The sequence below is a fragment of the Thermobia domestica genome, chromosome 6 (genome assembly GCF_964235325.1).
Source record: "Thermobia domestica chromosome 6, izTheDome1.hap1.1, whole genome shotgun sequence".
In the NCBI taxonomy this organism is placed as follows: Eukaryota; Metazoa; Arthropoda; class Insecta; order Zygentoma; family Lepismatidae; genus Thermobia; species Thermobia domestica.
This window is the reverse complement of record NC_137459.1, coordinates 31,936,842-32,081,020: the sequence shown is the minus strand read 5'-3', so window position 1 is coordinate 32,081,020 and position 144,179 is coordinate 31,936,842. Positions and strand designations below refer to the sequence as shown.

The window sequence follows — 144,179 nt, the reverse complement described above, 5'->3', positions numbered from 1 at the left end:
TTCGTTGTATTTAAACACAGTAAAGTCACTTTTAACACTATCCACCTTACATATTTTTTTTTAAAAACCTAAATGACAATTGTTTATTCTGTCAACAGGATACAATTCCAATTTCTCCAAAACAACTGAACTCGGATCAGGAATGCAGAAAAGGTTTGAAGAGTGAAAAAAAATCCTCGCCGATGTTCAATAAATATGAATAAAGAAAAAGGACAAATTAATATGATAGTTCTCATAATTATATTTCATTTATTGCGTAATGAAAACATGTTTGCAGAAACTCCGATTAGCAAAACTTCTCAGCCATCAAACAGTTTGAGTCCAATGTTCATTAGTGTGCAATAAATTTCAAGTAGAAAGTGTAGAACTATATTTAGGTAGGTAAAAAAAAAAAAATAAAATAAATAGTTTTCCACAATCCAAAGGGAGGACAATTTTATTTGGTAAAGTTAACATTAAAAAAAAATAAATGTGAGCAACAAGGAACTAATAATAACGATATTTATAGGGTAGCCGGGGAGAGGAACGGGAAGCTGGCCCACCAAGCGATATCCTTTCAAATATATGCAGTTTTTTTATTTATTTTTAATGTGAATATATTGTTTCGCTCAGCAAATAGTTTGTTTGCCTTTAATTATATACAAAGAAAGCTTCTACTTACGGAAAATATGCCAAATGGGGTTCGCTTGTTATATGTATATTAAACGTGTTTAATATTTACAGCTAGGGACGTGAGCAGGAATTCATTCCGTAGGGGGGGAGGTGTCCAAATTCAATATAAGGAAAAAAAATGTATAACATTTGTAATATTGCCCCTAAAATTAGACAAAATATACAGAAAATTTGGGATTTTGTAGTGGGGGTTTGGACTCCAGGATCCCCCCACTGACTACAGCAAATGGAAAATGTTTGTAATATAAAAAAGAAATATTATTTTAAAATCAACAATGCCCATACGTTAAAATATTTTTTTAATGAAATTAATCATCCACTGTGATACTCTGATTTGCTAACTGGATGCACAGTTGCGAATTTATTGCTATACTACATATTTTTTGCTATACTGCATAATGGTGTCTAAATTTAATTATATATTTTCTTCGAGCTTTTATTTTCCTTTCATTTATATCCATGAAAACTCAAACTCAAGCAAATCGACTTTGGTAAATGATTTTTGCTTCCTTATTACTAGTTTGTAGGTACATTTTGTACAGCCTATCATTCTAGATTCGCGTAGTACGAAGACCAAAGACTCAGTAGCGTAGCATACGCAACAAGTTATAATAAATATAGGGTAGAAGCCCCTATGATGGTCGCTGTAACGTTGTTTGCTTGATAACATGCAGGATGTTGCAACGATGCTCACAAAAAGTTGTGTACGCGAAGTGACACACTTCAGCTATACACAGCCACAAGAAACAAAATAGGCAGTTAGTATATCCTAAGTTATTGCAAAAATAATAATAATAAAAAAACTGAAACGATTCAAATTGTCCATCATTGAAACACACGCTCCATTGATGGCCACAGGTATGCTCCTAATATGGCCACATTAAGATCTGACTATTTTCCCTCTACTTAGTTCGAAAGAACGAATAAATTGTGTGAACAAATAAGAAGAATGTTATTTTCATTGTATATTAGTATAATGACGTTATGTTATTCACAACGTACACATGGACATACACAACAATTGAACGTCCTGACGTACATAGTTGGATAAATGATATACAAGCTAGGCTACAAGTATTATATGTAGGGGCTAATTACTAAATAGGGTCTAACACAAACTACTACTTAACTAAGATATTGGACTACCTACTCATCAAAGCAGTCACCACAAAAATATTTAGTTTTTGACATTCGACCGTATGATTGAGCACAGGTTTCATGTACCCAGGCACTACAAAAAATACATTGAATCCAGTTTTTACTATCTCCAGAGTCATCATAATAATAGCCGTTACACTGTCCACAAAAATATTATTTCCTTGCCTTAGATGATTCCCTAGTCACCACGCGAATAGAAGGTCCAGCTTTAAACATGTCCGATGTATCGTTGGAAGTCTTAGTATTGGTGGGTCTCTATTCCTAACGATGAAGAGATCTAGAGCACTTAGGTTTTGTAGCCGCGGCACGTGATTTTCTTACTTTTAGGTGCTGGATTTTGGACGGAGACAATGGATTGTAAATAGCTTTACGATGTGGCCTCTTTCGGTTGGAAGGCTGCACTTGAGGGATTGACGAAATATCTTCAAATGTCACTTGTCTTTGTTTATCAGGTTGTGTATGAATAGTCGTACAATCAATATTATTAGGCAAGTTCGTAGATCTGGGTGCCAGTGGTGAGTCAGATACAGTTGATGTGCTGGACTGAGGAGAGCTGGTTTGATTGCATCGTTTACTGTTTTCCCGCATTCTTCTTGTTGTTGGTTTTCGAATGTATTCACGTGAGTCTCTGTGTCCACAGAAGCAGAAATCTTCACTGAAAGCATATGCTTCTGGAGGAATCTTATCAGGATTGATTGGAAAAATCCCACATGCATCGAAGCCTCTGACACCGTTAGATACAGTCGCTACTTGCGACCAGGCTTCGAAGAATACAGTTGGGAGAGCTCTCTTAATGAAAGCCTCTGAAGGATGGCGTCTTTTCCAAATGTTAGTTGCCTGGTTATAATAGTGTTTTAAAGATTTGAACACTGATCTATCGAGGGTCTGCAAATACTGGGTAGTGTGAGGTGGAAGACATCGTAACTGAATGTTATTTTTGATGCAAAATTCTAGAGTTTCCACATTTTGTACATACGATGTGTGACCATCCAAGATGAGTAATACGGGTTCTGGTTTACATCTTTCTCTAAAGAAGCGAAGCCAGTTTTAAAAAAAGATCATTATTAGTATATCCGGACTCTGAATACAAAACCAGTGTGCCAGGGGGAAATCCGTTTTCATATTCAGGACGACGTCTTTTACCTTTGTAGATGATCATGGGAGCAATGAATTGTCCAGCTATGCTGTAAGGGTTATGTTCTCTCAGCGTTCAACACTTGTCACCTGCGAGATAGTCCTCTGCCTCTTTCTGCTATTATCTTTACGGGTTTGTTGTTCAGCGCTAGTCCACTTTCATCAATGTTATATATGCGTTCAGGATCACAGTTAATAGTATCAGACGTAACATTAGTTTCAAGTTTTGCGAAAAAGTCTCGAACAACACTTTTCGTAAGACCTCTTGCACGAGCTAGAGACAAAGCCTCAGGTGTTCTCTTAGATAATGATGGGTTGCGCGAGAGATACCCATCTAACCAGTTTCTTCCAGCACAACGTTTGTCCTTGTTGAAATTGTGATTCAGGTTATTTCTTTCTGCGAATTGAAATGCAAGAACTTGCACATCTTTCGCCGTCAAACCAAAATCTTTATTTTCCAGTTGGAGTAAGTGTCAGGCGAGTTTGTTCTCATCCTCTAGGGATAAATCACTGCTTTTTCCCATCGTAGGTTTTAGCTGCATTTCAGTGGTCACTTTTACACTTACTGGTGTAGCTAACAGTTTCAACTTCCTTTGCAAAGTTGTGCGAGGAATCTTGAAGTTCTTTGCATGACATACTTCCATCCCTAACTGCATTAATAGCTAGCTTCATATCTTTCTCATCCCAATTTTGACGATCAGTTGTGCGGATAGGCTTGTGTTGCAGAGGACTCATTTTTATCTGAAAAGACACAAAATGAAAACGATTTTACAGCATCCATTTCCTTAGTTACACAACATATTGCATTACATCTAGCACTCAATTACAATATTTATCCTTGGGGACTATAACAGCAGTAGGCCTAGCTAGATGTTTACAATTACCAAAACTGCTATGTAACAAATTACTACAAAATCAAAAGTTGTTCTTGCTCCATGTTTGACAGTGGGACTTTAGTACTATCCTTCTATCATTTTAGGTTTTATTATATAGAAAGAGTGTAAAAAATGGATTGAGGCACAAAAGTACTTCACGTTTAGCTAAGATAATAGTAACACGCAATTCACATTGTTACATAGTACAAATTTGTACTAAACATCCTGTTTTGTGGAGTGATCTCTGCATTCTTTCTCTGGATCCGCCCTCGCTTAGAGATTAATGCTATCGATAATAAAAGCAGGTCTGATTTCACAACCTAGTCATAACGTTTCTATACTTGCCTCGTTAATAACGATGTAGATTAAAACTATTTCTCTAAATGCTGACGTTCCAAGTGGAATGTTGTTTTAAATCTGATTTTGCTAATTTGCATTCAAATTTTTATTCTATATGCATCTCTACTTAAAGGAAACTCCAAATCCCTTGATTTTTAGGGCGTGGTCTCATTCATTAGGCTAGTCAATGACAAAGATAGAATTGACTAACTTCACGCATAAACTTGAAAAGGCACTTCTAAAGAGATGGAAAGATGGAATAAAGATGGAAATCTCACTCTCACGAAACTGTTTACAGCTTCATTTATTATTATTATTATTATTATTATTATTATTATATTATTATTATTATTATTATTATTATTAACAAATCAAATCAAATTATTGTTACGTTACAAACATATATTCGTATTATCTTACCTATGTTACACTCCCGTGTCTATTTTCAAGACAGCAGTTTGCCCCCCCAGCTGAAAAATACTTCCGACGCCACTGCTTATTCTACCGTTTCAGATACATACGAGGGCCATAGACTTTGCACTGAAGATTGTGTTGATATTTGAAACCACCGCTATTTTGCATAGGCTTATCATAGAGAGTCGAGACTTGATTTATTTTCCTTTATTTAACACCAACTTTCATACGATATGCAAGTTGACTCCCTTTTCCATTTAAACATTTTGAGTTGGACCCCGTCTGGGACCCTGCGGGGGACCCTGGGACAATTTATTTTACTTTGATACGTTATATTTTTGAAATGATGAACGACTTTTTTTTTTCATATCCGTCTCTCAGTTTCAGATTTTTCAGGGTTGCAGCAGATTTAAAAACACGCTTAAATGTGTTAATAAAAATGAGTAACGTGCTGCCCTCAAGCGGAATGCTTAAGACCTTCTCAATTTTGGCAACAGGTTTTGGTCTTACCTTGCCCAAAGCTTTCAGGAAATATATAAATCACCCCCACTTTGTGGGTTCAGTTTCAAGTACATCCCGTGTAAGAGATGAAAGCAAATTAGGAAAAAAAAATGACAAATTTCGCTGGGTCACGACTAAAGAGAAAAATATCAAAGTAAATGTTTGTAACTTGTACCGATTGTGAAGTAATGCAAACATGTACTTTCTACATGACATATCTGTCAAGATTTCGTGCTAAACAATACTTCTATATACATGATGTCCATAAAGTTTGACCGACTATTTTCTCAGAAATAGTTCGGAGTTGAAAATTTATGGTAACAGGTAGTGCATGTACGACGGAAGACAATGGTTTGAAATGCTCGATGTCAGTGGCTGACAAGGCGTAACTAAACAATTTCAAACGGGATAGCATGCCAAAATAGATGACATTCGAAAGTTCCTAGGAAGCAATGGCTGGTAACATTCATATCAAATCGATAAGTCCAGCAAATGAGTCACAAATGGTGTCAGGTCAAAGTAGAAGTTCAATCTCTGTCATTATTTGAAATGCCACCATTCGTGACCCATTTGGTTTATCAATATGGTATGAATGTTAAACCATCCATTGTTTCATATGAGCTTTCGAATGGCGCTCAACTTGATACACCTTTCTATTCGAAATCGTTGAGCTTGTCCTTCTCGTCACCCACTTATTTAGAATACTTCAAACAGTGCTATTCCACCGTATATACGTTTTCAGTTCAAGACTGAGATATCCAACTTTGAACCGTTTCTGAGAAAGTAGCATGGCACCAGAATTTGTGGACATCCTATAAAATCTTAAACTCAATTTATTGCGTGAAATGCGTTATTAGTCACATTTGGTTTAAATTTAATATACCTTCCCATGCTATATATGCTATATATGCTATCTAAAAGCTCAATGCAGAATAAAAAAGAATGAAATATTTGTCTTGATCCGCCAAATGATTTCTACTCTTGTTTGTAGAAGCTCAGCCTAGAAACACTGGAGTTATTCGACGAACAAGGGATAGGATAACGAAAGCATTGTTTGCACGGAGCTAATCATGAACTTCGTCCTAATGGAGAGGAGTACGCAATAATAATGAGAGTGGTGGGAGTAGTGTACGTGTCAGCTGTTAATTAATGCTCATATCCCTTTATTAAGAGACAGAATGAACGCGACTGTGTGTTGCAAACCGCAGCGTGAATTCAATGAGCTGTGCAGAGCGCCACTGCATGACAAGAATCTAAGGTATGTTGATTGGCATCTGCTGTATAGAACGGTATTTAACAGAGGTTAGAGGATATTATCTCCCACAAGACAGGTCCATATGTCTTACAAGAACAAGCCTAGTTTCTGGTAGTATAGAAATGTTTAGGGTTTATATACAATCTTAGTTCAATAACGAGATTGGCTTCGCATCTAGCAAGTTACTTGATGGTACTTTTAATAATTCTCAATTTAGAAACGTGATACACTAATAATTTGTATGACATCTTATTGATAGCAAATAAGGGAGCTAGAGGCCAGGGTTCGAACTCTACGTAGAACTGCATCTGGTGTTAATCTCTGGGATTAACTTAATATATTTGTCACAAAAAAAAAATGAAATCTTTAACATTTACGTCCCATGGTTATGCTGACTAGGCTAAACGAGACGGGGGTAATGAAGGAAATGATGGAATGAATAAAGTAGTTGAACCCTGAAAATACGCAAATGGTGTTTCTCTACCACAAAGTTCACGTTACGCGAGCTGGGATCGAACCAAGGACCCCTGCACCAGAGGTGAACGCTCTATTACTGAGCCACCGCGGCCCCCCATTCCAGTTTTTGTTTGGTGTGAGCGAGGAAAACTCAGAAAAGCTCACTCAGGAAGGCTGATCTACAAAACTATTACATCTTTTCGACCAAGTGTCATCATCGGAAATCGAACCCGGGACCGCTCGCAAAATATTGAATATCTTTCCTAAGTAAAAATTATTAAATAAATCACGTACTATAAACAAGGTCACCACCTCTCCAAAATTTCGGGACACTTCGCGCTGCTTATAAGGAAAGAAATTAACAAACCTTATTTTTGTAAAAATAAAATTTAATAATGCAATATTAATTTTTCTACTAAAGAGCAAATCACACTTATGTGATGGACGAAAGTGAGGTCATTTAAATTATAATTATAGATAATTATAGATATAGATAATAATAATAACTATATAATAATAATAATAATAATAATAATAATAATAATAATAATATAACTATCTGTCTAATAATTATAGATAATTTAAGTAATATGCTAGGTATATTATGTGTAGGTCTATAATATGTTAAATACTTGTCTGCCGCTGTTGTGAGGTTTTCTCTTGTTTTCAAGACTCTTTAAAATAATGTAAAAACTAAATTAAAGTAATAATAGTTAGCAATCTATATTGCATAATTACAGGTCCTAATTCTAACTATATATAAAACTACACGAACTCACTGGCATAAAATAGGGGGTACTTCCAGTTAACGTGGAAAGTTCGATTTTGTCATGATTGTAGCTTTCCGGGACTACCCACAGGAAAATTTTCCAAAAGTGAATATATTTTTTTGAATTATTTTTAGGGGTCTAAAGGGAGATGAAGGAATGTCCCATGCAATTTAAAGGGGCGTTATTTTAGATATATGATATATTGTTTTAGGTACTGTACTTGGAATTTAAAAAAAAAAAAACATACAATATAATTCGGTAGGCTTATACACTTTTATTACCATTACCTAAGTGTATAACCAGAAAAGAAAAAAAATAGTGGGATTTTATGGACAATTGAAAAAATCGTTCCTATAGATTGATGAGATTTGGCATGATTGTAGTCTTCCAGGACTAACCCACGGAAAACTGAAAAATACTGATTTTTTTTTTTTTTTTTTTTTTTTTTTTTTTTTTTTTTTAGCTTTTAGGGCAGGAGTCCTCAAGCTTATACACTGACGTACCACAAAAGAGCAACCCCCAGAAGTCGTGCGTACCAATCACAGCAGGTCGCGTATCACCAGTGGTACGCGTGCCATAGGTTGAGAAACTCTGTTTTAGGGGATCTAAAGAGGAAATGAAAAAATCAACATTTTAAATGTTGTTTTCTTGCTATACATAATGCTATCTTTTAGGTAGTTGAAATAGGAAAAGAAATGTGAAATTCGATAAAATTGTGGATTTAAGAGGTGCAAGGCTATAGGTCGAGCTATATGAAGGTCTGGGGGTGAGGCCCTAAGATGGCCAAAGCTGGACGATTTCTGACTAAATTATCCTTTTAGTTTTTCCTCTTTTTTAAGTTATTGGATGCATATACATAAAAGAGCGCCACTTCATCACGAACAAACGTAGATTTTTTTTTTTCATTGAGATTGAGTGTGAAATATATTTTAACAATCCTACAGCATGCATTACTTTCTGTTTAATGTGGGATCGTAGCCACTACTTTAGTTTGTATCAGAGAAAAATATTTGTGTCAGGAATGAAACCCGAGGCCAGATGCATAAAAGCACGCACGCTAGCCATAAAGGATGTTGAAGCACACACGGGATCATGGAGTTTGATGTGAAATCTGAATCACATGATTTATCGCATAGAACCAAACCTTTGACTTCAGTACTAAAGTCGATGACACTATAAGAAATAAACCACGACGGAGTTAGTTTTTGAGGTATTATTAAGTGTGTTTATCCCGCCAAGGGCTGGGCGCAACCCTCCAAATTTACAATTCCCCTCAAATTTACATTTATTCCCCCAAAGAGTTTACCATGTTTAAAATTTTGAATTTTTGATGAAAAATTATGCCCCTCCCCCCTCCAAACTAAATAATATCATGTATTGCAACATGCGGCCTAAAACCCATTTGCTGGTACCTCAGCTTTGCATTATAAGCCTGAGGACGCGGTGGCTCAGTGATGGAGCGACCACCTCTGGTAAATCGGATTCCGAGTTCGATCCCGGCTCGCGCCAAATGATCTTTCTGGTGCACAAACACCGTGTGTGAGGGTATTCTTGGGGTTATTTCGTTTTCTCCTACTTTCATCATTCCACTATTTCATTCATTCTCATCATCCTCAGCATACATGGCACAATCTTGGAATCTAAAAATTAAAATATTGAAATCTTTCAGTTTAACGTCCCACGGTTCTGCTCTTTAGGCTAAGGAAAACGATGATTAAGGCAAGTGAATGATAATGTATGCAAGGATTGGTGAATAAGAAAGTATTAGTAAAAGGGACTATCCCGAAAAAACCCACGGACACAATGTTGTCCACCACAAATTTACTTGCGAGAGGATCGAACCAAGAACCCTACACGCTAGAAGTAATCGCTCTACCACTGAGGCACTGTTCTCTCACGTAAAACTAAAATATTTGATCTTGTAAATCTTAATAGTTGGAATAGTCATTGTAGAGTGATCGCGTTTTTGTAGGTTTACAAAATACAGTTATTTTAAACCCATTTTGTATAAAACCGCACATGAGATTTTGGCATTTTGTTCAGTTGAACGAAATATGTCGATGACTATTTTTCTTATTCTGAACTTTCTTAGTCATTAAGCACTAAAAAATGTATATTTTCTTGGATTTCCCTGGATTACACCTTTGTGTGAATTAACTAGCACATGAGGACACACTGATTCACTGATAGATCACTCTCATCTGGAAACAGGGATACCTGATTCGATCCGAGCTCATGATTTTTTTTTTTGTGGTAGACATAATCGAATCATTGTATTTTATCGAAGCTTTTCCACATTAGCTTATATTCCAATTTTAAGAATTTCTTAGTATTGATTCTCTTTCATTAACCACGTGTATGCTTTAGCCTATATTGTATAATTTTCTTACGTTAAATGGCATACAAGTATGTTTTCTTTTTATTTTACCTTCGTGTCTAGTCGTTAATAATAATTTTATTAATCAGTTAATTATTAATACACGGCGGTCCGGAAGTGGGCGTACCCTCTCTTTAGTTTCAACAGTATAGTGTTATTTATGGTAGAATGATTGTATACATTTACCTTGAAATCTTAAGAGTCATAAACATCAGTGTGATCACCATCCATATCGCAACAGAGCTGAATTCTGCGCCAAGTTCTCGCAGATGTTTCGCGGAGATACTCCGGAGTCACGAGGGTGAAGGCCTTGTTCCACAGCTGCTCGTAATTCCTGCGTTGTGTGATACCGAGTGTTACTTACTTGTTGTTTCATGAAACCCCATAGAGCATTGTCTGTTGTCGTCAGATCGGGGGAGACCATTCAAAGGGAGCTGGTGAAGATGTTCAACCTTTTCCAATCCAGCGGCCAGGAAACATCTTATTCAGGTAATTGCGCACGTGAGTCGCGAAGTGCGCTGGTGCTCCATCCTGAACATGGATAGCAATGTTACCGTATAATGCCAAGCAATGTTACCAAATAAATGTGAGTAAAACCTAAAACAATCAGAAAACACCAATGCCCACGTATAGGGAAGTCTTTAATTAAAAAGAAATGTACCTCAATTAGGATATTTGTAGATATTGGTGGAAACCAATGGTAACCTTTGCTCTCCAGGAAAATACATTTTGTTTTCAAAATTTGGCTTGATTTTGAGTTCAGTGTTGCTTTGAGCAGCGAGGCGATATAAGACGTGGACCTACTGCATAACGTGGAATCCAAACCACATGAATTCCCGCAGCGAATAGAGCAAATATCTGAGAACATGTATTAGTTAATGAATTGACTTTTATGTTGAATGATGGCGAATCCGTACCGTTATTTTTCTACTAGATTAATTCTGAATCATAGTTTACCGCTTTATCTAGTGTAAAGAAAATAGAATTGAAGCCCAGTTTACCTAGTGTGTACCTGAGCGTCAAGGGGGGAGCATTAGCCGCTAAAGCGCTCTCCTTGGATCCGTGCCTACACACACACACACACACACACACACATATATATATATATATATATATATATATATATATATATATATATATATATATATATATATATATATATATATAAACCAAAAGTAGTCATATCCTTGCACTTACTTTTTACATTTTATTGCTAAAGGCTATGCTATAGAAATGAATTAAGGATTGTAACTAAAACTTCCTGAATATGATTCTATTGAATAGACCTTTTTTTTATCTATTTTGTATCGTAAAATCACAAACACCCTTTATCACATTCTTTACAGCGGTCTTCCAAAAACAAGTATAAATAAATAGATAAATAAATTCCGGTTTGCAATAAGTTTATTATTATTATTATTATTTCTGTCTATATTTATAATATATATATGTGTACTTTTCTTGTATTTCAATATGCAATTTAAAAACATGTTTTCAATTGTTTTTAAGCGATTCTTCAATAATTTAAAGTATTGTTTAACATGTTTTTAATATGTTTGTTTAATATCTTTGTTTTATCTGCATTTGACAATAAAAAATATGCATTTTTTTTTAAAAATAAAGAAACATCTAAACATGTGTTTTCGAGTACAAAATACTAATTGCACTTATCACCCTTCATGACCTTTATAGATATCGCGTCCCCAGGTTGAGAAACTATATCCTAGATATTAACGTTTTTGTTTACACTGAAATTCCTTCGTTAAACTTAACACTAAAATACAATATATGGTTCTCGAACCACATGCTACTACTGGGAATTGAACCTTAACCTACTTTAACTGACACTAAAACAGAAAAAAAAAGATTCTATGGTAGGTATAGTTATTTTTTTACAGTAGTTTCGAAGACGATATTGCTTGTTACAGTTTGAGTACAATCTAACTACGTTAACAACTAGCATTTTGCAATATTAGTTAGAAGAAGTCTCCTTGAAAACGTGTAACTTTTAAATATGTTGTGCATGCTGCAATTTTCTGTTATTTTCTTTGATTTAAAATACTAGCTTTTAGAACACAATTTTTACTGAAACACGCCCAGTAATAATGATAATGTAAATCACCTTAAATTCTAACAAAAAATGTCTATATTTTATAAATGTAGTCGTTCCTTCCTTTGTCTGGTAACTAACGCCACCAAGCGAAGCTTTTAGGTATTTTCGTTTTGTAGAAAGATTTTCGTATCTCTTATAGCCACCAGATGGCAGATAAATTCATTGCAGTTCTCTTTCCAAGAAACGATATTTCTACTAAACTCCTAGGCAGAACAATCAGGGTTACAGAGCGGCTGGGCTTCAAACAAATAATTGTTAGTATTTTTACGTTTATATTTTGCGGTGTCTAAATAAACTTCAATACAATAATTCAAATTAGAGAATACATTTAACGAACAAGTGTTACTACATGAACATGAATTGTAAGTTTTAATGTTAAAAAAAGCCACTTTTTTAACCTATTGTGCATTACAACACTGTACTACCGTTGTTTCCAAAAGCACACACCACGACATGCATGCCTATTGCACGTACTTTCAGAACGAACAAATACCGTATGTCTTGAGGGAGGCATTGTGGGGTAGTAGTAAAGGACTTACCCGTGGTACGAGATGTATCTGGTTCGATCCCCGGCCATGCGAGTTTGCGGTGAACAACATTGAGTCTGAATTTTCTCGGAGTTTCCCCATTTTATCCCGTATCCTCATTTCACGAATTCCCTATTATTTATTCACTTTCATTATTCTGACTTAGCCTAACGTACACTCATGTCCAAAATGATCGTCGCATATCTATAACTGTCTTCTTGTAAGAATATAATTTGATAATGATTTTGCAGAGTACTTTTGATACTGATATTATATGTACACTCATGAAATGTATATTTGTGGTAAATTTCATAGAGAAAGAATTATAAATACGAAAATTAGAATGAGTAAACGAAAATGTTGCTAAATAGACAAGAAAGTTTTGTTTTCGTTTTATTGTTCTTATGTATTGCTCTTTTGACATGAAATTTGTCACATACATGTCTTTACCGATTATACACATACTAACTTTGCAAGACATACCGGTCGAATTCGTTTTCAAATTCCTAAAACAACACATTTATAGATATGCGACAATAATTTTGGACATGAGTGTACATAACATTAATATGAAAAAAGTGCATTTTCTGACGTCAAAGTTGGATTTTAATTGTACTTACAGTATGCATTCATACACACCACTTGTGTGTGAATAATGCAATCTTTGAGTAAGAAATTATTTGGTTTGCAATCATTTTTTTAAAAATTTCCATGTTCATCAAATCTAGTACGACACCTTTGAGAGCTACCTCGGAGCCAAGCGGCTAGCGTGCACACCTTCGGCGTGAAAGATCCGGGTTAGATTCCCGGTGGATCGCATGTGGTTCATATTCCACGTTAATCAGTAGGTCCACGTCACATGTAGCCTCGTTGCTGAAAGGGACACTAAACTCAAATCAAATCAAATGGCACTTTTGCTAAAAGTTGTGCTACGTCTGTGTAGAGTTATAAGAAAGGTTAATACCGTATACTTAACTTAATTCAAATATGATCCAAGCTTCAAGGCATCAATTTGATTTGTGTATGTGTGTGTGAAGACTTCAACACCACAATTTATCAATATTCAGATAATCATACATATGCAAAATTTTCAATAAAACTTCGCGAACTTTCATCGATAAAACACTACTCTTCCTGTTCTCAAAAGTATACCAACGATATTTCACGTAGATATGCATATTTGGATGCGCAAAAAAAAAAAAAAAAGTGTGCAATTTTGTCTAACAAGGAGAAAGCACACTTTGGTAAGTGAACTTAAGGGCCATTTTGCGAGGTGGTAGTGCACATTTAAAGAGTTAATATTACAAAGTGGGAGAGCGCAATGGGCAAAAATGACGGGAAAAAAACGTCTTAATTTTTTCTACTCGCTGCATATATCGTACGACGCGCAAAGTTATCAAATGACGGCGTGGCAGAGTGAGAAGAATCAGTGATTCATATGCAAAGGGTCTCGGGTTCGAGTCAAACCTTTTTTTCCTTGTTTTTTGCTTCAACCAGTAAAGTATGCATTTGCAACTATAAGTAAAATATTAATTCACCATATGTTTATAATGAATAAAACAATATAAATTTTCAATCACTTGTAAATTCTTTTGATGTTCCATGTTAACTGGGTACAAAATTTAATCTCTTCCGTAAATATTATTGTTACTGCAGTCGTTGTGTGAAAACTGTTCTTGAAGCTTCGGGTCTACATCTGTTGACAATGTGAAAATTACAAGGGAATGAGGGGGAAATCTGCTTTGGTTATAGCAACATCCAGTATTAGCAAAGGGAATTTTCCCCCCTCAACTCCTTTGTAAATCACACACTGTCAACAGATGTAGACACGAAGCGTCAAGAACATTTATTACGCAACGAATGTCGTCAAGGGCGCCGATCATGTGGGCCCCGTGTACTTTTATGAATATGTATTTTCATATATATATGTTATTGTTACATGTATTGTTGTATGTATTTTTTATGAATGGTCCAACCCAAATTTACATAGAAATGGGCACCGTTGACTGTCGTAACCATAATACAGTACAACTCATGATATCAGTATGTTTACGGAATAGATTAAATTTTCTTGCTAGTTTACATGGAACATTGAAATATTTTAAAAATTCTATTGTTTTATTCATTATAAGCATATGGTGTATTAATATTTTATTTATATTTACAAATGGTTACTTTATTAGCTGAAACACAAAAAAAACAAAACAAGTATTGACTAGAATGGGAAACAACCACGGGACCCTTTGCATATGAGTTGCACACTTTACTCACTCTGCCATGCCGACTTTATAAATTTGCGCGTCGAACAGTATATGTGGCGAGCAGAAAACTTCTGAAGACGGGTTTTCTCCCTTATTTTTGCCCATTGCGCTCTCTCAGTTTGTAATATTAACTCTAAATGTGCACTACCTCCTCGCAAAAAAAAGGGCTCCGAAGTTTACTTACCAAAGTCTGCCTTTTCCTTGTAAGAGAGACACACACACAAACAGAGAGAGAGAGAGAGAAAAAAAAACTGTATGTAAATGGACTGCAATCCTTAACGCTTGCAACCAATTACCATGGACCCATGGTTTAGGAGACCCTCTTTTCCTGAAATAATTGATTCACGAGCAAGTTTTGCGAAGAATTTTCCCCTGACCTCCTGAGTGCAAACTCACACCCTTGTGTACTCACAATCCCACACACTCAGTAGTGCTTTCGACCATTTTCTGTTGTCATTATTTGTCAGAGTATTATTGTATTCAAAACGTTATTTTTTGTTCGTTTTTACACGTGTCGTTATGGCTCCTAACAAAATAAAACCAAAGTGTTAGTAATAGCGGCAGAAATAAATATTTTTGTGGCAAACGAATGTATATTCATTATATATACTTCATAGAAAAATATAATTGAAATGCAAACAGTTCGTGTAGTTCCAAGTGTCTGTGATCAAACATATTATTTGTGATTACACTAGTCTCAATGAGAAATATATAATCGGTTCGAGAGTATTTATTCTCGCAAACAGAGCTACAGACACCCGTTGGTCCATTGTACTGGACATTCAAACAACGTTATTCGAAATTACGCAAACAACACAACAACTTTGCTCTCCCGTTTCTCTGTCTTTTGATAGTTATGAGATCAAGAACGGTAAAAAAACAGCGATAAATAAAGGCAAATGGAATGAATTTCTAATTTGCGTATGCTCTTTAGCCTAATGGAACGTATAATTTATGAAAAAAAATAATAATTTCTCAATTGTAACTTGTGAAATTAGAAAGTGGAAGGAAACAAAGGGCCTGAGAAACTCAGAGGCAGATATTTCTGCTAGTGCATACGGAACGCCTATAGGCTACATGTGTATAAATAATTTCTAGATTTTCTGTTAATGCCATTAACATTTGACATTCCTGGGTTTTCTCAAAACGTATGTTTGGTTTAATATGTACCCAGAAATGACTATTTCGTCTCTTTGCAAATGTACAAACGTGAAATACTGCTTGATTCTTCCGCAAACATGTTACTAAACAGTTCGAGCCAGTCATCATACCAACATAAGAACATTCCTGCAAAGTCCATGCGTCTGTCAGTCATATCAAGAAACAATGGTATGCAATGTGATTTCCATGGCTGAGGAGAGATATCATTCTTCAGAACGAAACGTGTGAGAGGTAGATAGATGTCTTTCGCGAGTTGCTATAGCTAGGGAAATAATATTTGTATAACATCGTGCTATATTGACTACTTTCGCACATAATGATTTCTCATTCTCCCACTTCTCTTACCCAAATGGCTCTTGGTTTCAAGATTAGCACTAGATACAGAGCTTCATTCTAGCAGGGAGCTCATCTCGTTCGGATACCACATTAACTTGTAAGTCGACCTTTCATAAAGCCTCAACGCTGAACGTAACGTTAAACTTCACATCAACTAACCTATTTAGCCCTATGCTAAGTTTAGTAAACAATGACATGTCGTTTCACAGTGTGAAGCTATGGTAAACATCAGTATATGGGCGGCACTTGACTGACACTGCCCTAAAAATCGCGATTTTTTTCCAGGGCCTTCTGATAGCAAGGACTCAATTTTCCAGTGTCGCACGATACGCCATGACCCACGTACCATCCAAACATGGAAAATCGGACACCCCGACAACTCGTTCTCTTTTATGAGGATGTATTCGTTCCCTTTCATGAGCTCTTTTTTTGGGGTGTATTCGTTCCGTTTTATGACCACTTTTTCAACCCCTATTTTAACATAACAGAAAATACTTAATACAATGAACACATAATTCAATAAAATATTACACAGAGACTGCGAACATAGCAGAGCTAACAAAAGACTATAAACACATTTTCCAACCCCTATGTAACGAAGCAAAAATTGCATAAGACTACGAACACGTAGCAAACCTAATAAAAGAGTTTGACTTATTTTTCCACCCCTATCTTAACATAGCAAAAATTACATAAGACTATGAGCACAAAGACTAGGAACGCATATTTTAGCAGCACTCCTATGTAACGTAGCAAAGACTACTAACATAAGGAGAATAAAGGGGATGTGCTCGTTCCCTTCTATGAGCACATTTTTCAACCCCTATGTAACACAGCAGAGATTGCACACAAAGGCTACAAGCATTTTGAACATAGCAGAGCTGATAAAAGAACATGGCATATTTTTAACCACTATTTAACATAGCGCAGATTACATAAGACTATGAACATATGTTAAAACCCTGGTTATTTAATACACCAGAGAATATGTGTATTCGTTCCCTTTTATCAACCCGTACGTAATATAGCAGACAAGCATTCATCAACTACTAAATGTCCCGAACGTACTGACCATCGAGGTCAAAGGTCAAATTTTAAAACCGAATAACTCTTAAACAGAGCCACATATTGAGGTTCTGTTTCCACAGTTAGTAACAGGTCATCTAGTACTATATGTCCCAAAAGTACTGACCACCGATGTTTAAAACCGAACAACTTTTAAATGGCGCCACATATTGAGGTGGTGTTTGCACACTTAACAATAGGTCATCAACTACTACATGTTGCAAAAGTACTGATCATCGAAGTCAAAGGTCAAATATTTAAACCCGAATACCTTGTAAACGGTGCAACGCATTGATGTGCTGTTTCCACATTTAGTAATACGACATCGAGAACAATATGTCCCGAAAGTACTGACCATCAAGCTCAAGGATCAAATATTTAAACCCGAATAACTTGTAAACGGAACCACATATTGAGGTGGCGTTTCCACACTTAGTAATACGACATCTAGTACAACATGTCCTAAAGTACTGACCATCAAGGTCAAAGGTGAAGTATTTTTACCCGAATAACTCGTAAACGGAGCCACATATTAAGGTGGTGTTTAAATATTTAGTAACAGGTCATCAACAATTACATGTCCCAAAAGTACACACCATCGACGTCAAAAGTTTAAACCCGAATCACTCGTAGACTGGGCAACGTATTAAGGTGGAGTTTCCACATTTAGTAATAGATCATCAACTATTACATGTCCCAATGTGCTGCCATCGAGGTCAAAGATCAAATATTTCAACCCGAATAACTCGTAGAGCCATATATTGATATATTGAAGAGGTGCTTCCACATTTAGTAATAGATAACCAACTACTACACATCCCAAAAGTACTGACCATGGAGGTCAAAGGTCAAATATTTAAACGTAAATAACTCGTAAACAGAGCAACATATTGTGGTGGTGTTTCCACATTTAGTAATAGGTCATTTACTGATACATGTCCGAAAAGTGCTGACCATCCAGGTCAAAGGTCAAATATTTAATCCCGAATAACTCATAAACGGAGTCACATATTGAGGTGGTGATTCCACATTTAGTAATAGGTCATTAGCTACTGCATGCCCAAAGAGTACTGACCACCGAGGTCAAAGGTCAAATATTTAAACGTAAATAACTCGTAAACGGAGCAACATATTGAGGTGTTGTTTCCACGTTTAGTAATAGATAATCAAACACTACATGTCCCAAAAGAACTGACTATCGAGATCAAAGGTCAAATATTTAAACCGGAATAGCTCGTAAACGGGCCATATATTGATGTACTGTTTCCACATTTGTTGATAGGTCACCTACTACTAATTGTCCCAAGAGTACTGACCATCGAGGTAAAAGGTCAAACATTTAATCGCAAATAACTCGAAAACGGAATCAGATATTGAGGAGGTTTTTCCACATTTAGTAATCGATCAGCAACTATTTTATGTCCCAAAAGTACTGACCATCGAGGCCGAAGGTCAAATATTTAAAGGTAAATAACTCGTAAACGGAGCGACGGATAAATTTGTGTGACGTACTCAATTTTGTACCAAGCAGAAAGAAAAGTCAAAAAAAGAATAAATTTGAGTGGCTTATTTCTTTTGTATTAGCAAGAAAAAATCAAGAAACGCAACTTTAAGGAGTTTAGTGTTTTACACCTTTTTGGACTATTCAAATAAAGTTATACTAAGCAGATAAAGCAAAAATGTGCAATTTTACCTAGCAGAGAATTTTATAACACTCTGTACTATTTAAACAAACGAAGGGATAAATTTGAGTGACCTTTTCAATTTTGTACCAACGAAAAATGCCATTTTAACTAGCTCAGAATTTCTATACCATTTGATGCTATTTAGAAAAACGAAAGTATAAATTTATACTAACCAGAAAAGCGAAGAAGGACCATTTAATTTAACTCACATTTTTATATAATTTTGTACTACTCAAAAAACGAAAGGATAAATTTGAGTGGAGTATTTAGTTTTGTACCAACCAGAAAAAACTAAGAAGGGTTATTTTAACTACATGGGTATTTTATACCATTTTGTAATATTTAAACAAAGAAAGGAATAAATTAGTACTAGCCAGAAAAAGCGAATAAGATGCATTTTAACTAGTTCAGATGAATATTCTGTACTACTCCAATAAAGCAGAAAAAGAGAGGAAATTCCATTTTAACTAGCTCAGAGTTTCTGTACATTTCGCTATTCAGATAAACGAAGGAATAAATTTGAGTGGACTCTTTAATTTTATAACAAGCAGTAAAAAAGGATCATTTTTACTAGCTGAGTATTCTAAATCATTTTGCACCATTTAAATAAGCAAAGGAATAAATTTGTACTAACCAGAAAAAGCGAGAAAGGTCCATTTTAAATGGTGCAACGAGTACATCCCCATTATTCTTTGTTATGTTAGTAGTCTTTGCTATGTTACATAGGAGTGCTGCTAAAATATGAGTTCGTAGTCTCTGTGCTCATAGTCTTATGTAATTTTTGCTATGTCAAGATAGGGGTGGAAAATAAGTCAAACTCTTATTACGTTAGCTACGTGTTTGTATTCTTATGTAGTTTCTGCTATATTACACAGTGGTTGGAAAATGTGCTTATAGTCTTTTACTGGCTCTGCTATATTCGCAGTTTCTGTGTAATATCTGATTGGATTATGTGTTCATTGTATTAAATAATTTCTGTTATATTAAAATAGGAGTTGAAAAAAGTTGTCATAAAAGAGAACGAATGCATCCCCATTATTTTATGTTATGTTAGTAGTATTTGCTGTGTTACATAGAGGTTGGAAAATGTGTTTATAGTTTTTTGTTAGCTCTGCTATGCTCGTAGTCTCTGTGTAATATCTGATTGGATTATGTGTTCATTGTATTAAGTAATTTCTGTTATGCTAAAAAGGGGTCATAAAAGAGAACGGATACACCCCTCATTATTCTCTCTTATGTTACTAGCCTTTGCTATCTTCTACAGGGGTTGGAAAACGTGTTCATAGTAGAGAAATAATAAACACTTCGGGCCAGAGTATATGCACTTGTTTATTATAAACTAAATTACAGTGTATCGGTTTCGACAACTTAACGTTGTATTCATCAGACACTAACTGCTGTTCTTCAGTCAGCAGTTCAGCAGTTAGTGTCTGATGAAGACAACGTTAAGTTGTCGAAACCGTTACACTGCAATTTAGTTCTTAATAAGCAAGTGTATATACTCTAGTCAGAAGTGTTTATTATTTCTTCAGTGAGTTCCAGAATCGTGATGGATAGAGTTGAGTGTTCATAGTCTTTTATTAGCTCTGCTATGTTCGTAGTCTCTGTGTAATATCAGATTGGATTATGTGTTCATTGTATTAAGCAATTTCTGTTATGTTAAAATAGGGGTTGAAAAAAGTGGCGATAAAAGAGAAAGAATACACCGCCATTATTGCCTGTTATGTTAGTAGCCTTTGCTATGTTACACAGAGGTTGGAAAGTGTGTTCATTGCCTTTTATCAGATTTACTATGTAGTATCTGTGTAATTCCTGCTATTTTAAAATACGGGTTGAAAAAAGTGGTCATAAAAGGGAACGAATACATCCCCAAAAAAGAGCTCATAAAAGGGAATGAAGACATGCTTATAAAAGAGAGCGAGTTTTAGGGGTGTTCGATTTTCCATGGTTGGATGGTACTTGGGTCATGGCGTATCCTGCGACACTGGAAAATTTAGTCCCTGCTATCAGAAGGCCTTGGAAAAAAACGCGATTTTTAGGGTAGTGTGAGTCAAGTACTGCCCATCTACTACATCCGACTATATGAATTCAATACTCAAACTTGAAAAAGTGCATTTATAACTACTGTAATAAGATCAATAACAATAGCATAACATAACAATAGAGTAATAACGTCAAAGATATCATCCTTTACTAGCATGCTGAATCCGTAGCAAAAGACCATTGGGCCTAATTGATACAGCTTCTTTGTTTGTTTGTTCTAATGTGATGCGTTTTGAAACAGTAAATCACTAATTTAAACCACTTCTTATTTCAAAAGAGGTTAAGAGAGGAGATTGGGTCTATTGTCGGACAGCTGAATTGGTTGAAAAGAAGTACAGCTTATCTTGCCATTTTGATCTATGGTGTTCAAGATCCCCAATCCGTAGAAACAGGACCAGCGTACCGTCATCCAGTTTCTGAGTGCCGAAGGTTGTCAAACAACTGAAGTGTTGGAGCGTATGAAAAACGTGTATGGTGTTGTATTCGTCTCCAAAACAATGTATCGGAAGGGGTGTGAAGAAACCACTGATTATCCCCGTCCAGTTCAAGCCCATGTTGTTGCCACAGACGACACGCTTGAAAAAGTGAATGCAGCTATAGCTGCGGATAAACGCATTAGTATTCAATCCATAGCGAACGGGTTAAACATGAGTTATGGTACTGCTCGGAAAACTGTGAAAGATCTGGGCTATCATAAAGTGTGCACACAGTGAATCCCCATGGTGTTGACATGGACGGCATTTGTAAGGTAGTGACGCAGTGCGACAATTGTCTCAACTCTCAAGATGACTTCTACTGAACAATATTTTTTACTGGACGCTAACTATAGACACCTCTAGATAGTGTACAAGATTACGCTCGAAATAAAATTTATTTCATGAATTATGACCACTGAGCGGTTTTCAGTTGATCGCCCCTTATATTACAATTTTTTTGTTGTATCGGTATACATTTTTAAATCAGAGATGTTTAATATAAACCATTTCCGGTTTGTATACATCGTTAGCGTAGGATATTGATCCTATTTCTGGTACACTGAATCGATCGCTAAAAGACGCATATCGTTTTCTCTTATCGTTCTTTCTCTATGGAAATAAGTATCTTAACCGTAAGTAGTAATACACTTCAGCCACTTTTTATTTTGATAGTGTTGTGGGTTATGACAATATGTTCTCTTGAGACCTGAACCGGTTACATAAAACCATTTATCGGTGTCTATTACCATTTTTGGTAGCGACATATCTTAAAACTGGAAATTTTAAATTTCAATCACTTGTGTTTCGCGTAGAAGTTTACCGATAGCGTATGAGACAGAACTTACTCTTGGGACGCTGAGTGGATTGCGGAAAGTTGCATCTGGATATCCCTTATCGTTTCTGCTCTATGGAAATCAGTATTAAAATAGGAGGTATTAGTACTTGTCATCCTTTTCCGTTTTCGGCAGAGTGTTGCGGGTTGTAAAGATATGCTTTTTTGAGGATTTTATTGGATGATATAAAACCGCATATGTCATTATATTACCACTTGTGTTCAACAACGATAAGCATGAAATGAAATGAAATCTTTAAGTTTTACGACCCACGGTTATGCCGGTTAGGCAAAAGGAGACGGTGATGATGAGAGATGAGTGAAATGGTGGAATGAAGAAAGTAAAAGGAAACGGGAGAACCCCGAGAAAACCCACGAGCACCGTGTTTGTCCACCACAAGGTCCACACTGCACGAGCTGGGATCGAACCAAGGACCCCAAGCACCGGAGATGAACGTTCTACCACTGAGCCACCACGCCCCCTCAACAACGATAAGCGTTGGATGTTAATTATTATTTTAAACCACATTCGGTTTCAATAGAAGGTTAACAGAGACGTTGGAATTTATTGTTAGAACTCTGACTCGATTGCAAAAAAGCCGCATCTCAATATATCTTATCAGTTTTCTCTATTGAAATCTGTAATTAAACGGGAAGTAATAGTTCATTCAAACTACTCCTGGTTTTGGTAGAGTGTCTGGATAGCAGTGATGTGTTGCCTTGAGACAATGAATCATTACCCCCTCCCCCCCAAAAAAACTTCATGCTGTTACCGTTTCCGTTCTACAGCGATAAGTGCTGAAACTGTAAATGACTAATTTGAACTACTTCCGGTTTGAAGAGAAGGTTACCGGAGGAGATAGAACGTATCACTAGGACGGTGAATCGATTGAAGAACCAGTTTTCCGATAGATTTTACAATTTTCTCTGATATACATAGGCATTTTATAAGAATTTCGAGACTTAAATAAATAAAATGAAATAGGTGGAAGGAAACGGGAGAATTCTGAGAATATTAACGCACACAGTGTTTATCTACCACAAAACTCAGAGACCGCGAGCTGGGATCGAACCAAGGACCCGATGCACCAGAGGCGAACGCTCTACCCCTGAGACACCGCGGCCCTCAATAACAAGTGAGTCTCGTTACAAAATGTGAAACTACGGTAGATTTCGAAATTATACGAATTTAACATTTATGAACACTTGGAATAGAGTAATACTATCAAATATACAACCTGTTCCTCGGATATTGAATCCACATCAAAAACTATTACTCCTATTATTTTACCGTGTTTGTTCTATGTTGATAAAATTTGAAATTTGAAATCATTTATTTGAACCATTTTCGGTTTGTATTGAGGGTTAAAGGGGAGATGAAATCTTTTCTGTGGCTCTCAATCGACTTTTTTAAAAAAAAGACGATTCTCGATATCCTTACCGCTTTTACTCTTTGAATATTAGTATTGAAACCGAAGTAGTAGTCTAAATTCCGAATATTTCCAGTTTATTATAGAGTATCGAGTTGTAGTAATATGTTTTCTTGGGGTCCTGAATCGAATGCAGGAAACCACTTGTTGTTATCGATTGCCAAATGTGTTCTATGACCATAAATATTAAAGCCTGAAATAGTCCATTAGACCCACTTCCGGTTTGAATAGATAGCTGATGAGAGAGACGGGAGATTTTACTATGTGACGTTAAATAGATAGCGAAATAGATTGAATCTTGATGTATCTTACCGTAAAAATGAATTTGAACCGCCTTTGTTTCTAGTATCACGGATAGTCATCGTACGTTTCTTTGAGACGCTGAATCGTGTCGTTATTTGTTACTGTTTCTGTTATATGGCAATACACGTTGAAACAGGAGATGGTTAATTTAAAGTGCGCCCGATTTCAATAGAGGATTAACGGATGAGATGGAACCTCTTCTTAGGACACTAAATCGATTTAATACTAAATTACATCTAGATAAATTTTAACGTTTGTGCTCTATGGAATTCAGTATTGGAACCGGAATTTGTAGTAAAGTTGAACCATTTCATGTTGTGATATATTATTGTGGATTGAAGTGACAATGTTCCCTTGAGACTCTGAATTGGTTACATAAAACCACTTGTTACTGTCTATGACCAGCTTTGGTTCTATTGCTATAAATATTGAAACCAGAAGTTCTTATTTTGAACTATTTTCAGTTTGAATATATATTATTTCCTGAATCAAGTATACGATTATACTTGCTAATTCAAGTATACGAATGCGTACACGCCTTTGACTTGGGAGTCCCGGGTTCGATTCTCGGTGGGAGCTCATGTGGTTTGGATTCCACGTTAATCAGTAGGTCCACGTCCCATGTAGCCTCGTTGCTGAAAGCGACGTTAAACTCAATTCAACTCCACTCAACTCAACTCAAGTATACGAATGCATAGCTCATTCGTCGGTTTAATTGAAAGGATGAAATTATGTGCATGAGATTCATGAAATTGTAAAATACGCATTTATGTACATACTCTTATTTTTTTGTGAGGTTATTTCGAATACGATGTTAAGTCAATACAGGGGTGCCCACAAAGGGGGGCTATGACGCAAACTGCGTCATTGAAATTTTGGGGGGGGGGGGGTAAAAATCTATATAAATATGTTTGAGGTGGCGTAAAAATTAATCGAAAAGATTTTTTTTTTCATGGAAGAACACCTATGGATAGACAATTAAGGGGGGTGCGTCATGGACATAAGGGGGGTGGGCACCACTGGTCAATAAATATATAAAATCATTTTTTATTATTATTTATTATTACAAGAGTAACCTGTTTTTACTCATATCATTTTTCAACATAGTCATTCTGCTTTTCAATTCACCTGGTTCACCGTTGCACAAGGTTTTCGATAAGCTAAAAAAAAAAAAAAAAAAAAAAAATGAGAGAGAAGTTTCTGGTTGAGCAGCTAGCCATGAATGCACCGCATCCTTCACCTGTTGATCGGAGCTAAATCAACAACCTTTGAGAGCATCTTTAGGTAAACCAAACAGATAATAAACCGACGAGGCCAGAAGGGGAATGTATGCAGGAAGCTTCACCACCTCAAAAAGCAGTGTCTGAAGATTTTGAATGGTGTGGGCGGCGGTATGTGGACGTGCATTAACATGCAACACAAGGATACCTTCCAAAAATCGTCCGCTGCGTTTGCTATAAATTACAGGTTTGAACTTGCTTACCAGGGTATCACTCTACTTTTTATTGGTTTCCGTTGAACACTTTTCCGGGATTGGTTCCGTGAGTCGCAAGACACTGTGATAGTTACTTTCCTTGCAGAAGGCTGACACTTGAATTTCTCCTTGATGGGAGATCCAGGGTGCTTCCATTCCATGTTCTGGAGTTTGCTCTCTGGTGCAAAGAAACGAATCCAAGTATCATCTTCAGTGATCATTCATCTGAGAAACACTTCACCTTCGTTAGCTTGACGGTCCAGTAAGTGCTGACAGTTCTTCACAAGGTTTCGTTTGTGCACTTCATCGAGTTTTTTTTTTTTTAACCCATTTCGCACAGACTTTGTAAAAATTGAGCCTGTTATGCGTGATGTCATATACAGAACTATGAATAATCTGCATATGAGTTGCCCTTCATCAACAGTCACTCGTTTGTTATTCAGAATCAAGGAATATGGAATCGTTCGATAATGCCATCAGTTGTTGCTGCAGCTGGAAGCCTGCTCTTTCCTCATCCTTCACGCTCTTTCGATAAACTGGTAAACACTTCACTGTGGCAGCATATTGTCCCTCTATTGCGCTGAAAGTCTTGTATGAGTTTCCGCTCCGAGTTCCCCTTCAGAGCACAACAAGGATGACAGAAAGCAGTTCTTCTTTGGTGCACTGTTGCCCATCTTTATTTCCCAACAGCACAAAGCAGACCATTATGATAACGCTGCCACCTACCACGGGCGAAGCCATTAGTGACATCTAGCGTCTGATGAGCACACAGTGACACAAAGCCAATCTGAAAAGTAGCAGAGAAATGTTGCAGCTACTTATTGACTTAACCTTCTAGTTACCATGCTGGACTTTTGCGAATTGGCTCTACAGAGACAGGAACAAAATCCAACGAATGTCTGACTGTACAGCGTTGGACACTTCTAAATGGTACAGCCATATGGAGATTTACGGCTAAGGTGTACCATTTAGAAGTGTCCCCCGCTGTACAAGCATATGCGAGTTATTGCTATCGGTGATTGATATAGTGATAGAAGAAAGTTCCCTGAGAAGAGACTCGTTAATGTTCATCATAGGAAAGGGCTGGTGGAGCTAAGATATCCTGGAGAAAGATGAGAAGTTCGTCCGACTTCCTGCATTAGTCATTGAATAAAGTAGCGCTCATGTACACTCATGTTCAAAAGCATTTTCGAATGTCTATAAACATGTTGTTGTAGGAATATAATTTGATAACGAATTCGCCCGGTATTCCTTACAATGTTAGTGTGTGTATAATCGGCAAATACATGTATGTTGCAAATTTTATGTCAAAAGAGCGGTGAATAAGAACAATAAAACGAAAATAAATCTTTGTTGTCCAATTAGCAATATTTTCTTTTACGCATTCTAATTTTTGCATTTATAATTATTTTCCTATGAAATTTACCACAAATATACATTTCTCGATTATACAGTATTAAAAGTACTCTGCAAAATTATTATCAAATTATATTCTTACAAGAAGACAGTTATAGATATGCGATAATCATTTTGGACATGAGTATACATCGTATTTTGGGTGAACATATAACAGCTACCCTGCTTTCATGATGCTTTTGAGCTTTCAGAAGTCTGCCAAAATCACCGCGGTTCCCAGATGTGACAAATTTCTGCTTGGTTGTTGTCATAACGACGGATTGAGTGTCTAGTGGAATAGAGACGCCTTCTGCTGTCATTGGACTGATGTGAGCTTGCTTTAACGTTCCGTTGCAGACAGCAAAGCTGTTGATAGACAGATACTCGCCCAGAGAGATCCTTCTACCAATATGTATAACTGAGAGATTAGATTAGTATTAAATCAAAAATGAACATGCATTTTTGATTTGGGTGTTAGTGACCGCTTGAAGGAGAATCCTTTCAGAAATAGTGGTGAGATAATTGTGAATATATCATACCAGACTACAGGTCCGCAACTAGAGGAGGGCTAGGGGAGCTGCCGCCCTTATTTTTTGATCCATCAACCACAATGCACCATTATGTGATCCTTTAATAAAAAAAAAATAAATTTAAATATTTCTATGAGATCTTTTATAATAAATTCACTAATTTCCCATCCGTCATAATGATTGCACTCACATCAATTCACTAATAATTCCCATCCACTTTTCGAGCCGTTTGCGTTGACACAACGCGAAATTTGCGTATTTATTTCCGGTAATCAGCGTAACAATTGTATTTCTTTTCTTTTTTTTTTGTTTTGCGTTACGTTGCTGTACAAAGAATTTTCAGAGACTGATAAATACATGGATTGGAATGTACCTCGGAGAAGATAGGGAGATAGAGTGAAGGGGTACGATGAGGATTACGGAAATAAAATATGAGTAACTATTAATATAGAAAAGTTTAGAATTATTAGGTCTTTGGCTCCTCTAACATATTTATGCCCCCAAATTTCTTTGGCTTGTGTTAGGCCTGCTAAGATAACGGGGATATTACTTCTCCACATATGAAAGTTATATTTATGACCAATTCCAGCAATAGATTTGTCTTAGGAGCTGGTACAACACGTGCTGCACGATAATATTGCAACACTATGGACCACGTGCTGCTCATTACATTTAAAAACACAGCACAAGCACGACTTCACATTCTTTTTGTCATGGGAGCCGCACAGATTGGAATTGGGAAAGAAAGCACCACGTCCGATCGTTGCCAAAATCAAGACTGTGTCTGTGACTGAGACACGACTTTATGTCTCGCAACAACATTATAGCTCAATTAGAAATAGTGTGTACTCTATGTGTACAAGATTGTATAATCACTTACCCCAGCATTTTAAAAACATTAAGAACATAAAAAAAGTTTAACAATGAGATATTCAAATTTCTTGTAGATAAAGCTTATTATAACGTTTCTGAATATCTAGAGTGTAATTCTTAAACTAAGTATATATTTAGGTGTATTCTTTGCTACTATTATTTTGTTATCGATTGTAATCTAATTTTCTTTTAGTGTTTTATTTTACTTTTTACTATAATCTTTGTCTGTAATTTGATGTAATATTTTCTGACGTGTCCTATGTGCTTGGTCTTCTGCAACCTCTATGTACAGAAAGGATGAAACTAAACTAAATAAGTGAAGCTTATAGAAAATTTAGTGACAATTTGAAGTGTTATCTCAAAATATATTTTCTGACAAGTAACCCGTGAAAACGAAGAAGGAACTGAAGATAATGAAGAAATTTATTTTGAAAGCTAGATAACTGAATTAGTTTAATTTTTGCTTGAATAATTGATGTAGTTATTCTTTAATACGTTCTTTAATTTAAATAATGACTTTTATCTCCTTCTGTATCCTTAGATTTCATCTTCTACTTCAATCTGATTAATTTCAGGTAAAAGATACAAACGTCTTTCTCATTATCTGACAATGTGCTCGTTGAACGACCCAAACCATGTCCCCAGTGCTTTTAAGGCATGTGACAAACATCTTGGCATTTCAGCTAAATGAATAAAACGCAAGCTATGGCGTGACGTTGCCAAGTCGTAAAGGAGTGTGGTTATGGATAAGCAGACAAACTACAGCGCGATTAGGTGACAGGGGATAGACGTGGATGTGTGCAAAATAAAAACGGCAATACTGCTGGTCTCTCATTTGCTAGCAGCATTTCAAGGGAACTTGGAGCGCCGCCTTAAAATGCCAAGATGTTTGTCACGCCGTTTAGTTTCTACGTGTGAACTCAAGTAACATGTTTAATAGCATTGTTCTTTAATGGACGACAGTGGAGTAATAACACAATAAAGTGCCCAATGTAGTAAGGAATGGTGTCAACCAAGGAGAGGCGAAATGGTTTTCTGTTATTTCAAATCAAGCAGGTGTGTAAACTATATGATTTTGAGTGTACTTTTTCTTACTGTTTGAGAAAGACAGACTGCAGATATATACAGAAGAAGCTTTACATCCATATGAGGGAGAGATGCACAAACTCGCACACCTATATTCGCTTAGACTCTAAACTATCAAAAAATAACAAAAAAAAAAAAAAAAAAAAAAATGAATGAGGTTTGTTTGTGTCATCCCCAACATATATACAGGGTGTATCAAAAAAACTTTACAAAATTGAAAACTCATATTCATTTATTTATTTACCTTACAGACATGGATTTCATGTCATATTGTAGCACAAGTTTTTCTTAGCTTATACGTAAAGAAATTCAATGTGATTTCCATTGGCAATGCAGCATACATTTCATCTGAAGTCTCACTTGCTCTACAAAGTCTTCAGACGTACTGTGACCACCTGATGATTTGTTGTGTCTTACTGAACATCCAATTTCAATAAAACACGCATGCTACTGATAAATATTAGGCATAATGGAAAGAACTTTATCATACTTTATATGAAAATTAGTTGCACAGTTGACGCAGACTTGGGTTCTTCAAACAGAAACATAGAGCTAGTACGCTTGGGACCAGTAAAAGCAGACATCTTTGCTACAACTGCCACTAGCGCTTGCGGTGGCTTACTTCTGAACTAGTGTACTACGTGAGTCAAAACGTAATGTTTTTGTTACAAAATGACACCAAAATCATGTCTATAAGGTAAACGAATCAATCAATATGGGTTTTCAAAGTTGTAAAGTTATTTTCGATAGTCCCTGTGTTTCTCAGTTTTTTAAGAAAAAAAAACAGTGCTAGAATGCAAACAATTTTGAACTTACAGCTTGTGACAACTGGTTATTTTAACAAAATAATTATTACTTCCCTGAAAGATGATACAGTTTTTCGGAATTACGCATTTCTTTCTTTGTTTTAAAAGATGATTTAACTTCTATCTATAACAAAAAAAAAGAAAAAACACACTTGAAACTCTCGCCAAAAATTGCATTAATTTCATTTTATTTTCTAACGTTGTGTCTAAAATAACATATAGGTATATAATTTATGTATGACTGTAAACTTAAATGAAATATTTCCGGACGTATAGGTATACGCACAACTTCCCCAAGAGTAGTGGTAAATCGTTTGTAAATCTCCTACGTACATTCAGAAACAAAATGAGCCTAAGACAGCAATCCCAATAATATAGTTTTATATACGTATATGTTACCGAATATATTCAGAAAAAAATAACGAAAAAAGTACTTTTTTAGATATTAAAAGTATCTGATTCACTTTGAAACCAGTATTAAAACCTTCCAATGGTCGTTGATAGAGCTTATTTCTTTTTAAATACTCTCGCATAAAAATCATTAGTGGAGTAATGCTTTTATAGGATTAGAAGAACAATAAAAGCCTCGAGCGTCATAGGTAGTAGAAGGTAATACGTAGATAGCCCATGTATGTTATCCTACAGCCATTACATTATATAAAAAAGAACGTAATGAAATATATTATATTTATTTGTGGTACTCCCTATCAGAATGCTTCTCTATAATATATTTTCTGGATGTTTTAAAATACATACCCACAATATTTAAGTTCTAGACAACAGGTTTTATGTGCATTATGAAATACATTAGTCATTAGTATCATTAGTCTTACTGAATGGCTAAGTTCGAACGTCCCTCTCTCAACAGATATCAAAGCAGATATCAAATCATATGAAGCTCAAAACTGTGTCACATATTGCGCAATTTCTCTTGTTTATACGAGAGTAAGAAAAAATATAATTGGATTGCACAAAAAAAATAATAATAAGTAAAACAGAAGCAAAGGAATAGAACAAAACAAATATATCTCATTGGGCAGAATGGCTTACATTCGTGGATAATACAACGCATACTGATGGGTAATGCAACACAATTGGCAAGAATTGTAAACACATCAATAACTAGGTTTTAAATTGGCCTTGCATTGGAACACACACACACGTATATATATATATATATATATATATATATATATATATATATATATATATATATATATATATATATATATATATATATATATACAGAGACTTTCTATTTCAATTGTGCCCTCGGAAAATGTGTGAAACGCTTCGGCCCCACCCCTTCCACCCTCTTACGGAGAAACCTCCCGTTTATCATTCAATCATGTGGTCTTGGCGAGTGTAAAGATCGTGGGCTACTTAAAATGGCTAACGAGACAGTGAACAGCGAAGACGGTAAAATAATGAATTGAATGTGGCAATCCTGTCCGTATCCACCCATTGAAGATGTTGGCCACAACAAATTGTGCCTCATCTTTCGAGGAATATACTGGGAAAGCACATTGAAAGTAACACTTGAAATAGAAATACTCTAGCTTCTTTATTACGGAAATAATTGTGAACAAATCGCAAAATGCTGCAGAATCTTTGAAACATAGTGTTATGGGATTTTCAAACGCAGGCAATTTTTCTTCCAAATTACCGCTTTTGTACCACGCATAGCTAATAAGATTTACACAGCTGGGAGAAGAAAACTGATTATGAATCAGTGTTTGGATCATTTACGGAGATGCAAACTTATGTTATAGTTGTAGAGAATGGCAAAGTCAGAAAAAATGTCTCAGTAAGTTTTTCTACGGCCTAAAGAAGAACACATCAAGAGGATGAACCCTACCGGTTGTTCTTGTAGGAAGGAATTCAATTTTGAGGTACTCTTTTGTTCTCAGAATAGGTTCAGAAGCTGATGAATTGTGATCGCTCGACGAATCGAATAACAAAATGGACTTTGCATTAGACGCTGTGAGAGAAACCTCTTGAAACCATGATCTCACAAGACTTGGTGTTAATTTTCCCTAATTTAATGCTTTCACAAGGGCATTTTCAGATTTAGATAGATTTTGGACCATAGTGAGAGGCATGGAGACCCATTTTCAATAAACAACACGGATAGTGAGATTCAAGAGGATTCACTTTAAATTAGCACCCCTATTAGTGAGATACGCAGATACACACTTTAATCAAGCATCCCGTTAAAATATTTACAGAAAGGGGTTTCAAATCGGTCAGTAACCTTCTCGCAGAAACCCCTGACAGCTATGATTGTTCTTGTCTAACTGAAGAGCATTTTTAACCAGAACACTTATTGTATTTGTAATCATCATATTTGACCTGACATTTTGAAATTTGTAATTTTGATGTCAGATTCTGCATCAGTTGTTCTACCCCTCCCCTGGCAGTATGTTTTCTTCTACATTAAATGATTGTTTCCTGTCTATGCATGGAGACCACCACTACCGTTCAAAGGGTGGTTTCTACCCTTAAACCCGTACCACTGCCAAAATAAAAAAAATAGGTGTCGATTATTTTTCGATGTTCTATAAGTATGCAAAGTTTCATTCATATCGGTGAGTGACACTCCCGTAAGTCTCCTTGTGAGAACTAATTACACGCTGCTCTAGATCGATATTTGAACCAATCTTTATCAGTTGTTAAGTTACCAGATATTTAAAAGTTTTATTTTGCTACGTTTTACCGTTCTATCCCATGTTCTGGGTGGTTTGTTGTGCCTTCTCAAGAGAAACTTGATGTCAGGCTGACCAAGCCAAGGGCGTTAGGTTTCACTGTAAAGCTAACACGAGTTATGAATCGTAAGACTGCTATCGAAACTGGTAGCCTTACCTTTGTTTGTAATTACGTTTTTCGTAGACTTATATTCAACACTAATCCCATCTCGGCTTTGGGCCCAAAACTCAGGAATATGTCCGTAGATCCTACTCGGGACCTGGAGCATCATTAACAGGGCTGCTATTCGAAACGATCGCAACACGTTTTCATTGATCATGTGTACGCTTGGAATACGCTGACCATGTATTTAAATGTGGATGGCTAATCAAAAACGCGAAAACAACAAAAACGCTGAGAAAACGTTAGCTCGAGCGTATTTGGTGCATTTCGAAAAAAAAATAGACCGCCTGCTGTTTAAAAGATGTCAAAAAGATGGGGAAAAAGGAAAGACATGTTGCCAGGCAAGGGGATTTTAGCAAGAAACAGCTGCTTTGAAAATACTTTGTGCAGAGAACTGGAACTCTGCTATTATAGACCTGGGCTTGACAAGAAAGACCTGGAAACCCTGACTGGCTCACAGTATGATTTATAACTCTCACAAAAGTTAAATTACCAAATAGCCACCTTGGTCGCATTGGCTCTAGGGGGTAACGCTTCGAAAACGCATTCTCAAATAGCCACATACTAAAGCTAACTTATAACCGGGCCGTTTTCTTTCTTTCTCTTTCTCTCTCTCCCTCTCTCTTTTTTTTTTTTTTTTTTGCTACAGGAAAGAAACGAAATTATAAAAATAAATCAACCCTAGTTCCATACGAGAAATCAGTTCCATTATGTCTCTTAATGACCAATCATACACGGAAAGCCAGAAGTCACCCTTTTAAAGAAAATTCTGACACTCTCAGTGAATCAGGTCATGCCATGTAAAACACCAAATTTCCAGACTTAGAAAAGACAACTCACCCACCGATTTTATTCATTTTATATTATACTTTCAAACTTTGATTCCAAATACTCACAGGCACTCCATATGTACAAAATGCTAGTTACAAATTAACTAAAGTCTGTTTCAGGCAAACTGATTGGAAACTCCCCTTCCTCCCACCGCTTTCCACTAAAAAAAGGGAAAGTTAGCCGTTGACCTTCACAGGGAGGGCAGCTTTCCAATAAACAGAATCGTGTAAACTCTATAAATTCGTACGTCAATTCGCTCGCACCTGATGATGAGAAAGAACGGTTGCTCCCGTTAGCTATCAACGCGGAGTTACAAGCAATTACTCTTAAAAAAAAAAAAAAAAATATTTAAGGAAAGTATTGCTTATTATTTATGTACTAAAATTTACCGTACTGTAAAACATTTAATTATCTTAACGAATGTCAAAGACATTAACATCAATAAGAGCTCAATCCGCCCATTATTTTGTATGAATATGCAAGTTGATCCCTAACACGAATAGAAGAATGGGAACTGTGGGGTTTCGAAAATAAAATGTTGATAAACATATTTGGAGCGAAAGAGACAAACATTCAGGAGAATTAAAAGGGTATAAAAGTTTATATTTCACAACAACTACAGTTCACCGAGTATTATAGAAATAGTAAAATTAGTACTTATAAGATAAGCATGACAAGTTGCTTGTATGGGAAATATGTACTGCCACCAAGTCCTATTCAGATAGCTTAGGAGAAAGAGACTATTAGGTGAGCGAAACAGAAGATTTCTGGACAACCTAAAGCAGGATCTTTGAAGAATGGTTGATATGGTGCACTGACTTTCCATAGGTTAAAATCTAATGAAAAAGTTTGTTTCTGCTGCGATGAGCCTTTGAGCTCTTTAATCCAAACCATTCATTATTTTTGTATAATTGAACAAACTCGTAATTATCGTCAGCTTTCCTTCTTATGCAATAATCAATTCTTGTTACAACATTAGAGTAGTCACTAAAGATCTCTCCTTCGGTGCGAGCTGTCCCGGATTCGATTCCCGGTGGGAGCACTCAGTCGATAAAGTGTAAAAAGCTTTTTTTTTTGAGCCCAGTTAACCTGAATGAGATTTTACTGGGTTCCCCTCATTCACACCAGGCAAATGCCGGGATTTTACCTCACTTATAAGTCCCAGGCCGCTTCCTTCGTTCATCAATTCTTTCTTCCTTCCCTTTCCGACGATAATGTCCCGTGAGGGACTTCATCCTTCATACGGACGGTCTAAATGGCCACACATGCCGAAAGCCCAGAAATCTAAATCCTAAATCCTAAAATCTTACAACATTATGCAACCCTGCAGGCCACAACCGTCTCTCTCTTGGAAGTTAATTACTGCACATGATTATTCCTATTAATGGAGACCGATAAATCTTTCTAAGACAATAAAAAGTCATTTTTTCCCTCTCACTTCTGCAAGAGAAGCTCAGCAAACAAATGTTATATATATATATATATATATATATATATATATAATGATATCAGTTATAAATATTTTTCTTCTTGTTCCTTTTAAGGTTAGAACATCTGATTATAAGAGAGGAAACAAGAAGTGTTTTTTTTTATCATTTCAGACTCTAGTGCTATCATCTTAACCCTTTGATACTTTACCAATACATATTGTACTTGGGTTTCGATTTTGTATTGTTATGAAATTATTGTATCAATACAGGAACTACCCATTCAATTACCAATCCTGCCATCATTTGTCATTCCAACATTATGTCACAACTCCGACTGCCAAAAGAAGAAAGAAATAAACAATACAACTGTTCAATAAAATTTTCATTATAATAACACATGTGTTACATACCTCACTGATACAAGTAGATGTAATTAAGTCCTTTAAAATACGTAGTGTTATTATGAAAGTTGTAATTTATTATTGAGACATATTTAGGTACACTCTATACCTCCGTGTGCGGGAACTGATGGTGGAAGGCAGAACACCAACATTCACCTGTACTTGAGCGTGGGGGGGGGACTTCTTATTTTTCATATCAGGTTATGTGGAACAGATTATAGCATAATTATATTAGCTAACATAATTCAGGTCATACCCACACGAAATGACACTATCATACGAACTCCAGATGCAATCTTTTGAACTACCATGCGCAACTGACACGGATTCGAAATCTGCAGGGGAAAACACTATACTCACTCGTTTCGCGCAAAAGCTGATCACGCAACGGCCTTCACCACGAAAATATAATTTATTGTCTGTTGTTATCCGACAAGTAAACACTGATATCACTTTTCAAAAAGTCACTGACGAGCTCACGCTTAAAAGCTATAAGATCTTCAAATCCATTAGCATTCTGGATAATAACGGCGAAACATGTATGACTAGAATACTAGCACAATCTGAAGAGACTATCGACCATTTTCTATTGAATGGGGCATATACTTATAGTAATCGTCATAGAGTCGTACCTTCCAGATCACACCCATATCTTCCGGTATGGTGTGAAACATGCCAGCAATATAATACTCATCCTGTTGTCAAATGTCCGAATCAGCTGACCTGTGAATTTTGCTCAGGACCACACAATACAGGTCAATGTCAAAATCTTCAACAACTTCAACCTGCTCAACATGTCATGAGCAACACCCGTTCTTTAGTTACAAGCGCAGGCCACAACCACTTCCAGATCGGAGCAAACGTAACAAGACTATTCCCGTGCAACACGAAAATAAGCCTACACCATCTTCTCAGAAACCTACTAACGAAAAAAAAAAAAAAAAGTTTTCAACATTGAGCAATATCTTGCCTTCATCACACTCAAAATTCAAAATATGCATCATTTTTACTGAATTCACATACTATAAACAATCCACTACTCAACACATTCAATGCGCAATGTGAATTTCTGTACCATTTACATTGGACACATTACTCTTTCGTGTTAGTAACCCTAAAACCGAAGTCTAAACCCATCCTAATCTCGTTAAGTATCATCATGGCATTATGATTTATATTTGATCAGCAGAATGATATTTATACTTAGTTGAACAGTTGTTGTTTCCAATAATCTTGCAAGCACATCTGATCAAAGCAAGAAGTTCAGGTGGTGCAGCTTCTAGGTTAGTTGGAATGGGACATAATTGTCCTCGTTTTAACGTCTATCTCCAGTCAAGTGCATCAAGAGGATTCCCTAGTCACTGCTGTATTTGGTAGTGGAACTTCAGTGAGTGTTGACAAGCAGCAGCCTCTGTTGGAGGTAGAGTTGCTAGCTAGAAATTTGGTGAAATTGATTGCCGAGACAGTAGTTCTGAAGAGATAACACGATGAAGTTTGCTTATGTCATCACAAGAGTTTCCTATATATAAGCTTACAATAAACTTTATCCTAACTTTGATTGTGGTTTCAGACGTGCGTTGGGTTCATTCAACGCTTTTACTGATTCCAGAAGTTCAGAGTTCTTCTGAAGTAGTTTATATGGACTTTTGGTTAATTTATTGTACAGAGCTGACGTTGCATCACAATCTGTCATGGCGTGGAGGAAAACAATGCAACCCGTCAGTGTCCCAATTTCATTCTGAATCGCTGAAATATCAAAACATTTATTTGGTGTGGAGCTGGAACTTGCCATAGAGAAGAAAACTGGAGTTTCAGGTACTGTCCTATCCAGCAGGATAGCAACTAAATCTGTGACTACAATAGTGCACCTTTCTAGTACTTACGGGAAATCTCATATGCAGCTGCCACTATTAAAAAACCGACATCATATGCTCCTTATATTACTTTAATTCCTGTGTTAACATAATCTGTCAATATAGCAATACATCTCTATTTTTTTTTTTTTAGTTTCTTAGAAATTTATCCGTTTCACGGTTCTTTCAATTCTGATAGACAAGCAATGGAAGCCGATGTCTTTTTAATGCCCAACGTTCTCTTTCTTGTGTTTTCGTGATTGTGGAATCATGTCCTTCAAAAACAATAATTGTTGCTGATGAAGAGAATCGCTATTGTACATATTCGATGTATCTCTCGGAAAGGTTTCCATACATAGTAGCAGTTCCTGATGTGATTGAAGGCCAAACCACACGATGCAGTAAAACTCCACCATCAATGATAAGCTTCGAGCTGGTGATATACAGGGCAGTCTATACAGGGCACGATATATTCAATTACATTGAACAACTTTGACTTTTGTGTTTTTATCATTGATAATTCATCGAAGATTGGTGGCGGAAAAGGTGCTAATACATACGACAAATACTTTGAAAGATCACCTTGAGATTTCAAAACGCAGACTATGCGACTGAACAACTGAAGAGAGTTGATCTCCAGCACATCTTCAGTAACCATAATGTAATTTCTCGATGTCGAAGTTGGAGTGAAACTTTCTTTTCGCCGCAACTTTAAATCACCAAAATTCTTACGACATATCTTATTCATTATGCTAATTCCTACTTTCTTTGCTCGGTCACAATATGTTGCTTCATTTGTTTCAAGACCAGTAGCTGCACATATGAGGTTTTGAGGGTCATCTTGTGCTGCAAATGGTGAATGAGCGTCAACCCATTGTTGAAAGGTGTTAATATCCTGTCTATTAGGAATTTGTCGAGACTCGCGAAGTTCAAAACCTTGTTCTGTCGGCGTATATAACACAGACAAACTATCGTCGTCAATATTCACCATGCTAGGGTACTCTCTGTAATACATCTGCTCTCTGTTAGTACTCCTGATATCATCATTGGACTAATAAGACTGCTGAATTACCGCATGAGTTCACATTCCACTCCAAAAAAAAAAAAAAAAGTCACTTCTGCGGATTTTAAAGAAACCACACATCAATGTGACGTATTCAATTGGATCCATTCTTGTTTTTAAGTCCTCCATTTGCTGGCATATAAATGTGCACAATTGATAATTTATGGACCCACTGCATGCAAGTAAGGCACCATGAGCTTTGTGGCAAGTAAAGGCAATTGCGTTTTCGCTTGCTCAATATACTGCAACCACCATCTAATGTACGTCCAACTTCTTCAGCTATCATATATGCAAGTTCTATTACTCCTTGAAACGATGTCATTTCACTGCTGCTAAGCAAACTTTCCTCATTGCGGGATCATTCATAGAGTGAAAGTTTAGTTCTTAGGTTGCCGACAATGCTTTCATCTATTTGGCTCTAAACTGTTCGCATATGTTTCTTCAGACCAATGAACGTTTGAATGTGAGCTCTCATTGCTCTTAAAAATAATTTAAAAATACTTAAAAATCAGCTTTATATGAGCTTACAAAATTATCTACAACTTTTATCTTCATCTTTTATTTCTTCACTTCTGACTTGTATTCTAATATAAATGTATCTAAACATAAAAAAGCGTGATATTTGCTTTAATTCTTTTGTACGTATAAGAAATTTTGAAATGTATTATCTGTCAGGAAAGTAAATGTACACCTATTTTTCGAGTCTGGCATTCCTGCGCTCCATCCGTGGAGAGTATGAAAATTAAATCAATCAAATGTTTACAGAGGGGCAAAGAGAAAAGTTTAATCCGAATAAGACATTGCAGAGAGGCACAAGCTGTGAATATGAATAGTGCATAGTGTAAATAAAGTACGACACCGAAAGAGAAAGACAGAATCAGCTGTTAAACGCAGAGAAAAGAGAAAGAATTGTCGAAGTGGGAACATAAAACACAAATACAGTAAATACGCCGACAACTAAAGTTTCACCACGCCCTGATCTTGGTGTAGTGGTTAAGGTGCTGGCTCACAAATGCAAAGGACGTCAGTTCAAATCTCCGGCAAGGTAGTTTCTAATTATTTTTTCTTAATAATACATACAGCTCATGCAAGATAGTAAAAGAGGTTGTATTTAGTCTTTCATGGCAATTATTATTGGTAATGTTTAGTACTGATAATACTTTTTGTCTTTGCGTATTGCTTTTATTCTTTTCTTTATTTCCAAAGAGAAGAATATCCGAACAAATGCCACCAAAATTCCTCTTATTTTGAATGTAAACGCCATTTGCAATTAGTGAAGAGTAAAAATTGAACGTTTCAACGTAGCTGTAAAAAGTAAAAAGAAAAACATGGAACTGGAGGGGTTCGAATCCATACTCATGGTTATTAAAATACAATTTCTACATGTCTTACACTTCTCGACCACGTTTCTACGTTAGCAAGTAAAAGGCTTGTGTTTAGGTTCGGCTGGTCAATACATTTTGAAAGAGGCCCGGTTTAGTTCTGACACAGCGCAGGTGCGAGAAGACAGCAAAACACCTTTTTCTCTCTCCCTCTGTGTCTATTTATCTATGTATCTGTATACGTATATAACGCTATTTGTGAATGTCATAACCATCCTAATTTTCAGCGGATTGAGACGAAACTTGGCACAAACATTAATTGTTGAAATATCTTGATGAGTTTGTTAACCAGAATAATCAGATGAAAATGTTCAAAATGGCGGCCCTTCAAACTCTAAAAAAGTTCCAAGGGAACCAAATTTCGCCCATAAATAGGTATTCAGAAAGTTTGAGTAACTTTTCCTCTTTTACTGAAATATTTGTGTGCAGGGACTTATCCTCTTTTATTGAAATATTGGACCCGATTAACCGCCTAAAGAAGATTCACGCCCTTTCGGTACGGTCAAGTTTTTTTTTTTTTTTTTTTTTTTTTTTAAGGAGGATTATTTTCGTATCGGAAGAAGATGATTGTTAGTGATGATATGAAATTACACGTTGAAAGTGAAGTAACTAGTGAAACGTGTTATTTGAAAGAATAATATAATAAATGTGCTTTCCCCTAACACAGAGAACTGTAAATCATGTATTTCGCGTTCGGGAGCGTGAATGGCGAGGAGTGTTATTTGATTTGCTTTTTAGTAACACATTGCATTGCAAATAAAGGTAAGCAACATTAATGGTAAGTAAAACAACAACAACAATAATAATAATAATATAATAATAATAATAATAATAATAATAATAATAATAATAATAATAATAATAATAATAATAGGTGTTGTGTGTGGCAAGGCAATATCTTCCTCAATTCTTCTTCAAACGTAATGATTGTAACGCCATATCCCCCTTACAAACCAAATATTAGCAATTTATATCGAGTGAACGGGAAATTGTGGAGTGATGGGAGCAACGTTGGACAGTATGAACTCATATTACTCAGAAAAATAATCGATTTCAATGCAAAATGAACGAAGAGTCATTGTCATGGGGAGTCATGGGGCCACGGCAGAGCCCTCCTTAGGAAAAATGTCGATAACTTATATCGAGAGAACAGGAGGTGATCGTAGGATGGGACCAACGTTGGACACCGTGCACCCATAAGGCGCATCGAAAAAATTATGGGGGGCGCCAGCCAGTCTTACTTATTTTTACATAATAATATAAAATTATATTGTCCAAATACACACGCGAGTTAGCTAGTAATATTTCATATTATTATTATTATTATTATTATTATTATTATTATTATTATTATTATTATTATTATTATTATTATTATTATCAACAGCGTCTTTTCATTACGTGTGCATGTTTGACATGAAACCAAAGAGAAGATCCATCATTCGTAAAAAGAATAAGAATAGCCAGTTACTTTAACTGTCAAGGACGGCGAAAAATACGAAAAGAGTGTAGCGAAAAGACCTGTAGCGAAAAGAAACAATACTTTCTTTCAAATGGATAAAAAATCAAGGCGAGATAGATTCGAACTCGCATGGACGGCGCGAAAAGCCAGTGCTTTGTCCACTATTTTTTTTAACTGACTCACCGAACGTGTTTCAGTAACTTACTTATTGCTAATTTTACTTGCTTGTGCTTTAACTTGCTTTTTCTAATAACTTATAACGAAGGGGACACGAACACAGAAACATCGAGGACAGTTAAAAATCATAAATACTCTCCCGCCGAGAATCGAACCCGGGACACCATACACCAAATTCGCACGTGCTAGCCACTGGACCAGCGGGGAGGGCAACGCTCACCATCTCTGTCGTTAGGGATTACGACCACTGTATTGCCAGCTATCACTTCTGTGGGTTGTATACTATGATCACATGTTCCTTCTTTGCTGGAAGAGTTAAACCTACATTCTATGTAATACATGAGGTATTTAGACCTACATGCTCTTCATATAATGTAATAAAAGGGCCATGCTGGGAATAAGAAAAAGAACATTCCTTGGACAAAACGGAAACTATTGGCATCAGAAATATTTATCTACGAGGCATGCGCAGTAGTATATTTCAGAATAGCTACTGTTTAGCTCAGTAAACGAAGAAAGGGGTATAAAAAAGCAAATATGTCGCGTCAACGAGATGGACAAGAGTTGACAGAGGCGGAAGCAGATGTGTAGTAAAACAACAACTTGGTTAAATTGATAATTGGTTCTGTATCCTGCAGTAGATTGTATCACAACTTTACGGGAGAGCAGAGAAAGACTCACTAACTAACGCTATCATACAGTAAGCTTTAGTAACACGATCATATAGACACAAATGGATGTAGTTGTTTGTACTACAATTTGGATTTAACGAAAGCCGTTTAGATATTCAGTGGTTTGCAGGGTTGTATAAGACACAAAAAGATAAGACACAATACAATTCTTCATACCTTAGCTTCCAGTAGCTAGATACATGCAATTTCTGGTTAGATACTGAAACTCCTGATGGATTTTAATACATGACGTATTGCAGGATACAAAATGCTTTGCATTACTTGTTTCTTTGTAGTAGTGCTCTCAACGGGTCGGGTCGGGTCGGTCTTCAAAATTGACTGACCCGACCCGATGACCCGACCCGACACGACTGACCCGAACCGTGATCCGACCTCATTGACCTGACCCGACAACCCGACTCAAGCTGACCCGATTGACCCGACCCGACAACCCGACCCGAGCTGACCCGATTGACCCGACCCGAGTAGCCTGACACGACAACCCGACCCGAGCTGACCCGACTGACCCGACCCGACAACCCGACCCGAGTTGACCTGACCCGACCCGACCCGTAACCCGACCCGAGCTGACCCGTTTTGGAGCACCAGTTTGTAGACAGCTACTAGCTTAGTGTTCTGAAAGGTTGTGTATAAACTAGGGATAGCCAATTCCGGAATTTTTACTTTCCGTACTCTCGAAAGTAAAACCGGACAAATTCCGGAATTCGGAAAATTCCGATTTTGGAATAATTCTGGAATTCGGAAAATCTGGAATTTAGAAAATTCTGATTTCGATAATATTCCGGAATTCGGAAAAATCCGGAGTTTTTCTCAATTCCGGAATTTTCTAAATTCCGGATTGTTTCCGACTTCCGGAATTCTTCTGAATTCCAGAATTTAACTGAATTCCGTGGCGGAAATAAGACTTTGACCAGGTAATGGCGACTGCTTTGAAAGAAATGGAGAGTATGAGAATTCAATCTGTCATATCTGCAGTTTCGTGTGGAGAAAAAACAAACTTGTGAACCAACGGTTTAAGAACAACTCAAGCTATTAATGTAAACTTTGCCGACATCATAAAAGAAATACGAAAGACATTTTGAATCGAAGAAATATGACATACAAGTTTGCAAGCGGAAACAAAGAAACCTAACGTAACCAGACTAAAGACGATTGGTTTGCCGCGTAGCGATCGCGGTTCAGTGGTCTACGGGGTCCCGGGTTCGATTCCTGGTGGGAGAGCCTTTGTGATTTTAATTGTCCTCGATATTTCTGTGTTCGTTTCCCTTCGTTCCTAGGTAAAGCCAGTTAACCGAGTAAAGCACGTAAAGCAAATCAAGTGTAGTTAGGTCAAGTAAGTTGCTGAGGCACGTTCGGTGGCTGTTAACTTTTTTTTAAAAAAAAGTGGTGAAGGTGCTTGTGCGAATGCACGTCGCATTTTTTTGTTTGTTTTTGTTTTTGTTTTGTTACTTTAGGATTTTTGATGGCGATTGATCGGTGATGACATACGTTTCATTATATTCAGATATTTGAATACTCGGATGTTTCAATACTTGAACTATCAAATCTTCAGGAATAATAATAGTAATAATAATAAACTAATAATTATTATTATCTCGTAGAAGATTAAAAGCTAGGAGCCAATTATCGCTCAGGTCATACCATTACAAGCAGAAACGTGACATTTGGAAAGAATATTTCGGTTTGGTTTAATGTTGTCCACGAGAAGAGGAATTTCTCATCTGGTTTCTAAAACAAACTAAATAACCTGAGAATTAACATTTTACATTAGAGACGGGATAAGGCTAACTCAAAATTTTCGTCTCGCTTTGGAGATGAGAATCGAGACGAGATGAAAAGTATCGTAAACATTTTCCGTCTTGTCTCGATTCTCGAAATAGTGTATGTCCATTCTTTAAGTAGCAATTGCTCTGTAGGCTGAATCTCATAGGCTATTTCGTTACATTGTATTTCAGAGATCATTGAATTATGGTCTGTGTAGGTAGTTTTGTAGCAAAGCTTTTATATTTACCTCTGCATATCCTAAAAATTAGTTTATTATATGCCTTACTGTTGCGTGATATTCAGTTATATTTATTACAGTTATTTTCCTTAAAACATACAGTAGAATACTGTTACATGAAACTTGAATGGAACGCTCGACTTTAAAATTCGGGTAGTTGCAGAGGTGTGTCTTGAAGGTGCGGAACCCTTTCCCTGAAATCTCTAATTTTAAGTAAGTTTTGCCAAATTTTAGGGCAAGTTTAAAACTTTTAATGCCATTATTATTACTATTATTATTATTATTATTATTATTATTATTATTATTATTATTATTATTATTATTATTATTATTATCAACAACGTATACAGATATGCGGTTTATATCTGAATAGTAAAAGATAATTGACTGTCGATCTCGGTCGTCGAGAAGTCTTCAGGAGGCAAGGACATCGGTCACGTTCTGGGTTTGAGTTCCGAAAGGGCAAGTATGCGGGTTCGAGCCAAAAATTGTTAAAAGTTATAGGCTTCAGCCAAACATGTTCAAAACAGCTGGGACCGGGTTTAGGCTTCTCAACAGCTCGAGCGGCTCGGCTTACAGCTCATTCACTATCGACCCGAACCGAAAAGTGAGCCGAGCCAACAGCTCACCCAACCGAGCCAATTTTGAGCCATCGAATTAGTTGAGCTGAGTCGAACCGTAATTAATGATATCTCAACCTATGTTAAAAACTCTCACTTTCTGTTGTTTGCCGATGATCTCAAATTATATTCTGAAATAAGCACAATAGATGACTGCACACAACTCGAGCAGGATTTACAGGGTGTTGGGCAATGGTGTGCCAAAAACAAACTTTCATTGAATATCTCTAAATGCAAGTCTTTATCGTTCTCAAGGAAAGAAAATCCCATCAATCATCTGTATATAATTAATGGCATATCTCTGTGTAAACCAAATTCAGTTAAAGATTTAGGAGTAATTTTTGATTCAAAATTGACCTTCTCTCATCACATTGATGCAATCTCTAACGCTGCATTCAGAAACCTCGGTTTTATCTATAGAATGGGTAAAGAGTTTAGAAACGAGTCAACATTCATTAAACTTTATAATTTGTACGTAAGGTCCCGATTAGAATATGCGTGCGTTATTTAGACACCGAATGTAAATAAATACTTACAAGCGATAGAAAACATACAATTTAAATTTCTAAAAATGCTTACGTACAAGAAAACAGCTTTCTATCCCAAACAGATTCCCTACGTGGACTTAGTAAGGAGTTTGAATTTCCTAACGTTGACGAATCGACGAAAGATGTTTGATTTACTATTTTTATATAAAGTATTAAATAATAAAATTGACTGTCCAGAGCTACTCACGAAAATATATCTGAGCGTTCCAACAGGCAGAACAAGACCAGGGAATACTGGTATATTTTTCTGTGAAAGGGCACGAACAAATATTCTCAATAAATCTCCGCTGTGGAGAATGTGTGACTCCTACAATGAATTAAGTCATAAAACTGATGTATTAGATATATTCAGTATGTCAGAATATGTATTTAGAAACAGGATTATTACCAAGTACCTGACACTCGAAGTGCATTGATTAAATGTACGGGTAAAAGTATATATGTATATGTATGTATTATACGACACTATAATTAGGCATTAAGCCTGTTGTGTTGTTTTCTAAATAAATAAATAAAAATAAATAAATAAACAATCTACTACAGGATACAGAACCAATTATCAATTTAACCAAGTTGTTGTATTACTACACATCTGCTTCCGCCTCTGTCAACTCTGGTCCATCTCGTTGACGCGACATATTTGCTTTTTTATACCCCTTTCTTCGTTTACTGAGCTAAACAGTAGCTATTCTGAAATATACTACTGCGCATGCCTCGTAGATAAATATTTCTGATGCCAATAGTTTCCGTTTTGTCCAAGGAATGTTCTTTTTCTTATTCCCAGCATGGCCCTTTTATTACATTATATGAAGAGCATGTAGGTCTAAATACCTCATGTATTACATAGAATGTAGGTTTAACTCTTCCAGCAAAGAAGGAACATGTGATCATAGTATACAACCCACAGAAGTGATAGCTGGCAATACAGTGGTCGTAATCCCTAACGACAGAGATGGTGAGCGTTGCCCTCCCCGCTGGTCCAGTGGCTAGCACGTGCGAATTTGGTGTATGGTGTCCCGGGTTCGATTCTCGGCGGGAGAGTATTTATGATTTTTAACTGTCCTCGATGTTTCTGTGTTCGTGTCCCCTTCGTTATAAGTTATTAGAAAAAGCAAGTTAAAGCACAAGCAAGTAAAATTAGCAATAAGTAAGTTACTGAAACACGTTCGGTGAGTCAGTTAAAAAAAATAGTGGACAAAGCACTGGCTTTTCGCGCCGTCCATGCGAGTTCGAATCTATCTCGCCTTGATTTTTTATCCATTTGAAAGAAAGTATTGTTTCTTTTCGCTACAGGTCTTTTCGCTACACTCTTTTCGTATTTTTCGCCGTCCTTGACAGTTAAAGTAACTGGCTATTCTTATTCTTTTTACGAATGATGGATCTTCTCTTTGGTTTCATGTCAAACATGCACACGTAATGAAAAGACGCTGTTGATAATAATAATAATAATAATAATAATAATAATAATAATAATAATAATAATAATAATAATATGAAATATTACTAGCTAACTCGCGTGTGTATTTGGACAATATAATTTTATATTATTATGTAAAAATAAGTAAGGCTAGCTGGCGCCCCCCATAATTTTTTCGATGCGCCTTATGGGTGCACGGTGTCCAACGTTGGTCCCATCCTACGATCACCTCCTGTTCTCTCGATTAAGTTATCGACATTTTTCCTAAAGAGGGCTCTGCCGTGGCCCCATGACTCCCCATGACAATGACTCTTCGTTCATTTTGCATTGAAATCGATTATTTTTCTGAGTAATATGAGTTCATACTGTCCAACGTTGCTCCCATCACTCCACAATTTCCCGTTCACTCGATATAAATTGCTAATATTTGGTTTGTAAGGGGGATATGGCGTTACAATCATTACGTTTGAAGAAGAATTGAGGAAGATATTGCCTTGCCACAAACAACACCTATTATTATTATTATTATTATTATTATTATTATTATTATTATTATTATTATTATTATTATTATTATTATTATTATTATTATTATTGTTGTTGTTTTACTTACCATTAATGTTGCTTACCTTTATTTGCAATGCAATGTGTTACTAAAAAGCAAATCAAATAACACTCCTCGCCATTCACGCTCCCGAACGCGAAATACATGATTTACAGTTCTCTGTGTTAGGGGAAAGCACATTTATTATATTATTCTTTCAAATAACACGTTTCACTAGTTACTTCACTTTCAATGTGTAATTTCATATCATCACTAACAATCATCTTCTTCCGATACGAAAATAATCCTCCTCCTGCAAAAAAAAAAAAAAAAAAAGAAAAAAAAGAAAAGAAAAGAAAAGAAAAAGCCTGACCGTAGCGAAAAGGCGTGAACCTTTCTTAGGCGATTAATCGGGTCCAATATTTCAATGAAAGAGGATAAGTCCCTGCACACAAATATTTCAGTAAAAGAGGAAAAGTTACTCAAACTTTCTGAATACCTATTTATGGGCGAAATTTGGTTCCCTTGGAACTTTTTAAGATTTTGAAGGGCCGCCATTTTGAACATTTTCATCTGATTATTCTGGTTAACAAACTCATCAAGATATTTCAACAATCATGTTTGTGCCAAGTTTCGTCTCAATCCGCTGAAAATTAGGATGGTTATGACATTCACAAATAGCGTTATATATACAGATAGATAGATAAATAGACACAGAGGGAGAGAGAGAAGGTGTTTTGCTGTCTTCTCGCACCTGCGCTGTGTCAGAACTAAACCGGGCCTCTTTCAAAATGTATTGACCAGCCGAACCTAAACACAAGCCTTTTACTTGCTAACGTAGAAACGTGGTCGAGAAGTGTAAGACATGTAGAAATTGTATTTTAATAACCATGAGTATGGATTCGAACCCCTCCAGTTCCATGTTTTTCTTTTTACTTTTTACAGCTACGTTGAAACGTTCAATTTTTATTCTTCACTAATTGCCAATGGCGTTTACATTCAAAATAAGAGGAATTTTGGTGGCATTTGTTCGGATATTCTTCTCTTTGGAAATAAAGAAAAGAATAAAAGCAATACGCAAAGACAAAAAGTATTATCAGTACTAAACATTACCAATAATAATTGCCATGAAAGACTAAATACAACCTCTTTTACTATCTTGCATGAGCTGTATGTATTATTAAGAAAAAATAATTAGAAACTATCTTGCCGGAGATTTGAACTGGCGTCCTTTGCATTTGTGAGCCAGCACCTTAACCACTACACCAAGATCAGGGCGTGGTGAAATTTTAGTTGTCGGCGTATTTATTGTATTTGTGTTTTATGTTCCCACTTCGACAATTCTTTCTCTTTTCTCTGCGTTTAACAGATGATTCTGTCTTTCTTTTTCGGTGCCGTACTTTATTTACACTATGCACTATTCGTATTCACAGATTGTGCCTTTCTGCAATGTCTTATTCAGATTAAACTTTTCTCTTTGCCCCTCTGTAAACATTTGATTGATTTAATTTTCATACTCTCCACGGATGGAGCGCAGGAATGCCAGACTCGAAAAATAGGTGTACATTTACTTTCCTGACAGATAATACAAGTGAAATTTTACAAGATACCCCTCCTCCTCCTCCTCCTCCTCCTACTACTACTACTACTACTACTACTACTCATAATAATAATAATAATAATAATAATAATAATAATAATATTATTATTATTATTATTATTATTATTATTATTATTATTATTATTATTATTATTATTATTATTATTACAGACTTTCCTGTTTGCATGTACAACCTCTGACAATAAAGTTTGGTAAATGATCCCGTAAATAGAAAGTAGGTACCATATAAATGAAACTTATCTTACTCTTACTAGAAGTAGTCTCCTCCCGCAGCTATGCACGCTAAGCACGGCTGTACGTGTCCTGGAAACTTTTTCAGATGTCTTCTTTCGAGATGGTGCTCAGGAGCCTCGCCATGTTTCGTTGGATGTCTGAAATATCGTCAAATCTCTTTCCTTTCAACGAGAGTTTGAGGCGTGGGAACAGGAAGAAGTCGGGAGGATTTAGATCTGGAAAAGACCTGTAATTAACTTTTAAACTGTTTAACAATGATAGAATGTCAACTTCCTTATCCTCACTGTTGAGAACTTCAATAACCTTACTTTTAAACTCACGGTAAGCAACCAACAATCAAGAACATTTTCACCACAAAAGGCAGTCAACGATTTGAACAACAGTTCTGTTTTATTGATGTCTACTTCTTTATCAAGTGGAGTAGATTCTGGACGAAATAACTCGCAGAGCTTTTGATACTCTCTACACAGAATTGTCGTCTTCACTTGCTTCTGTGTAATTTTCAAGTTTCATCAATGCTTTTGTCACGCAGTTTTCAACTTTGCTTTAACTTCAGCCTGGTGAGAAGCACTACGCTTTTTAATTAACTCTGCAGTAGCAGACCCAAATTTCCCCGCTGGAGCTAACTCTTATTTTGGAAGTTTTTGTTTTCCCGAAAATAAGGTGAGCATAAGAGTCCCGGCAGACCTTACTCGGGATGATTCCATTCCGGGACCAAGTACCTGGGGAAAACTATATATCGTCTGAAAGCTCTTGCCATTAAGAAGTACGAAACCGTTTTCAAATCACGGGCAAACCCGCAACCTGACCCTATAAGGGCCAGTTTATTGGTGTTTGTGACCATATGTATGGTATATTCGACACAAATAAAAATGAATATTACGATGCATTACACGTAAGCGCCAGATCCCATCATGATCATTTTTGGCTCATTGCTAGAATGTGAAATGGGCAAGGGTTTGATAATATCACTTTGCACCCAGACGTAACCATTTGGTCAGTGTTGCCAACGAATTGTAAATACAATGTGGCATATGGTTTCTGTATCACCGGATGTATATCCATGAAACGTGATATAAACATAATTCGTCACTAGAGAAAATATATTGTGGACGTGTTCCTCTACCAAGAACTCCAGTTTATCAGTGTTGCCAACCAAATGTAAAAATGAGAAGTTATAAAACAGATTCCGTACGATGAAACGTTTCCAAACTTGGCAGAAACATCGCATGGCACCATAGCAAAAAGACGTTTAGTGTGGCCATCTCCCAATCATTCTAGATTGCCAGGTTGCGGGTTTGCCCGTGATTTAAAAACGGATTCGTACTTCTCATGGCAAGAGCTTTCAGACGATATATAGGTTTTCCCCAGGTACTTGGTCCCGGAATGGAATCATCCCTAGTTAGTGACGCACAAAGATGCGTTGAAAATTCCAGAAAGTGGCATCATGTCATGCAGGCTTACGGATTTTGTGGAGAATTTAGTTTATCATCGTGCACGTTTTTTGTAAAAATGCAACGATCTTTAAGTTAAATAATATCGGAAATAAGCTTTTTAGTTATTATTAGCAGTAATTAGCAAGATTGCCACTTTTTCGATTTTATTTGCATTTATCGCAAGTAATGCCGAATTTCGAAAAAAAATCGCAATAATATAAACGTGATTTGGGGGTCTGAAACGAAACGTTTGAGGTTCCTGAAACATACACGCGTTCTTTTAATGTTTCGCACGTATCGCATTTGCGAAAAAAAAAATCGTCTCTAGCTATACATTTCACATTCATATTCATATTTCGGACAGATTCAATTCCTATTATATGGAAAATGTTTAAAACTGCATAGTTTCCAAAACTTTACAAACTTGCCAAGCCCCAAGCCCGTGCTGAGAAAGGGGAGGACTCCCTCAGCAACAGATATGACGTACATTGTTGTGGTCTGTTAACCGTGAGGGGAAGATCGGAAATCGAGAAGTAGGTGGGAACACGTTACTTTCGTTATAACCAGTAATCGATTGAGCCATAGATGCCGCTATGTGCTTATCACTTAACACGGCTTAACTGCTGACAGTACATAGTTGCATTGATACTTTGACCAGTTGGTAGCAGTTTCCGGTGCACGATGTTTGTTTCGGCTGTTTGAAACCTGTTTATGGGAGGATAACCAACGATGACGGTGCCATGGGATTTCGTACAGGAATCACTTCTCATCACATGTCAACACTCTGTCCAGAAATTGCTCCTTCCTCAGATGAGACAGCAGAAAAAAGCATAGGTATCAGCTCGCGTTGCCTTCTGGCCTGGAGTGAAATCATGTGAGACCCACCGACTCAACTTGTAGTGTTTCCCAAGTTGATAGAGGTTCTGCCGAATTGTTTCTCTAATCGCACTGAATTATAGACCAAGTTTCTTTCATGTCTGCCCATTGTTCGCATCAATTGCTGTCAGAAGATCTCTATATTGTACGTGTGTTAGTCTTCCAGCACGTGGCGCGTCTTCTAGTGTTTCGTCACCGTCTTTAAATTTGTTAAACCACCGCTGCACTGTCCGTCTAGTCACGACACCCTCACAGAAGGCCTGGTATATCCTCTGCCCCGCTGCAGCTGCATTTGACTCCTGTTTGAACTCGTACAGCATACGCGCCCTTATGATGCTCTGTAGAGGTCCCATGTTCACAGTGTCCTTACGCAAGTTCACTGTGTAACTGAACTGCCGTAACCAGGTAGTATGTTGGATATACCCACACTCACAACTGACCTCCTCCTTATCTCCATCCGCATTCAATTCAGTGTGTGAGGGTCAATTGAACACAGAGCTCTACAAAAAGCGACAGAACCTTCTTGGTTACCTTTAGAGTAAAATGTAAATTGTGGAATTTGGGGTGACTTAGGGTAAATTAACAATAGTTGCTAACTGCAAGCAATTAGATGGTTAGTATGATTCAATTTAAGTTCAAAATAAACAAATTAATTGAATAACAATCACAAGTATTCTCAATAATCCAGGAGGAAACTTTTGTGGAAGAAACAGTCAGATTAGTGATGTCGAATTGTACTGTAGTAGGTTGTACTGTCTAGAAACGTACACACATAAATGTTAATAATAATGTTTGATGTCTGCAAATTAAAAAAAAAAAAAATGGAGTGCGAATGATGACCTCGTTTAAGCAAATATAAAATAAAATTTGCTATACATGGTCACTGTTTGCAATAACGTGTAGGCGTTATGTTAATGCTAAGCTGATACGCACATTTAATGAATTTGGTCTGTTAGCATTTAAATGAAATATACACTTCTCATATTGTATTTTACAATGTTATGTCGATTTTCGAACATTAAACACAGTTCCAATGTCCATCGAATATTGAAGCCCTAGTCGGAAGAGATCCACTTGTTCTGTACTCCCAGAGGCGCAATGGAAATAAACACAACATAGCAGGAAGTACATTGTTCTCTGGAGGAGTACAAGCACATTGAATACATTAAATTGAATGTTATTTCGTTTCAGAACAGGGAATAGTATCGCTTTGGAATCAAGTGCAAAATTTATGATAACCATTGCATATTAAACATATATTATATCAATGAAGAAAGTTCATATCTGTATAATATAGGGTTGCCATATTTTCAATTTCAAAACAACGGGGGAATTTTGAATAAACTACATTTATAACGTAATTTTTCTCATATTTCTCGTCAATTCTAACGTTCTACAGGAAATATATCCTCAATACGATGCTATGATATTAGCAATATTTGCGAGTGATATGTTTCAGTAATTTATAAACGTATTTGTATCAATTTCATAGTGGGAGCCGCGGTGGCTCAGTGGTAGAGCGTTCACTTCTGGTGCTTGGGGTCCCGGGTTTAAAACCTGCTCCCGCCAAGTGAACTTTGTGGTGGACAAACACCGTGTGCGTGGGTTTTCTCGGGGTTCTCCCGTTTCCTCCCACTTTCTTCATTCCACCATTTCATTCATCTCTTATCATCACCGTCTCCTTTAGCCTAACCGTGGGACGTAAAACTAAAAAATTTCACAGTATTACCTTTGAGGTTACTTTCCTGGTATGTCGACTGAACATTGTATGTTGACTGCTCTTTCAATGTGTGTGAAACATTCTGGTTAGGGGAGACTGCGCCCTATCATTCCCAATTATAATACTGAATAGATCAAAACTATAAGATTTAATTTAATTTATATCATACTATGTGTAAAACGTGTGCATAATTGTGTTTTTTTATCTATTTTTCATTTTTAAGATGTGAACATTTTTGGGACGGGTGACTATGCTCATTATTCCAACCAAAATTACACTAATAGATATCAGATAATTCTCCACCTCGTGGACCTGCAAATAATCGTATTTATTATACAGCATACTGAAAACTGTAGAAGTGGTCATGAAGCTATGGTATGTCAGCAATGTAGAGAAGATAGAGTATCGGCCAAACAGCGGATCCTTGAGGGACACCTGAGAGTAAAAAAAAAAAAACAACAACAACAACAACAAAATGGATGAGAGAGACTGGAGTGGATAGATATGTATGTTATTCGGCCTGCAAGGAAGTAGACGACCAGTCTGATGAATTCGGTCGGGAGCCTAAGTTTGTGTAACTTGTAAATAAGACCATGGCGCCATACCTTATTAAAGGCTTTTCCCAGATCAAATAGTACTCGACATGATGGTTTGATGGAATTGTAATGTTGCGTAATGATACTGATGAGACGTAATAATTGATCATTGATGGAAAATGATGGTCGAAATCCTGCTTGGGTGTCTGGAAGAAGGTGCCCATCTGTGAGATAAAGATGAAGCCTTTTGACGAGGATGCGTTCGAATATCTTACTGAAGGTAGAGGTAAGTTGTATTGGCCTGTAGGAGCTGACATCTTGAGGAGGTTTATTTGGTTTAAGAAACATTAATATTTTGGACATTTTCCAGGGCAGTGGAAAGAACCTAGTTCGCAAGACGAATGTATATATAGATGCTAAGAGGAGACCAATGTGGGCGGGCACTCTTTGACGTGGCGGTATGTGATGTCATCTGGAAGTGGGGAAGTGTTGCGTTTCTTTTCGTAGAACTGAATGAATGTCATGAACTGTGATGGGGCTGTTATGGGCATATCGTTAGGTAAGGGATGTTGAATGTTTGGTTGTAATAGAGGAGCAGAGAGGTTTAGGCGATCTGCTGTGTGTGGAGCAGCTCCGAGTGCATTTGAAGTGAAGATCTGCTGGAGGTGATTGGCGAAAGCATTAACTTTATCTCTGTCAGTGTGAGCCGGCTGGTTGTTAATGAGAATAGGATAGGAGTTTTTTTTTTTTTTTTTTGTAAATTTGCCGCATAAGGCATTGAAGCGTTTTCAGTATTTTGTTGGATGAGATATGTCAGCTAGTGTGTTACAGGTTTTGACCCAGCAGCGAAGCTTGAATTCTTTGAAATAATTGTGAACTATACGATGGAGTTGTTGATGATGGCGAAGTGACTCGGGATTGCGGGTGCGATGATATTCGCGAAGGAATTGACGAGAGCGGTGAATCATGGTGAGATATTGTGGTGGAAGGTGGGGTTGGTAAGGAGTGGAATGACTGCCTGGAATGGTAAGTGCGCTAGCTGCTTGGATTGCAGCGGTGATTGTATCAACTGTGTTCAACTCGTCCTCTGTGGTTGGAACAGTGACGTGTTGTGTACGTAGTGGGAGACAAGAACAATATTGTGGCCAGTTGACTTTGTCGAACCTCAGGCTAGGGCATGGTTGTGGGCGTTCTCGGTTTAATGGGTAGTGTGTACGGTAGGAAAGTTTAATGGGTGCGTGATCGCTGTCCAGAGGGTCGAGAACATCAATGAGACAATGAAATGCAAGAGTGGCTGATGTGATAACAGCATCAGGAGTGGTATTGGAGATAGACCTCGTAGGTTTTGGGAGAGCGTGAAGAATACCAGTGGTATTATTGATAATATAGGTGTGAAAATTGTCACCATCCTTTGCACTTCTAATGTGGAAATTTAAATCTGCTTTGATGATGTAATTTGAGTAATTATTGGGTAGATATTGGAAGAAGTGGAATGGAATAGCATGAACTAGACGGACATAGATGGTAGCAGGGGTGATGATGATATGGTTGAGATATAAGGTGGTGATAACATGTGCAGGTATTGGATAAGTGGTATATTGATGTTGACGATAATTCAAATGAGAGCGGAATCCTATTGCCGCTCCAACTTTGGCAAGTTGGGCCCGAAAAGAATTGTCATGACGGATGATAGTGTAGCCTGGAAGACGACAGGATGATTTTGGCCTGAAGGACATTTCGTTTAACATATATATCATTATATATTCTTCTAAGAGCAGCTGTTCGAAGAGCAGATTGTTTCGCTCGTAGGAGCGAATATTCAGAAAGGGGAATGTTAAGTCCATGATCAGATGCTATAGTCTTGGCGATCTGGTTTCGAGGTATGGAAATCAACTGTGGTGCCAGAGAATGATTTGATGGAGAACATGTGGGCGTTGGAATTGGCGTTGTTTTGGAGTTTTAGCGTCAGAAAGTTGAGAAGCTGGTTGATGGTGATAGGAGCATTACGATCGTGAGGAGAGTCAGTAGCAGTAGTCGAAGTGCGAAATGGTGCGACAAGTTCGGGATGGTCCACTGGAGGTGCAGGCTTGGCTTTACATTTATAGCTGTACGTTGGATGTTTGTCTTGGCATGTGGCGCAGGTAGGTGGTTCGTGTAGATTCGTGCAGGTACGTCTGGTGTGCGGTCCAGCGCAGTATCCACATTTGGTGTTGTTCTTGCAGCCTGCGGTGAGATGGGTGTTGTACTCCTGGCATCGCTCACATCGAATTGGAAGAGGACCATTAGAACGGAATGGATCAACTCGATGTTTACGGTTGTAGATGCATGCTCCGTTCATCAGTGGATCATCGATTGTAGCTTGGTGGGTAGTAAGCACTCTCATCATATAAGTTAGTCCCTTGCTATTGCGAATCCGTAGTACTTTTGTAATTGTGTGTCCTTCGAGCCTTAGTTCTTCTTGGATTTCTTCTTCGGTGTAACTGGGTTCCGCTCTGCGGATGACCACTGATAGCAGCGTGATCCAATGAGGAGGTGGTGGTTGTTTCCTTCTGCTGTTGTTGAGTGATTGTAGTTGTGCATTTGGCCAAAAGATGTCGATCGGGACTTTGTTCTTTATGGTGTTTAGCAGATTGGCGTCGTTGTTCTTCAGAATGATTCCATTGCCGGTATGCACTATCTGAGTTCTTGCTGCTCGAGCAATATATTTTCGGAGTTGGAGCAAAACAAACTTGGCTTTGGAGAATTTGGCATCGTAGTTTGTCAGGAGCACCGAGTAAATAGTAGAAGTAGGAAAATCTATGTTCTTGGTGCTGGTATCCTGGCTGACATCGATGGCGTCCATATCTTCTGTGGATGTAGTAGAGTGAAGATGATGCTTCTTTTTTGGGTGGTGAATCTATTGGACGTTCAGCTTAGCTTAACCCAGCAGCTGGTGATCGTGATCAGATGAAATTCGTGGACAAGACTGATGCAGTTGAGTTTCCAGAAACTGTGCGTTGCTTCTGATGGCTAGTTGTAGATGATTGGCTCGATGCCGGCAGCGGTCTTGCCTTCGTGGGTCGACAGCCGGTCCAGGAACAGTTGGCGGTAATCCTTCATGTTGTCCCTTATCTTTAGTCCTATTAGCGGTGCGTGGGTCAGGTATAGCAAGATCTGTCCTGGGGGAGAAGCAGAGCCCAAAATGTGAATGATGATGTGTTTGATGAGTGTAGATGCAAGGGTGAATAGATAAGAGTACCCTTTTGGATAGCACTCAAGGTTCGGTAGTCCCTCTATTAGACCTGTAGTTCTGTTCGCCCTTGGCTGAGATAAGACTGACGGATAGTACTCTACAGTCCGACGCGAGAAAAAACCCAGGGTGAGGAGCAGGTAGTTATTCAAAGGGCAGCTGTACTGACGTATGGTACGTCGCAGCTGGTAAAATCGATTAAAAGATCGATCGGAAGTATGAATAAAAGCGTTTTTTTACAAGGTTAGACCGTTCATGGGGTACACTCTTTCTTCGGGAAGAGCGTGAATGGAAAAATGGTATAGGATATAAATAGGTGAGGGCTAAGTGATTTATTTTTTTTTATTTCTATTTTTATACCACTCCTTTGAGGTTTGCATTTATTCATATAGTTGGGTTTTCATATTCTGTATTCAGGACATCCATTTCATATTATTGTACTATGCAAATAGGAAAGACATCATTTAGGTATCCATAACCTGCCAGAAATTGAAACTAGGAGTTCATCCACGGGATAATGAGATGATATATGAATGCAGTGCAATTGGACAGGACAAACACAAGGAAGATGTTCATATAGACAACTGCAGGGTTAGCTCCTGTTCTTTGGGAACTCAGAATTAATGAGCACAGATGAGCCTCTGGGAACACAATGATGAGTAGCAGTGCAAAGATTGATAAATGTCTCGTGATAACTGTTCAGGGTGGTAGATGGCAAAATCATGTTTAGTATAATCGTAGTCATCAAGGGTGTTAGAGTACATTGTGAGAAGATGTTGAAGAGGGGTATGTGTTGAGCGCCCAGAGCTGTTGAGCGCTTTCGATGGATGACCGCTTACATATCTGCCGGAAGAATTTCAGAAGTAAGGTCATTTGATGTTCCAAAATGTGTGTACAGTCGGGTTGTAGAAATCGGTTATTTGGGTCACAAAATCGTGCGATGCGACGATAGATTGGTCTATTGACCAGTTGAGGGTGTGGAGTGCATATTTGCTGGAAATACGTTGCGAAAGCATTAGCCTTCTCGAGATCGGTGTGAAGAGGGCGGTTATTGAGCATGATGTGATAAGTAGTTCGTTGGAATTTTCTAGAGAGTAATTCGATTTTTTTGCCAATATTTAGTAGGATTGGATTGAATTGAAAGAGAAGTACAGGCTCGCCTCCACTGTCGGCGCTTATAGGCAGAGAGATAATTCGAGACCATTCTGTTCCATTTGCGATAGAGGCGAAGTGCGTCAGGACTTCGAGTTCGTTGATAGTCCCTAAAGGCTTGTCGTGATGCGGTGATGATTTGACGATAATGAGATGGGAGAAGTGCTTTATGGGGGAAACGTGTTTTTACAGGTATGTGATCTTGAGCTGCTTTTAAGATTGTCTCCTGAATTTTGTCTGTAAGATGGTAAAGTTCTTGCTCAGAAGTAGGAGCAGGTATGGAATTCAGTACTCTTGTAATATTTGACGATAAGCGTTCCAGTCAGTATGCTGATAGCAATAGTATTTGATCGTCTTAGGCTGTCGTGTGGGTTGTATAGGTGAGGTTATATCTATCAAAATTTGAGCGTGATTACCGAAAGGTGGGAGAAGACGAATGTTTGCGATATTGTGGCTAGTGGATTTTATGATATCAGGGGTTGTGTCGCTGATTGGTCTCGAGGCAGAAGGAAGATCTTTAATTTCAGCGGTCATGTGATTTTGGGCGTAAGTTATGAAGTGGGTATGTTCTCGATTTGACCGGTTATCGAAGTTAATATCGGACATGATGATATAATGGCGAAAGTTATTGCTGATGTAATGAAAAAAGTCATAGGGGATTGGATGTCTTGGATATAGTATCTACTAGCTACTGTTATGGTTAGGGATTTAAAGTAGATTTTATTAAGATTATGTTCTGGTAGAGGCCGGAGGATAATGTGGGGTAAAGTATCAGTGCGAACAGGAAGATGTCTGTAGCAGCCTATTGCTGTTCCGCCTTGCGCTCGAAGGACATTTCAGGGACAGCCAGAACGAAATAATTGATACCCAGGAATTTGGAATAGTGAAGTGGGGGTAAGAAATATTTCATTGAGTGCAAAGGCACATACTACTTCTTCGCGTAAGAGTTGTTCGAAAACGAGTTTGTGTTTTGAGATGGATCGAATATTTAAGAACAAGAAGGTGAAAACCATAAATCTAAGAGTCCAAGTCATGTTGAGGTTCAATAGGGTGGAATATGAAGTGAACGTGATGTCCTGAGTAGGTGGCTTGAAGCTGGACTTTAAAGAGAGACTTGGAAATTGTTGTGATTTGGAATAGGATATGGTCTCTAAGAAATGGATGAACATTTTGAAGAACTATGGTAGTAATCGTAATATGTCTTCTATGGTGATTGGGTCTCTGATGGAGTTATTGGTAGGAGTTGATTCATCGTTTGTACGGACAGATACAGTTAGATTTGGTTTATATGGCAGAGGTTGAGGTTTAGCCTTACATTTGTAGGAATAGGTAGCATGAGTTTTGGAGCAGATGTTGCATTTCGGAGCGGCTTGTAGATTGGGGCACGATTTGGTATTGTGATTGTCAGTGCAGTATCCACATATAGGGGTTTCGGTGCATTGAGCAGTGGTATGTTGATTGTATTCTTGGCAACGTATACAGCGTACTGATAAAGGAACTGGAGTTTTAGAAGGTTCTACTCGATGTCTTTTATAATAAATGGAAGCACCAGAAAGAAGGAGTTCATCGATGGTATCCTTAGAGTTGGTGAGCACTCGTGTCATATAGGTAGGTACATTTTGTCCGATGATTCGAATACATTTTGTGATTTCATGTCTAGCATAGAGTAGTTTGCCTTCGATTTCTAAATCAGTGTGGTCTGGATGTGCACCCCGAATGACGACTGATAGTTGTGGAGGTCTCCGAGGAATAGGTGGTTGTTTTTTGGGGGAAGGTGAAAGGCGTTGAATAGTAACCTGTGGACCAAAAATTTCAAAAGAAGCCTAATTTCCAAGTTTTGTAGCGAAATTGACGTCCGGAGATTTGAGAATAATCCCATTTATGGTGAATATTATGTCGACAATATCTGCTCTAGGCATATATTTTTTTTAAGTTGAAGATAAATAAGTTTGGGAGTTCTAAATTTATTATCGTATTTCGTGAGCAAGAAATAATAGATGATAGGTTTGTGAGAAACAGATCCTGATGGTTCATTAGGAACACGTTCCAAGTCCAAATCTGTTAGTTGTTCTGCAGTAGAAGATTGGTTTGTACCTGATAAGAGTAAACTGGAGAACTTGAGCGTGCCCGTTTTTCGGAACTTGTTGATTGATCGGAAGATCCTGATAAGGTTCGCATTTTACGTGAGCGGTCGGTGAAATGAGGTTTTTCTTTGGATTGAGGTATTGTTGAAGAAGGTGATAGACACACTCCTGGAGCTTATGCATGGTTGAAGCAAGAGAAAGAAATTTCAGTTGCAAAAACGGGGCACTCCAAGAGTGTTGCCCGTGTAATAGGTTGAGGAAGTGGAGCTTTTCGAGGCAATCGTATGAAATATGTGTTGAGATGAAGCCCACTATGGCTCTCACTTGAGGCAGCAATACGTCCTCGCGGAGATGTCAGTGCAAGCACTGGCCGACCACAAAAGCAGGTGAGAAGATGACTATGTGATGATGGCCACGGACTCCCACTTAAGTCAGCAATACGGACTGCAAGGGGATGTAGATTGTCTGCAACAGAACAATCCTCCCTGAATGAACAAAAATACTGGTAATAGATGCTCGCAGGGCGTTAGCAATCGTTCCCGGACCTGTGAATCGATGATCGATTCTGGTTTATGTTCCAATAAAAGCGTTTATCTTAGGGAGACAGGATTTTTATGATTTTTAGCTCTAGCGAGAGGCTACCTTCCTTTTAGAGGGCTACACCCTCTCTTAGGTCACACAAGTGAAGGGATGGTTATATATAGGAGTAAGGCGTAGATGGACTAAGGTTTGTTAATTTATTTACTTATTTATATTATTTCAGAACAAGGACATTATGATCTTTTCGATCATAATCATATGTGAATGGTAGGGATATTTTTAAAATGTAAGAACATAACAACAGTAACACAGTAATATAAGTGCATACAAAATAAAATAAGGAAATGATAAAACAAATGATGAGAAAATATAAGCACAAGATTTAATAGGAGATTGGTGATATAAATAGATAAAGAATGAACAGTTACAATAAATATGCAAGGTTATTGATTAAGTGATCTTGGGATGTTAGACTACCAAGTAGATTCAATTTAGAGTGAGAGTGATAGATGGGGTGATGTGCGATACACGAGACAACACAGGGTATATTAGTAAAACAAATGTGTGTTATCTTCTGCCTAGGAACTGCTCTAGGCTGATGATGACATGGGGAGCCTTGTAAGAAACAAAAGGTGTTACTGTGCAGTGAAGGCTGGAAAGATGTGAGGTAGATGAGCATGAAGTTGTTAGTCTTCGAGCAGAAACAAATCCGGATAGTCAGGTAGAAGTGTATAGGAGTATAAGGTGAAAAGCAGATAAAGAGGGGAATGGGAGTAGCGGGGAGTGACAGGGTGGAATTCGTGATAGCGTATAGTATCCATGAGTAAAGGATGTGGTGTACTATATCGCACTCTGATGAATTTTTGACTAAGAGATTCGATATGGCATGTAATGCTTGGAAACTTGATAAGGTCATAGAGTGCTAGGGTCGGACTGGGGAGTTGTATGCAGTGTGCGATTCTGAATGCATGACGTTCTACTACACGAAGTTGTTCGTAAAAGGTGGGCGGAGCGGAAAGCCAGGCAGGAAAATCGTACGTAAGGATGGAATGCATAAATGCCTTGTACGTATTGAGAAGTATAGCTGGTTTGAGGACCCAGGAAGTGCTGGTAAGACGCGTGACAAGGTTTAAGCATTGGTATGGTTTGGCAGCGACTTTCTGGAGATAAGGTTTCCATGTGAGATGCTGATCATAGATGATGCCAAGATAGGTAACGATGCGAGTGGGAACTATGGGAGTATCGTGGACGTGGAGAGAGAGCAACGATGGGTTTCGGTGGATTTTGGAGCGTTTGCGTGGCGAAATGAAAGTGATGGCTTGTGTTTTGGTTGATTTATAGAGAGACTCTACTTAGTGCACCAGCGAGCAAAACGGTTATTAGCTCGTTGCAGATCCTGATTAGCCTGGCGAATAGTATCTCCTAAGGCCAGCAAGGAAGTATCATCAGCATATTGAAAAATATATGTCAAGAGGAAGCGGAGGAAAATCTGCTACAAAAAGAATGTACAAAAGCGGTGGAAGAGCTGAACCCTGAGTTACTCCCGAAAAAAGAAAAATGGGATGAGACAACTGACCGTTAATGGAGACGTAAGAGAGGCGACCAACCAGAAAGTGAAAGATGAAACGGATATAAGCAACGGGAAATTTGAGTTTAATGAGCTTGTGAAGAAGTACCAGGTGCCAAACTTTGTCAAAGGCTTTTTCGAGGTCAAATAACAGAAGCCAAGAAGGTTTGACGGAATTATAATTTGAGATGATGAGACTGGTGAGGCGAAGAAGCTGATCATTGATGGAATATGAAGGTCGGAATCCTGCTTGGTGAATGGGAAGAATGTGTTTAGTTTCGAGATATGGATGTAATCTTTTAACGATAATGCTCTCCAGTGCTTTACTAGAAGTGGATGTCAACTGAATAGGACGGTAAGATGATGGATCAGTAGGAGGCTTGTTAGGTTTCAGAAACATGAGTGTTTTGAAAGTGTTCAAAAGTGTCGGAAAAAAACCCGGTTCGAAGGATGAATGTATAGACGAGTGCAAGCAGGTTGAGAAGTAATAGTGGACCCTCTCTAATGTGGCGATATGTAATATTATCAAAGCCTGGAGCAGAATTTCTTTTGCGATTGACAACAACCATGATTTCATCGGTAGTAATAGATGTGGTAAGAGAATGATGCGGAAGTGAATGATTGACGTCAGGCTGTAATTGAGGAGATGCGAAATTCAGGCGATCTATTGGATACGGAGTGATGTAAGTGGAAGGTGTGGGAGGTGTAATGATATATTGTAAGTAATCTGTAAAGGAGTTGGCATTCTCCAGATCAGTTTGAAGTAGTACATTATTATGAAGGAGAGCATAAGAAGGCTTGGTGTATTTGCCACATAGAGCATGAAATCTTTTCCAGAATGTGGTTGGGTGGCTGGTTTCGTTGAGAGTGTTGAAGGTCTTGACCCAGTTTCACAGTTTGCACGCTTTGATGCAATTGCTAACGGTGCGCTGTAGTCTTATGATGGAGAGTTTCAGGGTTCCTAGTACTGACAAGTAAACCTTACGTTTGGGTGAATCGAGTTGCTGACTGAGACACATATGAGAAAGTAGTACTAATTGTGGTCAGTATTTCAGTGAAGTTATAGGTGCGAAGCTCCAGGGGTTTAGGAGATATAGCTACCAGAACATCACATGGAAGTACAGAATAGTCTTCATACAGTTGGAGGTAAAAGCTCTATAAGACCTCTTGGAACGACAAAAGGTGAATAAAAGATATATGGGTACATATTAGGACTAAGGGGAAGTCATATAGTAAGGGTATACCTGACAGCAGCCATCTTGAAAGCCGCCATTTTGAATTAAGGTTAAGTTTTTAAAATAGGAATAGGGTCATGTGATACATGATTTAAGGCGCAAATTTAATCAGAAGAACAATGGTGACGTTAATTTTGATTTACGCGCAATTGGTAAAAAGTTACAGGGAAATTAAGTATTGTTGCAGCATATGTATTAGTCCTTTACCCCACCTTGTAAATTTTGTGTTATTGATAATAAATAAAAAGCAGGTGGATAAATATTAGGTCTATGGTAAGAGTTGCTTTGCTGGCGGCCATCTTCAAATCCGATATTTTGAATCAGACAAAAGTTTTAAACAAAACGCATAACATTGACATCTTATTAATAGCAAATTTTACCATAAATCCAACGGTATAAGAATTTTTGCTTTATCATTAACCAGCATTTGTTATCGCGTAAACAAGTTGCTAATTTAAGGAAAAATGACCAAAGTGTAATTGAGTCATAATTGAACTTGGGTCTTTCTTCCAGAAAAATCCTCAATTAGTACAATCAATATGTAGTTCAGAAAAGAGTGCATGACTTGCACAAATGCTCTGCTCACAGTGAGCACACCTGACAAAGGCAATCGAGTTATACTTGACACATTTGTCGTTAACATTTCCGTCAAAGCAGTAGTCGTAAGGAGAGATCCATTTAATTTTGTGCTGGTTAATGATAAAGCAAAAATGGTTATACCGTTGGAGTTATGGTAATAATTGCTATTAATAAGGTGTCAATGTTATGCGTTTTGTTTAAAACTTTTGTCTGATTCAAAATGGCGGATTTGAAGATGGCCGCCATCAAGGCAACTCTTACCATAGACCTAATATTTATCCACCTGCTTTTTATTTAATTATTATCATTAACACAAAATTTACAGGGTGGGGTAAAGGACTAATACATATGCTGCAACAATATTTAATTTCCCTGTAACTTTTTACCAATTGCGCGTAAATCAAAATTAATGTCACCATTGTTCTTCTGATTAAATTTGCGCCTTAAATCATGTATCACATGACCCTATTCCTATTTTAAAAACTTTACCTTAATTCAAAATGGCGGCTTTCAAGATGGCCGCCGTCAGGTATACCCTTACTATATGACTTCCACCTAGTCCTAATATGTACCCATATATTTTTTTATTCACCTTTTGTCGTTACAAGAGGTCTTACAGAGCTTTTACCTCCAACTGTATGAAGACTATTCTGTACTTCCATGTGATGTTCTGGTAGCTATATCTCCTAAACCCCTGGAGCTTCGCACCTATAACTTCACTGAAATACTGACCAAATTTAGTACTACTTTCTCATATGTGTCTCAGTTAGCAACTCGATTCACCCAAACGTAAGGTTTACTTGTGAGATAATCACGATATAACTGACGTGAGCGACGAATCATTGATAAATATTGAGGTGGAAGATGTGGTTTAAAGGGAGTAGAGTAAGTAGTTGGAATAGACAGTTCGGAGGCACGACTGAGAGTCGAGTTTATGGTAGTGATGCTGTCGTACAATTTCTCTTCTGTAGCAGGTGGTGTGTGATGTTGTAAAGACTGAGAGATGTAGTTGCGATATTTGTGCCAATCAGCTTTATCGTATCGAAGTGTTGGCCGTGGAAACGGTAGATTATTTGATTGAGTGGCCTGGGTATGACGATACGTCAGCTTAATAGGTGCGTGATCGCTTCCAAGCAATGCTAGAACTTCAAGGATGCAGTGGGAAGAAAGAGTGTTGGAAGTGATGAATATATCGGGAGTTATCTGAGAAACATGGCGAGATGGGGATGGTAAAGTGAGAATGATGCCTGTTGTATTTGGAGCGACAAATTGTATGAACCTTTTGCGTCCGTTATATGTACGACTATGAAGATTGGTTTCTGCCATGATGATGAACTGCTTGTGCGTGTTGGAGATATCCTGAAGAAAACAGAGTGGAATCTGATGCCCTGATCTGATATAAATTGTAATGAGAGTGATGACTATATTCGGAAAATACAATGTCATGGCACGCTCAGGGAGATTGAGAATCGGGATAGAATGGCGTCTGAAAGGTGGAGTGAATCGGGATATTAAGAATTGGAAACACTAAAGCTATGACGACGTGCTGTAATAGTTGGCTTTTAAGAATAAGATGGAAGTTTTGACGTATTAAAATGTGCATCTGTATTAGAATAGGTTGCATTGAAACAGACGTGAAAGATGATACGAACAGCGTGGATGATTTGTTGGAGGATGTGTGGACGGACGAAAGGGTGAATATTTTGGAAGGCAAGTGTGGTAAAAGCGTGAAGTTTATCTATAGTAATGGTAGTTCAATCAATGGGGAAATCAGTCTTGGTAGACGAATCATGAGTTCGGAGGGGAGCTACTAATTCAGGACGAGTAGTTTCAGGTAGAGGTTTTCCTTTGCACTTGCAACTATAGGTAACATGTTGTTCGCTGAACTTAGCACAACGGAGTGGGAGTTCTAAATTCGGACACGTACGTGTAGGGTGAGTGCCTGTGCAGTAGCCGCATATAGCAGTGTTGCGACAGTTGGCAGTGGTATGCTTATTATATGCTTGGTACCTTTCGTAGCGAAGTGGAAGTGGCGGGGATGACCGAGAAGGTTCCACACGATGACGCCTTTTATAGATCAGAGCACCGTGCGCAAGCATGGTGTCAATTGTCTCTTTCGAAGGTGCTAGGATGCACAGAGTATAAGTGGATCCCTGATCGTTTCGGATGCGAAGTACTTTCGTGATGGTGAAGCCCTCCAATTTCAACTCTTCGGAAACTTCTTCCTCCGTGTATGTGGGATCAACTCGCCTGATTACAACGGAGAGAAAAGGAGGCTTTTTCGGAGGTGGTGGTTGTTAACGGCGAGAAGAACTGAGTGTGTCGATCTTAGCGTTCTTTCCAAAGATTTCAAAAGATGCCTTGTTGCGGATGGTAGTAGCGAAGCGTGGATCTGTGGATTTAAGGATTATCTCCCTGCGGGATTTCACGACCTGAGTAAGATTGATACTTGGAAGGTGTTTACGAAGTTGAAGAACTATGTACTTGGCTTTGTCGTATTTTGGATCAAAGTTTTGGAGAAGAAAACAATGAAGCTCTGGTCCTGGTGGGATGACTTGGTGATGGTTCGGATGTTGAAATGACGATGAAGAATAAGCAACTTCGGCGTCTATGTCAACTGAAGTTGTTTGACTTGGATGCTGTTTCTTTGCTGGCGGTGAGATTACTAAACGCTCGGAATAGATTTCAGAAGAAATTGGTGATCCCGATCGACTGGAGGCGTTCGAGATGGTGAAGGCAGTGGAGTGTTCAGAAGCTATTCGGTGTCGTATGCCATCCTTTCGCTTTTCCACCTTTGTGGCATGAGCCGGTGGGGAGAGGAAGACTTGAGGTAGTCCGCCATGCCGACCATCCATCGAAGCACCAGTGATCTGAGGTGGATCCGCCATGGAGAGCAGGAAGCGGGCCGAAGCCCCTAGATTGCAGAACGGACGAGATGTAGTGTGTGATGATTATGAAAGTAGATGTAGGTAAGGTGTCCCGTTTGGATAGCAACCTGGGTAAGAGCAAGTTTCTGGACAATCGTGTAGCACTACACACCCTTGGCTTGATAAGTCTGGAGACTAGTGCTCAGAGGAATGACACAGAAAAGAGTCCGGGATTTGGAACAGGAAGGTTTCAAAAATCACAAATGCCAAGCAATTGCGGTTACCGCTAGCGATAGTCACTAACGACCGAAAGTGTTTGGTCTGATTTTTTTTTTAATTAAGGAAGTAACGGTATAAAATATATATCTTTATTCATCGTTTTTAGAGCATCCATTTTGAGGAAGAGATGTTTCACTCCCAGCCATTAGAGGGTTACGCCCTCTCTTTGGCACAGATTTTAAGACAAGTTAATTGAATTTAAAGGATTGTAGTTGGTCTAAGTGCGACTATTAGTAGATTAATATTTCACACAAAATACAAAATACATTAATTTTGATGAGAAAAATATATATAAACATAATAATAATAATAATAATAATAATAATAATAATAATAATAATAATAATAATAATAATAATAATAATGAGAAAATATAAGTGCAGGAAATACATTCAAGGTACTAAGGTGCTGAATATGAAAAATAATACATATTTAAAATTGCAAATAAACATAACGTGTATATGAATATATAAAATGAAGTGCCTTCACGCCACAATCACAATGGGTAAGTTAGTCTGAACATATGAGGGTTAGATCTTCTGTCTCGGGGCGACTCGAGGCTGATGTAGACAGGATGGAAGCCCAATGTTAATTATGAATGAAAAGCAAGTGCTAAGATGGTAGAATGTGTGGTAAATGATCGTGAATTATGTAAATGGAAAAGGTATCTCTTTCTGCTGCGTCCAGATTCGATATTTGAATATATATCGTTGTCAGGGTGTTTAGTGGCGAGTGTAGTTATCTGTACGGTGCGTCGGTAAGGGCATCAAATCGTAATGTTTGGAGATATAAGGGATGATAAGTGGTGATGCGAGAGCGTATGTTTCGTGCCCTAAGAGTAGAGAGATGGTCAATGATGTTGAGTGGAATATATATACCACTCCCTTTTTTGTGTCGACAAAGCGAAATTATAAGACATCCTAGGCTCGAACCTCATCTATGTTGAACATTTGATTGAGATCGGTAGGACGGCTCAAGAGGAATAATGTAACAAACATAGTCATTTAATTTATATATATATATATATATATATATATATATATATATATATATATATATATATATATATATATATATATATATATTTCCAAAGCATACATTAGAATTCTTCTTGTCATTATTTTAATGTAATTATGTGTTATTACTAAATATATACATATAGTAATATATAGAACATTCTACATTGAAGAAGTCGTCGTGAAGAGGTTTTATCCTGACGACATTTCTTCACACGCGACACTACGTCTCGCTTAATTTAGACCAGGCGAGATTCTGTGTCGCGAGATCATTACAACGAATGTTTTGGTCAGGCGAGATTTTGGGAATGCCAAAATTTCGGCGCGAGGTTTTGGAAGACGAGGTTTTGGCAAGGCGAAGTTTTGGCCCGCGAGTTTTTGGGTGGCGAGATTTTGGCCCCGCGAGATTTTGGCCCGCGACGTTTTGTGCGGCGAGGTTTTGGCCAGGCGAGATTTTGTCCCGAGAGGTTTTGGGCGGCGAGGTTTTGACCAGGCGAGGTTTCGGCCCGGCGAGATTTTGGGAGGCGAGTTTTTGGCCAGGTGAGGTTTTGGTCCGCGAGGTTCTGGCCGCGAGATTTTGTACCCAAACCGTTTCGAGTAGTGCGATTTGAAAATGAGAATATTGTCTGGAGTAAGTAGCATGGAGATTGATATTGAAGAGTGATTTAGCTGTGTCACTAATAGTGCGAAGGATATGATCACGTTGAAAAGGCAGTATATTTTGAAACACTATAGTCAAACAGCGAAGAAGATCCTCAACACAGACAGAGTATAAGATTGATTGCGCTGGTGGAGTTGGCTTGTCAGAACAGAGGAGTGCTGTAAACTCTGGACGAGTAGGTTCTGCCTCAGTCTTTGCCTTGCAGCGATAGATGTAAGTGGGGTGTGCGTCTCCGCACGTAGCTCATTTTGGGGCTTGCTGTTGGTTTTTACACAACCTAGTGTTATGTTGTTCACCGCAATAGCCACATTTAGATTGAGTAGAGCAGGAGTTTATAAAATGAGAATTATAAACTTGACACTTCTCACATCTGATAGGCACTGGTCCAGGAGTTTTTGGCAGTTGTACCTTATTGATCTTGTTTGTAAATTGGTGCATCGTAGGCTAATAAAAGATCAATAGCTTGCTGGTTTTGGGATAATACTCGAACCATATAAGTAGTGCCTGAATTATTCTTGATACGAATGCATTTGTCAACATTGATGTCCTCTTGAATAAGTTCTTCATTAGCTTCTTCATCTGTAAATTCAGGTAGGACGCCACGAACGGCCACAGACAGCATTGGTATCTTCTTCTGAGGTTGAGGTTGTTTAATTCTAGAATCCGTTTTCTTAGTAAGTTTGGCATTTTTCCCAAATATTTCATAGGATTCCTTGTTTCTCAAGTAGGTGCCAAAATTCGGATCTTTTGTCTTTCTGATATAGCCTGCTATAGTGTGAACTATTTGCTCAACATTAGCACGTGGGACGTTTCTAATGATCTGCGGAAAGATCATGTTTGGATACGTGTATTTAGAGTCAAAATCAGTAAGGAGACAGTTGTAAACCGGGTCTGGAAATCTGCCGAGCAAAGCTGCTGATGATTCTGAACGTGGTGGTCCCGTGTTCATGGCGTTGTAGACATGAATTTGTTGAATATTAGTACAATTGGATCCACCGCGGAATCTTTTCTAAAACTGGGTACAATCAGTGGGTAGATGTCTATCCCTAGACGTACTCGCTACCGGTTGACTTCCCCATGAAAAATTTCTTTTGCAACTGGAAGGTCCAACGGGTGCAGCTTGAGCAAACTAATATCTTGCGTTATGTAGGAACTGAGGGTGGTAATGCTATATGTCTACCGAGAATCGATTGCCTGTTAGTGATGCCAGAGTCCGCCATCGTAAGAAGGTAACCTAGGGCCGATGCCCAAGTGAAGATGAATGTGAAAGAAAATATGATGAAATGAAGTTCGAAAAGCAAGTTTCCCCTCCGAAAGTGAAAACTTCCGTCAATCATCTAAATGTTGTATATGTGCTTTGCTCACAAATGCCTATTTCAACCCTTGGTCTTAGCTAGCACATTAACTAACACAAGAGAGGTTAGGCTCCTTGATTCAGTATGACGTGTTAGGTCTGAAGCTAAGCTCTAACCTCTAACATTTGACTTCAAACCTTTGATTTACGGTTATTTGTGATTTCACGTTTATCACAAAGACAAATATTTTAAAGTGTGTGTACTTTAAATAAATTGTTTAGAGATCTTTTTCATAAAGTTTATCCTTTTAAATTATTGTTCAAAGCCTTTGCATTTTAAAAAACCTTCTCCAAAATACATGCAAATGAATTATGCTGCAATCTTTGGAATTTACTTAAACTATATGTTTGTGGCCAATCCTTTCGACAGTGAGATCTCGGCTAAACTACAGTTTCTAAAAAGATGACGTTTTCACTGATCGATTGCAAATTTTGCGTAGATTGTCCAGTTTTAACTGAATGTAAAAAAAAAAAAGAAACTGCCATTATTTCTTTGTTACATTTTTTACGGGTACACAAGAAGTGTTGAAATTAAAAACAAAACAAAACAAAAAAAAAAACTAAAGCATTACACATTACACCAGCGTTTCCCAACCTTTTTCAACTTGCGGCACACTACAGGTGTAACTTGAATTCTCGCGGCACACCCATCTATATGTATATATATATATATATATATATATATATATAATTACCGTGGTATTTTAATGTGATTACTAATTTCCTTCTTACAGAGAAGAAAGCTCGATCACTGATTTTCCCCTGTGCTAAATCATTATACTTATTTTTCATTCTAATTTTAAAATAGAAAACAATAGCAATGAAATATAGGACTCGGGTTTTTAAAAATCCACTTTCTCTTTCGAAAACTGTATCTAACCTCTAACTAAAAGGGAAGATCACTAAATAACGAACAAATAAACAAATCTCCTATACTTTTAAAACACAAATGTAGGTAATTTGTGTGCATGCTTGCTTTGTTGAATTTATTGAATGATATGTTAAAATTTCAAGTTACGAAATAGTCTGCAACAATAAAGAAGTAATAATGGTCATGACAATGATAAATACGTTTTTCAACATTAAAAATGTACAGAAAAGTAACACAGTATGAAATTTAAAATTGTAGATTTATAGTAGAGGTTCATAGTAATGTGAAATATAAATATACTTTTTCCCTGTCTTGCAATTTGGTTCGTATAGAATTAATAATTTGTTTCGATTTTCTCGCGGCACACCAGCGGCCCATTCGCGGCACACCAGTGTGCCGCGGCACACCGGTTGGGAAACGCTGCATTACACATTCCAACAAAACATAATTGTATATGGGGGTTGCATATCTCTCAGGCGTTTGTTTTATGGCCAAATTATAATGAAAAACGACGGGTAACCATTTCTCCAGTCTATGTTGAATCTGTATTGTTTCGAGTGTTTTGCCCAATGAACACCATATATTACTGACATTATAATTGTTTTATGTGTAATGTATTCGCTTATTTTAAAATATATAAAACGATGATCATACCTGTTGTTCTGTATGGTTGAGAAACATGGTCCCTTACTTGGAAGGGTGAACATAGATTGAAAGTATTTGAAAACAAGATGCTGAAACGAAGATTCGGACCCAAGAGAAACGGGAATAGGGAATGGCGGAAACTTCATAACGAGGAACTACATAATTTATACCGTTTATCCAACATTGTTAGGGTCGTCAAATCTAGCAGGCTTAGGTGGGCGGGTCATGTAGCCAGGATGGAAGAAAGTAGAAACGCTTTCAAAATCTTAACTGAAAGACCAGCCGGAAAACGAACATTAGGAAGAGCTAGGGAGGACAATATTAAGATGGATCTCGAAGAAATAGGAATACACAGTAGAAACTGGATCAAATTAGCTAAGAATAGAAGTAAGTGCATACCTTTTGTGAACGCGGCATTGAACCTTCGTGTTCCATAGGAAAGAGTTAGTTTATGTTATTTGCTTATTACATGCAAGAAGAAATAAAACATTGATCATACATGAATTAAAAACTCCAACGGGAAGTAGGTTCAAATCTTAGATGCTGAAAATGTAATCGAAAAAAAATCTTTCCTTTTTCTCGGTATCTCTTGCCGATTATTATCAATACGTCTTTCACTTGTGTCTGCAAAGGAGCATGTATAGAAGTGAGGAATAACAAGGAGATGCATGCTCAAATATAAATGATGAGCTGTGTAGAAAGCGCATATTCAGCTAGTCTATCTATTAAAATGCTACAATAGCAATTAAAAGCGATTTTTTTAACAGTAAAGGGTTAGGGACAAGGGAATGCTTTATTCATCATTTAATTTTAAAGACAATTTCTAACCCTCACCATTAGAGGGTTACGCCCTCTCTTTGGCACAGATTTTAGTACAGTATTGTTTAAAGAATTTGATGATGGTCTATGTGGAGTTTTCAAAAACAAAGATTTAAAAAAAAATCTAAACACAAGATTAGTGCAATATTTAAATATGAGTGCAGAAAAGAACACATAAAAAAGTGGTGCAACTAGGAAACAAACGTCTTTTTGTTTTACTGTTTAAAAAAAGAGTATATAGACATTGAGGTGCTTTATGAAATAAAGATGATGACGGTGAAAGATAAGATGCAGTGCGTGCACGCCACAATCTCAAAAACATTGTTAAGAAGAAAAATGCATATTAGTTCTTCTGTTTCGGGGCGGCTCTAGAGTGATGGCGACATGGGGAAAGCCCAGTGTTAGTGCTGAAATTATACATGGTGCAGAGATGGAAACAAATGAGGGAGATGATCAGCTTTATGATAAATATGTAAGATATCGCATTCGTCGGTGGTAGGGTGTTCAGTATTAAGATACATCATAATAAGTATATTCAATGGCGTGTGCAAGTACTTATATCTTGCGTCAGTTTCAGCATCTGCTTGTAGGGTATCGATAAGTAATGGGTGTGAGACTGTTAATCGAGAGAGTATATATTTGAAGCGGATATCCACAAGGTGTTGAGTCAGTTTGATTAAAGTCAATGTGTTCGTATGTCAGAAAGTCGGAATATGGCAGCCTGATACGATGTGCAAGTCGAATGGCATGATGTTCACGTAATGACAAACGGTCATAGAACTTCGGGGGAGCGTTGCACCAAGCGATGTGTTCAAAATCTAAGATAGGCCGAAGGAACATTTGATATGTATTTAGGAGCAAGGCGGCGTTTAGTCCCTAATTAGTGCCAATTAGACGGCGAAGATGATTTAGCCGGATATTAGCCTTTTGACAGATTTTCTCAAGATGAGCCTTCCAGTTAAGTTTGGAGTCGAATACAATCCAGAGATATGTGGCCGTGGTAGTTGGTTGAAGAGAAAGATCGTTAAGTGTGACTTTAAGGTTTCGCGGATTGCGATGAACCTTGGAGTGGCGTTTCGGGGGTAAAAAGACTATCGCTTGCGTTTTGTCACTATTGACAGTAAGTTTCCAAGTTTTGCCCCATTGCATAAATCCATTGAGAGTGGATTGTAATGCCGTGCTCATCTGATGCATGGCTTGCCAAGAACTAGAAAGGCCGTGTCATCGGTATATTGAAATAAGAATACGTTTTCCGTAGGTTTTGGTATATCAGAGGCATATATATATATATATATATATATATATATATATATATATATATATATATATATATATATATATATATATATATATATATATAAGAGCGGTCTGAGGGCAGAACCCTGCGGAACGCCACAATACGGAAATATAGTGTATGAGATAGCAGTACCTATATAGAAATATCCGATTCGATTTACTAAAAAATAATATATGATACGTAATCAGCAGATCGGAAGGTTTAGCTTCTGTAACTTTTGAATAAGACCATAGTGTGATACTTTATCGAAAGTCTTTTCAAGATCCATTAAAACGAGGTTAGATGGAAAAGCCTTGTTATATTGATTTGTTATTATTGTAGAGAGCCGAAGTAACTGATCGTTAATATAAAATTCTAGTCTAAAACTTGCTTGATGTATGGGCAATAAGTTATGCTCCTGGATATGTAAATGAAGCCGCTGGACAATAATTTTCTCAAACAGTTTACTGAAAACTGTTGTCAGTTGTATTGGGCGGTAAGAAGTAACATAATGTGCTGCTTTATTAGGCTTAAGAAACATACAGATTTTGGATACATTCCCATCCGCAGAGTAAAAAGCAGTGCTGAGAATAAAGTTGTAGACTGTAACGAGTAGTGTAAGTAAAGAGAATGGAGCTTCTTTTATTAGCCGGTAGCAGATATGATCGATGCCTGGTGTAGTATTACGTTTCTTATGAAGTGCGCGTTGAAGTTAATGTGTAGTGATTGGTGCTGAAAGAGGATGGTCGATATCTATTACGTGTGAAAATGATGGTTGTAAAGCTGGAATAGTGGACAAGTCTCTGCATTTATGTGAATTATATGATATTGCAGGCGTGAAAACTGTTTGTAATTGTGTTGCAAAAGCTTTTGCCTTATCATGATCTGTATATAGAGGGACACCATTGTCGAACAGAGGGTACGATATTTTAGTGCTTTGGCCTGTGAGTCTATGGAAGGTTTTCCAATATCGGCTTGGTGAGACTTCGTCGTTTGGTATATTACACGCTCTGTTCCAAGTGCGACGTTTGTATGCTGTGAGATAATTTGTAACAGTTCGGTGTCATTGTCTTTGTTGACGGAGACATTCTTCATTGCCGGTTCGTTTATATTCTCGAAATTGCTGTCGTGATTTCTGTATTAAAGAAAGACAGGTTAGAGGCAATTTTGTCTTAGACGGATAAATTTTCTCCACAGGTATAAATTGTCGAGCACCAGTATGTGAAGCGTCCGTGATGTGGTTGACGACATTGCATATGTCAGTTTCTGAATTTGGTGGTTGAAAATTGGAGACACGGATATTTACGGTCTGTCGAAATTGAGTCCAATCAGCCTTTTCGTAACGGTGGATAATATGTGACTCTAACTTTTGTAGAGATGGTCGAATCTTTTTCATGGCTAGTTTGATAGGACAGTGATCGCTTCCAATCGTGTCAAGAACTTTCACCTCAGAGTCATTTATAAGCGAGAGAGACTTGATTACTACATCTGGGGTTGTTTGACTAGCCGGCCGAGTGGGACCAGGAAGATTATGAATGTGGAGTTGTAGTGTAGTTGAAATAAAGTCCGTAAAACGTTGTTTATCACTTACACTTCTGCTATGGATGTTTATGTCAATCATAATGATTATCTTTTTAAAGTTTTGAGCGATATATTTGAAAAAGGTAAAAGGTATTGGATGACTAGGGCGTATATATATGGTTGCTATAATAACTGTAAGAGAAGGGTGGTATATAGAGAATAAGAGATGTTCAAGAAGGTTTGCAAATGCAGTAGGATTGTATTGTCGATAAGGATGTTTAGGAGGAAAACCAATCAACACCCCTCCTTGAGCGCGCATGTGTATGTCGTAGTAATCGCAGCGTTGAAGTTGATAACCAGAAAGTCGTGCAGAAGAGGCTGGTTTTAAGGCTTTTCCGTTGAGAGCTACGATATCGATTTTTTTTCTTCTAACTAAAGATGCTCTAGAAGTACTTTATGCTACTGAAATGATCTGATGTTAACGAAAAGTAAAGTAAGGGCCATGATGTGTACTGCCACTGCCATATTGGTCTTAGACTTCTGTCTCTAGAGGTGCGATGTGGAAGTGAACGAAAGGTCCTGAATATGTAGCAGTAAAGTTATGATTGAAGAGAGATTTGGCTGTTGATATGGCGACACGAAGAATGTGCTCGCGTTGGAAAGGAAAAACATTTTGTAGTACAATGGTGATGTAACGAAGAAGATCTTCGACAGTGAGAGGTTGAGCAAAGATGTGAGGGTGGTGTGGTTTTGTCAAAACTTTGTACTGGCACTGTAAGTTCTGGACGTTCCTGTTGTGCTTGAGGTTTTCCCTTACAGCGGTAGCTGTATGTTGGATTGTTTTCGTTGCAGGTAGAGCAGTGCGGCTGTTGTTGCTGATTTTTGCATATTTTTGTGTCGTGAGATTCACCACAATAACCACATTTAGACGGATTTGGGCACTGACGAGTAAAGTGTGCGTTATAACTATGGCATTTCTCACACCGAATTGGCAAAGGTCCTGGTGTCTTGGAGAACTCGACTTGATGGAATTTTTTTTATAGATAGGAGCTCCATGGGCTAGCAAATAGCCAAGTGCTGTCTGATCTTGTGACAAAACGCGTACCATGTAAGTAAGGCCATTGTTATTTTTAATTCGAATGCATTTGTTGACCTGAATGCCTTCTTGTTTTAGTTCTTCAAGAACTTCTTCATCGCTGATTTCAGGTATTACTCCACGGATAACAACATAAAACATGGGTGTTTTTTTTGTGTGGAGAAGGAGGTTGTTTTGCCTTTTGGTCAGCGTGTTTGGTTAATTTAGCCATTTTTCGAAAGATCTCGTATGATGCTTTGCTGCGAAGTGTCATACCGAAGTTCGGGTCTTTTGAATGGATGATAAAACCATTCCTAATTTTAACATTGTTTTCCATACTACCTCGAGGCAGATACTTGATTATTTGTAAGAAAACCATTTTAGGATGAGTATACATTGTATCGAAATCGGTGAACAGAAAAGAATAGAATGGTTCTTTGGTTGTATAGAAATTTGAGCCTGATCCAGAAGCTGTGTCCATTGCCGATTCCATGTTAGTAGTTACAGGAAACCGAGATCTGTCTCGAGGTCGTTTGCTTGAATGAGCGGAGTCACCAGAATCAGTACGATCTCTGGGTCTAGTTGCTCGCGAACTGGTTCGACTGTCCCATGAAAGGTGCATGGTACGACCGAAACGAGATAAAATTTCACGGTCTAGTGTAGAGGACCCATGAGCCGGTGGACCCACGTACGGGGGTAGGTTCTTGTGCATCGATCCAAACACCAGCACAAACTATCCGTGTGACGAAGCGATGATAAAGTGATGACGAAGATGGTAAAAATGACGATAATATTCCAAAAAAATATAAGCAACACTCCGAAAGTGTCAACTTTCGTCAGTCCTCTAAATTGCGTATGTTTGTGATGCTCACAAGTGCGTATGCTACACAGGATCCTCGCTAACAGATTAACAGCTATAAGAGAGGCTGGGTTCTGCTCAAAGGTAAAGATGAATATGTATATGAGTAAAAGCGATTTTTACATCTACCCGTCTAAAGGGTTGCGCCCTTTCTTCGGGGGAAGTGTTACATTTGTATTGTGGAGACTATAACAATTTCGTTGGTCTAAGGGATTTTTCTTTATTATTTTTTTAAAGACAGTAACATATATACATTAAAAATAATCTTGAACTGGTGACATATATAAATAACCAAATAATAACAGAAAGATGTGCATGGAGGCGATTAGTAATATGAAAAAATATATTAACAAAAAAAAAAAAAACAGTGCAGTGCATAAAGGCTCAGTGGATGAATATAACAACAAATATGAAAACATTAAAATGGAATAACAATTCATAGCAAAAACGTAATAACAGGAATAATAGATCTCATAGGAATAATTATTTTGAAATGATGATGAAATGAGGATGAATTGTTTGAGCGCCACAACACGATGCTCTGTTAGTGAACAGATGCGGTTATCTTCTGTTCCTGAGGCAATTCAGGAACTAATGTAGACATGAGAGGCCCATGTTAGTAGGTGATTACTGTGATTACTGTGGATAAAGCGGCAAACTATCGTTTAGACTTTAGCCCCTCCCTTGATCATATCTTGGATCCACGCCTGTATATGTATATCTATCTATCTAACTGTATATATATATATATATATATATATATATATATATATATAGAGAGAGAGAGAGAGAGAGAGAGAGAGAGAGAGAGAGGAGGAAGCTATACATCTTCAGTGGATTTTGGTTCAGAAGATTCTTGAGGAACGGGTAGGAAACATTTTTGTTGTACGTGCAATGCGGAAAATAGATCACCAATTTATTTCGGGAGGGACTTGGGCCCGATTATCACCCCTAAATATCCCACTGTACATCAGCCAATTATTCCCATATTATTGAACACAGCAACGAAACAAATTTTGAGTAAAGGCAATTTTAATAGCTATCAATATCAATATCTGAGACGAGACCGAGACTTTCGAGACTGACCTAAGTCTCTTTTCGACCTCGTCTCGATTTATATAGGTCTTTCTCGGTCTCGTCTCGATTTATAGAGGAATTTCTCTGTCTCGGTCTCGTCTCGATTTATAGAGTTCTTTCTCGGTCTCGGTCTCGTCTCGATTTATAGAGGTCTTTCTCGGTCTCGGTCTCCTCTCGGTTATATGAAATTCATGTCGATCTCGTCTCGGTATATAAAAGTCCGTCTCGGTCTCGGTACCATCCCTATTTATAATCTATTTCCCCTCCTTTAAAATACATCGTCAAAATGATATGACAAAAATCATCTCATGTTCGAATTTCATCTAGGTTTAAAATTTGGTCGAGATCGGTCCGGTGGCTCAAGAGTTATTAAGTTTTATTTATTTTTATACATCTCCCCTTCCTACCTCCTCCCCTAAATTCTATCGTCAAAGTGAATACATAAATACCATCCCAGGCCCGAACCTCATCTATGTTGAAAATTTGATCGAGATCGGTTAGGTGGTTCAAGAGTTATTAAGTTTTTTTATTCGTTTTCATATATTTCCCTTCCTCCCCTCCCTCCCCCTAAGATCCAATGTCAAAATGAAATTATAAAAAAACTTCCCAGGTTTGAACCTCATATATGTTGAAAATTTGATTGAGATCGATCAGGTGTTTAAAAAGTAATTAACTCACGAGCATAGTCACTTTTATTTTTATATTTATTGACTTTTGTATATCTCTCTCTTCCATCCCTCCCTACGTTGCTCCGTCAAAGTGAAATGATAAAAAATCATTCTAGCGCTTGTGCTTTTCGAAATATCGTTGTTGAAAGAATCGGAAACAAATATATAAACCTAGAATTTTAATATATAGACTAGCTGAACCTGCGCTATCTATTCAAGTGCATTGTTCTGTTATGAGTATGAATCTCCAACCCACTGTGCATGTCTCCTTACTCACACAAGTAAAGGATAGGAGACTCACAAAATAAGTGGATTGCTATGTATAGATGTTGGAGTGAGTTTGTAGCAAATTCGTAGAAGTAACACGATATCACTTGGAAATTCGTTTTTTTTTTCTAATAAATCTATCAGCACGAGTACGCCTCATTGCGGCTCTTGAGGTCTTTGAAGCTGTCAGCATGTAGTGGGTTTTGCCATTCAGATTTAAGCAAAGCTCCTGCAATATCCGTCAACCCGCCATACGTAACTCTTCTACTGGTTGCCCAACACTGTAGTTTCGGACTGCAACAATGTTCAGGTTATGACCTCAAAACGGCCCCTAAAATGTTGAATAGAACAATAACGTCACAGTTTTTTTTTTTTTTTTTTTTTTTTTTTTTTAATGAATGAGAACTGCACAATCTACACAGAATTTGGAATCGATCACTGAAGACGGCACGTTTTTAGCACTTGTGGTTTTCGAGATCTCATGGTCGAAAAGATTGGAGACAAACATATAAACTTTTTTTGCAGACAAACATAAACCTAGTATACGTTAATATATTAAGTATATTTCTTTGAAAATCTTTCTTGATAATATGATGGAATATCAGGTAAAGGCGATCTGTAATATTAATTATCCATAAACTTTGTTAACGGTTGGTGATGTATACATTGATTTTACCTTCGTTAAATATATTCTGGGAAATTATATTTATTACAGTAGTTAACAGTGGTTTTCATCCTTCATAACACGTTTCAGTAGAACATGTTCTTATTATGAGTCTGCTATCTTTCCACAGACTTTCGGCAAATCTTTTCATTGATATTGAACTAGGGATAAAAATAATATTAGGAAAAGAGAACTAATGATTCATCAAAATACTTTTAGTTACAAGTGTAAGGCGAATAAAAATTTAGAATGTCAAATTCAACAATCAAGCTTTAAGATTCTGGGGTTTATGGTGAAAAGTTTGGAAACTAGTATATTCTGCAGTAAAAATACAAGTCTTAACCTAGAAGAAGATGCACAGTCATTCGAAAAAAAAAAAAAAACTTTTGTCAAAAGAGAGAGAAAGAGAGAGAGATTTTGACAGAATTTTTACGACCGAGTGCAATAGTGCAGGAGATAGGAAAAGAGAGATAAAGAAAGAATGAAAGGAAAAGAGGGAAGGGGAGAGCGAGAGATGTCCCAATTTAAGAAATCGAATGGAAATTTTTGCTGAAACTCCTTAGTAAGCAAGGTCTGGCGGCTCCACTTTCGCCTAACATCCTCTCAAAATGTTTTAGTTCAATCTCAAGAAACGCAGGTGATGGGGCACTCTAAGTCTTTCAATATCATCGCTGGAAGGAGTCGTATCTCTGTTATTCTTGAAACGAACTTAAAAGTTCTTCATTCTGAACTGTGCTGACTTTGTTAATAGGTTCATAAACTCTATTGCGATTCAAATTTCCCGTCCTTTCTTTGCCTTTCATTCCACAGTTCTAAAATAACGCATTCTGATGTGGAGACCTGTAAGTTTAAGTATGTCTTGTTAAGGCTATAAACACACGCACGCACACACGAAAAGAACTGGAATTATATTTTTGATAAGTCGAGTCGCAAGGTCAGTTTATGTTTAATTTGCTATTGTTGAGATCAATCGCGCACCCTTACATATATATATATATATATATATATATATATATATATATATATATATATATATATATATATATATATAGCAGGGGTCCAAGCTTTCCGAGGGATTCAATACTACAAGCCAATATGCCTATGTAGTATTGAATGGGCATTATTTTGCCCCACTAAAAGACGATCAGTAATTGTCAAGGATGTTATAAAATAGAGGATCTGCCCATACAACAAAATCGTGAAGCCATACGTCACAGTTTCGCCACGCCTACTCTGCCCGCTCCGAACCACTAAGACCGCAATGTTTCGAGCCAGCAATCGTGGCGGAAACGAGAGTAGCCAATTAGACGTGCCGGCTCAGACGATGCTAGATTGTTTCTCGGTTTCATTGAATTCATATGTTTAAGATACGTATGGGCAGATCCTCTACTTTATAACATCCTTGGTAATTGTAAAGTACCTCCACCTATATTTTCAGAAAAAAAAAGATATAATTATATTGATTTTATAAGGGAAAGAGTACAGATTAAGTGTAAGATCAAATTTTCTTGCTACATCAATCATTTCCCTCTTAAACAAGTATAGTCTTATTATAGTATTATAGTATAGGTTATACTTCCATCTATAATTTTAAGAAATAATGATAGAACTAGATTGTTTTTATAAGAAAAAGAGTACAGATTAAGTGTAAGATAAAATTTTCATGCTACATCAGTCATTTCCCTATTAAACAAGTATAGTTGTATCGATAAACTGTACAAATATTTGTTGAGTTAGAAAGTTAGAGGGTTTAGGGAGCCGGTGGATCACCGCGAATGATCTTGTGCTTGAGATGTGTATTATTGAGTAGTAAATGCATCTATCTCTATCTATCTATCAATGCATCTATCTAACAATGCATCTTTAATCTATTATGTGCATATTGTGCTATAACCTATCCGAATACAGTTTCCAACCTTGATATCAAATGTTTATTATATTTTATTGGTACTCATCATATAAGAATTACTCGGTTAATATTACGTCTCTAGCGATGTACTCACTGCGATCCCGAGCCCAATTGAGAGAAATGACCCCGAACGAGCCCAATGCAAAATTGCCATCTATGCCACAGAATTTCGCACGACAGTCATACGTTACATCAATAATCAGATAAGATTAGATACATATTAGTTATCTAAAACCAACATAAGTATGGTTATTTGTTGTTCAAGAGTCGGTAGCATCCTCCGAAAAATCGTGAAATTTGTGAGTGTTTTCTGAAATACAAGGAACGATTTTTTTTTTCATGTTAAGCAGATATTTATTAGCATATTTGAGAAAGTGATACCACATGTTCTTGAAAGTACATTTTACATATATGTTTGTTTTATACTATGCAGTTGTACGATCAAAATAAGAATATACAACTATAGTTTGGGAACTTTTGTCAGTGTCAAATATAACAAATAGAGAAAGTTCAAAATAAATTATTGAAATATACTACCTATAAAATGTTCGGTATACAAACACAATATAGCTTTTACGAAGTACTTCTAAAACAAACTGCTGTCATTTGAAAATATTAGGTTTATACAAATAGTGTTATATCTTTAAGTAATTATTGATAATAGAAAAGATAATATGTTTTTATTGGCAAGATAACCTTTCTATTGTCCTCGATAAAATCTAAGAGGAAGATATACTTTTTACATGCCTCGTAATAGAATACACATTAATAAAAATTATCACTGTATAAATTATGTGATACGAGTAATAAAATCTGGACTATGAGTTTAGATACATTTCAGTATATATTTAACACCTTCAAGCGAAAGTGTTTTCAGGTGTTAATTGATAAAGTGCATTTTCTTGTTTGTTATAACCTGAAGAAGAAGAAGAAAAAATATACTTATTGTAATTGCATGTTTAAATGCTAACTATATGCATGTTTGGTATTGCAAATCCTTTGATGATTGTACATAAAAGTTCGTACTTTGTAATTGCCTTTGGGTGTTTAGTACAATAAAGTTGCTATATTAATATTATTATTTCCGTATAGCTACTCATTAATGTGCTAAAATATTTGAAAATGTGATAAGAAATTTTATAGCTTATGTTTATTAAATACTAGCAGAAAACCCATTCTCTGCACGGGAAGAGTACGTTTCATTATGGACAAAAATGACACCAACTTACGGAGCCCCTAAACTATGGATTCGACACTAACATCGGTCATGTTTTTAAAATTATTTTTTCATGTCACCATCCATCTTTAAGAGTACTAATGGGGCTCGAATTTGGACTTCAATGGCATTAGAAGTGTCATTGTTCCTCTCAACGACCTCTAAAACTACGGATTCATAACTAATATTGGTCACGTTTTCGATTGGCCATATATATCCCATCCCCTAAGTTTTGGGGTTGAATATGGCTTTAAAATACACCATAAGTGTCACTGTTTATTTCAGCCACCCCGAAAACTATGGGCGCGCCACTAATATCAGTCATTTTCGATCATCTTTTAAATATATCCTCCCCTCAGTTGCACCGTCAAAGTGAAATGATAAAAAAGCATCCAGACTCGAACCTCATCTGTGTTAAAAATTTGACCGAGATCGGTAGGGTGGTTCAAGAGTCATTAGGTCCCAAACTCAGTGACTTTCATTTTTATGTGTATACATTCAGTTTCGCAAGAAAGAAAGAAAGAAAAAGACAATCAGACAGACAGACACACACAGAGAGAGAGAGAGAGAGAGAGAGAGAGAGAGAGAGAGAGAGAATGCAAGCCCACGATCTGAGGAGAATATCTAGAAGACGCAAACATATATTTTTTGGAACATGCTAAAGCAATTGACATATTAATTTTGACGTTACTCTGAAGTCTCACCACTGTTATAAATATATCACTGTGTGTGTGGTTGGCTACAATTAAACCATTTGTAACATTCTGGATTCAATGATATTTTCATTGTGCCAGTTGCAAATTAATATACAACCTGCATCTCAAATCCAGTTCATGACTTTTATTTACATATTCATTTATCTTACAATATTCCAATATGTATTTAAAAGTGAGAATATATCCGGCATTTCTATTTGAATTGGAAACTGATTGTGAAAGAAGAGCTAAAACGTAAATCCGGGATGAACAATGCAGGACTAACGCACACTAGCTGCATGACAATACATTTATTTATTTTGAAATAATATAACCATAAAAAAAAAAGACATGTTAATTTTTCGATTCACAGCACAATAATCGATCGGACAAAACTAATTTCAACTATCGTGTTGTGTCAGATTCCTGGTAAGTTAACCGTGAACGAGTAACATGAATTATTTTCATCCCAACGTTCCCAGCAATAATATCTCATTCATGAAGTGTAAAATTGGATTTCAATTGACGAATGAATAAGGGATGGGGGATATTATTTTTCTCTACTTACGCACTCTTGTTCCTTTCAATTAAAATATTTTAGTACACACATAAATAAGCAAAATGTTTATATATATATATATATATATATATATATATATATATATATATATATATATATATATAATGAAGGAACGAGTGAAGTATCTCAGACAGATTTATCTGATATATTTGCTGAAATAGAATATCACAGTGTAATGATATATCTCTTTAATACTTATTTTTAGACTATTTGTATTACTAGTATATTAGTGCTATCAATTTGTTAATACGTATACTTGTTGCATGCTATTAATATATGCTTGTGAAAGATTAATATACCGTGTATGCTCGAAAAAAAATCTAATCTACTGAATCTCACGCGCGTCTTTGGCACAAGAGGTCCAGAATTCAATTCCCACTCGGGGAGCGCTGAACGCGTTACAGTGGTTTGAATTCTATGTAAAACTGTAGGTCCATGTATTGTATAATATTGGTGCTAAGATGGGATTGTTTACTTCAATAAACAAGCTACAGTAAAAATGTCGAATAACGGACGCCGATGGAATATGATTATCCGTAATTGCGAGGTATCCATTACTAAGAGGTTAGACACATTTATAATATTCGCACTAATTCAGTACTTGTATGCAGCATACGTCAAATAACATTAGTTACAAAAGTTCATGTAGGCTAGTATTTAAATACAGCATAACCGTGGGACGTAAAACTTAAAGATTTCATTTTTTGAAATACAGCAAACACCATTCGTATTATTGTGGATGATATTCGCCTTTTCTAGGGACAAAAATACCGCTGAGGGATGCATTTACACTGCAATATTTTGTAGGTAGAATCTAAATAATGTTTAAGAAAATTTTACCCTTCACGTTTCGTTCTTTTATTAAAAGTGTCGTATAAAATTATATATATATATATATATATATATATATATATATATATATATATATATATATATATATATATATATATATATATATATATATATATATATAGACTGTCCTATAATTCGAATGCAAATTTTAATTTCATAATACTCAGCACTCGTAAAAGCTAGAACTGAAATTTGCAGGAAATTTAGAGAAAGGTCAGAAGATTTGTTTGATACCAGAACGGAATCACGGATTTAGAGTCTTCGGAGTTACAGGGTCAAAGGTCAAAATGCGATTGTTTTCTTATGGCATTTCAATGTTAAATTGTAGTCTCACATACCATTTGTTTGAATATCCATCTCCGGTAGCAAAAATTGGTATATCGACATAAATTATGATTCAAAACAATGTTATAATGAAAATTATCAGCAATCGTGAGCCGGTGACCTCTAGTAGGTCATCTGTGACCTTTGCGGAAAAAGCTCCCTTTTCAACAGCTTATTGTACACAACTAATTCGGTTGAAGATCATGTTAAAAAGCGTATGCATAAAGGATCTATCGAACATCATTTCCAGCAAAACGAAGAGGTCAGCAATATCGTTAGAGGCCAAAGGTCACGCAGTTAAAATGTCATATTTGATGTGTTAACAAGTAATAAACTGTGACGTTTGAAATAAAGATTTGAGCTACCATAGATCACATGCATAAATGTCCTTCTAATTGGTATGTGTTGTCATAGGAAAAAGGTCAACAATGTCATAAAAGGTGAAAGGTCACGTAGTATATTGTCATGTTTGATGTGTTAGCAAGTATGGAACTGGGGCGTTTGAAAAATGATTTCAGGTAGCATAGAACACATGTATAAAAGTCCTTCCAATCGGTGTGTATGGGGATAGAAAAGAGGTCAACAATGTCATAAAAGGTCAAAGGTCATGCGGTTGAAATATCATGTTTGGTGTTAGCAAGTATGAAACTGCGATGTTAGAAATAATGATTTTAGCTACCATAGAACAGATTCACAAAGGTCCTACCAAGGAGTGTGTATGGGCACAGGCATAGCCTTCTATATGTTCCTAGCCACGAAGTGAAAATGGCAACGCCGCATTATCTGTCATAGGTAGTCCGATGGTCCTGCCTAGTGGTTGTAGGGGATGCAGTAAACACGAAAAAGCAGGCATACGACCATACTTATTACACCATGCGTGATATGCGTGTCCTACGATTATTATAGTTTAAAGCGTATATTTTGCAAAAGAAAAGGTGCATGAGCTGTATGAAAATTACAGTTAGTTCTGGACAATACGTACGTGTTTCATAAGAATATTTACAATGCTCGATGAAGTTTTACTATACGCATCCATAGATTGTAAAATGTACAGGAAAATTTGGGCAAGTCTTTAATTTGCACATTTGATGTCGAGAACATAACCCAATCAACTCCTATGGGACTTCTAACCCGTTCCTTCTATCACTGGCGCAAATCCCGGGGGATGAGGGGACATGCCCTTCCAATCTTGTAACTGAGGGAGACTGTCCCCCCCAATAATCCTATTTGAAATGTGTTTTTGGGGAGAAATTTGATTATTGTCCGATTGCCACAAAGGAAAGTGAGATGAAATTGATATCCCCCAGAATAAACCTTAAATCTCCAGGATAGTGGCGGATCCAGGATATGATCAAGGAAGGGGCTAAACCATAGTTTGCCGCTGTATCAAGTGTAAAGCAGGACTGTGTAACGGTGTTCGAGTCCTAGTTCGGGGGCGGAATGTGTAATGCTGGGGGAATCAAATTTATGACAAGATAAATTTGATTTCCAGTCTTAGTTGTGAAATTTTATTTGAATAATTTCGTAAAAATTATGTTCGGGTTCGCCAAATACTATTTATGAATATGCAACTTGTTTTTGCATATTTACTCGCCGCCCTGGCAAGTTATAACATGCCTAATAAGCAGAAAACTGAAGATGCGTGCGTTGATTCATGAAAGCCTGATTTACACCGCACGAGGCTCGAATTTTATAATCCTATTTTCCCCATACGGTACTCCAGAGTGCTAGGAAAATAGGTGCGTAGTTAATTAGAAACATATTTCAAAAGATATTCACGTGCTGCATAGCTGAAATAAAATTACCATAGTAGTTTTAATGGGAAACAGCTGTACTGGCCGTCACTTCGATAAGCAAATAAAATTGTTGCATAAATTAATTTAGTTCTCAGACTAAAAGAATTTATGTAAATGTAGAATGGAAAGATTTACTATAAATACTAATAACTGTATCTGTGAGGATCAGCTCAGCTAGGTTCCCAATTGTTTCGAAATAATATACGAAAATTCTCTAATTGGCCTAGAATAGGTTGGGAAATCTGAATTGTTTTTGAAATGACACTTTAACAAAATTTAGGTAACAGTAATAAATTTTTAATTATCCAAACTTGCAATAAAATTTAAATTGAACAACAATAAAAAAATGAAATGACATGATCATTTTAAGTTGAAATAAATTGAGACAAATGTCACTAAAATAATAAAAAAATGAAATATGGAATACCATGACTGAAGAATCTGAAGGATTCTTATTTTTGTTGTTGTTGTTGTCTAAAAATTTGAATTTAGTGAGAAGTTTACCTTTCTTTTATAACTGCTTATTATATAAATTGCAAACAATATTTTCTGTTTTCCACTTTTTAAAGATGAATAGTGAAAGCTTTGATTTGAGCAGTGCACTGATTTGACTTTAACTGTCTACTTTAAATTGAAAATTCTCAACACATATGTATAGATCTAAGATAATAATAATATCCAATAATAAGAAAATACCTTGTACTATAAAAACAAACAATTATATATATATGGACACATATACTAGATAGTCAAATGATATATACACAATGATTACTAGAACACATATATAGATATCAGAGTTTATACTTAACTTGGCCAATATTTCTTTCTAAATGTCGGTACCTTATATTTGTTTATTTTATTTTGCGCAATATTTTACTTCATAATTATGAAGATCTGTCTGTGCGGCGTTTGCGCAGACAGATATCTTTTTTATGTTTAGTTGCTTATATACGAGTTAATTTTGTCCTAATGATACTTTTCTCTATTTACATGCTTAGGGCAAGAATTATACTCTATGCCTTTCAATTTAGGTACACCCTGTCAATACAAATAAAAATACCTATATCTAGCAAACAGATTACATTCGTCTTCTAACTGACAATTGCGAGCTTTCTGGGTATGTACTTGGTAAATAAAAAAATATTTTGATAGAAATACATGAAAACATAAAGATCATTCATCCAATTAATACTTGAATAGTAATGCTTTTCTGACACATTAATCTCATCATGTAATAACCTAACTTTTTATACTGTCACAAAATTTTCTACATCTAATATCTTTAAATGAACAAACAACGCTAACATTTAGAATATAAGGAGATAATTTTCAGAATCTAACACTAATTAGCTGTGTGAATATAAATGGTTAAAATGACAAAAGTTAATCACAAATAAATTTTAAAATATCGATTTCAGTTATAGTTTCTTTAAAAAAAATAATAATAAAAGATAACTGTTCAGTCCGTCAAGGCCGGATTACCACGATTCAATTCTCGTTTCGATACATTAGTGAATTTGGCCAAGGTAAGAGGATGCGCTCGCCCACGGTAATGTGGCAACAAATTCCAAATTGAAAATTTAATATAAAGGTTTTGTCCTACCTTCCCGTCGATTCCCATGTTGAAGCTACCACTTTTATTCACCTCTGGTCGACCACTTACAACACTCAAGTTCCTGTGTTCATGTGACTGCAGCATCCCGTTCGACCCCCGAGATGTGTATGGTCACCCGCCGATCTCTGACTCTCTCCTCCTTAGGCCTTTGGCTCTCTCTGGACGTTTAGGACATCATCATCGGACTGAAGCATCCAAATTCCTCCTCATATCTAGACGTCTCGGCGTCTCTTCATAGGTTGTCTCGGTCAAAGTGATTATAGAAGTCCAATATTGGTGAATCCAACTGATACACTGATTAACAAATTATGTATCCGTAAACTGATTAACAAATAATGTATCCGTATATATGTTAATCACGATTATCACAATTGGTCACAGTCACAAATCAAACTTTAGTTGCACTCTGTTATAAGTCGATATAAATGCAAAATAGATTATAGTTGGGAGAACGTTCGGAATTTGATTTAACTGTATCAGTGTTTTTATGAGTGAACTCGTTGCGGCACTATTGGGTGTGTTAGCACTTCATTGTCTATAGTTGCTCAACACGATAAAAATAATTAATAAAGTGTGTGTGTGTGTGTGTGTGTGAGCTCTGTATACGTGTTGTCAGTGTCACTTCTCAAACTTAACTGCCCTTTCTTTTAGTATCTTGCAACCGTCTTTCTATTAAAAAAAAGTAACGTATGTTCTCCCAATTCCAGTTTTAAAATTTTAAAATTTGCCAAAATAGGTTGTTGTTTGTACGTTGCCTTTTCTTTCTTCCTAAAATGTTAAAATGTGCTAATGGACTTCTAGCTTGCAATATCGTGCCGGTGTGGTTTCTTCGGTTTTATCATGCGCTTGCGAATATACCTCTTTTCTACGATAGCTATTGTGAAGATTCTCTTTCTAGACAAACTGTCTAGCTTTACAATGGAACTTGAGTGTGTCTCCTGGCTGTGGGTGGTCGTGGTGAATAAAGACTTTTAAAGAGTTCCGTTGCTGAGGTGTCTCATTTACCGCTGAAAGGGTGGATACCGTTGGAAAGCAAATAAAAAAATACGCGTTTGAAGGAAAACAGAAATACAGATTCTTCATTTTAAAAGAAAAATGATGTTTCAAAATATGCACTAAGGAATATACTAATAAATGATTTACTAATTAATTGGGTCACAATAGCAACTGTCACAATTACCCCCCTCCTAAGATGGAGCAGATGATGCAACGTAGTTGAAGCAGATCTCCATCCTAAGAGAAAGTATGTAAGTGACGTTGCGCATTGTGTTACAAATTCTAGGTACAAAAATAACATTACATAAAAATCCTAACCCTAATGACTTTTGGTGAAAATTCTTATTTTTTTTTTTTATGCGAAGTCTCGGGTATCGAGTTTTTGGTCAATTTTAAACTGCCAAACACAAGCTTTCAAGGCATGCTTCAAGAAATTCTGATGATGTTAACTCTAATCCTCTTGTGGAATTGTTCTTTCATTTTATTTGGGCGTTTATACTACTGCTTCTGCAAGAATGTTGGCTGCTCTAGGTGGCAAAACAATATCCCTTTTTATTCATTCTTCAGCGTCTTGGACTACAGGAAAGAATGACATTAGTATTCAGAGAATTTTCTGGAGGCAGATTTCCTCCTCAGGCGAGGGCAAAGCCATTGCTCGCACTTGAGTTTTCGTTATCCGGCTGCACTATAAAACGTCTTGATATTAGGAGCACTATCTCTTGAGGACAATGTTTCATATTGCATGCATCAATATACTAAAACTGCTAAATTTTTGGTGGCTGCTCGCAGCTCAGAGCTCATTAACCTTTAGCTCGGCGCGTTCATCACAGCTATCATCACCAAGGGGAAGGGGTGCGTTGAGTCTTTTGCTCCAAACGCAAAACTCCACTTCAGAGCTCGAATCGGGAATTTCTCTCTTCCGATGGCTCTCTACCTATACATGTACATGTACGTATCTCTAGGCACATTCAGGTGCATATCAAATATCGTGTCTCCTACGCCGGTTTCAATAATAAGTATCGCACTTTTGGCGGATATCTTTTTCCATCTGTCCTCTGTATCCATATTGACTTCACTTCCTAACGTCCGACATTTGCTTTAAGAATACGCTGATTAATAAAATTTTCTTTAACATTATGGTGTTTGTCCTTCATCTTTTACTAGGATGAGTTATTCAAGTGAGGTATGCCATACTAAAAATTTCTCGTTTACATTTCTTGCAGTAGTCCTTTATGTAATTGTTAGGTTCTTCTATCATCGCTTCAAATGTTGTATTTTTTTTTATGCACAATTTTCATGGCAATTAATATGAGTTGCTTCCATGCCGTCATCATTGACATTAAGCTGCTTCCTGGCATGCTTTTTCTGACCATAACCTCGAACCCTGGACCACTCGTCTGGTTCTAACATGCCCATATCATAGTTGGTTGAATGGTAGCACTGATTGTACCATTCAAGTCATCTTTGGTACTTTTATGTCTTTCAGGTAAGCTGTACCATGGTAAACTGGTTCCTTCTCGCCAGTTGTCAACGGGCATTTCTTTACTTTGAACTATCTTGACTTGAACGATCTGTATAACATGAGGATCATTTCGACCTTTCCGATCCATATGGTCTGCTGTACTGTGACCTTTACCATGTGGAGTGAACCATATTGGAGTCAGGTCGTCTTGCCAATTCTCATCATTCCCTTTCTGGCTGGATACTGCGTTTACTTGACGACTGTGGTAATCATTTGCATCACCTGGATCACAGTGATAACTTTCATTCATGTATCGGAATCTTCCTTTAGCATCAGAATTGCGAGTGTCTTCTTCTTCGTATGAAGACATTTCCTTGTGAGGCCTGTGCTGCTCATTTCTTCTTCCATATGGAGAACAACGATCCCGTTCTCTTTGACTTTCGTAAGAGTTTCGCACCTTGAAGCACTTCTCGAGTCTTGGTTCGACTCTGATTCTTCCTGGAACTGTCTTTCCGCGCAGCTTACGCTTCACCTTGAGCGTTTTGCAGATGGTTGGAACACTTGTACATATGTCCACAACTGGGTAAGTCCGCTTGGTCTCCTGTCCTAAATCCTTTACTATCTGATTTGGAGGAGATTCATGTAGCATAATCGCTTCTAATTCATTCCTTTCCACAATTTGATTGAGCTGCTTAGTCAGGGAGTTTGACTGCTGGTTTTCTTGTTCCTGTATAACTTCAAGATTTTGCAGGTCTTTCTCCTGAAGTGGTGCCTCTCGTATTTCATCGGGCTCCTTTCGCTCCTTCATAAGCTTTTCCCGTTCTTCTCGTTGTTCTTCAAGCTCCTTATTTTGTTCTTTTAATTTCCTGTTAAATGTTCGAAGTATCTCTAGTTGCTCTTCGTAAAATTTCCTTTCTTCTTCTCGTTCTTCTTCTTTCTTTTTCTGTTGCTCTTCGTAAAATTTCCTTTCTTCTTCTCGTTCTTCTTTCTTTTTTCTGTTGCTCTTCGTGAAATTTCCTTTCTTCTTCTCGTTCTTCTTCCTTTTTCTTCTGCTCCTCACGTTCTTTCTTTTGCTGTTCTCGTTCTTCTTCTTTCTTTTTCTTCTGCTCCTCACGTTCTTTCTTTCGCTGTTCTCGTTCTTCTTGTAATTTCCTTTCGAACTCCATGAACAGTGGAAACCATGATGGCATCTCTATGGGCATTGGGCCATACTCGGTGAGTACGTGTCCTGGAGGTATTTTACTCTCCATTTCTTCGTATTGTGGGGACTGCAACTAAAATAATGAACTACTATGACAAATTATTATTTAAGAAAAAGAAAAACACGAGCAGACTTGAAGACAGTTATGATGACCATGCAGTTCCTTATGCTAACATGCATAAAATTACTTTGATCCACAAGACAACTTTGAAACTCAACTTACACACACTTATTTGTTTATTTATTCTTTCATTAAAAGTATAGTGCCCAGCTCGGAGTCACTCAATCAAACACTAATCCAATTCAATCTCGTTCCTTATGCTCACTATATTAATACTAATAATAACAATTATAAACATGTATAGATATATGTATAACGCACTTATTTACATTACTCGGGAATTAAAATAAATATGCTTAATACCAATTCACATAAATCACTGAATACAATTATGAATTAAAATATTAATTTCCTATTGACTAAGATTGAATATCACTATGCTAAAACAAAGAAAAAAGAATACAATATACATATATGCGTGTACAAGAAAAATATATACTTACTTTATCTAATTTACCTTCTGGCTTTCCTGTTTTTACCTGTGATTTAATCGCCATCTATTTCCTCTCACTTTCATTTCACACAATAAACAAATGAACCATTGACATTTTCGTCTTCTTCTTTTTTTTTCTTTTTTTTTTAAAGAAAACGTACCAAATTTTATTTCTTCTGGTAATGAATTGACAGAAACGTCAAAAGATTTTTTTTTTTTTTTAACGATCATCATTTCTCACGAAAGTTTCTGAATAGTGAAGCGTTTTAACTTGAACTGTTTCGCTTGTCAAGTTTTTTTTTTGTTTTTTTTTTAATAACATCGTCGCCGAATATGTTTGTCAATTATTAGGTCATATCCTCTCGGAATATTTACTCTATTCTACGCTTTGTAACATCGTTTCCTGCTACACTACTATAGATGTAATCTTTCTGTTATACACCCTGAAAAGAAAGTAAATTGGAGAGGGGGAATAGAACGTGTCTCGTTCTATATTGGATCCTATCTTTTTTTTTAAGAATACCGATTACCAAAAATAATAACGGATATTGATTTCTATTAATTTATCAGTTAATTGTTCGGAACTAATTAACAACGCTTCGGGCTCCTGTTCGATGTGCGCCATTTGTTTGTAACGGTGTTCGAGTCCTAGTTCGGGGGCGGAATGTGTAATGCTGGGGGAATCAAATTTATGACAAGATAAATTTGATTTCCAGTCTTAGTTGTGAAATTTTATTTGAATAATTTCGTAAAAATTATGTTCGGGTTCGCCAAATACTATTTATGAATATGCAACTTGTTTTTCCATATTTACTCGCCGCCCTGGCAAGTTATAACATGCCTAATAAGCAGAAAACTGAAGATGTGTGCGTTGATTCATGAAAGCCTGATTTACACCGCACGAGGCTCGAATTTTATAATCCTATTTTCCCCATACGGTACTCCAGAGTGCTAGGAAAATAGGTGCGTAGTTAATTAGAAACATATTTCAAAAGATATTCACGTGCTGCATAGCTGAAATAAAATTGCCATAGTAGTTTTAATGGGAAACAGCTGTACTGGCCGTCACTTCGATAAGCAAATAAAATTGTTGCATAAATTAATTTAGTTCTCAGACTAAAAGAATTTATGTAAATGTAGAATGGAAAGATTTACTATAAATACTAATAACTGTATCTGTGAGGATCAGCTCAGCTAGGTTCCCAATTGTTTCGAAATAATATACGAAAATTCTCTAATTGGCCTAGAATAGGTTGGGAAATCTGAATTGTTTTTGAAATGACACTTTAACAAAATTTAGGTAACAGTAATAAATTTTTAATTATCCAAACTTGCAATAAAATTTAAATTGAACAACAATAAAAAAAAATGAAATGACATGATCATTTAAGTTGAAATAAATTGAGACAAATGTCACTAAAATAATAAAAAAATGAAATATGGAATACCTTGACTGAAGAATCTGAAGGATTCTTATTTTTGTTGTTGTTGTTGTCTAAAAATTTGAATTTAGTGAGAAGTTTACCTTTCTTTTATAACTGCTTATTATATAAATTGCAAACAATATTTTCTGTTTTCCACTTTTTAAAGATGAATATTCTAGATATTCCAAAAAAAAAAATTAAATGTACATGGCATCATTGTTTCATCTTTCTGATATAACCTTTTGTGTGTGATTTATTTAGTCCAGAAAACAATATTTTATTTAGCAAGCACAGAAGGAGAAAGTAGGGAAATGCCTATGCTTGAGAAATAGATAGTTGACGAAGGTGGGAAAAATTAGATGATTTTGAATGCTAGCAAGATGACTATTATTTAGATTAATTAAAGATGAAAAGATAGTGAAAGCTTTGATTTGAGCAGTGCACTGATTTGACTTTAACTGTCTACTTTAAATTGAAAATTCTCAACACATATGTATAGATCTAAGATAATAATAATATCCAATAATAAGAAAATACCTTGTACTATAAAAACAAACAATTATATATATATGGACACATATACTAGATAGTCAAATGATATATACACAATGATTACTAGAACACATATATAGATATCAGAGTTTATACTTAACTTGGCCAATATTTCTTTCTAAATGTCGGTACCTTATATTTGTTTATTTTATTTTGCGCAATATTTTACTTCATAATTATGAAGATCTGTCTGTGCGGCGTTTGCGCAGACAGATATCTTTTTTATGTTTAGTTGCTTATATACGAGTTAATTTTGTCCTAATGATACTTTTCTCTATTTACATGCTTAGGGCAAGAATTATACTCTATGCCTTTCAATTTAGGTACACCCTGTCAATACAAATAAAAATACCTATATCTAGCAAACAGATTACATTCGTCTTCTAACTGACAATTGCGAGCTTTCTGGGTATGTACTTGGTAAATAAAAAAATATTTTGATAGAAATACATGAAAACATAAAGATCATTCATCCAATTAATACTTGAATAGTAATGCTTTTCTGACACATTAATCTCATCATGTAATAACCTAACTTTTTATACTGTCACAAAATTTTCTACATCTAATATCTTTAAATGAACAAACAACGCTAACATTTAGAATATAAGGAGATAATTTTCAGAATCTAACACTAATTAGCTGTGTGAATATAAATGGTTAAAATGACAAAAGTTAATCACAAATAAATTTTAAAATATCGATTTCAGTTATAGTTTCTTTAAAAAAAATAATAATAAAAGATAACTGTTCAGTCCGTCAAGGCCGGATTACCACGATTCAATTCTCGTTTCGATACATTAGTGAATTTGGCCAAGGTAAGAGGATGCGCTCGCCCACGGTAATGTGGCAACAAATTCCAAATTGAAAATTTAATATAAAGGTTTTGTCCTACCTTCCCGTCGATTCCCATGTTGAAGCTACCACTTTTATTCACCTCTGGTCGACCACTTACAACACTCAAGTTCCTGTGTTCATGTGACTGCAGCATCCCGTTCGACCCCCGAGATGTGTATGGTCACCCGCCGATCTCTGACTCTCTCCTCCTTAGGCCTTTGGCTCTCTCTGGACGTTTAGGACATCATCATCGGACTGAAGCATCCAAATTCCTCCTCATATCTAGACGTCTCGGCGTCTCTTCATAGGTTGTCTCGGTCAAAGTGATTATAGAAGTCCAATATTGGTGAATCCAACTGATACACTGATTAACAAATTATGTATCCGTAAACTGATTAACAAATAATGTATCCGTATATATGTTAATCACGATTATCACAATTGGTCACAGTCACAAATCAAACTTTAGTTGCACTCTGTTATAAGTCGATATAAATGCAAAATAGATTATAGTTGGGAGAACGTTCGGAATTTGATTTAACTGTATCAGTGTTTTTATGAGTGAACTCGTTGCGGCACTATTGGGTGTGTTAGCACTTCATTGTCTATAGTTGCTCAACACGATAAAAATAATTAATAAAGTGTGTGTGTGTGTGTGTGTGTGAGCTCTGTATACGTGTTGTCAGTGTCACTTCTCAAACTTAACTGCCCTTTCTTTTAGTATCTTGCAACCGTCTTTCTATTAAAAAAAAGTAACGTATGTTCTCCCAATTCCAGTTTTAAAATTTTAAAATTTGCCAAAATAGGTTGTTGTTTGTACGTTGCCTTTTCTTTCTTCCTAAAATGTTAAAATGTGCTAATGGACTTCTAGCTTGCAATATCGTGCCGGTGTGGTTTCTTCGGTTTTATCATGCGCTTGCGAATATACCTCTTTTCTACGATAGCTATTGTGAAGATTCTCTTTCTAGACAAACTGTCTAGCTTTACAATGGAACTTGAGTGTGTCTCCTGGCTGTGGGTGGTCGTGGTGAATAAAGACTTTTAAAGAGTTCCGTTGCTGAGGTGTCTCATTTACCGCTGAAAGGGTGGATACCGTTGGAAAGCAAATAAAAAAATACGCGTTTGAAGGAAAACAGAAATACAGATTCTTCATTTTAAAAGAAAAATGATGTTTCAAAATATGCACTAAGGAATATACTAATAAATGATTTACTAATTAATTGGGTCACAATAGCAACTGTCACAATTACCCCCCTCCTAAGATGGAGCAGATGATGCAACGTAGTTGAAGCAGATCTCCATCCTAAGAGAAAGTATGTAAGTGACGTTGCGCATTGTGTTACAAATTCTAGGTACAAAAATAACATTACATAAAAATCCTAACCCTAATGACTTTTGGTGAAAATTCTTATTTTTTTTTTTTATGCGAAGTCTCGGGTATCGAGTTTTTGGTCAATTTTAAACTGCCAAACACAAGCTTTCAAGGCATGCTTCAAGAAATTCTGATGATGTTAACTCTAATCCTCTTGTGGAATTGTTCTTTCATTTTATTTGGGCGTTTATACTACTGCTTCTGCAAGAATGTTGGCTGCTCTAGGTGGCAAAACAATATCCCTTTTTATTCATTCTTCAGCGTCTTGGACTACAGGAAAGAATGACATTAGTATTCAGAGAATTTTCTGGAGGCAGATTTCCTCCTCAGGCGAGGGCAAAGCCATTGCTCGCACTTGAGTTTTCGTTATCCGGCTGCACTATAAAACGTCTTGATATTAGGAGCACTATCTCTTGAGGACAATGTTTCATATTGCATGCATCAATATACTAAAACTGCTAAATTTTTGGTGGCTGCTCGCAGCTCAGAGCTCATTAACCTTTAGCTCGGCGCGTTCATCACAGCTATCATCACCAAGGGGAAGGGGTGCGTTGAGTCTTTTGCTCCAAACGCAAAACTCCACTTCAGAGCTCGAATCGGGAATTTCTCTCTTCCGATGGCTCTCTACCTATACATGTACATGTACGTATCTCTAGGCACATTCAGGTGCATATCAAATATCGTGTCTCCTACGCCGGTTTCAATAATAAGTATCGCACTTTTGGCGGATATCTTTTTCCATCTGTCCTCTGTATCCATATTGACTTCACTTCCTAACGTCCGACATTTGCTTTAAGAATACGCTGATTAATAAAATTTTCTTTAACATTATGGTGTTTGTCCTTCATCTTTTACTAGGATGAGTTATTCAAGTGAGGTATGCCATACTAAAAATTTCTCGTTTACATTTCTTGCAGTAGTCCTTTATGTAATTGTTAGGTTCTTCTATCATCGCTTCAAATGTTGTATTTTTTTTTATGCACAATTTTCATGGCAATTAATATGAGTTGCTTCCATGCCGTCATCATTGACATTAAGCTGCTTCCTGGCATGCTTTTTCTGACCATAACCTCGAACCCTGGACCACTCGTCTGGTTCTAACATGCCCATATCATAGTTGGTTGAATGGTAGCACTGATTGTACCATTCAAGTCATCTTTGGTACTTTTATGTCTTTCAGGTAAGCTGTACCATGGTAAACTGGTTCCTTCTCGCCAGTTGTCAACGGGCATTTCTTTACTTTGAACTATCTTGACTTGAACGATCTGTATAACATGAGGATCATTTCGACCTTTCCGATCCATATGGTCTGCTGTACTGTGACCTTTACCATGTGGAGTGAACCATATTGGAGTCAGGTCGTCTTGCCAATTCTCATCATTCCCTTTCTGGCTGGATACTGCGTTTACTTGACGACTGTGGTAATCATTTGCATCACCTGGATCACAGTGATAACTTTCATTCATGTATCGGAATCTTCCTTTAGCATCAGAATTGCGAGTGTCTTCTTCTTCGTATGAAGACATTTCCTTGTGAGGCCTGTGCTGCTCATTTCTTCTTCCATATGGAGAACAACGATCCCGTTCTCTTTGACTTTCGTAAGAGTTTCGCACCTTGAAGCACTTCTCGAGTCTTGGTTCGACTCTGATTCTTCCTGGAACTGTCTTTCCGCGCAGCTTACGCTTCACCTTGAGCGTTTTGCAGATGGTTGGAACACTTGTACATATGTCCACAACTGGGTAAGTCCGCTTGGTCTCCTGTCCTAAATCCTTTACTATCTGATTTGGAGGAGATTCATGTAGCATAATCGCTTCTAATTCATTCCTTTCCACAATTTGATTGAGCTGCTTAGTCAGGGAGTTTGACTGCTGGTTTTCTTGTTCCTGTATAACTTCAAGATTTTGCAGGTCTTTCTCCTGAAGTGGTGCCTCTCGTATTTCATCGGGCTCCTTTCGCTCCTTCATAAGCTTTTCCCGTTCTTCTCGTTGTTCTTCAAGCTCCTTATTTTGTTCTTTTAATTTCCTGTTAAATGTTCGAAGTATCTCTAGTTGCTCTTCGTAAAATTTCCTTTCTTCTTCTCGTTCTTCTTCTTTCTTTTTCTGTTGCTCTTCGTAAAATTTCCTTTCTTCTTCTCGTTCTTCTTTCTTTTTTCTGTTGCTCTTCGTGAAATTTCCTTTCTTCTTCTCGTTCTTCTTCCTTTTTCTTCTGCTCCTCACGTTCTTTCTTTTGCTGTTCTCGTTCTTCTTCTTTCTTTTTCTTCTGCTCCTCACGTTCTTTCTTTCGCTGTTCTCGTTCTTCTTGTAATTTCCTTTCGAACTCCATGAACAGTGGAAACCATGATGGCATCTCTATGGGCATTGGGCCATACTCGGTGAGTACGTGTCCTGGAGGTATTTTACTCTCCATTTCTTCGTATTGTGGGGACTGCAACTAAAATAATGAACTACTATGACAAATTATTATTTAAGAAAAAGAAAAACACGAGCAGACTTGAAGACAGTTATGATGACCATGCAGTTCCTTATGCTAACATGCATAAAATTACTTTGATCCACAAGACAACTTTGAAACTCAACTTACACACACTTATTTGTTTATTTATTCTTTCATTAAAAGTATAGTGCCCAGCTCGGAGTCACTCAATCAAACACTAATCCAATTCAATCTCGTTCCTTATGCTCACTATATTAATACTAATAATAACAATTATAAACATGTATAGATATATGTATAACGCACTTATTTACATTACTCGGGAATTAAAATAAATATGCTTAATACCAATTCACATAAATCACTGAATACAATTATGAATTAAAATATTAATTTCCTATTGACTAAGATTGAATATCACTATGCTAAAACAAAGAAAAAAGAATACAATATACATATATGCGTGTACAAGAAAAATATATACTTACTTTATCTAATTTACCTTCTGGCTTTCCTGTTTTTACCTGTGATTTAATCGCCATCTATTTCCTCTCACTTTCATTTCACACAATAAACAAATGAACCATTGACATTTTCGTCTTCTTCTTTTTTTTTCTTTTTTTTTTAAAGAAAACGTACCAAATTTTATTTCTTCTGGTAATGAATTGACAGAAACGTCAAAAGATTTTTTTTTTTTTTAACGATCATCATTTCTCACGAAAGTTTCTGAATAGTGAAGCGTTTTAACTTGAACTGTTTCGCTTGTCAAGTTTTTTTTTTGTTTTTTTTTTAATAACATCGTCGCCGAATATGTTTGTCAATTATTAGGTCATATCCTCTCGGAATATTTACTCTATTCTACGCTTTGTAACATCGTTTCCTGCTACACTACTATAGATGTAATCTTTCTGTTATACACCCTGAAAAGAAAGTAAATTGGAGAGGGGGAATAGAACGTGTCTCGTTCTATATTGGATCCTATCTTTTTTTTTAAGAATACCGATTACCAAAAATAATAACGGATATTGATTTCTATTAATTTATCAGTTAATTGTTCGGAACTAATTAACAACGCTTCGGGCTCCTGTTCGATGTGCGCCATTTGTTTGTAACGGTGTTCGAGTCCTAGTTCGGGGGCGGAATGTGTAATGCTGGGGGAATCAAATTTATGACAAGATAAATTTGATTTCCAGTCTTAGTTGTGAAATTTTATTTGAATAATTTCGTAAAAATTATGTTCGGGTTCGCCAAATACTATTTATGAATATGCAACTTGTTTTTCCATATTTACTCGCCGCCCTGGCAAGTTATAACATGCCTAATAAGCAGAAAACTGAAGATGTGTGCGTTGATTCATGAAAGCCTGATTTACACCGCACGAGGCTCGAATTTTATAATCCTATTTTCCCCATACGGTACTCCAGAGTGCTAGGAAAATAGGTGCGTAGTTAATTAGAAACATATTTCAAAAGATATTCACGTGCTGCATAGCTGAAATAAAATTGCCATAGTAGTTTTAATGGGAAACAGCTGTACTGGCCGTCACTTCGATAAGCAAATAAAATTGTTGCATAAATTAATTTAGTTCTCAGACTAAAAGAATTTATGTAAATGTAGAATGGAAAGATTTACTATAAATACTAATAACTGTATCTGTGAGGATCAGCTCAGCTAGGTTCCCAATTGTTTCGAAATAATATACGAAAATTCTCTAATTGGCCTAGAATAGGTTGGGAAATCTGAATTGTTTTTGAAATGACACTTTAACAAAATTTAGGTAACAGTAATAAATTTTTAATTATCCAAACTTGCAATAAAATTTAAATTGAACAACAATAAAAAAAAATGAAATGACATGATCATTTAAGTTGAAATAAATTGAGACAAATGTCACTAAAATAATAAAAAAATGAAATATGGAATACCTTGACTGAAGAATCTGAAGGATTCTTATTTTTGTTGTTGTTGTTGTCTAAAAATTTGAATTTAGTGAGAAGTTTACCTTTCTTTTATAACTGCTTATTATATAAATTGCAAACAATATTTTCTGTTTTCCACTTTTTAAAGATGAATATTCTAGATATTCCAAAAAAAAAAAATTAAATGTACATGGCATCATTGTTTCATCTTTCTGATATAACCTTTTGTGTGTGATTTATTTAGTCCAGAAAACAATATTTTATTTAGCAAGCACAGAAGGAGAAAGTAGGGAAATGCCTATGCTTGAGAAATAGATAGTTGACGAAGGTGGGAAAAATTAGATGATTTTGAATGCTAGCAAGATGACTATTATTTAGATTAATTAAAGATGAAAAGATAGTGAAAGCTTTGATTTGAGCAGTGCACTGATTTGACTTTAACTGTCTACTTTAAATTGAAAATTCTCAACACATATGTATAGATCTAAGATAATAATAATATCCAATAATAAGAAAATACCTTGTACTATAAAAACAAACAATTATATATATATGGACACATATACTAGATAGTCAAATGATATATACACAATGATTACTAGAACACATATATAGATATCAGAGTTTATACTTAACTTGGCCAATATTTCTTTCTAAATGTCGGTACCTTATATTTGTTTATTTTATTTTGCGCAATATTTTACTTCATAATTATGAAGATCTGTCTGTGCGGCGTTTGCGCAGACAGATATCTTTTTTATGTTTAGTTGCTTATATACGAGTTAATTTTGTCCTAATGATACTTTTCTCTATTTACATGCTTAGGGCAAGAATTATACTCTATGCCTTTCAATTTAGGTACACCCTGTCAATACAAATAAAAATACCTATATCTAGCAAACAGATTACATTCGTCTTCTAACTGACAATTGCGAGCTTTCTGGGTATGTACTTGGTAAATAAAAAAATATTTTGATAGAAATACATGAAAACATAAAGATCATTCATCCAATTAATACTTGAATAGTAATGCTTTTCTGACACATTAATCTCATCATGTAATAACCTAACTTTTTATACTGTCACAAAATTTTCTACATCTAATATCTTTAAATGAACAAACAACGCTAACATTTAGAATATAAGGAGATAATTTTCAGAATCTAACACTAATTAGCTGTGTGAATATAAATGGTTAAAATGACAAAAGTTAATCACAAATAAATTTTAAAATATCGATTTCAGTTATAGTTTCTTTAAAAAAATAATAATAAAAGATAACTGTTCAGTCCGTCAAGGCCGGATTACCACGATTCAATTCTCGTTTCGATACATTAGTGAATTTGGCCAAGGTAAGAGGATGCGCTCGCCCACGGTAATGTGGCAACAAATTCCAAATTGAAAATTTAATATAAAGGTTTTGTCCTACCTTCCCGTCGATTCCCATGTTGAAGCTACCACTTTTATTCACCTCTGGTCGACCACTTACAACACTCAAGTTCCTGTGTTCATGTGACTGCAGCATCCCGTTCGACCCCCGAGATGTGTATGGTCACCCGCCGATCTCTGACTCTCTCCTCCTTAGGCCTTTGGCTCTCTCTGGACGTTTAGGACGTCATCATCGGACTGAAGCATCCAAATTCCTCCTCATATCTAGACGTCTCGGCGTCTCTTCATAGGTTGTCTCGGTCAAAGTGATTATAGAAGTCCAATATTGGTGAATCCAACTGATACACTGATTAACAAATTATGTATCCGTAAACTGATTAACAAATAATGTATCCGTATATATGTTAATCACGATTATCACAATTGGTCACAGTCACAAATCAAACTTTAGTTGCACTCTGTTATAAGTCGATATAAATGCAAAATAGATTATAGTTGGGAGAACGTTCGGAATTTGATTTAACTGTATCAGTGTTTTTATGAGTGAACTCGTTGCGGCACTATTGGGTGTGTTAGCACTTCATTGTCTATAGTTGCTCAACACGATAAAAATAATTAATAAAGTGTGTGTGTGTGTGTGTGTGTGAGCTCTGTATACGTGTTGTCAGTGTCACTTCTCAAACTTAACTGCCCTTTCTTTTAGTATCTTGCAACCGTCTTTCTATTAAAAAAAAGTAACGTATGTTCTCCCAATTCCAGTTTTAAAATTTTAAAATTTGCCAAAATAGGTTGTTGTTTGTACGTTGCCTTTTCTTTCTTCCTAAAATGTTAAAATGTGCTAATGGACTTCTAGCTTGCAATATCGTGCCGGTGTGGTTTCTTCGGTTTTATCATGCGCTTGCGAATATACCTCTTTTCTACGATAGCTATTGTGAAGATTCTCTTTCTAGACAAACTGTCTAGCTTTACAATGGAACTTGAGTGTGTCTCCTGGCTGTGGGTGGTCGTGGTGAATAAAGACTTTTAAAGAGTTCCGTTGCTGAGGTGTCTCATTTACCTCTGAAAGGGTGGATACCGTTGGAAAGCAAATAAAAAAAAATACGCGTTTGAAGGAAAACAGAAATACAGATTCTTCATTTTAAAAGAAAAATGATGTTTCAAAATATGCACTAAGGAATATACTAATAAATTATTTACTAATTAATTGGGTCACAATAGCAACTGTCACAACTGAAGCCCATTTTATCCAGTGTATACCTGAGCATCAAGGGGAAACTGTAGCCCTCTTTGGATCTATATATAGATAGAAACGGTCTTACCCCCCCCAATGTTGAAGACAGATTTGCGCCCCTATTTACTACTACTACTGCTACTTATATTATGAATCCGTATAGTAAAACTGCACGCTTTAAGAAGCAGTTAAACGTTAGCACAGGAAAAAAGGGAAGGGGAAATGTTGCCCTTTCAGGCCAACGTATTTACACCCCCTATACATGGTATGCCTACTTTGAACTTCTGGACCTAGGAAACAAAACTTGCCATTAGGTTTATCATCAAGAGTAGGTTACTACGTATCGAAAAGTGCAAAAAGTCTCCATCTTTAATCCAATATATACGGCTGAATTTCGTAAATCGCCTCAAAAGCATTGACCAGATGTTGTAACAAGGCTTGGTCAGGAGGAGGAGACTCCAAATAGCGAAGCGGGTTTTAATATTGACGTTAAATCGTGTCACGGGTTTAAAAGCTTTTTAAGATCTAGATTAACATTTTCTAAAACTCTAATCATGACTTTGTAATTAAATATCTATACACAAGGTCTAATAAAAATTACCGAATTCTTTAAATAATGCTAGAATAGTTGTAATGACAAAAACGAATGCCGAACACATCTAGTGGCATCTCGTAGCAAGGTATTGGTTTCTGAGGTGCTCCTCCTTATGCATTAGTTGTCAAGATAAACTAATCAACAATTCATATACATCATAGATTTAATCAGAGTCCCTCCCTAGCCGAATGATTACGCTTAGCAGTTTCAGTGCGAGGGACCTCGGAGTCAATACCCAGCGGTGACTCAAATTTTGATGTTCATCCGGGACAAGGGAATAGATAACTAGCCCACAATATGAGTAACACTAAGGTTTTAGTATTCTTTTAAGAACGAGGCCAAAGTGTTACTATGTTTAATTTACTATTAGTAAAGCAAAATAGTCGAACTTTATCTAGCAAATTAAACACACTAAAGCTAGAAGTAGCAAACATATGTCCCTCTAGACAATTTTATAATACGATGTATGACAACCAGACAAACGTAACTCTAAAACTTCCATCATCGTTTCGTTAGATGTACGTACCTACCTTTCAAAGCTCCGCTTGATGTCAAATCGTCCTAACTCCACCTTTCCTTACCTCTTAGCGCCAAGGACACGTGATGGAGTAACGTCGCTTTGATACCAAGTAGGGCATTCAAAATTGTGTACATCTAATAAAACGATGAGTGAATTTTTGGAGTTACGTTTCTCTCTGTTTCTCACGCATTGAATAGCTATTTAATAAAATATTCCAGTATCTAAAAAGTGATTCACACCACTGTCATTCTCACTGGTCCAACAATACAGGGCAAATATTTCTAAAAACAGATAAAGCTATGAAAATCTGTATCTGCAGGTTGATAGCCATTGAAATGGCTAAAACTATGAACTATATAGCAATACCACTGGCGAAACAGTATTGCCAATCCTAAAAATATTCTTCTTCGAATTGCAATACTGCAATTTATTACAAATATGAAATTTATATAAAAATCCAAATTCAGAGATGTATAACTTTTTACGCAGTGTTGCAAACTTACAATACTACATTGTTACAAAAGCTATATTTTTAGTATTGTCCACCCCTTATATCTTTGAAACAAATTTTGAAAATATTTTCTGCAAGTCAATAGCCAGTATGAGCAATGCCACGAAAAAAAGTGTTGAAAAAAAAAAGCCGGATGATTCAGGATAAATCAAATCAACACCTTCATTCAGCTGCAAATGCATTCCTACACCGATGCGATATCACTCTATTCAATCTAACCTGATAGATAATAAATATAAGCTATACCACAAATCTGTAGTATGTGGGCTACTCCATGTAGCAAATCAAACAGTATTTGCAATAGAGTGCCGATTATCCTATCTAAGCGGGGTGTGGCCTGGTCGGACGACGCGGACAGTAGCAAATACATTTAAAACTGACAAAAAAACATTCATTAATCCAAAACTCAGTCAAACGAACTTCAAATTTATACTGTATGTACTACAAAGAACAATCAACCCTGACGAAGAAAGCTGGTAATTGTCTTTTGTTTGCCAGCCGTTTGACGTATTTTATGGACTTTTTCTATTGCCAACCAGGTCGGATAAGCGGACACTACTGTATTAAGAAAAATGTTGGAAAGACGATGCATAACTTTTGTTTACCCATATCGATACCAAGTTTAGAACTGTCCGAAGGTTGTACATAATTGCAACAAAAGATTACTTTTTGACATTGATATTAGTTGTTATGAATAAAGTCAGAATGGCTGGTTCTCTCAAGGTTGGAAATCGTACAATACTTATTGTATTGTCACATGATTGCAGACTGTGTTCTCATATAGCGCAATAGAAAAAAAAAAGTTCATCGCACCGTTATTGTCAATAAAGTGATTTCAGTTTTCCATTCCTTATCAGTATTCAACCTTATGTCCCTCACAACTGTGCTCCACCTGCTCCAAGTAGCGAAACAACGTAAGGTAATTGACACCAAAAGTACATAATGAAAATGTCAATTTTTTACCTAGCGAACCTTCAAACAATTTTTCCCTGAAGTAATCAACAGCTGTACTTCCACTCTTCAGACAGCCAAAAGTGTTAGAAGAATGGTCTGTCTTGATCGCCTGTCAGGTTAAATGAAATAGAGTATTCATTACTCTTCAGTTCAATACAGGAATTACACGCCACAAAATAAATATTATAGCTAATTACTAAAATCTAAGTCTAAAATATGAGAAATGCATAAAAAAATCCTCACAGCCTTGGCAGGGGTTAGAGCCATGGAGTCTCTGATTACATGTTATATCCACGTTTCGAATAACGCCAAAGATGAGAGAATTTCCTTTTTTTTTAATTTACTGTTAACAAACTTTGTATAGCAAGGAATCATATTTAAATGTAAAATAATTACCGTTTCTCAAGTCGGCTCTAATTTCTCTGGTCACCTATATTTCTTCTTAATGATTTTTCTTATATATCCCTCATTGGTAATTCTGATTATGAAGTCATAAAACCTGAAAAGAAAATAATACTTTAATGAAAACGCACTACTCAGACATCAGTTGTATAAAGTATAAAATACTTATTATACTATAAGTGCAGGGGAAGGAGTGAGCGAAGCGAACTGGCTAGGTAAGGTAAGATCACGCACTCCATTTGTTTTAGAAGGATTTTAAACAGATTTACTTCCACTTGATTCGTATCATCGCGCCACTTACACACACTTAGGCTAATGCAAGATATAGTGGAGAGATATTCAGATAAACGGACATGTACTGTTGCCGTAGTCTCCTACAGCAAAAGGATTTACGATTCTATGCCCTATAAAATTTCCATGGCTAAGTTTTCAGTTCCCTCGTAAACAAGTATGACTCTAGTGTTCTAAAAACACTCAGGAAAGTGAGTGTACTAGTTGCCCAATGTGTACAGCTATCGGAACTTCCAGATAAATTAGAAAATATTAAAGACACTACATAACATTCAATTTTTTACTTTTGTCTATAACTATCTGCACATATCCTTTATCTTTTTTGCGAAGTTTTAACCAACAAATCGGAGTTTTGGCAATATGTTAATCTTTCTGGTTTCTATTAAATATCAGGGGGGGCAGCCTGACCTAATGTACCTCAAGGCGCTGGTTTACTTCTGGCGCACCACATTTTGCAATATTTATAGGTAAAATTCAATACTTTCATGAAAAGACATCTTTATAAAGAGCAAATTTTTACAAGCAATAGAATGAAATATGAAGTAATATACCTGTATTTTCTGTTTACAAGTGCAGGGATACTAGTATAAGGTACTTATATGTGCTTTACTAGAGATAAAATGAGTGCATATGGAAGACAACTGTACTAGAAATTATTTTCTACCTGCGGTGTATTTCTGCACAATGTACAGAAGTTTTATGTTCATATGATAAGCGCTATTAAAACTCGTATAACTGCCAAAACTCACTCGTTTTCACTAGCCTCGCCCATGCGTATACCCACCTTCGCTGGCGCGCCTGCTTTCTTCGGACGCAACATTTCTGACGCCCGGACTCTCAAGTTTCGCCCTGCACTGGCTCAGTTAGATGGCATTCGCACTATTTAATGGCCACCTAGTACAGGTTGTTTTGCGTTTTGTGACTGTAGTTTTTATTGATACATCCGGACTTCGTATGTATACGTAAATCGTAAAAGAATTGAGATGACATTTAGTGTCTCTCCCAACTCCTTAATTTGTCTATCGTATGTCGAGAACAGAACCTAACCAAACCCTGCGGCGCTTCTAACCCGTCCCTACTACTACTACTACCCTACGGCTACTCCTACTGCTACTACTTAGATTGGGGGCGATACTAAATATCAGTTACGAACTATATCTTTTCAACAATTTCTTAAGATGGCCCCCTTGAATTTTAACTATGCCACGTGATATACTTTCATATCGCCCAGGGCAAATCATTTAGGAAACAATAAGAAGGAAATTAGTGAACTAATTCTAATTTTTGAACAATTATTTCGAGTGGTGTGCCAAAAGTAAACCTGTACGAACTAAAATAACTTAAGTAAGAAAATAATGGAAATAGTTCTTAAATCTTATAAACCTGTATTGGCTCCCTGATACGGAGTTTTATAAATATTTCTTAATCTGAAATTGCCAACGGGGTATATATTTGGCAAAAATTTACTTTGGGTCGCACAGTGACTTCAGCCTTGTGATAAAGGTACAAAACAGCAAACCCTGCGGAGCTTCAACCTCCTTCGCTAGCTGTCACTCGCTCAGCTATGTTTTGTGAACTATTGCACTAGATATCGCACCAAAGAAACAACTCTTCCAGCAGAGATCTTACATGTGCGACTAAAAGTAAAGAATTGCCCACATTTGTTCAAACCTGTACACGAACATTAATGCTAAACGAGAGATAGTATGGTTAGTTATGGTTTGTTTAGGTTATGTTCGAGAAACCAAAACATTAGAAGCAGTTCCGTAAACTCTACCAACCTAGAGTACAAAGGCAATTTTATTTGAAAAAAAAAATAACATTTTCCCCTCGCAATTAATTAATCAGCAACGTAAAATAATGGTGCGGTAAAATTATTAGGGTGACGTTTAGTAGAAGACCTGAACAGAAACCCGGATATTGTCTCTTATACACACGATTATTAGTATGATTTAATATGTTGTGCTGTTGGTAATATGTTTTGCAGTTGGTATCCTGAATAAAATATTACGCAACAATTGAATATTCTAGAAAAAAATAATACAGTAAAAATAATGACAAGGTTAGATTATTATGTGCGTTTCAAGTAAAGCGTCTCATATTATACGAAACTAGTAACACTAAAATCGCGCGTTATTTGATTGATTATGATGAATATGATTGTTCAGAAAGTGACTAAATCGGCATGCTACGTTCTAATTTCAACAACAAAAGAACGAAATTTAACTGGAAAATTCAAGAAAATAAAAATATACACTATAAAGTAAATGTTTGAAGATTCTACTTACCATATATTTATCAATATTTTCCTTATCAAAAATGAACTTCATAACACGCCACACAGAACTTCAAATGAAGAAATCCAGTTCCAGTTATCTTCCTTACGGAAGATTTATATAAAGGAAGTTCCAGCCTTAGAGCCCTATGGAACTAATTTTCTATATTTTCTACTACTAATTGTCTTATAAATATTTTTTTTTTTTAAAAATAAGATTATGAATTAAGATGGCTCGTGCCAAAATGGCCGAACTATCTCGTTTTAATCTCAATTGTCTTTCACACTATTAATGTAAAACAAAAAGGATAAGCGGCACATGAACACGTTGAAATTAAATCACAGAGTTTTAAAATTGTAACACATAACACAATTTTCAAAAAAAAAATACTAAAATAAATTAGTATTAATTGATTTAAAACTGAGAACAAAGCTCTCCACTAATCATAATACACACTATTTCTCTTATCCAAATTCAGAATCATAAGAATCCTGGGAAGAAACAAGGACTACCTGCCGCGTTGCCAATTCTCCTACTTCGCGGCTATGGTATATAGAAGGCTGTGGCACAGGACAATGTCAACAATGTCATTAAAGGACAAATATCATGAAATAAAAAGTTTATAGTTCGTATGATTGCAAGTATGAGACGGCAATGTTTGAAAACTAACTTAGTTGGTATGGTATTTAAAACTAAGAATATTTTATTACGAAAATGGGAAACTATGACATTGTGACCTTTTGCAGTTAACCTGCGACCTGTGTGGGAATCGTTCCGCTTTCAGCATCTTATAGTACAGCATTAATCCAACCACAGATGCCAGTGCAAACATGCGTTAAATAATTATTGAAGGTTTAGTATCAACCAAAAAATGAAATTGTGGATGGTCATGAGGAGTCAAAGATCACGCAGGGATCGTTTCTCGTATATTGCTGGTATGAAACTATGCGACAAGTTAAATTGAATTCGTATAATGTTTGAAAGTAAGCTCTCGGCTCATTTTCCTTGACTCTCGGAAAACCTTTTTACATAACATGAATACTTAATTTTAGGAAGTCATTATAGAATGTGCACTATTGTGTGCAGGACACTCTAGGGCATAGTAGGTGCACGATTTTTGTTTCGTCTCCTAGATTCTGAAACAAACAAAAGAAATTGGGTAGCATATTCCAATGAAAATATCACATGTAAATGCGAATCTTTCAGGAATTCTCAAAAAAAAAAAAAATCCTGAGAGCAGATTGTACTACAGATTGTTCGTTATTTCTTTGTATCCTTACCAAATAGGATCATGCATTCAAAATAAACTGTTTGCAAACAATGCATTGTGTTTAAAAGTTTGAGGGAAGAATAAAGATTTTCCGTATTCTCTTAGCAGCCTTAATATTGCCTTGATGCTTACCCAGGAAATTGAGAAGAACATAAAAATAACTCCACTGGAAATAAATTGCTTCCTCATATGTAGGTAGAGACGCACTCTTATTGTCTATTTATATCCTTTCCGACTTAAGCATAAAACACGGTCTGCTTATGTTTTGGGCTCACATCAAATAATCAGTCTATTTCGTCCACCTTCTGGTTTGGTGTTACTCGAATGATAATCTTTTTGGACAGAGACAGTGTGCCAGTAGAGTGTGGAGTTGAGCTTAATATTAAATGAGTTAGTGACTCTTGTGTGTCTTGTGATTGTGTAAGAAAACAAAAATCTTTTGTATTTCTTACTTTCCCTATACTCATAGGTCTACGTGTTTTTAAGTGTGTGCGTGTGCAATTGTGTAAGTCACAATGGGTACTCTAACAAATGATCAACGTGCCAATTTGCTTGAGTGTAACGTTCTTAGTAGGAAGTCGGTTACAAAAACGCGGAGAAAGGCACTTACACAGTGGGATACGAAAATAAGCAATACCAAAATTCTTCGTCTTTACAAACAGTTTAGGAATAACTGTTTTAGCAAGAAACATCTTTCTCAGCGATAGCGAAAGGCAGGACCACATGTAAGGATCTCTACCGAGGACACTAAACGCGAAGTGATTCGTTTCGTGCTTGGTTCGCTAGAGTGTTTCACTCAACGTTAAAAGAAGTTCGCTGAGTAGGATATTGCGTGTGTTTGATGATAAAGAATGCAGGATGAAGATTTTGCATAAGTTCTTGAGCCATTTACATTTGCCAAAATTCTTGAGAGTATTTCATATACACGAATTCTGAATCACGTAAAGTCAGTTATGTCTATACATCAACCGCGTTTCTTACACGATAGATCTACTGCAACAAACCTATCAGTTGTAACAAATTTTATAGCAATGGAGTTAGACAAATGCGGCGAGGTAGACGTTATTTATACCGACTTCAGTAAGGCATTCGATGTCGTGGATCATTATGTTCTAGTGGCAAAATTAGCAAGCCTAAGCTTTTCAAAGTCGGCAATAGAATATATTGTATCGTATTTATGTAACCGGAAACAATCTAATCTATACAAGTGGCATGCCACTGAAAAGTTTTTTACTCTGTCTGGGGTTCCTCAAGGATCTTATCTGGGTCCTCTGCTATTTCTCCTACTTATTTATGATATTCCACTTTTTATTGAAAACTTTGAGATTCTCCTATTTGCTGATGATCTCAAATTATATTCTAGAATGAATTCAACTGAAGACTGCATACAACTACAACAAGACCTACAGTGAGTTCAAACATGGTGCGATGACAACAAATTAGTAATAAATGTATCCAATTGTAAATCCCTTTCTTTCATGAGACAAAGGGATCCCATCCCAAAAGAATTGAACGCTATGCAGATCAAAGGGACATTATGGTATGGATGGGACTAACAGCAACTGGTATAATAGAGACGTTTTTCTTCGAAGGAAACGCTAATCAACTTACATACCAAAATATGTTTCGAGAATTTCTTTTCCCTGAACCTCATCGCTTAAATCTTGATCCACACAATCGTATGTGGTTTCAATGGGATGGCGCTCCAGCACATCGTGCTAGGGAAACATTGCAAATTTCAATAGGAAAGTTTGGAAACCGTTTAATAAGTATGGGTTCTGATGTTGAGTGGCCAGCTAATCCCATGTGGCTTCGTTGGGTGTGGCTTTTTTAGCAAGAAGTTTGTAAAACTCCTTCATCAACACTTGAAGAACTTCGACAATCGATACAGCATACCGTTGAACAGGTAACTCCGAACACTCTTGAAACAATCTTCACAGAGACCCTTATACACAGAGTGAACTTACGTTTAGCACATCACGGAGGTCACGTGAAATAAATTGCAATCTACTAAAATGATTTACAGTCTACAAGGACGTCAGTGTTTGTTGTACAGGGAAGACAATGTTTCAAATACCTCTATGTAGTATATAGCTATTAATATGTTTCAATAAGAGAAACACATTTGGAATGCAGTTTTGCAAAGATAAGTAATTAACAAAAGGCGGAACTCATACCATGATCTATTCATTGTTTTGAAAATCACAGAAACAGATACCCACTATTGCCTGCAGTAAATGAATTACAAAATTAGACTTCAACTTATGACAATATTGACCTTTTCATTATGGTCATGTGCACCCCTTGGAAGGATCTTTCTGCATGTGTTCTATGGCAGCTCAAATCCATATTTCCTACGTCACAGTTTCGTACTTGCTAATGCATCAAATATGAAATTTTAATTGCGTAGCCTTTAACCTTTTATGACATTGTTGACATTTTTACCACGCTGACACACACCAACTGGAACGACCTTTCTCTATGTGTTCTATGGTACCTCAAATCATTATTTCAAACATCGCAGTTTCATACTTGCTAACACATCAAACATGAAATTTTAATTGCGTGACCTCTGACTTTTTATGATATTGTTGACCTTTCTCCTATGCCAACGCACACCAATTAGAAGGACTTTGATGCATGTGTTCTATGGTAGCTCAAGTCTGTATTTCAAACGTCACCGTTTATTACTTGTTAACACATCAAATATGGCATTCTAACTAAGTGACTTTTGACATCTGATGATATTGCTGACCTCTTCGCTTTGCTAGAAAAGATGTTCGGTAGATCCTTTATGCAAAGGCTTTTTAACATTATCTTAAACTGAATTAATTTTGTACAATATGTTGTTGAAAAGGGGGATTTTTCCGCAAAGGTCACATATTACCTGCTAGAGGTCACCGGGTCAAGATTGGTCCCATTTTGCGTTATCACGTTGTTTGGGATCATAATTTATGTCTATATACTATTTGTTGATACCGGAGACGGATATTCAAACAAATGGTATGTGAGACTACTATTTAACATTGAAGTGCCATAAGAAAACAATCGCATTTTAATCTATGACCCTGTAACTCCGAAGACTCTAACATCCGTGATTCCGTTCTGCTATCAATCAAATCTTCTGACATTCCTCTAAATTTCCTGCAAATTTCACAATTCTAGCTTTCTGAAGTGCTGAGTGCTGAGTACAAAATTAAAATTAACACACGAATTATGTATAATTCTAAATCTCGTTACATGTTTCCAGTGTATAGTAAGAGCGAATCCCCTAAGCACATGATGTCATCGCGAGAAATATGAATAATAATAAAAAAATGTCTTAGCCCAGAGTGGCCTCAGACTGGATCGATGATACTACGTAGCTCATAGCAGCCCAGGGATTACTTATTAAAGATATCTCCATAGCCTGTGCGGAAAAAGTTCTTGTATTTGAGCGATCAGTACTGGCACTGATCACTTCTGATCACTGATCACTTTTTTTTTTGTTTGGTCGTCCTCTTTTATAGCCATCCTCTTCGAGGAAAGGTCTGCAGAGGGGTTGTCGACTTTATTCGTAGATTTTTCGAATCCTCTTCGTTTCTTCCTGAAGGTGCAGTCTGATTTTGTTGTCTGCCACAGTTTGTTTGTAATTGTGAAAACACTGTTTATCTTGAAAACAAGTGGTTTGCAGTACGTTTGAGTAACACGGATCCTTGTAATATGTACTGTGAAATATACAACATGTGGCTATTTTCCTCTCAATTAGAAAGCATTATCCTGAAAAAGAAAAAAAAGAAATAATTAACATACTGATTGCACTAAAATAAGAAATAAAACAATTAGAACATGCGACTTTTTTTATTAAATATTAAGAATTCAGTAAAAACGAGAAAGAAAAGAATAATTTTAAATTCAGCTTGCAAGTGTTATGTGTGGTGCTTCGCTAGTTTATTGACTTACTACAAATATATTTTCTGGGGAAGCGGTTTTCTGTCTGCTGATCTGCACCACAGCTTCATTTTCAAATTGTAGAAGGATTTTTCTGTTTTAAATACTGATCTATGAAGTGAGAATAACTCATTTCCATTATAAAGAATGCTATTAAAGTGTTTCGCCAAAAGAAGACTGTCTCAGAATAATGCCTATATTTTTGCAGGGATAAAATAGTAATAAAAGAATTGTTCGTAATATAGATGTGCCTCTTAAGATGACGAACTATTACTGCGAGTTTACACGTAAAGTACTTACACAAACTTGCTTCCTTAGTTACAGCTCATAATGTGGCTTATATGTTATGAATGAATTCACGGCCTCAAACTAAAGAAAGCAGTCAATTTTCAGTATTATTGTTTTCCAGCAGGAAGGTTCGATGGAAGGCCACGAAATACAGATGCTGGGAACTTGTATTTATTAAAAAAAAATAAACGAAAGAAACTACACAACACATAAATCTATTTGGACAATGATATGAATTTTCGAGTGAGACACTGAAGATGGGTATCAATAGCTTAAATAAGAATTGGAAATAAACGACATAAATTCATAGAAATAGCATCCACTTAGATGAAGAACATTTTAAGATTGCTCAGCACCCAAAACACAATTAGATTATCTGTTTATTAACATAATCAGATTGTGTTGCACAATCATATATCTAACAACAATTCCTTACTATAATAGAAACATAAGCTTGTGTTGCATGTAATCCCTAATTCTGTGGAATGGTAGAAACATTACCTTGCCATACTGTTAGATATAGTACAAATGAATGCAACAATAAACAACACACACACACACACACACACACACACACACACACACACACGTATATATATATATATATATATATATATATATATATATATATATATATATATATATATGTGTGTGTGTGTGTGTGTGTGTGTGTGTTTGGCTGTGCAATTATTGAATATATGAAGTTCAAGTAGTACCCGAGAAATGTCAGTATCAACATTAAAATAAAGAAAGAAACAAGGAGAAACAAAGAAATAAGACAAAGAAACAAGTTCATACCCTCTCATAAGGTTTCTCGCCAGGTGTCATATTCCAAGCAATTGCTACGACCTGGTAGAGACCAAACAACATACAAGATCCCTGGAACAAAATGAGGTTTGCAATTGCAGCCCTCCCTGCCTCAGATTGAGGTTGGGAGTAGGACGAATATACCCAACAGGATGTCCGTCTTTATACCGCCTTACTCATTAGCAAAATATATTTTACTTGTGTCCAGACCACGAGGTCAGACGGTAGGGATACAGTCATTTCTTGAGTCTATACTTCTATACAATTTTTGAATATATTGTCCCCATGTTTCTAACAAGGAACCCTAGGTATCTATCAGAGCCCGATTTTCATGAAACTTTGTATATAGAGAGAGTACCTCGGGAAACTCGTACAGCCAAAATTGTAGCTGCAGAGTCCAAGACGTTGGGACACTAGGGCCCTAGAAAGATCAAAAGTGGAACGTCAGTACATTAAGGACATGGTGAGAAAATGCACGTTTTTCTTTAAAACTAATCATTGTAGCGACACGAAATGAGCAAACATGGATACGAGATGGTCGATATGATCTGTTAAAAGTTATAAAAAGAATATCCGCCATCTTGTAAGAGGCCATGTTGAAACTGGTGTGATTGGTGTAAATGAGAAGAGGGTCATCCAATGCATTAATTTGAACGTAAATAGCCACAAAAACCTGTTGGTGAAGTCTGTTGTTGGATTACATTATTTCTGTGCTTCTGGTCTGTTTGTGAAGTCTTTTGTGGTATTACATTATTCCTGTGCATTAGGTACAAGATGAGCAAAGTGTATCTTATAACACTCAAGCAGATGCAGATTATGGAGCGCAATGAGTGGGATCAGTGCAAATAGAAAACCTAGCGAAATATAATTTTAGCACTACATCATTTGTATCACAGTCACCATGTAATTGGTGTGGATGTACTGATATGACGGGTTCAATCTTCATAATAATGTCACGGTTGATATTAACTAGTAACTTTTTATTAGACTTGACTTAATTCGAACAGAAATCAGAACATCATATAAGTCCACCTATAGCGCTCCATACCCTGCTCGAGTGTCATGACATACACTTTGCTTATCTTGTACCTAAACCACTCTACCAGAAGCACAGGAATAATATAATCCAACAACAGACTTCACCAACAGGTTTTTGTGGCTATTTACGTTCAAATTAATGCATCGGACGACCCTCTTCTCATTTACACCAATCACACCAGTTTCAACATGGCCTCTTTCAAGATGGCGGATATTCTTTTTATAACTTTTAACAGATCATATCGACCATCTCGTATCCATGTATGCTCATTTCGTGTCGCTACAATGATTAGTTTTAAAGAAAAACGTGCATTTTCTCACCATGTCCTTAATGTACTGACGTTCCACTTTTGATCTTTCTAGGGCCCTAGTGTCCCAACGTCTTGGACTCTGCAGCTACAATTTTGGCTGTGCGAGTTTCCCGAGGTACTCTCTCTATATACAAAGTTTCATGAAAATCGGGCTCTGATAGATACCTAGGGTTCCTTGTAAGAGGTTGTTCCGTTCTCTGACCACCTTCCTATTAACACTCTATTCGTTGTTGTCATCATGATACTCTGTGTTTCCTTGCACTTTCCAAATATGTTTGCTCTTTATACACTTAGTTTTATTTCATAACTCTTTCTAGTTCTTCGATGAAATGAAATGAAATCTTTGAGTTTTACGTCCCACGCTAATGCCGGTTAGGCTAAAGGAGACGGTGATGATGAGTAATGAATGAAATGGTGGAATGAAGAAAGTGGGAGGAAACGGGAGAACCCCGAGAAAAGTTCACCACAAAGTTGGCTTGGCGGGGGCTGGGATCGAATCCGGGAACCCCAAGCAACAGAGGTGAACGCTCTACCACTGAGTCACCGCGGCCCCTAGTTGTTCTATATTCTCTCATTTTTTAAAATTTTTTTCAGTACTTATCTCCCTGGCTATACTTCTTTCCCATAGTAATTCGTTGCCCAGCTTCCTGTACACAGTTTTGCCTTCTCAACTGTGTATCAGTTTCTCTAACATAACTTATGTTCTATAACTCATGATTTCCCAGATTTTTTTTTTTTTTTTTTTTTTTTTTTTTTTGTTCGTGATTCCCTATCACTTATTATGGAACCTGATGTGTACAAAATTTAACAAGTTCGTTGTATCTGCAACGATCTTTATTAGTTTAATTAGCAACCGACTTTTTTTTAACGTAAGTACTTGACCCAGGGAAGTGAAATTAAATGTTTAATTGTATCTGTATTTGCACTTTTAGATGACGAGTGACATGTTTCATTTTAATCATTATTTCAATCAGCAAATATACAGTTTTTTTTTTGTCTTGTTATGTTTTTGCTTATGTCACATCTACATCTCTCCTTTCTTACTTCCGTACATCTAGAATGCAAGTATTTCTGAGACTGTTGTACTCTGTATCTTTTCGTATTCTATATTAATGCAGAATGGTGGAGAACTGTCAGATTTCCTTTTGTCCAAAAAAAAAAAAAAAAAAAAAGCAACCTCTCCAGCGACAAGACAGATCGATAGAATGAGGACTCAAACAAGTGCACACTATATTGCAGGAAGATTACAGAATAGAATGGGTAATCTTTTAGGAATGGCATGGCTCATTCCAAATACCTTCTGACTCTTCCGTGAAGAAAGACTTCCTATCGCAAGAAGCAGGCTTCTTCTTTGTGTTAAATTGCAGAGAACGATTCTCGATCAGACTGGGAAAAATTGTTGAATCATGCCCTGCGTACTTTAAGATCTTCGAGTAGAAGACTAGAACACGCTCAAGCTTTCAGCTGAATTACGTACATTTAATGTTATCGCAGGAAAAGGGAAGATGGATTGCCGTATTTTGGTTCAAATACATGGATTTTGGACGTGGCTTGTTATTTCTTTGTGAATTATTATTTTTTTTTTATTTCTCTGCTGTAAAATGTTATAGCTAATGTTTGCGATTTTGTAATGAGTCAAGAGTAAGACATGTCTTAATAAGCATGTGCCAATTTGCATATTCTTGTGTTCTTTGATTCAGCATAAGCTTTCGTACAGTGCCTGACTCAAAGATTTACAACCTTCTCTATTGCATTATTTTGATATAATATAATATTGCATTATTTTCTGCACCCTCTAACTACATCTGATTCAAGACCTTATTCGTAACCCACAATAATAATAGATGTCATTGTTCATAATATTCGTGTTTCACAAGGACCCAAAACACAACTATTTAAAAATCTTCGAAACACAGCATATTGAATGTGTCTGAAATATACTATACTACCTAGGTATAAATCGATTTTTTATACCATGTACCTCAGATAATCAGGCGACGTACAAGATGTGTTCCAAAAGAAAGCGAACTTTTCCTATAGCATATTTATTGCTCTTTATACAACATTTTAAGCAGTGTTACCTTCAACGTAGTCCCCACTATTGGCAATATACAATTCCCAAGGTTGAGAAGCTCCTTGAAACGCACTTTCTGGGATGCTGAACAGGTCTCTTATCTCACTGTCCTGAATCAACTCTATGGTTTGAAAACGACGACCTTCCAAAGTGATTTTAAGTTTGAGAAACATGAAAATGGCTACTGGAGCTTTGTCCGGAGAATAGGGTGGATGCTGCACAATGAAAATCTGATGATTTTCCAGATAACTGCGGATGAGAAGCGAAGCGTAAGGAGGCGCATTAGCATGGTGAACCATCCAAATCTGGTTTACACACAATGCAGGCCTCTTCCTGTGTGCAACACTCCTCAACCGACCTAAAATGTCCTAGAACAACTGTTTGTTTATCGTCTGATCACGTGGTACAAATTAATAATGGACAATGATGCTACAATAAACATCTCCTTGATCTTTGATAGACTCGTGTCCCGCGTGCAGTATTTCAACGAGGGGATCCTAAATGAATTTAAAAAAAAATGAAATTTCTCTGTAAATGTTTTGCCAAGTTTGTAGCAAAATTTCACACACACACACGTTGCTCTTCAAGCTCTTTTATTGTCACTGTATTTTTAATCCGACGAAAAGCTTGCACACGTGCTCTCTTTCGCGGCAGTAGCTCAGCGACTAACGGTCAAAGCGAACAGCAGGAAATGACGATGTTTTGTCCAAATCTGCCGCTAGGTGCACTCGGTAGCTGTAGCGTACTTCCTCTGCTGGTTGCCGAGCTATTTCAAAAATTCGGTTTCTTTTTGAGCATACCTCGTTTGCTCTGGCAACAGCACAGTTTTCTCATTTGCTAACAAAGTTTATGGAATATCGAGGCTCCACCTTAAAGCGCCACTGAATGCTATCATTTAGCATAATACACTATATAGAATAAGATTTGGACATACAGAACAACGTGGAATCCAAGCAATAATAATAATAATAATAATAATTACTGGAATCAAAACTCGGAGTTTCCACGTTGAACGCACACAGTACGAAGTGAAGCAAAGTCTGGATAGACTTCTTTAAGAGTCGAACTGTGCGAAGAACAATAATATCATTTCACATGGGGTTCTATACGTGAGGACGCAAATTATAGAAGCTATGGCGACAGCGGTGGCCATCTTAAAATCCGTTATCTTGGATTTGGGCTACATTTTTTTTATAGAAAAGTTGTCATGTCGAATATTTTATACTGCCTTTTTCTGATGAATACACCTGTGTAACCCGTCTTGCGATATCTTGAATTGTGTAGGAGTTATGACCTGCTAAAGTTTGGGACACTTGTCAGAGTCGGCATTACAGTATATGCTCAATATGACTTTCATTGCGCTGGATACCCAATCGGAGTCTTTTTCTTGCCAGTCCTGCTGCACAAGTCGCAGGGTCTGTGGGTCAACATAGGGACACGCCTCCTCAATACGCCGGCAGAGGTGGGCTACATAGTTGATTTTAACCTCATACGCAACTGATTACAAATAACCCCACAGATAAAAGTCAAGAGGTTTGAGATCAGAGGACCGTGGTGGCCATTCTATAGAGCCCCTTCTACCTATCCATTGACCTTGAAAGTGTTCATCCAAAAAACTGATTTATTGTAACTTGTATGGGTGCCATTGGTGTGTGTGCAACATACGCAGGATTGAACGCTGACTGACAATGGATATTGCTGATAACCGGCACGTACTACGATGTGGACTTTTCACAACCGATGCCACAATTGTTCTTTTAGTCTCCCCGTCGGTGGCTGCTCTTGGACGTCCACTGCTTGGCTTGTCCACCACAGAGCCTGTTGCACGAAATTTGTTCAATAACTTGGAAACTGTCATATATGAAATGTCATTTTTCTCAGGATGCCGGACATTGAAGTCATCAGTAATCAATCTTGTACTTTGTTCACCACTCATTAATATAATTTCAATGCGTTCTTCCTGTGTAAGTGCCATTGGGGATCAGCTGCAACTATAGAGAAAATGGATCACCTTCTTGCAATCCTCAGGAAAAATCAGTGTAAAATGATATGCCACATGACCCCGTTCTCATTTGAAAACCGTAAGCCTAATCTGAGATGATGGATTTCAATATGGCTACCGCTGTCGCCATAGCTAATATAAGTTGCTTCCCCAGTTATAGACACCCCATACCAAACGACATTATGCTTCCTGACGGCGTTCGACTTTTATAGGGGTGTCTATAAAAGACTTTTGCTTCACCCTGTATATTAACAATATAGCAGCAAGAGAACCCTAGAATGCCTATTACCATGCTTGACTATACTACTTTAAATTAATAATGAAAGACAGACACGTTAAGGAAATGATATGAAATATTTAAGTTTAACGTCCCACGGTTATGGTTACTAGGCTAAGGGAGACGATGATTAAAAGAACTGTATGATGATTCAGGAATTGGTGGAATGAGAAAGTAGAATGAAAGGAGAGTACCCCGAGAAACCCTACTGACAGAATGTTGTCCATCACAAACTTACATGGGCCAGGGATCGAACCACAGATAAGCGCTCTATCACTGAGCCACCGTGCTTTTCAGCAACATTAATCAAGTTATTAGCGATATTATAAAGCTGTCAATGTTGTTGTATTATTCCAAAATCCTGGCTACATTATCTCTCTAAATTTTTGCATTTTTCTTTTGTCAAATTTGGAATAGAGTTCCCAAGGATACATATAACTCAAAAGCAGTGTTCAAAAATGTATGAAACAGACAACAGAGTAGAAATGTGCTCGAATTAACAATATTTATAAATGTGTATTATTATTTATTTATTTTCTTTTATACTAGCTAAACTTACGGTAGGCCTATAAATAATTTTGTTCAAAAATATTTCAGTTTAACATTCCACGATTATGCCCTCTTAGCTAAGGGAGACGGATGATTAAGGCAATCGAATCATGATAGAAAATCAGTGGATTGATGGCATGAGAGGAAACGGAAGTACCTCCAGAAAATACACGGACACAATTTTCTCCACAATCAAACTTACTTGTCTAGAGATCAAAACAGGCATCAGACGCACCACAAGTAAGCGTTCTACCACTGAGCCACCGTCACTCCTAAGTTTGTTCAAATTATTAGTATTTATAAATGCATATTAAAAAAAAAGTTCTCTTTTGGTACGGTCTAGAAATGTGGTCTAATTCATTCGTTTACTTTTTTTCATATTTTTTCAACTTCTGTAGACCAGTTTATTATTAGCTAGGACATATTTTGCACTCAAGGAACTGTTTAATATACAATCAATGTTATCCCAGAATCAGTAACTAGTGACTATTGAATTTTTATGATAAGGGATAAAATTCCTTGTTGGCTACATATTTCGTGTTAGAACTATTGTGATCCTGCAAACTAGTTAACACAATGGAAGCCTGTAGGTCTAATTAGTAACCATATTGCTGCTCAATTAGGATGCTAATGATAATCTGAATGCGAAACGCCAGTTCCTAGATAATTGTAGACGAGCATAGGCATATTAGAAAGACAAGTTACACACAAGTTCAAAGAGTAACCTATAGTTACCGTATGTGATAACATTTTATGCTACTATTATACACCGTTTCTACGCTCAAGAAACAGTTCCTTAAAATGTTAATTACAAGTATAATAGATTTTAACATGCATTTATAAGCATGATTGGATTCAGATTTCAATGTGTCTGGTATGTAAGGAATGTAGTACACCAATGAGAATGGATTCTGCGAGAAAATGATAAATAAGAATACAGTATTGCAAAGATCTAATTAATACTAACGATTGTAAACTAAACAATATTTCGCACTTGCACAATAGTAATATTATGTTTATTTTTGGATTTGAGTTTAGAATTCCTTTCAAGAGAGGCTACATGATACATTAACCCATAGTTAAATGTTGGACCTGAATCACACGAGCTCTCACTGGGAATCGAACGCTTGTCTCTCTAGTCAAAGGCGCGCACACCATCTACATAACCCGAGGGTGCTTCATAAAAATATTAACACGTTTAATTGTAAAAATATAGTTAATTACATCTATACAAATGATAAGTGGAATGTTTCGAATGGTCGAGCGGTTACCTGTTCTGCGTGGGGTCCCTACTTTGATCTCAATTTCCACCAAATTTGTTTTGTAGTGAACACACTCCATGTATGTGGGTTTTGTCGAGGATCTCACGTTTCCTTCCACTTCCTTATTTCCACCGTTTCACTCACTGTCATCATCATCGTCTTCTTTAGCCTCTGTGCACAATTAAGGGTTGTTAAGGTTTAATAAAAAATGGTACAAAGTTCCATTTACTTGATGATTTTGTTTGTTTATACATTATGAATATTATAAAGTTTTGCTTAAGCAGGTGTACGTGAAGCAAATTGCAGTCCGGAATCCTTCTCTTTTTTTTTCCAACAGCGTTTTTTATTACAAAATTCTATCTATCTCATGAGTTATATGATCCTTGTATATTTACTTTCCTGAGTACATATATATTGTAATTCATACATTAACCCTCGCACTACCTAGATATTTTTGTAAGGCTGGGTACCAATCTGGGCGGGGCCATTTTGTACCCACCTGTTAAGATGAAATATATATCGCAAAAAGAAACAAATTAGAAAGCCTCGCAAAAATCTACAGTGACTGAAGTGAACAATAAATGGGGTAAGATTAATTGGCAAATTATCACATTTCCATCTAGGAATGGCACTTCTAAATGTCAAGTAACATCTCCTACCAACGATAAGGGTGAACTTTGTGCCCACTAAGTAAAAATAGAAAATTTGTAAGAGACTAACGTTCAATTTAAATCATCTTAAGGTATATACTTTAGTTAAACATGCTGAGCAATAACATCTTTATTTCTTTCTTTTCTTTTTACAATTTTAAAGAACCAACTAGAAGAGTAGTTACAAAAAAAAAAATGTATTGGGCACAAAGTACCTCTAGTCAGAGGGTTAAGTTCAGCCATTTGGCTTATCTGTATAATGATTTATCTTGTGGTATCTTTGATTTTATCACATTTTGTTACCTTAAATGCATAATTATTTGTTGTTACTAAATATAAGCATTGCATATATATTTTCTATTATCTGCTGTCTGTTGTGACATCATTAGACTATAAAAGTAATAAAAAAGAACTTGGAAACATGTGATGCTATTGTCTTTCTTCCCCATTAGAATACATGACCACAAATGAGGATATATTTGCAGTCAAGCTGAGAGATTGATTTCTCCTGTCATAAGGGCAGGCCTCCAATTTATCTTTCTGTCATTCTAAACTCGTAACTTCGTCCATTATCGATTTTTATGCATCCTCTCCGTAATAATAGGCCTGTTTGCTCCTAATCATCACATAAAGAGCCATTGTTCTTGTAAGGTATTCTAAATCTTTCGAAGATAATATGTTAAATAATACGTGGTGATTATTCTACTTTAAAAAAAGTGCGTTTTCGTTCCTTAAGTTACATTAAAATTTTGCTGATTACTACTTGCATTCACGTCCTCCATTTCCACTACTGTATTTTGTTTTAATTAATTGACTACTACTTTACTAATGGGAAATATATACTGTACGCAATAATATTTCTGCCACATAAATTCTTACACACGAAATTGGAGGTGACAATCTTCAGCTATTTTTTCTTGATTTTCTGAATCACGCGTGTGTACAATGACTGACTTCTGTTTTTCAATAAGCAGAAGAGAAGTGAAAAAAAATGTCCAAAATAATTCCTGTGCAATGTATGTAACTATGAAAACAGACGTGGACAAATTTAAAATATTTCATCCATCAGTATTTTTTCTTTCCTTTCACTTTACAGAATTTCCCTTTCGCTTTACGGTGTTCTGATCAGAGATGGTCATCCTCCCTCATTTTTCCCTCATGAGGGCCGCCCTCACCCTCATTTTAGTAGTTGAGGGTGAGGGCGATAAAGTAATTGAGGGTGAGAGTGAGGGAGGATTAGGAGAAATGACCATCTCTGGTTCTGATATACCAGCCATCTCGATATTCGCAATAATTTAAGAAACAATTTGTTCGTTACTTACAATTTGTGTATGTGATTACAATATTACGATATACTCAATTTCTCAACATGTAATACAAATATCAACGTACTTGTGGTGCAGTACAGATTTTCCACAAACCTATATGAAAAATAAAATAAAAAAAAATATCCCACGAAACAGAAACACACACACATTGGTTTTTTGTTTTCTGTTCTTCGAAACATGTCAACGCTGAACGTGAAAAATCAATTCGAACCCCTTTCTGCAAAACCGGAGCACACACATGCATGTATGTGTGTATAAGGGTGTATCGAAAAACAACCACTTTTTTTTTTTGAAATGTAAAGCTAGGTAGTGCGTAAAAGAGGTCATTTGTGACCAAAAAGACACTTTTTTATTTACGCTTTTTGGATGTCGTTTAGGTAGCATAAATCGACCTTAACTCTGTGGCTATTCGAGAATGCGTTTTCGAAGCGTTACCCCCCGCAGCCAACGCGACCTAGATGGCTACTCAGTAATGTTACTTTCGCCAGAGTTATAAATCATACTGAGAGCCAGTCAGAGTTTCCAGGTATTTTTGCTAGGTCCAGGTCTATAATAGCAGAGTTCCAATACTCTGCACAAAGCATCTTCCAATCAGCTGTTTCTTGCTAAAAATCCTGGCCTGGTAACACGTCTTTCTTTTCTTCCCTTTATTTAGACATATGTTAAACAGCTGGCGGTCTATTGTTCCGAAACGCACCAAATACGCTCGAGCTGACGTTTTCTCAGCGTTTAAATTGCTTTCGCGTTTGCAGCGCATTGTGATTAGCCATCCGCATTTAAATACATGGTTAGCGTATTCCAAGCGTACGCATGAGCAATAAAAACGCTGTGCGAACGCTTCAAATAGCCTCCCTGTAAGTTCCGGTAGTGATTCGGTTAAGCAACATGCATAACGATTTCACAAAAGTGTCATTATTTGACTATGTCACATATTTCTTTTCTGCATTAAGATCGTTTATTGTTTTGTTTAAGACATATTAAATTCGTGCTTTAGGGTTGGATTTATATGATATTTACGTATGCTATTAGTCAAAAATTTCAATTTTAGGCTAAAAATGTCTTTCTTTTCTGTTGATGTTTTCCAGTTGGTTTTGAGTTTTATTCGAAAGTTTTCCGATGTAAAATACTAAAATGAGAGATTGTGTTTTCTAATTACTAACAATACCTCAATTGTTGTCCAGCGCTTCGCTTATTTTCATGATTTATTATCTTTTGAAAGTAATCGAGAGTTCACCATGAGGAAGTGGCTGGATTGCGAGGACCAACTACCCCGAAATTGTGTTGGCAAACATGATTTTGCTAAGGGGCAGGCCAAGATTTTATTATATTTTTCCCCTTGGGCTTTGGAGTTACTTTCTGTTTGAAATGTTGTCATATGCCATATAGATTCCAATTTAACTAGAAGCTTTGCGTGTGCGTGTATGTTGTATCGTATTGTGTTGTATACAAACACTACTTACAAAAGTTAGCATTAAAATGATGCCTGGCTGCTCGGTTGCCGGGTATGCTAAGTACAGCAGAAAAAAAAAGTTCAAGCAAGCGTAGTTGTTGTTGTCGTGTGAGAGTATATCATCCTTTTCAACAGCAAGGCCATATAGGACGTGGACCTACAGCTTTAACACGGAATCCAAATTTCATGAGCTCTCACCGGGAATCGAGCCCAGATTTCCTGGCTCAGATGCATACAATAACCATATAGCTAGGAGGAAGCTCCGGTGCAAACACATAATTCTTTTATAAAAGACCCATTTTATAAACAAACAAGCAATTAAACAAAATGAAACCCTTAAGTTTAAAGTTCCACTTCTATGTCCTATAGAATATTAAAGAGACTGATAATACAAGTCAATTATTATGAAAGAATTGCTCGAATGAGAGTGTGGGATGAAGCGTGAGAAACACAAGACAAACTTACTGACACTATATTTTATATCACAAGCATATTTAGCTGGGTTGGAACCAGGGAGTCCTCTTACTAGAATTGAGTTCTGCCACTGCATTTCCAATGATTTTTTTTTTATTTTTTTATTTAATAAAACGTGGATCATCTAGTATTGAAAGAATAACTACTTCAACGTTTCAACTTCCACTGTGTGTTTCGAACAAATCAAACCAGTGAAAAGGTTTTTATGTCTTGCTGGATACATCACTCATTGACGAATAAAATATGACACGTTAACGGACACCACCAAGATATGTATTTCCTCCCAATTAGGTAAGATATCTGAGAATTGGACACAGTTTCTGTGTCATGTGTTGGTATTCATAGGCACTCATCCTGGAAGGAGGTTGCGTGCGCCCACTTTGGAAAAGTTTGATTGGATCCCTTCCCCAGAATTTGAGTAAACTGTATTTGATTGAATCTTTGTTTGCTTATATGACAATGCAATAGCATATAGAAATTTCCTATCCAAGTTATATAGAAATCAGCGCTGCAGGTAGTCTCCACGTTTGATCAAAGAAATGAGTGATAAAATCAAAATATTCCAAGCATTAAGCCATTGTGGCAACTAGGATGTTCATTCACTTAAAATACATGAATACGAACAATAACATTTAAAAGTCAACTTCGGCCTAAATAAGATATAATCAACTAAAATGAAGCAAAAACAAACATTTAACCAGAAATAAAACGTATGCAGTGATTAATATCATTATTTCTTCTGCAAACTCCAAGCATCTTCCGTCTGTGGCTGTGTGCTTCTCCCGCTCTGCTTCTGTGGTGACGTAATATCGCCAGCCAATCATCATCTTGTTTCCGATATGGTCCAACCTTGTTACTCTATTAACCATAATATATACTACTCAGCCATTGTGATACATGCTTTTGGTTTTGAATTTGCGAATATTCTCATTATAAACTTTTTTTTCTTTTCGAGTTAGTATTAATTAATTTCAAAATATGAGCTTTTCTGACATTATATGTATGCTTTTAATCGCATTAGGGTGTTTAACTATGCAAGTAATTTACTTATTCCAAGCTACTAGTATAACTTAATGAATTGGCGCGAGATACTTTAGCACGGTGGTATGTGTCTTACTTGTTATATCGTACAGAGTCTAAGGGTATAGTTTCAGGTTTTGTAGTTAACGAATGAATTTGTTTTAGAAGGATAACGAGTAGATTTTTTTTTAAATAACCATTCATGTAGTATTTTTTTTTCTTTCTTTTTAGTTGCAAATATGTAGGAAGCGATTAATAGGAAAAATAACACAAGTGATCGATGATTTAAAGAAAATAAAATGAAATACAGGGAGTTAAAAGAGAAAGCTGAAGATCGAGAAACCTGAAAAAAATAATCCAGACCCAAACCTAAAATAAATAAAATACGTACCATTAGTCCCAGGCTCTGCTAAAGGACAGGATACTTCATAATAATAATAATGGGTGGGCCATCAACTGGTTTATTTTTAAAGGTGGTATCAAATAAACACTATCCAGTATTTGAAACGTTGTTGCAGCTTCCGATTAGGTACGGAAGATAATTGAATTCAATTACTCGCTCGGCAATAGCTCATCTTTTCAACTAAATTTTGCAATATTCAATGTTTTGTGCCATTATTTTACGAATGGTGCGTTCAATATTGTGCTTAAGTGCTTGAATCGTTTCTGTATTGCCAGAATAATATCGATATTTAATGGCATTCTGCTAGGATAAGTTTAATATTGTCGAATCACAGCTTCGCGGAGGCCAAACAACATAATCAAAACAGCTGGGAAAACAAAAACAAAAGAAAAATGTGCGAAAGAGAAATTGATGGATGGCTTATGACGCACGTACTGCTATCTTGCTGAACCCGAAGCTCTTCCATCTAAGCAACAATCGTTGGAAAAATATATAAATAAATAAAATTAAAAAAAAATAATAAATGGAAGATAATGTATCTGTAGTGTTCTACGTTGATGTTGCAAAATGAGGTAAAAAAATGCCGCACTAAACACACACACACCAATCAGTCAAGAGCTGAGGAGCATTGGTTTCTTGACGATGACATGTGGGCTTTCAAAGCAGAAAATACGGCAATTTTGACTGTTAATAGGTGCCAAAATGAACATGCGATCATCCAGAAATGAACTCGTGAGCAAACTCGACATCAATTTCGAAATGCAACGAAATATTTCAGTTTAACGTCCCATAATTATACTCTTTAGTCTAAGGGACACGATTATTAATGAACTAGACCGACAAACTAAAACAGGTGATTCCTCACATCAAAATGAGGAAAAATGTTCATATGGACCTTGGTCAAAAGTGCATTCAGACCCAAACTCTCCAAACACGTAGGAAAATGAACTTTGAGAGCGAATATCTCCAAAACTATTACCCATTGAGCTGGGGCGGCATTTTTCGTCTTAGACTTGTAATCTGCTCTATCAAAAAATTCATGATTCTGAATCGTTCAGTGGCGGCGCAAGGGATGCCCCACATGAAGTGGGGCTACGGGATATTCCGTTAGGACAGAGGGGTCCGATTCATGACAGATGAAATAATGTCTCACTCTTTAGGCTAAGGGAGACGTATGATTAAGGCAAGCTAATGATAATGAAATAATTTGTGAAATATAGATTTAGGAGAAAACGGGAGTACCTCTAGAAAACCATTAATACTATTTTGTTCACTACAAACTTACTTGGCTAACAAACGGTCCTGGAACCTCACGCAATAAAGGTAAACATTTTGCCACTGAACCACTGTGCTTTCTTAAATCCTAAACCATTTTCGTTTTTAATAATAAAACTTCTTTACTGGTTGAGCTACTCATCTGAATTTTGATTAATCAATTTCTTGACTGCTCTTAGATATTATCTGAGATACACTATTCTCTCTTATAATATGAAAGAGTAACGCCAACTCATAACACTTCGGTGCGAGAGATTCCGGGTTCGATTCCCGGTGGGGACACTCGGTCGAAAAATTGTAAAACGCTTTTATAGGCCAATCAATCTGAATGAGGATTTTCTGGGGTTTCCTCATTCACACCAGGGAAATTCCAGGCTTGGTACCTAACTTATAGTTTCCAGGCCGCTTCCTTCCTTCCCCAATCCTTTCTTCTTTCCCTTTCCCCGGATAGTGTGGTCGCCGAGGGATATCATCACTCAAACGTGAGAGAAGGCAAAATGACCGCAGACGCCGAAAGCCCAGACATCTAAATCCTAATCAATTTCACGACTGTTCTTAGATATCCCTCAGGTTTACTATCGTCTCTTATAATACGAAAGAGTAACGCCAACTCAGAACTCTTATCTTTGAAACCATTCAAATCAACTGGCATTGATTTTCTCCCCACACCAGTAATTAAAGAATGCACATATCCTTTGTCACTACCCTTGACATATCTTTATTATCCAAAGGATGATTTTCGACTTTGAAAGACAAAATGTTATTTCAAATTACATACGCATCTCGATTATTCTTGTTTTCTCCAAGGTTTGGTGAAGCATTTTTTTTCTAAACCTTTTTTTAATAGCCTTTACACATATCTTCGTCAGTATTACCCAACCAATCTTACATGTTATACCCAAGAGAAAACTGATGCTCTTTATAACGAGAAATACGTGAAACAATTTAGACATATTTAGCAAATATTTTCACAGATGTAATCAGTCTCTCATTTTGTCTGTTTTTTTTTTTAAAGTTTAATGTGAAATTTGTTTCAAAGCTGTCTCTAATACAGATAGTAATAAGCTGTCTTACATAGTTGTTGTTCTACACTTATCTAGTCATTTCAAGTATACCACTGGAGCTCCCTAGTGGCTAAACGGTATGTATGAAAATTCGAAACTTAAGATCTAATTTCGATTCCCAATGCGAACTCATGTGTCCCAGATCCAACACTAGCATTTAGGTTCAGTATCATATAGCATCGGTGCTAAGAGGGACGTTAAGCTTCAGTCCAATCAAGGAGTACCACAGGGTTCACACTTCGGTCCCTTTTCTTCTGATATATATTAATGTTCTTGCAGATACTATTAGCCGTGCTTCCGGTCTGCTGTATGCAGATGATAACAACACAACTATAAAGTAATATTTTGTCCCAACGGCTAGTCAGTTACTACTACAAAATCAATTTACACTCTCTGCCTCTGATATTAGCTCGTACTCTGTAAACAAAATCAAACTCAGCACATTACATCAAGTATATGACTTAGATGTGTACTTCTGAAAATATGTTTCTTTTTTTTTTCTTTTGCTATAATGATCATATATCAATCTTATCAACAACAGTTCATCCGAATTACTTACATGTATTTAGAAAAACGTTTTTTTTTTCTTTTTGAATTATCGACATTTTCAAAACAATTAATTATATGATTTTCTTATTAAACTCATTCTTGAGTGTTACACTACTATGTGGTGCCTCTAGAATAGAACGTGTTCAAAAATTTTCCATAAAGCACATTTCCATTTTTTTATTAAAGTGTGCATCATACAACCCATGCTAAAGATCATGAGTATGGAAGGTTCTTGGTTGCAGCAAGTGACCTGTCAATAATGGTTGAACACATGTGATGATTATGTTAATACAATCAAGTATGCAAATCTTCATAAGACACAAGTACACTGAACAATACAACAATACCCTCTAATAATAATAATAATAATAATAATAATAATAATAATAATAATAATAATAATAATAATAATACAAAACACAATTTGACCTATGTATTGCCCTTGTTTATTAGGGATATGCTTTCATGAAAAACTTCTTAAGTGAAGACAAGCACCTCTATAATTCTATTGTAGTATGACATATTCATTTTACATCATGGGTCTTTGCGTATCCTATAGAATACGCAACTTTGTAATATTTTTTTAAGCTCGAGTTTGTAACATTGAAACATGTTTGTTTTGCAACACCTTTCAATAGATGTTGTCAGCTCTGTGGAATTTTCTTGACTGCTTAGTGAAAAGGGAAACGCGGCAGTTCTTTCTTAACCATGATGGCGTGCAGAAAAAAATGGCGATTGGCCACGGTGTAGCCCTGTTTCTCGGAACTGAGGAGTTAAAGAAAAAGTAACATGTTTTAGTATATATATATATATATATATATATATATATATATATATATATATATATATATATATATATATATATATATATATATATACACTGTGGCGTAGGGAAGGCGGGGCAGAGGGGCCGGGTCCCCCCAAAGAGGTCCGACAATGTACTTTGGTACTTTGACGTTTGCATTTTTTTATATATTTTATGTTTATATATTTCTTTGTTTGTAATGTTTCTATATGTACCTATAACAGCACTTGCTCCCCCCCCCCCAAACACACATCCTGGCTACGGTACTGTATGTATATATTGAAAATCTCACATTTTAAGTTTGAAAATAAAGAGCGATAATTAATTTCCTACTGCAGATCAACAACATAACATCTTGGTTAAAGAGCTATGTTCATAATGTAAGGGGAGTTTGATACATTCGGTTTCATATAATGTAAGTTAGTAAAACCAGTAACATAAAAACTGTTATGAATATAAATTAAGAAGCAAGAATATAACAAAGAAAATATTAGAATAGGCTACTTAGCAAATCTAGTGCTGAGGTTTCTTGGTATGCTATAACAATGCATTACAATCAATAGAGAAGCCAATTTGATTGAGAAATTTGATCAAATGTTGTGAGTCGGACTTATTTGCTAATGCGTCGGTACTAGTCAAATAGAAGATTGTACACACATTTTTCTGTAGACAAATACGTCAATAACTATGTTATGATAGTAAAAAGACAAACTATAAAATTACATATATCAGTCCATAAATGTCATTTTCCCGAAACGATGCCTTGATGATTTTCTTCCGCTAATTGTCAAAGGTTTTCCTGGATACATTAAGAAGAGGATTTAGTTCTCCGACTCAACAAACCATGACATAGTAATACTCACCTTTTAGGTAAAGCAATGTACTGATTAAGCTTCTTCGTTAGCCAGAATATTATGCGGTTAACCTGCAGAATGTGATGAATGATTGTTGTTTATTTTCAAACTCAAAGTACGAGTATTTACACGATCCTATACCAATTTTCTGTCGCAAAACACTATAGAACTCCTTCTTGGCTAAGCGGTTAGCGTATCCGTTAGTTCCTTTGGCATGGTAGACCCATATTCGATTCCCAGCTGGATCTTTTGTGGTTCAGATCCCACGCTATCTAGTAGTCCATGTCTCGCAGAGCCTCGCTGTTGAAAGGGACGCTAAACTGAAATCAACACCACTCAACGTATACACTATTGTTTGTCTTAGTAATGTAGATTTGCTCTTTGACTTGGAATATAAACGGAAACAAAAGCTTGCTGAACTAGTAGTAATATTTTATAGAACAACAACAAATGGGGCGTTCAGAGTACAACGGAATCGAGTTCAATTACTAAAGTAAAAAAAAAAAAGGAAAAAGAAAGAAAGAAAATTTGTACGGTACCGTACCCTTAAGTGAGTTGAATAATTATCATTTCTTTTCAATTATAGTAATTATTAGAATGCCTAAACTTGAAACATTTATGCTGTGTATGGAGATTCAGGTAGAGATCATAATGACCATATGTGTCCAAAATGTCCAAAACTAGACTTGATTCCCTTCTGCAGTGAATACATTAAACATGTAACAAAAAATAAAAAGAAAATGAAATGATAATATTTCAGTTCAACGTCCAACGATAATGCGCTTTAGGGTAAGGGACACGATGATTAAGGCAAGTGAATGTTGATGGAACAATTGACGGAATGGGAAAGTGGAAGGAAACGCAAGTACCCCGAGAAAACCCACCGACACGATGTTGTCCACCACAAACTTATTTGTGCAGGTATCAAACCAGGGGATCCACTCGCTCTATCACTATGTCATATGTAACAAAAAATGTTACTAGGAATAAAATGCCTCTAGTTAGTAGGAAACATTTGAAATCTTTACGTTTTAGGTACCACGGTTATGCCTACTAGGCTAAAGGGGATGGTGATGAAGAGACATGAATAAAATGGCGGAATAAATAAAGTGGTAGGAAGCGGGAGAATCCCTAGAAAACTCATGCACAAGGTGTTTGTCCTCCACAAAGCCCACTTGGCACAAGCTGCGTCCCCACGCACTAGAGGTACACACTCTATCATGAAGCCACGGCGGCTTCTCAAGTAGAAAAAAATACATTGTTGAATAAGCACTGTTGAATGAGAAATAGACGAATCGCATGTTTCAGGCAAGTTATTGTTTATGCATGTCGTTTCCAATTGGTCGCTTTATGACGTCACACATTGCTACCCGCCCTCTCACTGAAATAAAAGAGAGCTGCCAGGCCTCCTGACGTTGACGAAAGACTATGATAACAGAAAAAAGGCGGTAGCCCTGTCAATTGCTTTGCGGGCACTTTACACGTGAATGCATAACTGCACGTACAATGACAGTACTTCCTTTCTATATTATTCTACCTTATGTTCTCGTATCTTTTCTTCATTGTATTTCTCTGTTCTTTTATTTTTAATTATCACAATGATGCTCTTATGTCATACATTGAGCAGTTTTCTTTTCCAGATCAGAGATGTAAACACTACTCAGAAGGAACCAATACCAACTAGATGTCATCGAAATGTCGGTGTGGAGAAGAGTGAGGATATTATTTGTGAGTGCAGAGGGAAATCAATGAAGTTGTACTGGTAATAGTAGAGAACGTTCTTGAATAGTTACAACATAAATATGGTATAGAGCTGGCTAACATACTCACATAATAATAATAATAATAATAATAATAATAATAATAATAATAATAATAATAATAATAATAATAATAATAATAATAATAGTTAAATGCAACGAATTATAAATTTAACTAAGTACGATGTGAACACGTTATGTTAGAGATCAAACCAAACTCTTGGGAGCAACAAGTAATTAAGGATAATTAAAATAATGAAAAAAATACGGTATAATTTTTTGTGAGAATATATATATATATATATATATATATATATATATATATATATATATATATATATATATATATATATATACTGAAAAGTAGTATAACATAGAAGACGAAAGTATGCTAAATAGAGTGAGAAAACAACACGCCTAGAAGTGCTAATTTTGTGCGCTAGATGTCACTAGCTGCAGGAAGTTTGGTGCCATTTAGCAGCGCGAACTTACAATCTGGCATTCTATAAAAATATACCTTCATATCAATAGCAGAAGATTGAATATGGATTCCCACCATAAAAAAAAAAAATCACTGTTATCAGTGAAGATGCTCAAGATCTAGATAGACATAAACGCTCTCGCTGTCTATTGCAAGAAACCTAATTTAAAAATCGATTTTGTTCAACATTCATCATCATACTGAATCAAGGAGCCTAACCTCTCTTGTGCTAGTTAGTGTGCCAGCGAGGAACAAGTGTTGCAATACGCATTTGGGAGCAAAGCACACATACAACACTTAGAGGGTTGACGGAAGTTTTCACTTTCGAAGGGCAAACTTGTTTTTTGAACTTCATCTCATCATCTTGTTCATCCTTTTCGTCCTCGTTTGGGCTTCGGCCCCGGGCAGCTTCATTAAAATGGCGGACTCTAGCAACACTAACCGGCAATCGAATCTTGGGAAGCACTTCGGATTACCTGCTACCGTTCCTTCAAATCTAGGCGCTCAATCTGCACAGACGGCACCCATTGCACCTTCTAACCGCACTCGTCACTTCTCCTGGGGAAGTCAACCATTACCGTCTACATCTAGAGAAAGACATCCATCTAATGACTCAACACAGTCAGCAAAACGCATACGGTCACGGTCCCCAACTGTCACAATGGATGTAGAACTCATTCCACAGAATACCAATATTGCTACTGGGGTTCAAGGTACATCCTCAGTACAATCGAATGTCGATCCTGTCTATCATTTCATACTCACAGACTACGACACAAAGTACACTAATCCCAAACTAATTTTCCTGCAAATCATGAAATATGTTCCACGGGTACGGGATACTCTGGTCCAAATTGTTCCCACTAAAAACGGCTACATTCTTAAATCTAAAGATCCGAATTTCGGAATTACTATTCGCAACAAAGCCTCCTACGAAATCTTCGGTAAAAACGCAAAACTAACAAAATTGACGGATAAGCGGCAGAAACAACCTCCACCACCTCGAAAACCACCATTTCTATCAGTCGTTATTAGAGGTGTCTCTCCAGAGCTTACCGATGCAGAAATTCAAGAGGAATTAAAGCAAGAAGGAATCTCAGTAGAAAAGTGCATTCGTATTAGGAATAATAATGGTCCGACGTACATGGTTCGTGTCCTTTCTAAGCATCAGGACACTATTGATTACCTGTTACGTTTTGGTGCACCCATTTACAAGAAAATACATCGCGTTGAACCATCCAAAACACAAGGACCATTACCTATTCGCTGCGAAAAATGTCAGACGTACAATGACCATACCACAGCAGCTTGTTCCAACCCATCTAAGTGCGGTTATTGCTCGGGTCTACATGAAACCAAAGCATGTCCCAACTTACGAGGGCCACCTAAATGTAACACCTGTGGCAGTGTGGATCACCCTACATATAGCTATCGTTGCAAAGCGAAACCAGTACCGAAACCAGAGCACCCGGAGCTAACAGTACCACTAAAAACGACCGATACAACAACTCAACCTAACCAATCAATCTTACCACCGCTAACAGTCGAAGATCTTCTTCGCTACATCAGTTTGGTGCTTCAAAATATCTTTCCCTTTCAGCGAACCAATATCCTTCACCACATTATCACAGCCGCAAAATCCATCTTTCACATCAATCTCCATGCCACTTATTCAAACAATTATGTTCATTTTCATATTGGATCACTGGAAACCACTGTTTAATACAATCCGCATAGTATTCTTCATTATGGGTATTAATTTCTTATTTGTTAATATTCGATCATTTTCGCAACATAAACTATTATTAGAGGCGCTGTTGTTGGAGGAACATATTAATGTTTTTGCACTGAATGAAACCGCTTTAAAACCAAACATGCCAGCTCGCATTCCGGGCTATCAACTACAACGCCAAGACTATCATAATCACTTAGCTCGTGCACAAGGCGGAGTTGCAATAGGCTTTTCTCCAAAATATCCAACTAGAGCGTACAATCCGCCAGCTTTCAGTACTTTCCCGGAATATCTTCTTTACTCCATATACTTTCCGTCTATAATCATCAATTTTAGTACGATTTATATTCGTCCACGTCAACCTATCCCGCTAGAATATTTCCGATACATTGCCAATAATTATCGAAATATTATTATCATGGCGGACATTAATCTCCATAGTAGAAGTGATCGTGAGAAAGCAGATTTTCAACAGTATTTAATAAACGATCTCCATCTTCATCTACATGTCCTTCCATCGCACACTAGACCTGTCAGTCAGACCACGCCTGACGTTGTTATTACTTCTCTAAATCTTCTTTCAGACTGTCAGCTAGAAGTTTTGGACTCGATTGGGAGCGATCACCATCCAGTAAAACTCACACTAACTCGAGGGCAACGACCACGCCAAGAAATCGCCCCTCGTCATGTTCCGAGATATGATAAGGCTAACTGGCCTCTTTTCCGGCAGGATCTTGAACGCATTATTCATTGTGAAAAGCCTCCAACTAATGAAACTGAGTTAGTTTCCTGTGTTACAAATGTCACTAAAGCCATCCAAATAAGTGCTCAGAACCATATTCCAACAGAGCAAGTGCACGCACACAGACCGAAATTACCGCCAACTTACATTCCACTTATACAGCAAGCTCGAAAACATCTTCGAGAATATTATAGGACTGGGAATGATTCATATTTACGGCTTCATCATCAATGGCAAAGAACGGTACGTAGCTATCTTGTTGCGTATAAACGTAGAAACTGGATAAAAACTTGTAACACCTTATCCGAAGAAGCTCATCCTTCTCGCTATTGGAAGCGATTTCATCAGCTTGTTGGTAAAAGCACTACAATAACCTACCCTCTCATAGCTGACGGTACACCTCTCTATTCTGACGCTGAAAAAGCAAATGCATTTGCTACCCAGTTACAGGCCGTTTTTACACCATCAGCCGCTTCCAAGCGTTGTGAACGGACAGACATATCATGTCTTACTGCCTTACAGCCTTCCACGGAGCACGCCATTGACCCAGACCATCCTCTTACTTCACCCATCACAGTCGATGAATTCCGTACGGCACTAGCACGAAAAAGAAATACTGCACCTGGGATCGATTTGATCTCTTACCGACATATCAAAGAAGCCCCGCCATCACTCCTGCTACTCCTAGTAACAATATACAATTTCATTCTTAAAACTGGTTTCTACCCTTCAGATTGGAAAGTCTCCAAAATTTGCATGTTTCACAAACCTCATAAACCTGTACATTCAGTATCCTCTTACAGACCCATCCAGCTCACCTCAGTCTTCAGTAAGCTACTGGAAAAAATTATCGTTTGTCGATTCCATAAGTATCTTGACACAACTTCTCTGTTACCTATCCATCAGGCGGGCTTTCGCCCTGGATTTTCTTTAAATGACCAGCTACTTCGTCTCAGTACAATAATTACTAACCAATATAACAAAGCTTTACCATCATGTCTTATTCTCATGGATTTAGAGAAGGCGTTCGATAAGGTTTGGCATTATGGCCTCATTAAAAAATTGCAGTCGTTCAAACTTCCCGTGTGCTATCTTAGGTTAATATATTCTTTCATTTCAAATCGCATTGCATATGTTACAGTTGGTACAGCCCTCTCTTGGCCGATTTTTCCTCTAACTGGTGTACCACAAGGATCAGCTCTCAGCCCTTTATTATATATCCTCTATGCGTCCGATATCCCTTCTGTTCCACGCAACGTCTTTATTTTTCAATATGCTGACGATACAGCTTTTCTTGCACTCGGCAAAACTGTGCACCAGCTTAACATTGCTTTACAAGCAACACTCGATAATTTCGTCAAGTGGTGTAAGAAATGGCACTTAATGATCAACTCCGAGAAAACGCAAGCTCTAGTATTTCTACCGCCTAAATGTCGTTCCAAAGTCCATAGAAATCCAACTCACTTGCGCCTAAGTGTTGATGGGTACCCTGTACGCCCTTCCACCACTGCTACCTATCTAGGCGTGGTTTTCGATTCAAAGCTCAGCTGGAATGCTCACTTGAAAAAACTAACGGACAAAGCTAATCTTAGATTAAATCTTTTGCGACGCCTCACCGGAACAACTTGGGGACTAAAAGCCGATATTTTGCTTCATACTTACAAAGCATTCCTTCGTCCGATCCTTACCTTTGGGCATACCGCTTGGTGCAATGCTTCCGTTTCTTTCTATGAAAAGCTTAGCATCCTGGAACGACATGCCATTCGACTGGCGCATCGAATTAAACTTCCATATCCGACGTGGCTCACGTATGAATACATAGACTTTCCAAAGATCACCGAGCATCTCGCACAACTTCGCCATAGATACATAACCTCTCGCATCCAAACAGGCCATCCGCTTTTCTTGGATATACTTCACACTGACGCACTTACCGACGCAGCATACCGATACAAGCACTCCCCATTAAATATCTTCGTATCTATGTATGCGAAACACGAACATCTTCCTGCGGCTGAAAGGGAAATATATGCATTATATGTCATTAATCATCATCTTCCTCATCTCTTTCCATCTTAGCACATATATCCTCATCACTAACAAGGGCTTCCCAATGTGTTCATTAGTCCTGAGCCGCCCCGGGACAGAAGATTTAACCCTGCATCTGTCTCACTAATCAAACTCTGTTTGTGACGTGTAAGCACTTCACCTCATTTTCATAATCATTATTCTTTATTCTATTATATTTCTTATGTACTGCAATTCCTATTAGTATCCTAGCACCTCAAACATATATCTGCACTTTTCTATAATATATATATATATATATATTCTTTTTTTCTTTTCAGAAATAATCTATGGATTTATTTTGCATTTACTAATCTATGTGTTCATGATTACTGCACTTTGCCCATATATCATTACCTTGAAATCAATAGTGATACTTTGAACTCCATGCCAAAGAGAGGGCGTAACCCTCTAATGGCTGGGAGTAGGAAATTATTTTATAAAACTAAAATTGATGAATAAAGATGTATATATATTACCCTATTCCCGTACCCCTAAAAAAAAAAAAAAAAAAAAAAAAAAACATTCATCATCTTGAACTCAGAATTCAGAGTCGATCTTCGATTCATAGATCTGAGAAGAATTACTAACGCTCTGTGAGCTACTAATACTGCTTTTGTTCACTCAGGGAGGATTGCTCTGCTACAGGCAATCGACATCCCCTTGAAGTCCGTATTGTTGACTCAAGTGGGAGCCCGTGGCCATCATCATCTATTTTGTGGAGGGCCAGTGATCGCACTGACCGACATCTCCGCGAGGACGTATTGCTGCCTCAAGTGAGAGCCACAGTGGGCTTCCCCTATCACCTCATCTCATTGCATTTCCTCTCATCTTCATTGTCAGAGTCGTCTAACATCTCAAGGGATGGCATCAGGTGGCCATCCGGGACTACCGCCGTTACCTCCGGGTCCGTCTATCGAACCTACCTCGGTGGGTAAGGGGGCCGACCGCAGACAGCAAACTACATCTCAAGGCAAGAATACTGGTAGATCCCGCTCTCGTACTCCGGATAAAGCCAACTAAACGCCATCATACTGTAAGTGATTCTGAACAATCTGTCAGTTCAATGAATTTAGACGACGACAAAGAATTTCCATCTCTCCAGGATACCACCAAACCGTGTCTGTACTCATTTCTCCTCACCAATTTTGACACAAAGTTTGAAAATACAAAACTAGCTTTCCAGCAGCTTCTAAAATATCTACCACGCGCTTCTGTAGCACAGATAGTTCGCACTCGCAACGGAATCATTTTCAAATCTTACGATTCTAACTTCTTAACTACTGTGCGCAATAAGTGCAGTTTTGAAATCTTTGGAAAGCACGCAAATCTGAAGCGACTTGAACCTAAGGCATTTCGACAAACACCGCCACCACGCAAAACACCGGCTCTCTCGGTTGTCATTAGAGGGGTCGACCCTTCTCTAACAGACGACGAAGTCATGGAAGAGCTCACTCTTGAGGGACACTCTATTCTAAAGTGCCTTCGTATTAAAAATGACCAAGGAGCTACCTACATGGTACGAGTATTAACAAATTCACAAACCACTATTGATGATCTCCTCACTCATGGTGCCCTCATTTATAAAAAGAAACATCGAGTTGAGCCATCAAAGTCGCCGCCACCTTTACCATTGAGGTGTGAGCGCTGCCAAGCATACAACTCACACCCAACGTCAAAATGCACCCAGCCGAGCAAGTGTGGGTACTGCAGCGGAAACCACGAAACGAAAGCTTGCACCAACCTAACGAAGCCACCTCAATGCTCTACGTGCCCAGAACAACACCCCACATATAGTTATCGATGCAAAGCAAGGCCAACGGCCGAACCTTTAAATCCGGAGCTCACTGTTCCGTTGCGACCCGTCTTACCAGTAGTTCAACAACATGTAGCATCACAACCTCTTGGTGAAGCAATTTCCGTACAGCAACTCCTTTCATTCTTTACCATCGCTTTGCAAAACATTCACCCGTTTCTACGTCAGCATATTCTCCAGGTGGTCAATCATGCAGCCCGCATTATCTTTAAATATTCTTTTCAAGCTACTTACTCTGGACCTCATGTTTATTTTCACGCCACCCCTCTTGAGGAATTCCATGTCTCCTCCGCCACTTCCAACACTACTGCTGCACCTTAATCATGGGTATTTCTTTACTGTTTCTTAATATTCGATCACTTACTTCCCAGTACACTCTCTTCGAACAGCTACTTCTCGAAGAAACTATTCAGGCCTTCCTTCTGAACGAAACTCTTCTTACTCCATCTATGACGTTCAGGATACCTCGATACACCCTACTCCGTTCTGATTCTACCATCGAAGCACGCCGAGCAAATGGGGGAGTAGCCATTGGCTTCCATCCTTCGATTAGTCACCGCCAATATCACCCTGCATTGACTAATGTTCCAGAGTATCTCATTACTACACTGTACTTCCACTCCCTTTACGTTACCGTAGCTACCATATATGTACGTCCTGGACACCCCATCCCACGCTCATTCTTTCTCTACATCTCCAATCACTTTAAATACTATATCATCATGGCCGACATCAATATTCATAGCCGCCCGGATAATCAGAAACAAAGCTTCCTTGACTTCATTACTACTCATACCACCGGTCATATTTTTGATATACCTAAAGCAACCAGACCCATCACAAATACCACACCTGACGTAGTTATTTCTTCTAGCAATCTCTTCCAGCGCTGCACTCTCGAAGTGCTCGATTCTATAGGTAGTGATCACCTTCCCATAAAACTTCATATCGACCAACCACAGGCTCCTACTCTTCGTTTGCTACCGGAACCTCGTCGTGTTCCACGATTTGATCAAGCCAAGTGGGATGACTATCGCACTACTATTGCTGAAGATTTGGTTACCATCGAGCCTCCTACTACCGAAGATGATCTCTACGCACGGGTCTCTGAAATCACTCATTCCATTCATCACGCTTCTGACCTTCATATACCCACAACTGAAATATCCAGGTACCAACCACGTTTACCGCCAAACTACCTACCTCTCATACATCGTTCTCGCGAATTCTTTCGCGAATATCAGCGCACTGGTAACCTAGAAGCTCTTCGTCATCATCGCCAACTTCAGCGCACTGTACGTAACTACGTCAAGGCACATAAGCTTCGCAACTGGGTGAAGACGTGTAACAACTTAGCTGAAACTTCACACCCTACTAAGTATTGGAAGCGATTTCATATGTTGACTGGGAAGCTTACTCGCACGCCATATCCGCTGTTAGTAAATAACCAACCATTACACACAGACGAAGAGAAAGCGAACGCCTTTGCAGACCACCTGCAGACTACCTTCACCCCATTCCCATCTGATTTTGTTCAAAGACATCCTACTGATCGCTTGAACTTATCATCTTCATATCTACAACCCAGCGCAGCACACATTCTTCCAGACGACAATCCTCTCACAGC

General features: G+C 36.9%; 1 protein-coding gene and 1 long non-coding RNA gene across 2 annotated transcripts in view; one reads left to right on the top strand and one right to left on the bottom strand.

The window, feature by feature from the left end:
* Window positions 1–35,892: 35,892 nt before the first annotated feature.
* LOC145687920 (uncharacterized) lies at window positions 35,893–110,795 on the bottom strand. Its single transcript, XR_014131812.1, has 4 exons — window positions 110,287–110,795; window positions 107,702–107,804; window positions 49,504–49,707; window positions 35,893–36,799 (listed from the first exon to the last, which is right to left on the bottom strand). It is a non-coding gene; the product is annotated as an uncharacterized LOC145687920 (long non-coding RNA).
* Window positions 110,796–142,875: 32,080 nt separating this feature from the next.
* Window positions 142,876–144,179, top strand: part of LOC145687148 (uncharacterized) — a 3,510-nt gene continuing 2,206 nt past the window's right edge. Inside the window, exon 1 of the mRNA XM_081760608.1 lies at window positions 142,876–144,179. This exon is cut by the window's right edge and continues 31 nt beyond it. Coding sequence (XP_081616734.1) covers window positions 142,876–144,179 — 1,304 coding nt within the window.